Source organism: Aphelocoma coerulescens, chromosome 24 (assembly GCF_041296385.1).
Source record: "Aphelocoma coerulescens isolate FSJ_1873_10779 chromosome 24, UR_Acoe_1.0, whole genome shotgun sequence".
NCBI lineage: Eukaryota > Metazoa > Chordata > Aves > Passeriformes > Corvidae > Aphelocoma > Aphelocoma coerulescens.
The window spans coordinates 1,477,888-1,621,270 of NC_091037.1; the positions used below are offsets into that span (position 1 = coordinate 1,477,888).

General features: G+C 48.4%; 1 protein-coding gene across 11 annotated transcripts; it reads right to left on the minus strand.

Moving 5' to 3' along the window:
- Window positions 1-639: 639 nt before the first annotated feature.
- On the minus strand, window positions 640-86,154 carry NCAM1 (neural cell adhesion molecule 1). Of its 11 annotated transcripts, XM_068994537.1 has the most exons (24): window positions 85,993-86,154; window positions 43,749-43,823; window positions 43,367-43,585; window positions 42,560-42,703; window positions 41,715-41,852; window positions 41,203-41,320; window positions 40,365-40,534; window positions 39,431-39,573; window positions 35,332-35,361; window positions 31,383-31,533; window positions 30,085-30,269; window positions 29,660-29,756; window positions 28,855-29,025; window positions 28,077-28,208; window positions 27,062-27,076; window positions 24,745-24,780; window positions 23,816-23,857; window positions 20,555-20,557; window positions 15,684-15,808; window positions 14,897-15,077; window positions 6,522-6,729; window positions 6,039-6,155; window positions 4,300-5,061; window positions 640-3,196 (listed from the first exon to the last, which is right to left on the minus strand). In XM_068994537.1, exons 1-24 carry the CDS (start codon window positions 86,045-86,047, stop codon window positions 3,082-3,084), a joined length of 3,432 nt encoding a protein of 1,143 aa, XP_068850638.1. In that variant the 5' UTR covers window positions 86,048-86,154; the 3' UTR covers window positions 640-3,081. The 11 variants fall into 11 exon arrangements, with proteins under 11 accessions (XP_068850638.1, XP_068850629.1, XP_068850630.1 ...); XM_068994528.1 differs by lacking the exons at window positions 4,300-5,061; window positions 20,555-20,557; window positions 23,816-23,857 and adding an exon at window positions 25,735-25,785; XM_068994529.1 differs by lacking the exons at window positions 4,300-5,061; window positions 20,555-20,557; window positions 23,816-23,857; window positions 35,332-35,361 and adding an exon at window positions 25,735-25,785.
- Window positions 86,155-143,383: the final 57,229 nt, after the last annotated feature.

The window sequence follows — 143,383 nt, forward strand, 5'->3', positions numbered from 1 at the left end:
CCCGGCAGGTGCTGGTGGAGGTCCTGGGGCAGGCTTTTGGGAGGGGTGCTGTGTTTCCTTCCAGCTGCCCAGCTCTGGGGGTTCCAGCACACACAGGTGACAAAAGCAGCCAGAACTCAGCACAGAAGGGACAAACTGTGCTCACCCACGGGGACGGAGGCACCAGCGCTGCCCCCGCACTGCGGCTGGGCCATGGCTGCTCTTCATGGATTCATTTCTTTGGGGAAAAAGAAAGGAATCCTTGGGACCACGAGCCCAACTTGCCCAGGGCTCCATGGACACTGCTGTGATGGTCATGCAAGGGCTGGACTTGACACCAGGCTTGGCAACGAGGCCCCATCCTGCCCCAAAAGCCGCCCAGGACGGGCGGGGAGCCTCTGCCTGCACCTCCATCGCCCTCCCCGTGCACCCCAGGAGCTGAGGAAAACAAAATGCAAGAAACCCCACACTTAGCAAATGACAAGACCATTGTTTTTCACAGCTGGAAATGGTGTGATGCCACTGGAACAGACTGCATACTCCCAAGGAATACATGGATACAGCCTCCACACCCCCCTCATCCTTCTGGGAACGCCAGAGTCAGCTCGGGTTGCTTTTCTCATTTAAAGGCTTCTGCTCTTTGTAAGAGTTGTTCTCTGTTTGTTTTTTTTTGTTGTTTTTTTTAAATGATTTTAATTCCTGAATATTTATTTTTTTGTTTGTTTCTCAAATCTGAACTAGCGCTACACCTTCCACATCCAAACTATGTTGAAGCTTTTATTATTTCAATACTATGACAAAAAACACGGTTCACACTAAAATAGTCACGCACCCACAGTGCACAAGCTTGCAGATCTAAAGTAGAATTAAAAAAAAAAAAAAAAAGGGAAAATAAAAATAAAATAAAAAAAAAAAAAAGGGAAATAAAACCCAAAACCCCAACAGGAGGAACATCTCTATACAATGGGCTGGTCTCTCCCTACACTCCTCTGCCTTCCTTCTGCTCAAAGCTCCTTTTCACCCCCAAATCTCAGTGTTGCTCCATGATTCCCGATAATAAATCCAATTAATCAGCTCTCCCACCCCTAAATCTGTGTTTCTCCATGATTCCTGATGATAAATCCCATTGATCAGCTCCCCCCATCCATCATTTAACCCAGGTGCTGCCTCACCCCCCTCCCCAGCTCTGCAGGGTGCCAGGGGACATCCCTGGCACGGAGTTCCAGCCCCTGCTCCCGATTGCAGGGGTTGGGTCCTGCAGGGCACAGACCCAGCACACAGGAGGGGATGGGATGGACCAGGAGGGTCCCTTGGGAGGGACCTCCAAGGATCACCTGGTGGAGCTGCACCTGCAGGAAGGGAAGGGGCTGGAATCTGCCCAGCGCCTTTGGGCAAAAACATCTTTGCTTTTATTTTGGTTTTTTTTTTTTTTTAGGGTCAGAGGGCATGGTAGTTACTGAAAGTGGTATTTTCTGAAAACTGGTATTTACTGAAACTTGAATTTACTGAAATTGGAGTAGTTTTCTGAAATGGGGATTTTCTGAAATCGGTGTTTACTGAAATTGGCATTTTCTGCAACTGGAATTTTCTGCAACTGGAATTTTCTGCCATGATCAGGAGGGATTGATTTGGTCACACACCTGAGCCCAGACCAGCCCAAACTGTACAACCTCCCTTGTGCTCCTCAGAGCTCCGGGAGGGTTCCGTGAAGGAAAGGGGAGAATGTCCTAAAAAAACAGAGATGGTATTTCTCTTATGCAGTCAGGCCCAGGTCCAGCAAGGGACTTCAAACTAAATTTAAGCACAGAAGGATTTTCTCCAGCAATTCCCTCACCCCAAGCAGAGCCTGGGGATTGCTGGCTAAAGCCCTTGACTGGTGGCAAGTGGTTTGAACACCCCCACCCCCCAAAAAAACCCCAAACCAAACCCCAGCATCGCTTTTCTTCTTACTCCAGTAAGAAATAATAATAATAATAATAACAATAATAATAATAATAACAATAATTAAGAAAAGAGAAAAGGGGAAACGACTACTGTAAACATCCATGGCTGAAAATGTCTCCCTTTGCAAAGCAAGCATGCTGCTACCCTAGTGTCTACAGGACTGGATTTACTGAAAAACCAAAAAAAAAAAAAAAAAAAAGAAAAAAAAAAAAGAAGAAAAAAGGCAGCTATTTTACACATCCATTTCAACACAACAAAAGTTAAAAAAATATCTGTCAATTGTAAACACTGGAAAGAACCCAAGTTGGCAAAACAAAACAAAAAATTGAACGTAAAATTTAAAAAGAAATGTAGAGTCTGAATACTGCAAATTGAAATACATCCCCCGAAGCTGCAATTTTGGCATTCTTCCTAAAAAATAGATAATAATAAACCCCAAATAAAGGTCTAACGTGGCGAGCAGGATTCAGTCACAAAGAGCTCGAGACACTTTGCATACTGACCAGATACAAGGTGAACAGAAATTATAACTTATTTATGAGGCTTTACATATTTCAAACTCGACTGAAAAGTATAAAAATAAATTGTGGACTTTGTTCTTTAAGCACCAGCTGTGCCCAGCAGCACAGTGGTTATCTCTGCTATACTAACAAAGGAAACAACAGGGTCTCTTTTCATTTTTTTTGTCTTTTTTTGTGTTTTTTTTTTTTTTTGTGTCTAGGACTACTTGATTTTGAGCTTCCCAGCCACACTGCAACCAGCATTGCAATTTTTGCTTGTTTGAATATACACAGGGCCAGCTGAGCCCTGATTTGGTGACGGGTTTAACCCTGTTTTTAACATGTTTTACTTTTTCAAAGCAAGTGCACAACAAATAGAACCTTTCTAGAAATCTCAAAGAAACCAAGAAACAAAAATCAAAAAAACCCAAAAAAAAAAAAAACAAACCAAAAACCAAAAACAGAAGAAGAGAGAAAAAAAAAAAAAAAGGAAAAAAGAGACATTCCCTCCCTCCCCCCATTTATGCATTTTCTGGTTGGTTGTTTTGTTTTTCTCTTTTAAAAAAAGGCAACAGACACTAGAGGAATGAGATGGGTGTGTGGGTTGTGATTTCAATGCTCGGGTGAAGGTTTCTGCCGTCCCCTCTGCCGGTGCTGATCATGCTTTGCTCTCGTTCTCATTTGTTTGTGTGGCTTCGTTGGGCACCGTCTTCACTTCTGCGGGAGGGCTCTTCCTGTCCTGCACGGCGCCTTTGTCCTCTGCGGGCATTTTCCTGGGGAAAGGCAGCAAAGGGCACACTTTAGAGGCACAGAAACACCGCCTGGGCCGAGCTAGCCACAGCGAGAGAGCGTCAGTCTGGAAACGAATCGCCTTGGGAGAGCAAAGCCAGCACTTCCTGAGGCAGGACTAAGGAACACCAAGCTCAGCTCCCCCACCCTGGGTCATTTAGTTCTAGATTAACCTTTCTTTTGGCTTCTCCTGCCCTGGGTTGGCTCAGGGCTCAGCTGCAGGGCGGCGAAAAGGAGCAGCAGGACAAACTCACACAGCTGCAGAAGGATTTGGCTTCGGCACCCGAACTCCCTGCTCACACAGCCTGACACCTGAGCAGCAATCCCTGTTTTTGTGCTCCTACAGGAAGCCAGTCCCGAATTCCCCAGGATGCTGCAGGAAGGGGAACACGGAAGACAGGAATTCTGTCACAGCCATTTTCACAAGTGGGAGGGAGGTGACCACCCTCAGAGGTGACAACTGCCAGCCCAGGCAGAGTCCAACATCTGCAGCACAGCTGGGACCCTCCCCCAGCCCCCAGGTGCTGTTTTCACTCTCCTGCCCAACTCGGGGTGCTCCCTGTCTCAGCCAGGCTCACACTGCCCCAGCCTCCTCCTGCCAGCTTGGGGACAACTCCAGAGGCTCCAATGCTGTCACCTTTCCACAGGGCACTGGTTGCTGCCCAGCCTGATGGTGAGTGAGTCCTGAAGCTGCTCTGACCTGCCAGGACATGGGATTTGGGGGGTTGTGCTCATTGACCTGCAGGACCTCAGCACTCTGAGGAAAGCTCTTCCTTTTACACCAAACTAGACTACTTCTGATCTCTTCCATAAAAGAGTAACCCAGGACAGACAAAGCTGCACCAGAGCCTAAAGAGCAACACGTTTCTGATAAATCCCCAGCCTCCCTTCCTCTGCCTCCCTGGCACAGCCTACTCCTGCTCTCCTCCTGGCACCTTCCAAGCCAAGCCCTGTGGGCTCTCGGGTGAGTTAGTTGGCTCAGGAAACAGTGAGATTAGTCAAGAGAACACCCAACAGAGGACACAGCACAGCACCAGGGCACGAGGGACACAGCACACAACCAACACAAGAGTAAAGGCGGCCGTACTCGGTGTTTGCGGGCGCGGCGGGGGCAGAGCTGTCTGCAGCAGCAGGCTCGGGGGCTTGCCCACCAGCCCCGCTGGCAGCAGGAGGAGTAGCAGTGCCAAGAGCTGCAAAAACATCCTTTGCAAGATCAATGTCTGGTGGCTTGAAGGTCCCTTCGTCCATTTTAAAGTCCTCGTTCTGCGAGGGGTTGGCGGCGCTGCCCGAGGCAGCCTCGCTCTTCACGTTGCTCGGGTTCTTGGGGGTCTCTGCTGGACTCTTCACTGTGCTGGGCTGCACAGGCTCCTTCTCGGGGCTCTTGGCCACCTCCTGCTTGGGCTCTGAGGGAGCTGGAGGGCTCGTGAGGTTGGCAGGGCTGGGGGCGGCCGGCTTGTTCCCGGCTTTGGCGGCGTCGGCCACCGCGGTGCTGGGGCTGAGCACGGCCTGCCCCGGCAGGACACTTGAAGACAAATTACTGGTGGCCGGAGCAGAGCTGGGGGTATCGCTGAGATCAACAAGAGGGGCCACTTTGGGGGTGGAGGAGGGCGGCGACGACGCCGAGGCGGCGGCCGCGCCTTTGGCCGGGGTGGCCTGGCCGGGGGCCGCGGCGCTGGCGTCGGGAGTGGCCGTGGCCGGAGGGGCAATGCTGGAGGTCAGCGTGGTGGTCTCGCTGGTGGGGCTGTTCTGGGCAGTGGCAAAGGTTTCAGTGATAGTGTCAGAGTTAGTGGTGCCCGTGGTGACAGAAGGCAGCATGTCCTCCACGGTGGCCGCAGTGTCGGCGGGGTGCCTGCGAGGGGGACACGGGGACGAGAGAGAGAGAGAGAGAAAGAGAGAGAGAGAGACAATGAAGGCCCGAAACGACAGCAGGGAGAGGGGGCAGAGAGGGAGAGTGAGGACAGCACACACAAGGGACATGGAGAGGGACTCAGGAGCAGAGACTTGCAGAGGTCAGACATGCAAAGGGAGCGAGGCTGGGATGGCTGAGGATAATCAGGAAGAGAGAAAAAGCCAAGAGGACGTGACCTGCAGGAATGGCTTGCTCATGTGCAGTGTATGGGCTGAGGCAAATGGGATCCTGTCAGCTTGCAGAGACTCTCCTCACCTAAAACTTTCAGCCTCTGCCCCTGACCTCACCAGGCAGCTCTCTGCCAACTCCCTGAGCCTGCAGCCCTGTGCCACCTGTCACCAACACCACATGGCCCCAGCGTGGGACCCTGAACCCAACCCCTCACCTTGTCCTGTCCTTCTGCTGCAGGTTTGTCTGAAGGCCTGCACAGCCCTCATCAAACCTCAGCTCCTTTTCTCCCACGCACATTAATGCAGACTCAGGCCCCAGTTCAGCTCTCAATTCTCTCTCAGAATGCTCGGCCCTGCTGTGACTCCACATCCAGGGCCCAGCTCCTGGGGAGGATCTCTCCCCACGGGTTCAGGCTCTCACCCAGCACTGCTGGGACAGGGTTCACGCAGGGCTCGCTGCCAGCTGGGGCTGATTTTGCTCTGGATCCTTTGCAGTGACCCTGGACAGCGCTGGACCTCCACACTGGACAGGCTGGCAGAGCCGTTCAGGAAACACTGCTTCCTTCCCCTTTCCCTTCCAGTGCTGGAAACGGGAGTCACTGAAGCTTGAGAGGAGGCACTTCCTCACTGGCATGTGGAGATTTTACCTTTCTTCCTCTCTTCCTGCCCTAACTCATGTTCCTGAGGGATTAGGGCAGCTGAGGGCAATGCAGTGACCCTGTGCTAGGGCTGGCTAAGGCCACATACTCTGGCTCTGTCAGCGGGGTGGTCTCGTTGGGCTCCGTGTGCTTCCCCCCATCGTGGTTGGGGGTCCTCTCCTCCTCTGTCCGCACCTCCACGATGGGCTCCTTGGACTCATCCTTCCTGTAACGAGGGAATGGCATGGGGAGGGATGGGCTCCTCCTGCAAAGACAGGCTGCAAACGTCCACAGTGAGAGAGACACACGGGGCTGAGCGGGGAGCGCTCCCTGGGGTCCCTCCTCCTTCCCCAGCACACAACTCCGGGGTAACATCCAGCACTGGGCTGTCCAGCACTGAGGCCACCTATTTGATGGCTACCAACAGGAATGAGACAAAAAAACCAGAGGAACAACTCCAGAAACACCTTCCTGGAAGCACAAAGCAAAACCCCAGCACCCTCCCCACAGAGATGAGGGCCCACAGCTTCCTGAGGCAGCTCCTTTTCCGTGAGCTGAGCACAGAGGGAGGGATGTGAGGGGCAGTACTCACGAGAAGGCCGCTTTCCCCTCCTCCATGTCCTTGCCCTTGGCCCCCGGGCCGGATTTGCCGCACAGGTTGACGGCGATGCACATGAGCAGCCCACACTTGTTCAGGAAGTAGCAGGTGACATCCACGGCCACCAGCAGCGCCACGAAGACCACCACGAGGATGCCAATGATGGCAGCAGTGCCCAGGCCCGAGGCAGGGCTAGTGCTGGCTTCAGAGACCAAGGGAGAGAAGAGAGAAGGCGCTCGGGTTAAACCTTGGGGGTATCAGCGCTCAGATTTGGCTGCACTTAAGTTGCTTTTAGGAAGTCCACCCTTTCTCTAGCAGCCCTGTGCAGTAACCAGTGCTTTTTCCTACAGACCATTTCCCTGAAAGGATGGGCCTGATGGGGCTTTTCCCATCCCTGTTGGAATAAAGCCTCAGGAGCAAACTGCAGAATCCTCTCCTGCTGTGCACACCCCCAGCAGGGCTCCTGCTTCCCACCTCCTCTTCCTCCTCAGGAGGAAGGGCCAGAGTGGCTCTGGCACTGCCAGTCTGGCCCAAGAACCAGTGGAAGCAAAGCCCAGACTCTGCAGCAGGATTTTTCCCGGTGGGATACAAAACACTGGGCGATGCTCAGTGCTGGTGAGCCCCTGAGGTGGTGAAACTGAGGTAAAGCCCTCCCTGGAGCTCAGGTGACACCCAGCTCTCCAGAATGTGTTCACAGCTCCCCAGCCTCTCACTACCACAGCCCCTGGAGCCCCAAACCCTTGGAATCTTTGCTTTGCAGAAGCCCCCAGCAAAGCCCCTTTATCACCTCAGCCCCATTTATGCCCTTCCCTGGGCTCCAGACAGAGCCACACGCTCTGCCGCGCATCTTTTTGTTTAAAAACAGGAGGCTGAGCACCCTTACCCTGGGGCAGAGAGGTGGTGTTTCATTTTGTGACCCTGAGATGGATCAAGGAATGCAGATTCCAGCAGGATAAGTAGGGAAAAGCCACTCTGAGGCACCTGACACTGGGATCACGAGTCCAGCCCCTGGCCAGAAGAACACTGTCCCACAGCCCCAGCAAGCTGCACAATTACATGAATTAATCACCCTCTGATGCCTGCAGGGAGTGAGGAGGGCACGGATTTTCCCTCTTTGAATGTGTTCAGGATCCTTGGGTGGATTATTCCATAACTGACGTGCTGGGTCACACTCCCCATCCGCATCCCCTCTCTGGGAAGGGGCTCCTTGGCAGGCTCCTGAAGGCGAGCCAAGGGCAGCAGCCCAGGCAGGATCACAGGATCAGAGTTCCCAGGGTGCCTCCAGAGCTGGAGGGAACTGGAATTTTCCCCTTCTGGAAAATTCCACTCACACCGGAGCCCTGCTCTTTGCTTCCTCTCCCCTCCCAGCTTTTCCAGGAGCTGTCAGCCCCCCCAGACTCCTGCTGGGACAGCCACAGACCCCTCTGCTGCCCCAAACACCCAAGGAGAGCCCTGAGCAGGTACCACCCTCCCCTCCAGACCCTGCCCTGCTCCTCTGCCCCGGGAGAAGGAGGAGGATGGAGGTGGTGAGAACCGGGGCAAGCCTGCAGAGGAATGTCCCTGTTTTTGTGCTATTCTGGGATTTTACACCTCAGGCAACGAAACTGGGCCAAGGTAATTGTCTGCAATTTGGGTTTCTAGGCTGGTAAGGGAGCCCTGCAATTTGCAGGAACTTTCAAACCTTATCTATTAGTTGTGGTTTCATAAATCCCCGTTCACGGCATGAATTGATATTCAAAACCTTCCAGGGACTGGCAATAAGGAGAAATAATACAAAAATCCTCCACGACCCCATGAACTCGGGAGGCTCTTGGTGCTGCCTTTCTTTTTCCTTGTAAAGGAATTTTGCTGTTGCTATAAAATGCAGGAATCATAGTGGGGATTATTCTTTTCACAGACTGTCCCATCTGATTAAATGAAATTGATCTACAAATACTTTGAAGAACCATTCCCTCCATCCTGTAGCTGGATTTATGTTGTATTTAATGAAACTAATATTTAGACATCCCTTAAGGGTTTGCTGGGACCTAAAACAATTCTGTGTACAAAGGAAATGGATAAATAAATGGGCTGTGGAGCAGCAGCTGCTCACACTGTGTGTGTAATAAATGTAATAAAAAGATGTTGGACATTTCTGACCCGATCCAGAGCACATCCAACCCTTCCATTAATCCCCTTCTGCCACTCTCAGGACTAAGAGGAATAACATTTCCACCGGTTAAATAAGGAAACACAAACCATTAAAGAACTTCTGGAGTCCTTAATTCTAAAGAAGTGAAGAATTTATTAATTACAAATGATATTTTCCAATGGAAAATGAGCTTCCTGCAAGACTGGCTTTTCTAATCACCCTCATTTACAGCACGCAGTAAAATCACCCATCAGTTTTACTCTTGGTACAAAAACTGCCCTGTGAGAGAGAGCTCAGCTGTGGCTTCCTAGTGGGGTCTCAGCTAGAGAATGTTCAGGCACAGGCAGGCAAAGAGACAAAAAGGGATGGAGAGAAGCAGGGGGGACTCCAGGCATTTCAAAGGTCCTACAGGATTTGGCAAAAGAAAGAAGAATGAACAAAACAAGTAAAAATCCATTTGGTGCACCCAGAAACAAAACCCAGGGGAGAAGCTCTTTGTTCTCAGCGGATGCCAACAGCTTTCATTTGCACACATTTAAGTTTCCTTTGCACGAGGTTTTACAGAGCTGCTCCCTCCCCAGCTCACAGTGGGGAAAAGGACCCTTCTGCCCCAGTGCCACCGGCTCTGCCAGCGACACAAACCCAGGTTTCACATCTGGGCTTGTTCCCAGGAGCACACAGCAGCCTGGGGAGCTTTCCCTCAGGACAGAGCAATGGGGATTTCCCAAACTCCTGCTGGACTCTGACCTCAGAGCTCCTCCAAGCTCTGTTGTTTTCCTACGACTGACTCCCTTCCCAGGGATGAAAAAGGGACTATCAGGGTATCATGGAATGGTTTGGGCTGGAAGGGACCTTACAGCCCATCCAGTGCCACCCCTGCCATGGGCAGGGACACCTTCCACTGTCCCAGGCTGCTCCAAGCCCCAATGTCCAGCCTGGCCTTGGGCACTGCCAGGGATCCAGGGGCAGCCACAGCTGCTCTGGGAATTCCATCCCAGCCCCTCCCCACCTTCACAGGGAAGAATTCCTTCCCAAGATCCCATCTAACCCTGCCCTCTGGCAGTTTGAAGCCATTCCCCCCTGCCCTGTCCCTCCTTCCTTTGTACATAATCCCTGTTTTTCCTGTCAGCTCCTTCAGGTCCTGGAAGGGGTATTTAGGTCACCCCAAAGCTTCTCTTCTTCTGAACACAAAGAGTGACAACAAAATCCTCTTTTCTGGAGTAAACCAACCCTGCCCCAGCTTCCCCCCCCACCTCCAGCAGCTCCAAGAGGCAGGAGAACTTGTATTTAAAACCTTTTAGGTAAAACCTTTTTTAGGTAAAACCTTCTGTTTATCCCCCAGAACCTTGGACGTGCAGACACCTGCAGCTGCTCCTGGTGGAGCAGGACATTCCCAAACATTCCTGTCCATGAAAGCAGCCAAACAATGCTCTGACCAGCAACTCAGAGGACATGGAGGGACTTCACCAAACTGTGGGAATCCTGCAGACCCTGCAAGGCTCTGCAGCCCCTCACCCACACGTGGGAACTGCCGGTGCCCGTGGCATGAAAACCCCGGGGTTTGAGCATCTTCTGCTTCCAGGCCTGAATCTCTGCCTCCTCTCTGAGCTGACTTTTCTAAAAACTCTTTTTAAATTTTATTTTACTCACATCAAAGCCTGGGACCTTGAACACGGGACCCCGAGGGTCTGACAGATCTCTGGTATCTGGGATGTTACAAATCTGCACAAATTAGTGGTAAAAAACCCCAGTTCTGCTCCTTATTTTCACAAACAGAAGGAAGCACTTCTTGAGTGTATTCCACGCTGCTGGGCTCCTGTTTGCTGGTGGGTATGGCATTAATGTCAGCCACATAAATGATGTCTCAGCTGCTTGTCAGGGCTCTGCCACAGAGAATCCTCCCCTGCCCTAAACCCCTCTCCTGGGGCAGAAGCACCTCCACAGGTGCTGCTCTCTCTCCACACCACACTGTGCAAAGTTATAAAGGTAATTTTAATGACTGTGATTTTGGTGAGAAACATCTCAGCCTCAGGCACTGACCTCCCACTGTGGGTAAGGGGAAACCCACAAAAAGCTGATCCCAGATCTACAGATGAACTCAATGAATCCAGTTAGAGGGGAAATCACACCATTTTTTAGTGTTAGGATCATCTTGCTGCACTTCAGTAAACTCCAAAGCTCTAACAAAGTGTCTACACTCTACAACACTGGAAATGAGGGGCTCTTGTAAAAAAAAAAAAAGAAACCCACAGGCTTTTGTGTGTGACACCTGCACCGAGTTTTCATTTACAATTCAGACAGAGAAGTTCACAACTCGTAAGGAACAAGATCTGAACAAACACAGCAGAGCATAAAAGGCAGAGTCAGACACGAGTGAGGGCAGGATTTTGTTTGTCCCTGGGAGGATTTTGTCAGAAAGATGAACCCCACCCAGCTGAGAGGGTTTGAGACCTTCTGGACAGACACTTCAGCAAGGGAGAGACCCCAGATTTTAGGAGAGCATCAGAGGGGATGGATTCCTATCACAAAGAATTCAGTGGGGTTGGTGTTGCTGGATTGTTTCTTGTGGTTTTTTTGGTGTGGGGTTCTTTTTTTTTGGGGTGGGGAGTTCTGGTTGTTTTTTTTTTTAAGAAGCAAAGAAAAAAAACTATCTGAAGTTTGCTCAAGGAAATTCCCAGAATTTGCTAACAAAGATGGTTCTAGTGCAGTTTAGACCATGGGTTAATCCTGTCACACGCACAGTTCACCAGAAATATTATTAAGGATCAGTAATAATAATTTTGCTGGTCAGGTAACTTGATCCAAGCTAAGATTTTCTGTTAGAACAGCAAGGAAAGGGATCTCTCTGTGATAACACAGCAGTGGAAAACCAGGGAATGTTAGAGAAGCATTGGAAATTTGTGTGTCCATGGGCTGTGTCTGCCCAGCTCCACTGTGGGCCAGGAGGAATCTGCACACGAGGGAGTGACAAGGACTCGACCACGAGAAGAAGGAAAAGCAGCAATGCCCCCAGTGTGATTCCCAGCAGATGTTTATAGTCAGAGCAGCACAGCAGGAAAACCTTCCAGACATTTGAATCCACATGCAAAAGCCCCCAGAGACATCTGGGCAATCAGCAGGATGGTCTCTGACAAATCTTCTCTTTCTTTTTACAGTCTGTGGGTTTGGGTTTGTGGATGGGGCCTCCTTTTGCACAAGATCAGCACCAGATGTGCAGAGAAATCAGTAAAAAGCAGGATCTTAAAGGCTTTCAGCATTGCACCTTCCTTTGATGAAAACAGCAAGCAAACAATACAAAAAAAAAAAAATCTTTCTTTCCATCCGTTTAAAAGGGCAAATTCATTACAAGTAACAAAAAAATGTTAAAGAGAAAAAACTTGGCTTAAACCTTTTTTCCTTGTTACAAAATACTGACTCTTTCAAATTAAACATTTTTTTAAAGTGTTCTGTGTTTGTTTCTTTTTTTTTTTTGTCTGAACTGACACGATCCTCTGAAGTAAAATTATCTCCTTTCACACCTTGCTGGGACCCAGGCCTTCCCAAGCAAATATTGCTTTATTTGACTCTTTTTTTTAAGTTTCTAACAGAGCAAAAGCAGAGTCACTGCAGAAAGAAGCAATGAGACAAAGGAGGACGATGCTGATGGACTTCCCAAGGTCGCTGCAGGTGCCAGACAGTGGTTCCCAGGAGGGGGGAATATGGTGGTTTTAAAAACAAATTTGGTGCATGTGGCAAGCGTGGATGTTTCCCGTGAGATCCAAGGTGACCATGGATGACAGACATAGGAAAGGAGTCGGGGGAAAAGGGAGAGAGGAGGGAAAGAAAGGAAGAGAGGAAGAAAAAAAAGAAAGAAAGAGAAAGAGAGAGAGAGAGAGAGAGAAAGAGAGAGAAAAATAGATAAAAAAAATTAGGTCATAAATACAGAAAACATAAGAATCAAAGGTTTATTTAATCTCGTAAATTAAAATGGCTCAGGGTTCCAGGAGCAGCACGTTCACCACAAAAGGGTCAGAAGCTCAGCAAAGCCCAAAGCTGCAGAGCAGGGTCCAAGGCAGGGCAGGTGGGGTTTGCAAGCAAATGAGATTAAAAATGATGGGACAGAAGGGGCTCAGCGAGAAACACAGGGGAATGGGGGGCTGTGTGTGAGGGGACAATGCTGCCTGCACACAGGGACAACAGGGAAACAAGAACAGCTTTGGTGCAGCAGAGAATCCACCTGCCTGTCCAAGCCCTTCCCCAAAGCCTGGATAACAGATCCACATCATCCTGAGGGAGCACCACGGTCTCAGGAACACTCTGACTTTGCCATTCAGCCTCCCAGCTGCTTGGCAACTACTCCAATGCCAGGATGATTATTATTATTTCTGAAAATAACACCCTTATCCTTCCAGCCACCCTCGGCACAGGTGAGGGGAACCAAGGACTCTACACAATAAATGCACATTTTACTGCAGGGAATCCCTGGTTATTGCTGTCAGGCACAGCACTGGCTCCAACTCCTGCACAGCTCATTTTGAGACAAAAACACAGAAATGCCACAAAACAACAAGGAAAGGAACACACAGAGCCTCTTCCTGCCACAGTTTGGCAATAAAACCTGTGGGGCTGCACAGCAGAGAAAAAACCAACCTGTCCCTGGAAATATTTTCCTCAGTGTTATCAGTGTGGGGATCAGGGAACACCTTGGAAGGCCAAAATGACCAAAACCCTGGAGAAAGAGTCACAAACCCAGCAGTGATCATATCACTGCACACGGACACAGCACTTTCTGAGGACCAGTTGAATTCCAGCTGCTGGGGCAACCCTGCATTCCCCAAAACTGCTTTTCCAAGTGCAACATTGGAGCAGCAGCCTCAGATCCCAGCTCCTCCTGTGCTTCACACCAAGCTAAGCAAGGAATAACTTCAGAGAGGCCAGGGAAGTTTCACCTGTGATAACAAACCAGGGTTTCCCCCATTTTTTAGAGGGTTCCTGCACATGTTACAACTGGATTTAAAGGGCTCAGAGGGGGAGCAAGGATCAGAGCTGTTGGAAATGAGAATTACAGAGTGAGTTGCTTAATGAGTTACTGAGGGTGCTTCCACCCAGAACTACACCTTGTTCAAGCACCCCTCAGTCTCTCCTTTGCCCCATCTCCCTCCTCCTCACTGCCAGTCCCACTTTTCCAGCCCAAAGTCACTCATTTCTGTGCTCAACAACATGATCAGCCTCAGCCAAGGGGGATTTCAGCATTGCCAGGAGGTCTGAGCTGTTTCCTTCAGCCAGGGAATGGGCACAGGGGAGCAGGGCAGGGACTGAATTCTCAGGGAAAAACTGAAGGAAACTCTCTGGTTTCAAGTAAAAGCATGAGACAGAATGAAATCAAGTAAACCCCCTCAGTATGGGCTGTCAGCACCAACCCTGGGGGTGCAGAGAGGACTTGACTCAGCATCCCTCTGTCTTTAACCACCACAACTTTAATTTACAGCTACTCCAGCAATGCCCTCCTCAGGTTCTGGTTGCTTTGTGTGGGTTTCCCCCTTCCCTTTTTTAAATGTCCACATGTAGAAAAGAGATCCTAACTGTCCTTTCAACAGATTGCCACAAACTGCTCGATTCCAGCTTCCCAGCCAAGAATTCTGCTCGCTTTTCGAGCACACTAATAAGTACAGTCTGTCTTAAGAGCTTCCAGCAGCACCCTAAAGCTTTTATTTTTCCCTAATGCCCTCCCCAACATGAAAGTGTTGCTGTTTGAAAATTACTGTCATTTGGTAATTTGAATTGAAAAACGCTCAGAGAAAGATTTTCACTGCCTCCTCTTCCAACTGCCAGCAAACTCCTGATGCCTTTATTCCACCAAAGATGGACAAACAAGCAGGAAGGGAGATTTGGGAGGGAAATCTGCCTTGTGAAAAGCATCACCCTGCAGAGCTGAAAGGCCTATTTGAGTTTAAAACGGGAATTTCACTTTCTGCTCTCAGGAAGCTTCTCCTACCCGCTGCTCTTCGCACCTGACACAACGAGCCAGCATCCCCTGGGAACAGCAAGGCAGGGATTTGCCAGGGAGCGCTCCCACCAACGCCGTACATGCCTGCCACAGGTATGTACGCAGCCAAACCCCTCAGCCTTGGATGGGGGAACCAACCATGAGAGAATGGGCTTCAAGCAAGCGAGCTGCCAGGGTTACTGGGGCACATTAGGGGCGGCTCTGTGGCATTAATGGGCAGCAGAGTCCACGGGAGAGGCGGAGCAGCAGTACCTGGGATGACGGTGGGCTGGGCCGAGGTGCGGAAGGCGTAGTGGGCCGGCTTGGACTTGCCCTGCTGGTTCTCAGCGATCACGTACACCTCGTAGTCAGCGTTCCAGTCCAGCGACTTCAGCATCACGTGGTCGCTGCCCGACGGCAGCCGGATCTCCGGCTTCCACTCCGAGGAGTGCTTCTGCAGGGAGGGCACAGGGACGGCGTCAGGAGCAGCCCAGGGCTCGGCAGCAGCGTCACCCCACACAGACACCCCGAGGGGGGCCAGCGATGGGCCAGGCTCTGCTCAGCGTCACTGAACAGTGAACAGTGAGCTAAAACACAGCAAGTTCCGCCTCAACAGGAGGCAGGGCTTCCTTCCGTGGAAGCGGCACAGCTCTGGAATAGGCACCCAGGGAATGTTGCCCTCTCTGGAGACATCCCAAACCCACCTGCACGTGTCCAGCTTTGGCACGGGGCTGGGCTGGGTGACCTCCAGAGCTCCCTCCAACCCCAACTGTTCTGGGATTCAGTGAAACTGGCTCTGAGTGGAGAATGAGATGCCAAAGCAGCCTCTCTCCTGCTCAGAATCCTGTTTTCCAAGAAGAAATCCCCTCACTTCCTCCTCTCATCTTTGCCCCATCACTAAACTATTTTCAGAGGGCAAAAGCTGCAACTTCTGTTCCTCTCCCCCCTGCAGAAGTGCTCTTTCACATCTCAGCGTGTCAAATTTAAACCATCTGAGTGACAGAGATTTCTTTCTTCAATTCACCCCCTCCAAGAGCCCAGCGAGCTGTGCCACACTTACAGCTTTGTACTTGATCAGGTAGTGCCTGATGGGGGAGCCACCATCGTCCTGCTTGATGACGTTCACTTTGATGGAGTTTCCATCCTCTCCTATGTGCCCTTCCAGCTTGGGGGCGCTGGGTTCCCCTGCAACAACGGGGATTCAGCGTTATTCGTGTAAAAACAAAGTATTATCAAGGAAAAAGGACGCAGCAAAATCAGAAAAATACTTCATTATCCTCAGCTCAGGGTACCAGCTGACCCAGACACAGAGGACACCGTGTGTTTGGGGTACAAGTATTTGCCACGCCCAAGGATTTCTTACATTTGCACAACACCAAATCTCCGTTTTTGTGTGTGCTGGAGTGGAGTCAAAGAGATCCCACCCTCCCCCAAGAACATCCCCAAGCAGTGACCAGTTCCTCGCTGCCTCTGTTGCAAGAACTGCTGTGAAACACCTGGCAAACATCAAGAAGGGCTCTGTGGCTGCTCCTGGGGGCTGGGGATGTAAAGAGCATCACTGAAAAGGACCTTGTGCCTCTCACACAGACCCAGGTCTGCACTCTGAATTTGTTTAGGGGTTCTGGAGTTGCTGCACCAGAGGCTCACTTAAATGAGGGTGAAAACACTGAACAGAACCCCAGAGTACATCCTGTCACTCAGCCTGCACTGGTGGAACTCCAGTGGGTACTGGAGAGAGCCGGACCCCTTCACTCTTCTGGAATAACCATTTTTAGGAGAAAAAAAGCTATTATTTCCCAAACTGCACCCCTGCCATCAGCAGAAAATGGAAATGTCCCTTCCTTCTGCAGGGCACACTGATTTACAGCCCCATCCCTGCAACCCACAGCTCCCAAACTGCTTCTCCTACTCAATTCCTCCACACCACGGGAGGATCCCAATCCCACCTTGCACCTCTGCTAAAAATGCCAAGTACAGAAGGTCTGATTCCATATTCACACCCCCTGGATTTGTGTCCAGCTACTCATGGGCAGCACAGGCATTCCTGAGTGGCCAGAGGAAGATGCATCTTCCAACATCCTCCAGAAGTTCATCTTCAGAAGGAATTTGAAGCCCTCTCCCCTTCCTCCTCCCTTTCAAAGGAGTATGAGCACAATTTTTTGGTGAAATACCCATGGGAAAACTGTGAGACCTGGGCTGAAAGTGTGATTGAAGATGCATTCCCTTTCCTTGCACTGTTCCAAGAAGGGAATCAATCACACTCCAGGAGAGTGGGACACACACATTTGTGTTTCACAACACAGCAGCTCCTCTGACGGATGTAGAGAGGCAACACTCCTTTTTTCCAGGTTGTATTTTTTCTTTTCCAAATCCTTTCCTTGCCTTTATCCCCATCACAAGGCTCCCACACACCCCCTGGACATTCCAGATGTGGATTCCACCCTGGGACAGCTTTCTTAGTGTACGCTGAACATAAAAAGGTGACACAAGGCTGGTTTAAGGCACAAATAAACAGGAGAGCTTCATCCTCAGCTGGCCATACTGAACATATCAGTTAAACAAGCAATTCCATTTTTACCCTCAATCCCAAAAGACAAACAGCACCACAAAGTCCCTGCTTTTGACTGTGGAGTTGACTGGAAGGAGCTATTCTGCACTAACTGTGTCGTGGTTAGGCACTGATAATTCACAGATCCCAGGAGCAAATGCCTGGTTCTGTCACTTTGTGCCCCACAGCAGCTCCCAGAACAGGCAGGGGCACTCCTGGCTGCTGCCCTGGGTGAACCCTGAGCCACCCGAGACCCCCTGAGCAGCAGTGCTGAATTCCTGCCATATTTGTGGCAGATGGACAGAACAAGACCAGCATCTCCTTGGTCCCCTCTAGCTCCGAGATAATTAGTAATGAGTACAGAGATTTTGAAGTGCTAAGGGAACACTGCACTTGCAGAATCTGACCTTTTATCCAACACAGGCTGGATTTTTTTTCCCAGTGATTGAGCACCAAGACTAATAGGAACACCCTTGGAAAGATGCTTATTTTTGATTTTAAATGTCAGAGATGCTGCTGTACTTTAGACACAGCCATTCCCCTGATTAATTACTTGCTTTGCCGAAACTTTTCTTACCTTTTCTTCACTCTGAATTACCTAATTTCTAGCTCCTGATTCACTCCTTCCTCCCCCAATACTTTAAATTCATTTCTGCTTTGAGAAACATTTCTCTTCAAATAAAATAACACTCCTAAGGGCTGAAAACCAACAGGTGGAGCAGTGCAAGCCCTGGTAAAGAACAGCTTTCTCTCCATAAATACACGTTTATTTAATTTATCTCAAGCAGGTGGATGCAATCCAGACACAGGGCTGTAAAATTAAAACTGGGTTAGTGTGTCAAACAGAGGAGGAAGAAGTTTAGTGGGAAAAGTTTAGTCCAGCAGAATCAGCAACCCTATAATGAGTGAAAATGTGAGTAGCTGAAGAGAGAAGGTGGTCAGCAGCAGGTTAGAGAAGGGACTCATGCTCAGCCATGCATCCTCCCTGCAGCACGGGGCTGCAAAGCAAACCAGCATTACAGGGGTGCTTCATGCCAGGGCAGCTCCGTTCACACACGGCAGAAATCGGCCTGTCCCACCCTCCTCAGAGCCTTTAAAACAGGGCAATCCTTTGAGGACCCCACATGATGCTGCTGCTTGGCTGGCTGAGAGCCAGCAGCTCCACAGAGTCCAGATTTCCCCTGTATAATCCTCAAATATCTGATTAAAACCCTCTCTGAGCAGGAGGGGTGCAGGACCTTGTGCTCCCAGTGACAGCGCCGAGGGACTCAGGCTGAGCCACGCTCAAACTTCACCCCCAGGACACTCAGCAAAGGACAAAAGGCCCCCAGCAGGTGCTTTACCTGTGGAGAAGCTCTGCCTTCCTTCCCAGCAGCCAGGTTTAACTCGCAGGAAGGCAGCAGCCTTTGCTGTGCTGGGAATCCCATCCCTGCAGTGCCCCTGCCAGGGCTCACAACCCAGGGGGAGCTCAGCCATCCCCTCCCTGGGCTCCAAATGAACTCAGGGTGAGTCTGATCAGTGAAATAAGGACTTTTCTCCAGGCTCCCAAAGCCTGAGTGGCTTCCCAAACCTGCTGGTGAGAGGGGAGCTGAGGGCAGTGCTCTGAGCCACTACATTTCCAATTTATTTTTCATCCACTCCCTGCTAAGCCATTAGCACCAATCCTCTCCTGCTGCAGGGAAGCAGGAAATGTTTCCTGCTATCCTCTCAACCCTTTGGTTTCTCTTCAGTGCTTCCCTGCCCTAACACTGGTCTGTTGGATTTCAGAAGTTCTTGTTTTTATTATGTTTTTCAGAGGTGCCACAAGCACCAGGAGTGGGTGCAACTTGAGGTGGGGAGAGAAGAGAATAGGAAAAATCTGCACTTTAAACTGAGTTTAAACCCTCGCCCAGCTGGCAGCAAGGAAAGGTCCTGCATCCTCCCTGCGCTCAGAGAGGAGAATTGGCAATTTTGGCAGCAGAGGAACGAGGAAAGGGCTGATTTCTGCCATCTTTGAGCACCACGTAAACAGGACTGGGAACAGACACCAGGGAGAGCCTCCACGAGGGGCAAAAACACCGAGAAAGAACAGGCTGGGGGTCAGGGGGCACACGAGGGAAGCAAACAGCAGCAGCAGAAATAAGAACAAAACCAGAACGTGCAGAAACGAGACAGCCACGTCTCCCATCCTCCTGGAATTCCACCAGAGGGAAGAGACCGGGAACAGGGTCCTTCTGTGCATGCAGTCATGTGGGAAGGTTACTGGTGTTAGTTTTGTTTTCCTGGCAAACCCCAGCCTAAATCCTTTCCTGGGGGTGGTTCCAGACAAAAAGGTGATTCCAGAACTCCTGGATTGTAAAAATCCAATTGCTGCCTGATTCTCACAGTTCCTTGTTTGGCTGGGGCAGCAGAAAAGCAGGAGCTTCCCTCCCTCCCTCCGCCGAGATCGTGCACAGAGTGAAGCTGTAAAAATCACAACGCTGCAGGAATTGTTCTTCACCACCCCACACTTTGCTGGAGACTGATCCCATCTCCAGGAAGTGCCAGGGTCAATCATTTGCTTCTTGATTTGATGAGGATCAGCAGCTCCTGCGAGCTGAGCTCAGGTTCAACTCTTGCCAGGCTCCCAGAGACTCCGTGGGAGGAACGAGGGGCTCTGGCAGGAAAAGTGCAGCAGCACCTCTGATGTGAACTGTGTGAGGTCTGGCTCCCAGCAGGAACTCTGTGTGTGCTATTCTATGCATGTAGCATTTTATATAGAGTATTTTATAATAGCATGTTATATAGAGTATTTTATAATACAGCTCTCATCCTAGCTACGCTTAAGTTTCATTCACAATAAAAAGAAAATTATTTCTTAAATCAAATTGTGATACGCTTCCCAATAACCAGATTTCATAAGGAATTCAGGATTATTTTGGAAGGCTATTAAACATGTACAGTGTGGATGTGTGCACATATCCCTCTGTAAATGTGTGTTTTATAGGGTCAAAATGCTGCTAAAGCAACAGGAGAGAGGGTGCTCCCAGGATCTGAGCCTTAACCTCCCATCAAATTCGAGTCTGTGGTTGGTACCCTGAGAGGCAAAAGGATTTTGGCCTTTGGTGTTCATTCCAGAGGTTTTTTAGCACCGTCCTAGGACAGTTCCTTGCAGGACTCTGAGAATGCAGAAGCAAATGACTGAGCCAAGTGATTTTTTGGGGTTTTTTTCCTGTTTTCCCTGCAAGTTTTTTCCAGCTCAGTGCAGCAACCTGAAGTCGAGTTCTTCCCATGCAGACAGTGACGAGCAACTCCTCCAAAAAGGCTCGGTGGGAAAGGATTTTTTTTTTTTTGGAATTTGGAGATCCCGGAGGGGAATCCTCACCCCAAAAATCTAGGCAACCAATCAGAACAAAGTATTTTACCTTCTGTTCACCAGCGAGGACGACATCATCAGCACCATGCAAGCCACATGACAAATTCACATGATACGCACGCACATGAGTTTGGTTGAAAGGAAAGTGGAGGAGGTCACATGGAAAATACAAAAAAATTAAAAAACTGATGTAAACAATGGGCAAGGGAAAAAAATCCACAACAGAATTACAGAGTAAATAAAATAGGAGCAAAATTAAATTAGCCAGCATATATCAGAAACACCGGGGGGGACAGTAAAACCGCCTGGAAAATAAGAATATTAAACCACAGCAAGCACTGAGTTATAGCCTTGTGTTAGGCACAGCTGCGTCACTGCTTAGTCATAGAAAGAACAAAAGGAACTAAAATCACTGTAGTGTGTGCCAGGACTGCTGGAGGAATCCACAAAACTGCTGGGAAGAAAAAGGGAATATTGTTATTCCGGGGCAGCGGAGGCAAAAGGGTCAAAATCAGCCCAAAACGAGGACAAACCTTGGCACCCCACACTGGTGTGCCCTCCCTCTGCAGCACAAACGTGCTCCTAAACAACAACAACAACTGCAAAGGAGTAAATCCTGCTGAGGGTGACCATTCCCAAGGACAGATTTCCATCCAGGAGCTGCGGCTGGATTGGGGTCAGTGGGGGCCACCCAGCAGTGACACCGAGGGGTTGGGGTGTGCAGGGGGGCTCTGCCAGCCAGGACAGGGCAATCCATCACCAACAGGGCCCAAGGAAGGCAGCAGCTGCTGGGAGAGATGGAGGAGTGCAGGGAGAGTGGCAGGGAATGAGGAAAAATCAGCTGCCAGCTCGGAGCAGAGCACTGAGCCCAAGCTCTGCTCCCCTTCCCAAATCACTTCATAACTCGCATTTCTCATGCTCGTGCCTCTGTCTCATCCTAATGAGGCTACTCCACAGTGCTCTGGTAGTTCCCTGTTAATTTGATGTATAGAGAATTAAACCCTTAATCTTTTGGGTGCTTGTCTCTGACAAGATTAAGGACAGACCATTAGTGGGAAAAAACTGATGGCACAGAATGTAAAATCCATTTGTTACAGCCAAGCTCTCAATCCATTCTCTTTGAACACAGGCTCACAGAACTCTGGGCACTGTGAAGGAGGGAGGTTTAAGAGTTACTGTGAGATTGCCTGCAAGGAAAATCAGTGTCTTCTGGTCAGGAAGAAACATCTCCCAAACCCCAGTAAGCTCAGCGTAACCTGAGATTTCAAAACAGAAAAGAGAGGCTGCCTGAACTCTTGAGAGGAAGCTTTAGGTAAAGACCAAGGGCAGAATTAGCAGCATAAATAAAATAAAATGGCTTGGATTGGAAAGAACCTTAAAGATTATCCAGTCCTGGGCAGGGGCACTTTCCACTATCCCAGGTTGCTCCAAGCCCCGTCCAACCTGAAAAAAAATCCCCGTTTTCAAGTGAGCTCAACCATTGCAAGGCAAAACAGATCCCAGAGCGGAGAGAGCTGCAAGGAAAACATCAAAACTGGTACAGAACTATTTACTGGAGCAGCCTCAGAGGGTTAAATCCAAGCAGCCACATTCCCAAACCTCTTCCATGCCTACAGACATCTCCCACACGCCACTGATCCCACCAAGCCCAAGCCCCAAAATGCAGTGAAGAAAACTCTGCGGCCTCATTAGGTTTCTGTCCCTGCCTCTGGTGCCACAGAGCAGCTCTCATTTCCTAATTGCTCCTGGTTTCATTCACTGAACTCCCGAGGTGAGGCAAGGGGAGAGCACAGATCACTCACAGCAGCAGCAGTAATTAAATGATGCAGAGCTAGAGGAGCAGCTGCCCCATGCCAGTGCCCTTCCTCTGCTGTTGAATTTCACATTTTCACAGGCTGCAGCACAACCCAGCATACAAATGTGGGCACTGTCTGCATAAATGCAGTGAATACACAAATAACAGCCCTGCTCCTGCTCAGAGCAGAGCCTGAACTTCAGTGCAGGTGAAAAGAGAAACTTTCACCCTCAAAAAGCCGACACCCCTCCTCCTCCTCCACACACAGCCCCCACAGCAAAAAACTGTGGAAAATGTTTATCAGTAATTAGCTCTTAGGATCTTTTCTGGGCAAAGATTTTTTTTTTTTTTTAAGGAACAAAATGTTCTGTAAAACATGAACCCAACGTTTTCCCTCCAAGGGAAGCTGTCTCCAGCCCACACATGAACAGCCAGGAGGAGTCTCTGCCTCCTAAGGAATAAAGAATGATTAGCAGCCCCTGCCCTTTGTCCTCTCCAGCCCATCCTCCAAGTCTGACAGGAATTAAAAGGTCTCTTCAGCACCTGAGTGCGTCAGGGATTGGGGTTTGGCACTTCATAAATAAAAATTGCTGCACAAGGAACGCGCTGGCTGTGGGCACTGGCAGACACAGGACATGTAAAGCCACATGTAAGACCATGAAACATGCCAGTCATAAATGCAGCATTAATTATAATTAATTATAAATTCCTGTGACTGGCCATACTCTCCCTCCATCCCAACCCCCAGAATCATCCCACACTTCATGCTTTTAGTGTTTTCCATTCAGAAGCAATGAACCATTTCTAACCCCCTTAGGTAAATACCTCAGTGACCTCTGATTCCCACAAACACACTTTTTATTATTGCAAATTCCAAACACACACATGCACCAGGTAAACTCAGATCTTTCTTAGGTGTTTTTCTTCTTCTTCCTTGACCACCCAACCACCAAGTGAGTCTGAATCCAGTTCCCACCTCAGACTGGGATTCCTTGGGAGGTCTGAGACCTCTTTTAAGGCAAGCAGGGCACTGAGGCTAAGCTGGGATCTCTCCTGCAGGATATTCTACCTCCTCATTTGCATCTTCTTCCAGCCTCCAATATCCCTAATTTTAATACCAACTGTATCTCCCTATATTCAAAGCAAACAGAGCGAGGTAGGGCAGCAAGGAAATTATTTTGCCTTTTGCAAAGGCAGCTTTATCACTAAAATGGGAAACAGGAAAGGAAAACATTCGTTTTGGAAACGGTAATCTGTGGGTTTTTTTTTTTTCCTCTTCCTCTCCCTCTCTGTGCTTCTTCTAAATCTCTTATTCCCATTTTTCAGCCCGTGCTCGGTGGAATGAGGGGCAGAGGGGCAAGAGTGGCACCATGCTGGGCTCTCAACATGCTCACACAGCAAACTGCTGTTAACAGACACCAAACAATGCCACAGAGCCCTGGAACTCCCTGGAGCCGGGGCTCCAGCAGCACAGGCAGCACTCCAGAGCAAGGGGAGCCGTCCCCAGCTACTCACTCGGTGCCGCTGAGCTCTGGGATGCGGCGGGAGGCTGGGTTGCTATGGAAACAGGAAGGATGGACAGGACACAGTCAAGGTGAGGCACTCCATGGGAATCAGGGGGAGAGGCAGGGCCAGGGGTGACAGGAGGGGAAGAGAGGAGGTTTAATGAGGAGGGAGGTGAGGGTGACACCGAGGCCGCGTGGCAGGCGGGTGTCACCCACAGAGGCTGCAGAAATCCTGCCCTGCTGCTCTTTGCCAAGCCCTGCCCGCAGGGAGGGGGGTGCTGGCAGCCCCAGGGCCCTCCAGGGGACAGGGAAGGCAGCCTGCCCTGAGGCTTTCTTCATCCTGAAGCGTCCTGGAGCTCCAAATCCCCAGTTTTACCCCCCCTTTTGGCCCCAACCAGCCCATTAACGGAATATTTGGGAGGCCTCTAGGAGCAATTCCTGAGGACCCCCCTCCTCCCCGCATGACACCCAGGGAACAAAGAGAGAGGAGGAAAATTGGTCTAAGAACCCTAAAGATGTGAGCACCTCAGGAAATAAATGAGTTTGGAGAGAAGCCTGCACTCCCCAGAGCACAGACTGTGCAAGCACTGACACCAGGATCTCCAGGGCAGAAGGACAAGGAATGTCTTTGCTTCCACACATCCTGGGAAGAACCCAGCAGGAGGGACACGAGCTGGGAGGGATTTCTCTGTTAGTGCCCACAAAACCTTTAAAACCAAAAGAATTCTCACTGCTGTGCCTCCAACAGGCAGAGAACTGCGGGGACACGAGGAGGGTAAACCAGACCTTGGGAAGCTGCAGAGCAGCCCCAGGGAGAGAGATGTGGGGGGAAAAACCTCCAGGGAAGCAGGAAAACAGCCAGGGGTGTTAGAAGTGCACCACACTCAGTGAGGAGATCATGCAGAGCACACAGGAGCAAACCCCTCCTGCCATACTCACTCTCTGCTGCACGGGACGTGGGGGCAGCAGCACTGGCTGAAGAAAGAGAAATAAGGTGAGCCAAGGGAAGGGAATCCTGCAAAATGCTGCCAAAACCCAGGAAATGAGAAGATGTGGAATGTGGGGGTGATTTTAGTGTTGGTTTGTAGGCTTGGGGGTTTGTACACGGAGATGTTTCGGTACCAGCCCCGCACACAGCACACACACGCTGAACACACTCTGGGCCCAAAAACTCCCCCTGCTCCCCAGGCCTTTGTTTGGCTTCAGAGTCATAAGGAAAATGAAACTAAGAAAAGCAGCGAATTGTTAAAATGAAAATAGAAAGCCAGGTCAACTCAGACGCTCTCCCAACCCCCAGAATTCTCATCTGTGCCAGGATAATACATAATTATCACTAATTACCTCATGGAGAGGCCCTCTAAGATAGACAGAAACTGCTTTTACTTATTGAGGGAAATTAAATAAATCAAAATGACTTCAGACTTATCCCAGCAGGCATTAAAAACTGTGTCAGGTTTTACATTCAGACAGAAAGTTGAAATAATAGGGCAAGGAAAACGAGTGGCTTTGGTTAATCTGAGCTGTAAAATTCCTGAAACATCTTTGTGACCTTCAAATCACACTTGGGGGGGAGACACAAATTCTTCCTGCTTTTGACTCTGCCCACAAAGAGGTGACTGGAATTCCAGCAGAGATGGAAAAAAAGGGCATTTCTGTGGTGCCATTTCCTCAGTCAGGATCCGAGATGGGCTCCGGGAAGGAGCAGAGAGAGAACTGGAGGACACAATGCCCAGGATGATCCCAGCTGCAAAGCTTGGAAGAGCAGGATGGATTTGTAAATGAAAAATGGGTTAAAGGAGGAAGAACTGGAACTTACCCTGCAGCTGGGGAGCACAGACTGGTTGACAGCCCATTGCCACATGAAAGTTTAAAAAATAAAGCAAAAGACTCCAGTACAAAAGTGATGGAATGTTCTGCAAAACCACCTACCTGTCCCCAGGTGAGGGCCATGAGGCTGGGCAGACAGGTCTGGCGGTGGGGCTGAAACAGAGCCTTTAATGTTCTTTTTCCTCTCTTCTCAACTGGATTTTCCCCTCTTCCTGCAGCACTGATGTGGATCCCCAGCCCTGCCCTCCCTGAGGGGCTGTTGGTTATCTCCAATTCAGAAGGGCCCCAACCCTCAGCCTCTAACCCTGACCACGATCAGCCTCATGGAATTATTTCTCCTGGAATTAACAGGCTCCAAACAATTTCAGGCTGCACAAGTATTCTGGAAATGCCTCCCAGGTGCCTCCCTAACTACTGCAATTTGCAATCCTGCCTGTCCATCTGTCCATCCATCCTTCCCCTTCCTGCTCCACTAAATCCAAGCTTTTGTCCAGTGCAATCTTTAAGGGGGAACTGCACAAGCGTGATTCAAAATTCGGGTTAAAAATAAAAATAGAAAGAAACCTCTCCTGTTTTTTACTTCAGGAATCTCAAAGAATGTGACAGCAGCTCCTTTGAGCTTGTCCTTGTAATCTTGGGAACAGCAGCAGCTCCCCACAAGGATGCATTGATAAATGGAATAATGCTCAGTGGGATGAAGAGGTTTCTTTAGCTCCACTGATCAGCTCTGATTGGAAAGGCACAAAGCTCTGGAGCCATCCCAGTGTTTCACTCCCAGTTACACAGATCCATCACATTTCTGACTCATTCTGCACTGGGGAGGGGGGAACATGTGGGTTTTTTTAAAACTTAGTATGAGATTTATTTATTTAATTACTCAATCTACACAAGGGCTGGAAGACTGGCCAGTGGTAAAAATTATCAGTGAGAAGAGGAAAAAAATCTGATTTTTGAAAAAATTTGTGCATTCAAAATTGTGGAGATACTCAAAATTTTGAAGTTTTTGTCTGGCTCTGGTCTAAACCAGATCTGCAATTTAGCTGAATTGATTTCCCTGAACTATCTCAATATCATTAAAATTGAACAATTTTTAATGGACTCATAAATATGAAGCCTTCCACTACTCCACTCTGTAGTCAACAAGCTAACTATAATTATTATTATTATTATTATTAGATAATCACTACATTAAATATTTCAGTTGCATGCTTTAGAGCACAGACAAAGAGTTAACCCTAATTCTGGTCTAAAACACAGCACAGTGACTACTCCAGAGTCAGTGTTGTTAGGAAATGGACACTACCAGTTACTGCAATCCTAAAGCCCCTGAGGGGAAAAAGGCACTAAATTAAAAGCTAAAAGTTCTGGGTGTTAGAGGAACACTCTAAAAACACAAAGAGAGAGTGAAAGAAATGCAGAGAGCACTTACGTGGGTGAGGGATGCCTGCAGTTTATCCACGGATGGGACACAGACCAAAAACAAAATAAAAAGAGATAGACACACACACAAAAAATAAACGTAGAGGATGTGAGGAGACAGAGAATATGGAGCTGGAAAATCCCAATCCCAGTGTGTCCTGCTCAGCAGTGATGGGCAGAAGGTGGCAAAGTGGAGCCCAGGCACGGCTCAGGGGCCTCCAGACATGCTCGGGGTGGGCTGGGAAGTGCCAGCCCCGGGTCCAGCAGGGGGGTCTGGAGAGAGAATTCCAGCAGAGCTACAGAGCAGCTACACAGGGCTGGGAATGACAGGTGCAGGGCTGAATGCAGGGGCAACGGGAAAGAAGAGCCACGGGAGAACCACCTCTGCCTGCCTGCTTTGGTCACATCTCCACTGCTCACTCCACTCTTTTCGGTTTTTTCCTCTTTTCCTCCTTCCCACCTTGAAGAACTCCCTGGTTTTAATTCCTTCCCGAACAGGAGGACAGTGCTGGGCACAGCAGAACATGGAAGAGGGCCCAGGGAGAGCAGAGAAGAGCCTGAGGAATCCATGGAATCCCCTCAAGTGCTGCATGGGCATCTCAAAGCAGGATGTGCAGAACAGAGCAACCCTCCCTCCCTTCTCCTTCCACAACCCAAGGCCAGTCCTGTGCTCAACACCTTAATCTGCAAAACAAACCAGCCTTGTGACAGTGCCATCACATTCTCTGTGACCAAAACCCTTCTCAGCTGCTTTTTCTCATTGAAATTCTCCTTTCCACAGTCCCTTCTCTTTGGCAACACCAAGGCTGAACTGGAAACACCAACCAGTGCAAAAAGAACAATCCCTCTGCCTCCTCCCTTCACAGAAGATTTAATTATCAACAAAATCCACTACAACCCAAAACCACAGAGAAAACAGAGGGTGCAGCCAGGTCTGTGAGAGAGAAAAGGTGTGATCCATGCATGGCAGAGATTCCCTGGGGAGGTCCAGGAGAGAGAAGCAGAGGGGGCTGGGCTGTACTTACGAACTGGTTGTGTCTTGAACTCGGCGGGCAGGCTGAGCTCCCCCACGCCCTTGCCATTGACTGCTGACAGCCTCACGGCATAGGTGGTCTCAGGCTTCAGCCCCGTGATGGTCACCATCCCCTCCACGTTGGCTGGGGCAGAAACAAGGGGAGGAAAAGGCAAAGAAAAGCTCAGGACTCAAAGAAGGAAAGAAACAAACTCTTGTTTTCCCTACGCAGGGAGAAAAGAGACAAATAAACCTGACTCTAGCTGGGATCCCATCACTCCAGCGGGGACCTAAAACAAAAATTTCAGCTCCGCACAGGATTGGTGGTGAAAAATTCAGCTGTGGAGTAGAACTCTCCTTTCCACAGTCCTCCTCAAATCGAAATTCTTTTGATTCATTTGACTCCAAGATGGATTTTATGCTGTGAGCACTGCTATAGATCGCTTCAACAAGACAGGTTTGCTGCTGGAATAGCAGGGCTTATTTTCCAAGGGGGACTAAAGGGTGACAGATGGGGGTTGAAAAGCCTCCTGTGGGAAGCAGCAAGTGAAAACTTTTATTCCAAGCACAGGGTTCGTCACCTTGCTCAGAGAGGTCTGTGACAGAGCTCTCAGCACAGCCCAGCTCTCATTTCCACTTGAAAATTCCAGGTGTCACTCCCAGCAAATGTTTAAAAACCTGTCTGGGGCCTCCAACCCAAACCCTCCACCCTCCCCGGCTTTTCCCTAAAGGAAAGTCACTTTTTTTTCAGTGCAGCTGCGTAAGGAACCAGCTTTTTCTGTCCTTCCTACCTTCCTTGGCATCATAGAGCCTGGAGTGCCACTCGACCTCGCCCAGGGCCCTCCACTCCGCCTTGTACCTGAGGATGGGCACCCCGCCCGTGGCCTCGGGCTCGTCGAACTCCACCTGGGCACTGCTGGAATAGGGCTCCACTCTGCCGATGGACGGGGACGAGGGGGTGTCTGGGGAGAAGGGACAACAGCCAGTGAGACACAGGGAACTGGGAAGGGAGCTTCAGTGGCAGCTGGGAACACCAAACACCCCCTGGCAGCATACAGCAGAGGAGAAGGGCAGGGCTGAGGCTCGGAGAGTGTTTAGGCAGCTTTTGACAATGTTAATTAGTGCACAGCTCTTCATTTTGTCTCCTCTCTAAGGGGCTGGAGACTCCCAGTCCCTTCTCCAAAACAAAACAACCAGGGCAGTGCAGCAAAGGCATCCTGGGTGCCGCTCTGTGCCCACAGCCCCTTCCACAGGGCACTGCAATGCAGAGCTCGACCGCTCCCAATCTGCCTCTGTGGCAGCCCTGGAGGCCCTCCCAGGGGCCAGCACAGCTCTGAGGCTCAGGTCCTGCATTACAGCTGCCAGGAGGGGATTTTGCTGATTTGGGGTGCATAAATCAAAGACCACAGCTCTGACAAAGCGCTCTGGGAGCACAGAGAAGAACGAGCCCCTGAGAAACAAGGGAACAGAGATGCTGAGCAGCTCCAACCCAACACGAGATCCATGAACAGCCTCTCCTGCTACCCCAGCAGCACAAACTAGCAAAGCAGGGCCACTCTGCCACCTGCTGACACGTCCCCTGCCCTCCAGGCTCACCTGCCTGCACCAGGATGAACTCGGAGGACTCCTGCCCGATGCGGTTCACAGCAGTGCAGTTGTAGTTCCCAAAGTCATTCTCCGAGTCTGGGGTCACCTGTGAGGGGAAGGCAGGCTCAAGCTCTGATCACAAAACCCTTTTCCACTCTGCCAAGGCACCCTGCATTTAGCTGGGGAGAAGCTACAATAAAATCCAGGTGTTTGTGCTCCCAGGGCTGTCCATGGGGGAGAGAACTGCTGTGGGCAAAGATCAGAGGCAAGGAGGGGCTGTGTCCTCTTGTTGCCTGATTATCTTCTATGACCTGATACTTCTCAGCGTTTATATGCTAGAAACACCACCCAACTTCACTTCCACCAACAGGACGACACTTAATTCCTTCAACATCAGTTACTGCATGGCACTGAGCCCTCCTGGCTTTCCTCACCTCCAGGTAACTTGCTGAGGGGGTGTTGTAGATCTTGATGTTGCTGTAGTTGGAGCTGGGAAGGAGCTGCCCGTCCCGGAACCAGGAGATGACAGCACTGGGGTAGGCAAACACCTCACAGGTGATGTTCACTTGGTTTCCTTCCCAGGTGTACACGGCCACAGGGCCCTGGAGCTTGGGGGCATCTGAAAGACACATTTGGGAAAGCAATTGGAGCCAGCCAAGCTCCCAAAGCAGCCCAGGCAGCCTCACTGTGAGGATCCCTTGGCTGGAGTCCACCTTAATGCGGGAAAGGGAACCTAATATAGGAAATGGGAGCTGTCCTCTCTTCCAGGGGGATGGGGAGTGTCTTTTGCTGAAGGGCATAAAGAACAAACCTGCTCAGCCCCAAAGCTGCTCCTGCGCAGCGTGGGAGGAGCGGGCAGCAGGATGGATCTGGGAAACTGTGCCAGGAAAGTTGTTCTAGGGCAGAACTTTGCTTCCCACCAAATGGGACTGCAGCAGATCCGTGGTGAGGTGCAAAGAGCATCCCAGCTGCAGACAGCCGGAGCCACCACCCTGCAACATCTCAGACTGAGCCTTTTACCAGACTGAGTTGCTTCCACGGCCTCAGCCTCAGCACCTCACACATGCTGGGACACAGGGAAGGGACAGGGAATAAACCAGCTCCCTGTAAACCTCCTGTCCTGGGTTGAGGTGTATTCTATTACCATCCTCATGAGCTGTGGAAATCAGGTGGGGCAGTGTTTCCTTGCCTCCTCCCCCCAGACTATCTCGCTGTTAATGGCCCATCATTGTCCTGCCCATGACTCCCAGATAACTCCCTCCGGACTCTCTTTTGTTGATGACTCCCAGATAACTCCCTCCGGACTATCTTCTGTTAACGAGCCTAATCAACGCTTGGCCTCATGACTCATTACCCCATTGTGAGATGCTCCACCCAGAGGGAGGAACCAAGCATCCCATCCTGGATATAATCTGAGATTCTGAACACCAGAGACAACCCTTCTCCACTGGATTTCCAGAGGACAGGAGCTACACAGCCACCACTGGACCTGAGGAAGAGCAGACCCTTTCTTCTACAGGATCACCACTTCAGAGGACTGCATCCAACCTTCTACCAGACTGCTGACTAACAGGGTGTCAGGTCGTATCTTGACTGTCAATTTGAATCAGTGTTTTCTTTTAGTTTTTCTTTTTTTCTTTAATTTCCCCATTAAATTGTTATTCTGACTTGGTGCCTCCCACTGGTTTGTTTTCAAACCAGTGCACCTCCCCAGCCCGCCGTGCCTGCTTACACTGCACTTCCAGGTACATGGCCTGCGAGTCCTGGCCGATGGTGTTGCTGGCCGTGCACACGTACTCGCCCGCGTCCGTGTACTGGATCTCCTTGAGGGTCAGCGAGGACACGCGCGCGTGGCTGCGCACGATGATCCGCCCGTCCAGCGTCTGCACGAGAGGGGAACGCCGTCAGAGGCCCAGCCCCGAGCCCCCGGGGCAGCCCGAAGGGACAGCACCAACTCTACCTCACGCCAACCCTGCAGAACTGGGGGGGATCGCCTCACCTGAGGCCAGGTGAGACCACCAGAGGCAATTCCAAGAGTTCCCTGTCACACAGGGCCCACTGCAGCGGCTCAAAGCACTCAGGAGAAGGGGAAAACGTGAAAAGAAGGACCAAAGGATCTGAGAACAAAGTCAAGCTTCTCCCCAGAATGGGAACTGCAGAGATCCAGCTCTGGTTAAAAAGTTTTGCCAGCATGCAAAGAAAAAAACAAGGAAACCTCCCCAAGAGCTTCCAGTCAGAGAATCCAGCCCTTCCTGCTCTCTCAGCAATACTGGTTTTATCTCAGTGTCCCTGAAATGGGGTAAGGAAGAACAGATCCAGAGCTCAGAGTTGAATCAGGCAAAAAGGAAGCTCAGAAATTCCACCTGAATGTGGCACACGAAGAGAGGAAAGTGCAGTGAAAACCCTGCCTCAAGAAAATTCCAGAACCATTTCCCACATGCAAGAAGAGTGTGGGGATGCCACTGGCAGGGAGACAAGGAATGTAAAATCTAGGGGGATTGCCAGGGGACTGCAGCCACCCCACCCGCCCCAGGCTGGGTGTTCTCCTCTCCAGTTTGTCACCAAAGCCCCCCTGCTCCCTTAATCCATGAAAACACAAAGCCATGGACTCCTGTCTCCCTCCTGCTGCTTCTGCCTCAGCCTGGAAGCTCTAAAGCACCAACTCCCTCCTCTCATTTCTGATTCTGCAGCACAAGCACAAGGGAGTAAATTTGGCACCCTCGTGGCTGTGCCTGCTGCTGCATCCTGCCACTCTCCAGGAGCATCTGTTTTCTTGGAAGGTACAGGACAAGCGCTGATAAATGAGTAAAACCCTGAGCATTTCCAACAGCCAAGTGCACAGAAAACATCTCTGGTATCTCAGGTGTCAGACCTCTGGGCCTGAAACTTCTCTCTGTGCTGAGCTAAAGGTCTCAGGCCCTGAGACTGACAAAGTTTCTACAAATAAATGTCATTTGTCACCTCTGTTAGTTCCAGTATCAGTTCATGTGCACCAGGCCAATTTCAAATGCACAAAAATAGAATCTTTGATGACACATAAACAACCACATGTATTTTTCTCCTCTCTTTTTCCCTGCTGCAATCCCTGGCCAATGCCATGAGCTACAAAATCCATCCCTTTCCTGCTGGGAACAGTTATTCCATGGACACATGGTGCTGTGGGCATCATTTCCTAGAGCCTTACATGAAAGCACTGCGGTATCACACAACCCAAACCTGCTTTCATCTCCCTCCCCTGGCTGACTGCACTGCTCTCCTTTCGTCTGACTTGTGATTTCCCTCCAAAGCCCAGCTCACTTCCAGCCAGATCCACACATGCCAGGACTCCAGACCTGGGGGAGTATTCTCAATACTCGTCTCTGTCACCTCACCAGAAGAGTATAAGGGACAAAACACCAGTGTAGGATCACCACAGGTAATTCTAAAAAAGGCAATTTTACACCAAAATTCTCCTGCCTTTCTCCCTGCTCCCTCAAGATCCAACACAAAGGAGTGCCAGGAAATCCTGGTCAATGCTGACTTCATGAGAAATGCAACTGATTCTGAAGATGAAGCTCTGTTTTTTAATGCAAAAAGGGACAAGGGAGGAAAAAGAGAGATCAGGAAAAACCCTCTAAGGAGGAGAAAAACGTCTACCCAAGAAAGCACACTACGAGTTTCCTCTATCCCCACTGCAGCCCATCAGATGCTCTGGCTGCTGGAGACAGGACGGGCAGGAACCTGTGAGCCAGATGCTGACATCTGTAACCCCTTTACTTCAATCTCCCTGATTCCAAGGATCTGGGCCAACAAAACGCTTCCTGTGCCGGTGAGACAAGCTCAGGGACACGGGCAGTAACCCACGGCACAGAACAGAGCAGGATGTTCTCTGTATTGCCAATTATTGCCATTCATCCTGAGGCACTGCAGGTATTTTCCCCCAAACTCTGGCCATGCCCTGGGGTGCAGCCACTGCGGGCACACCTGGCCCAGAGCTCAACAGCTCAGGGCTGAAGGGGCAGAGGACAGACCTTCACCTTCGAGAGCTTTCAGCCCTTTCCCAAACAAACATCCACGAATAATTCCACACACTCCTGTCTCCTCACGCACTTCCCACGTCCTCACAAACCCCCTGAAAATCCTGACCACAGGCAGAACTTCCACCGAAGGAAGATGAGGGGTCTGTCCTTGCTCTGTGCTTGCAGGGCAGTGTTTGATATTTGTATTTAACCTGCAGCCATTCCTCCGGCTGCACCAACTCCCAGTTACCAGAGGGGCATCACTGGTTTGGGGCGTGACTGAGGGAGCACAGAGATGCTGCCAGGACTGACTTCACCTCCTCACCCTAAATTCCTTTAGTGAAAGTGAAATACTTAATGCCAAACATTCCCTGGCCTCCATGCTGCTGCTGGAATCCACTGCTAAAAGCCTCCAGGCAACTTTAAAGCAATTTTAGAGAGATATCCTGCACCCCACTGGGGTATTTTAAGACACAGAGGCAGTAAGAAATTTAGAGACAGCAAACTTAATAGTATTAGTGCTCATATTAATCAAAAGCTGCAGAGAGAGAGAACAGAGAAAACACTGGGGGCAGGGAGGGGACAGCTATGACAGGAATTCATGTGAGTCCTGGAGAGATGCAACTACTCAAATTCCAAATTCTTCAATGCAAACTGCTCTGAATATCTGATGCCTCCACCTGCCACAATCCAACAGATTATTCTCAAGGAAGAATGGGCAGGATCTTCTGAGCCCCACATGAAACGCAGCTGGGTGGTGCTTAAGTTACAGCTTCACTTTGTTCAGTCTCTGGGATTTAAGACGGCTTAAAAATAATTTTAAAAATCAGAGCCTCCACAAAGTTCACCCTAAAAATACAAATCCAAGTCACCAGTTCTGACGGCTCATTTTGTTCTCCACCTGACCCCTGTAATTTGCTTGGGAACCCTCCTTCTGGTCCACTTTGAAGCAAGAGTGCTACAAATCAGGTGCATTATTATTATTGTTATTATTATTATTATTATTATTATTATTAAAGCACAGCACTGAATGTGAAATAAAATCAACCCCCATTTTCAACCCCAGTCACTGCATTATCCCACCTCCCCCCTCGCTGACCCTTGCAGATCAAAGACAAATAAAAATAATTGAGCAATCCAGAGCATTTTCTGGAGAAATGCTCCTCGTGAAAGGTTTCTCTGCATTGACTTGGAAATGGAACATGATGCAGTTGTCCTTTAAAGAGAAGGTCAAACTGAAGGAGTGCCATGAGCAAATAGGTGAGTTGGCTGGAGCAGAGGAGGCTTTCTTGGGGAAAAATTACTTTCCCAAAATACAGGTTGGTGCTAATTCTTCCCTCTCTGAAAGAGAGGATGATTCACACTGGCAGCATAGAAGAAAATGGTGAAAGCAGCATTTTACATTTGCTTTTAATTTTAATCTCATTTTCTTTAATTTTTAAGTGACAAGCAGAGTTCCTCACTCCCAACACAGCTACTTTGCTCACCAAAAAATGCATCACCACATGCCAAGCATTTTCTACCTCTAGAAGCTGTTTCTTTTACATATTGGTATTTAACTGGATCAGATTAATGCTCATTTAGTTGGTTACTGCACTAGAGATTTGTTAATCCGTAATGCTTAGAAGAGAAACCAAAAACCAACAACCTAAGAAGTTTGCTAAAGGTCTGGTAATCTTATACCTCTTGTTTCTCGGGCCGGGTCCACGAAGCCTGGAGAGAACAGATATAGAACACAACAACAACAACAGAAAAAAAGCAATAAAAGTTTATCAAAGGTTGCTTTCAGGTACCAGTGTTTGCAGCACATTGAGCTGTGTGCACATGCAGGCTCCAAGCTGTGCATCTCCTGTGCAGTGGGGGGGTCACACCTTCCCTTTCTCATCAATTTAGGTTGGCATTCACCATTTCACAGCCTCTGAATTGGTCTTTACATGACTAAACAAAGGCTGATGGCACCTAAAGACTGATTTATTACATATCAGTGACTGTTTGCTTTGTCACATCTCACCTTTTCTACACACCTGCTGCTGAGGAAGTAGCTCTGGCCACTGAACTGCAGACCTGGTTTTCTCCAGGTCTGTTTGCCACCCCACACCGATTAATTAACACTGTTTCCTGTGCTCATCATGCATTTGGAGCCCTGTTTCCATGCAGGCTGTGCCAGGAGGAGCAGCAGCCCTGGAGCTGCAGAGCCCTGGCACAGTGGGACAGGACCCCCCCAGCTCCAGCTCCCTGTGGTCAGGGATGGCAGCACTGGCCCTGGCTGGGCTGGGGACAGCCCCACAGCAGTGAAACATGCACAAACCTTGCATTAAAGCAAATATTTCCCACTCACAGAAAGCCACCAGCAGTGTGGACCGTGCTCACTGCGCTTCACAAAGAGCCAAGTTGCTGCACTCCATCTTCCCCCTCTAGAATTTCTATTTCAGGTATCTCCTGGTCTCTGTTATTTCAACTGATCCCCTTCAGTTCAGGAGTCAAAAATCACCTGCTATCCTGAGAGCCAGGATGGCATCACTGGCTGTGAGGCACGGTGACATTGTGTGGATGTCACAGCACACACGAGTGACAGGGATGGAGATGGAGGCTCAGGGAATGAGAATCAAAACCAGAGCATTGCTGCCACGGGGCTTCTAGTGAGCACTGTGAGACTGAAATACCGACAGATGGGACACACAGCCTCGTGTGGCAATGGCTCTGATGAAAGCAAATGGTTTGCTGGTGATGAGAAGCCTGAGGTGGAGCTACCAACCCCTGCAGGGGTTGGAGCACTCCCAAGACCTGGTCATTTCTAGGTGTGTATATCCTGCTGTGCACAAGGTGCTTGAAAGCTGAACAGGCAGCCCAATAACCCAGAATAATCCCTTTTTCAGTCCCAGTTATGTTCAGGGACCTGCCTTGTGAGTCCCCTTCCACTCCTGCTCACTGCTCTCTGTAGTGTCAGCACAGGGGGACACTTCTTATCCCTTGGTGTCAACCCAAAGGAAGACAAAGAAGGAAAAAAGCCCATTCCCAAATCCTCAGAGTTTGCTGTTTCTTTGCAATGGCCCTCAGGGGTGTGGGGAAAGAGGCAGAGCCACACTCCCCATCCCAGAGAATTCCACACTAACTCTTCCTCACCAAGACAGACCAGCTCTACCCAGCACCACGCAGGGACTGAGGGGGGAATCCAAAGCCTCGTGCACCTTCAGATTCCTAATTATTAAAAACTCATCCATTTGCTTTAGCTGCCAACGACACAGAGCTGAGAGACGCTGCTGGGCAGCAACAGCAACCCAGAAAATGAGAGCAAGGGTGGACTGGGCTGTTTCTAGGACAGAACAATGCAGTGATGGGATTCTCCTGTCAGAGGGGAGACAGACACCTGTAATTCAGCCAAGCAATTCAGATCCATCCAGAAATCTGCATTTTCCTGCTTGAGGAACAGGGAGCCTTGTGGGGCAGCCGTGGGGGAAAGGCCCAGGGACAGCACACAGGTTAAACTGTGTTTGGGATGCAGGAGGGAGAAATCAGAGCTGATCCCTTCCTCTGTTCTTTGACTCCTTTGGTGGAGAAGATGTTCCCTTTATTTTCTGCCCTCCAGGGAACGGTGAGGAGGCTGGGAGAGCAGCTCCCAGCGAGATCCAGCTCTGGATAAAGGACCAAGGACCTGCAGAGTGTTTCCCTCCCATCCCCACAGGCTGAGCTCCACTGCTGGGTGACAAACCCAGGAATGTCCCCACAAGTGCTCCATGGAAGGGTGGCAGAGCACTCAGAGACTGGGACATCCCAAACTCTGCTGGGAGGCACGGCTGAACTCAAACTTGCTTTTGTTGGGGGGTTTGGGTAGGTTTTCCAGAACGTTCATGGGAGTTAAGGCATCTCTACCCCTCTAAAAATCTACACTGAAGGATGACTACAAGAGCAAACATGAGGCAAGAGAGAAGCATCCAAGTACCTGGATAACAGAAATATGCAAAAATAGGGCTTGGTAATTCTTAAAATAGCATTGTTTGTCCTGCATCAAAGACCATTCATTCCCTTGTGCTGTCCCAGAGAAAGAAAGTGGAGAATAAACTGAATATATGCCTTTGTAACAGACTATTTAATGGAATTAAATATTCTAATAGAATTTTCTATAGAATATTTATAGAGCTATTCTGACCTAAGGATTTGCTGGACATCTGAAACATTCACCTCAACTTAGAGCACAAGATAGAGAATGGGAAAAGTACAAGACAAACCAGAACAAAGTGCACACACACACACACACACAGACAGAGAGAATAATCCAGCCTACAAAGTGCATGGGATGTGATAAAATAATGTTTGCCCTGAAGGTTTGAACCAGCACATGAACACATGGCAGTACCTCAAACCTTGGCTTCTCCCCCATCTGAAAGTTTCAGAGTATGAACATTTCCCTTACTATTGATCACCACCCTGAGAGCATCGAGCAGGATGTATGAGTCTCAAAAAATCAGCAAAAATTAGTTAGCAGTTTTGCCACTGAGATCTCCATGGTTTAACTGGGCTGCAGAGGAGGGGGCTCTTCTACCACTTGGTTTTGTTTTTACATTCTCCTCCCTGACCAAGCTCTGTCTGTGGCTGTGATCCAAATTCCAGAGCCAGCAGCACTGGAGCCTTTGGCACCTCCCAGGGCTCTCCTAACAGACACAAACCCACGAATAAATAACCTCAAATCCTGCCCAAACAGCCCCCCCAGTCAGGCTGCAGCTTCTGCAGGCACTGGAAACCTCTCCCTGAACATTGCAAGGATTCACAGCAGCCCTGGGATCCAAAAGATGCTAAGAAAGAACTGAAGCTGGAAAACTTTGGCACCCTGATTAATAAAGTTACACATGATCAACGTGGGGAGGGGCTGACGTCATGGGGGCAATTAAAAAAGCTCATTTAGGAGCTGCAGTGCAGGACAGCAGCTGTGGGGACAAGTGACAGTGGACACCTCTGTTGCTCCAAGACTTTCAGAGTGTCACCTGCTGCCTCCACACTGAGCCAGAACCTCTGGCATGGCCAAGGCAGCTGAGCCCTGAAGCATCCTGTTATTAGGAGATTATTAATTAGCAACAACTCCTCACTCCCACTTCTGTCTAGGCGTTCTCTGGCTCCAAATTCTGCCTCCTGGTCACTTATGAAACGTCTCCAGTAGAGCAGCACATCCTAACCTCATCTAATCAAAGGAGCTGTCGCCATCAACAACACGAACACTCTTTTTTATGAAGAAAAAAACTGCTAATTATTTTTGCCTTTTAAGAACAAAATGGTATTGATGGGATCAACAGAACAGGTGAGCACAAAAGGGCAGCCAGGCTTTTGTGCTTCAGGGATGTGCAGTGTCAGAGGACAGCAGGGAGGAGGAACGAACAGGCTCATTTTGGTCCTCTGCATCCTGGAGAGGGAGCAGCCCTCACCTGCCACCTGCACAGCGTGGGCAGCTCTGGCATCAGGGTGCTCATTCCCACCTCCCAGCAGCCTCCTGCAACTGTAGGAACTCCTCTGAAGAGGGTTTAGGGTCTCCTCAATGTAATCCACCCCCGAGTGAATACAGCAGGAATTACAAAGCATCTGCCCAGCTGCTGTAAGCCGAGGTGGCTCCTCACGGGAGGCCACGTGTGGCACGGCTCCGGGCATGCTGTGACCCTTGGCCCTGCACCTGCTCCCCGGGCAGGGGGAGCAGCAGCATCTCCACGTGCATCCGCATGCAATTCCAGGCCAGGGACAGGCAGGGACGAGCTGTGCTGAGCCCACCAACCCCACAGGGCTTTGGGAAGGGCTGTACCTTCTCCTCGTTGCTGATGTTCCGCGTGGAGGTTCTCCAGGTGATGGAGGGGATGGGGTCCCCTGACGCCTCGCAGGTCAGCGTGATCTGATCCTCCAGCTCCATGGCTGTCTTGTTCTCCACGTAGGTGATTTTGGGTTTGGCTGAGGAGGAGAAGAAAAAGGAACCTTCACTCAGGTGGGGCTCAGGATGAAGCTGGTCTGCCACCAGCAGTGTTTGAAGCAAGCAGCACTGGGCAGAACTGGGACAAGTTCACTGCCAGCTGGGGAAGGAGCAGAGTGACATTAAAGAGGGCACCTCCTTGCAGAAGTAAAACACCTAACAAACCTCTTCTGCTCATTCTCACAGCTGAGGCTCCTAAGAGAGGGCCCATTTAAGAGTGTACAAATGCTCAGCCCTCAGGATTACCAGCTCACTCTTCCACCTCCCTGCCCACTTTCCCTGCCCCAAATTAGCCTTTTGCTAAGCAGCTTTGTCGGGTGACTGCACACAAGGCAGGGAGAATTCCATATTCCTGAACACTTCCAGATTCCTGGGAGGCAGGAAAGCTGCTGATTCAGCCCTACAAGCCTGAGGTCACTCACACAGTGGTGGGGTGAAGCTCACCTCCCTGTCCAGGTTGTAGCAAGCCCCACTCAAGTGCTAAAGCCCTTTTAACAGCAGCTTTGGTGGATCAGGATTCAGCCTGCAAGGTATTTCCAGCAGCCTGGGAGTCTGATCCCAGCAGCCCTGCCCATGTTTGAGCAGAGGGAAGCAGAGAGGAGCTGGGCTGAGTTTCCCACACACACACACACGGTGGCAGAGGTGCACAGGCAGAGCAGCAGCTCGGGATAAGCCCCAGCAGGCATTAACTGGGATCAGCAGGTTACTCCCAGCTCACACTGGTGTGACCAGCACCCAGCTGGGCTGCCAGGGGTGCTCAGGGGCTGTTTACCAAAGACTTTGAGGTGGATGGTGGCGTCGGCCTCGCCAGCCTTGTTCTCAGCGATGCAGATGTACTCGGCCTCGTCACTCTTGTCCACCTTCTGGATGACCAGCTCGGAGCCATCGTAGTTGAAGCTGTATTTGTCCTCATCCTCCACCTCCTCCACGGGCTCTCCATCCCTGGGGGGCACAGAAGCAATCCAAGGCTGGCTTAGGCTCCTTCACACAATTATTGCACTGCAGCTCCTCGTGCTGAGAGGGACCAGCACCTTCTCCCTTCCCCACGGGCTCCAGAGCTCAGCTTGTGGCCTGTTCCCAACTCCTCCTGCCTCAGGGCTCCTGGCAGCTGAACCCCTCAGCCCCTGACACACCACAGAGCTGTAAACCCCACCGAGGGTGGCTTCTTGCATACCAAAGCACCATTCCAAGCTGCCATCAGCTTTTCCACGTCAATTTGTGCTCATAACCTGCACCAAAGGCTATGGAACTCCAAGAACAGTGTCCCTGCAGTGTGAGTCACTGCCTGACAGGGAAAGGCAGGAAGCTGGCAGGGGACACAGCTGACCCGGCTGAAGGATGGGGGGCATTGAAGGAATTCCTTGTTTTGCTCTGCTTTATTAAACTGTTTTTATCTCAACCAACAGGATTTCTACCCTCTGATTCTCCTCCCCACCCCACCCCCCTGGGTGGGCTCTGTGCTCCCTGCCTAACCCACAGCAGAAGGTGACTTCAGCCCATCATGAGGCCATTCTTATATCCCAGTTAGAACATTCCCTGCCCTCCAGCCCAGCTTTCCAGGCCTGGGAAATCATCCACACCCCAGCAGGACACTGCACACAGCATCTTACTTTGTCCACGTCACGGTGGGCTCAGGAAAGCCGTCGGCATCACAGGCCAGGGTGACAGACTGGCTGAGGTTGGCAGTGGCATTCATGGTGCTCTGCCTGGCACGCACGGAGGGAGGCACTGCAAGAGAGGAAAGCCAGGGTTGAGTTGGAAGGGACAGAAGGTGTGAGCGAGAGGGAGGCTCCCTGGGCATCTCTGATGCCACCAGCCACCCAAACCCTGCCACCACCACCTGCAGGCTTTGATCCATGGGTTTGAGGCACGAGCTCTCCAAAACCATCAGCACAGGGGAGAAAGGTCAAAAAACCTCAGTGTGGTGGCCAAAACCCTTGTGAGTGCCACCAAGCTCAGTTCCTCACTCTAAGCTTCAGGTTTCTCGACATGTTTTTTTCCTGTAAACACCCGAATTTTCCTGGTAAACACTCACTGAATTCCAAGGACATTTTTATTGGACACAGCAGAGGAGGAGGATGCTGCGAATCTGAGCCCCTGCCCTGAGCCCTGAGCCCCTCACCGTTCACGATGACCTGGATGTCTTTGAAGTTGATCTCCCCACGGGCCAGGATCCTCCCCTCACACCTGTAGGTGCCCTCATCCGTCTTCTTGATGCCCCGGATCTGCAGGTAGTTGTTGGACAGGACGATGAACCGCACTGCAAAAGACAAAAGGAAGGGAAGCTCACTCCAGGTTCTCCTCTCTTCGCCCCTTCTGGGCTTGGTGGAATAAAATCTCTCTCCCCACCATTAACTGGAGGTGCTGCTGTAGCTGGAGCTGCTTCTGCCAAGGAAGGAACATCTGTGCAGAGCAGCCAACTGCTCTGGTGCTGTGCAGTGGGAGTGCTCCGAGAGATGAACAGATAAATGTTCACACAGACACGCTGACACTGCATCACATCATGCAATGAGCAGTTTGGGACTTAGCCCTCCTGCCCAAGAGCTCCAAGCTCACTACCTGTGTGCCAGCTGTGGGGAACCTGCTCAGCTGCAGTCAGGGCCTCTCCTGGGAAGAGAGGGAAAAGTTCTTGCAAGGAGCTTTCAGCCTCCTTTCCTCAGGAAAGCTGGAGGGTGTCACAACATTCAGCTTTTCTGTCTGATGGCACTTCTTTGATCTGTTTTGGTTCTTTTCCAGCATTCCCTGGCTGATTCCAGTGCCAAAGCCTGATGGCCGTTTCTGTGGGAACACAACTGCCCTGCCACTGCCAAACCACAGCACCTGGAAGAACTAAATTCACATCCCATGGCCTCGTGTCAGGCACAAACTGCTTCTCCTGTCCCTTGTGACCACCACCAGCATTTTGCGTGTGAGCCCTAATGGGAGATGGACGTTTGACCCTGGGATGGACAAGAACCGAGACCTTACCATCCTTTTTTAGGATGACATCCCTGCCTTTGTGCTTCCAGATGATGGTGGGGGGCAGTGAGCTGACCACGTCACACACGATCACAGCATCATCCCCTTCCTTGAATTCCTGAGGGGTGGGAGCGTTCTTGAACATCAGCTTTTCTGGAAGCAAGGGAAGGAGAGGGTCACTGCAGCTTTCTCAGCACAACTGGAGCTGTGCTCCTGCCTCCAGCCTGAGGGAAGCACAGAAACCCCAAACCCCCAGAAATCTCCTTGTTCCCAGGGGAGGATAAAGGTCTGAGTGAGTGCACTGCCCACAGCACCCCCATTTCCAGCCCTGTGCCCACAGATCACCACTCTGAATAACCCCCACTATAAAATGGGAGCTTGGCACTGCTCGGCCTCCCTGCAGGGAGGGAGGAGCTGCTCCCAGGGCTCTGCTGGACAAGCTGAGGGTTCATTACAAACCCTCTGAATGCGTGGGCCCCTCTACTCCACACTAGAGGTGTCTGTCACCCACAACAGCTCCTCTCTCTGTTTCTCCTGCCAGAAGCACCAGAACCCTCTCCTTCCAGCCCTTGCTCTGCTGTCTTTCAGAAGGATTTAAGCTGTGGAGGTGCTGGAGAAGCCCTGACCATCCAATTCATCCTGACTCCCACTTACCCCTCCACACCAAGAAAGGAAAAAGCTGCATCTTCTTAACACCCCTTTCCCTTCACCCTCCCTCCTTCCCCTTCAAACCTTTTCCTAGGAAGGCGAAACAGTTTCCTCCCTAATCCTGCCTCATAAATGTGCAAGAAAAAAGCCTGGGAGGTGCTGCCTTACGGAAAATCTTGACGTTGACGGTGGCCTCGGAGTCGCCCTCCTCCAGGCTGCTGACCACACACTTGTAGATGCCGGCGTCGTCGATGTTGGCGTTGTAGATGGTGAGGGTGGAGGAGAAGTCATCGTTGCGCACCACCGAGATGCGCTGCTGGTTCGGGGTCAGCCTCTCCCCGTTCGGGGAGAACCACGAGATGTCCTTGAACTTGGCCTCCCCTGCCACTGGGGGTGAGAAAAGAGCACAGTGAGGCAGCCCAGCTCTGCACTGCTCACAAACCCTGCTGCTGAAGGGCTCTAACCGACCCCGCGGCGGCAAACACCATCACAGCCCGGTGTACTTTCATTTTTAACTCATTAAATCCAGGTGCCCTCAGCCACCACACACCTTGACATAAGAAGAACTTGGATTCTCCAACGCTGATCTCCCCCTGGCTTGGAACAATGTCCACTTGGAGAGAGGCTGGGAAGGGAATGAGCACAGTTAGACAGGAGCAGTGATCTCCAGCAAAAAAGCTTTGCCAGCCTTAAAATCCCCATAGATCCCTTATTACAGTCCAGTATGATGCCTATTTTCTGATCTGAATTGCTGGTTTGAAACAAGAGAGGAAGGTTTGAAACACGGGAGGAAGGACAGCACCCCTGCCCTCCCCATTCCCCAATTACCATCAGCCCTTCCCAGTGCACATCCACGCAGGCCCAGTGCCCTTTTCCCCCAGCAACATCCCTGCCTCCTTCTCCACTGCATAAATTATGACCCATTAGGCAGAAAATGTAATTGGATTCTGGCTCTCCTCCAGCTATAGCTTAATTCCAGGCAGATCTGTGGCCTAACAAGCCCGGGTCAAGTTGAATTTGAGGATGCCAAAATAGGTTTTCTTTGGAAAACACCCTCTGTGTTTTCATGTAGCGCATGAAAATCTGCAAATCTCTCTCCCACAGCAGCTAATTTTACCTCCAGACCACAGAGGCATTATTTCAGCTGCCAAGCACACCTGGGGTTTTAAGAAACATGCACTGCTTCAGGAATGAAAACCTGGCTGTGTGTGCCAATGGCAACATTCCTTAAAGTGCTGGGGAAACACATGGATTGGGGGATAGGCACTAAGTATGGAGCTCCAGCAGCTGAAGGAGCACTGCCTGCCCTCATTAGGAAAGGGCAGGAATACCAGGATTTTCTGAGCACATTCTTTAGCCAACAGCCACCCTGACACAGCATTTCCCTCCAGAAGGAAACTGGAAGCAACAATCGGAGCCGGGATAATCCCAGCACAAGGTCCCTGCACTTTTCTGGTTTCCCTCTCTGGAGTTCATTCAGCAGGTTGTACTGATAAATGCAGGTATTCCAGCCCAAAACACTGGGATACAGCCCCAAACACCAAGAATCCAGCCAAGACTCCATTTGAAACAGAGCTTGGGAGCTGAGTGCTCCAGTTTGGGCCACGGTCACATGGAGGGCTGCACGTCCTGCAGGGATTTCACAAAAGGACATTAAAGTACCCCTGACCTCCTGAGTAACGGGAAGGAGCTTGGAAAACCAGCCCAGGGAAGGGCTTTTAGGGCAGCCTGCTTTCTGCTCAGCTCTGGGGTGCTGCTGAAATGGCTCGGAGCTAATTGAGATCTAACAGAAATTCATCCCCCACGCTCCACTCTGTAAATGCAGCCCTGGCTCTCTCCTGCACTCGTGAGAGTTTGCTGCCTGCTGCGAAGGCAGTGGCACAGGCTGGGGTTGTTAATGCCTTTCATTCCATCCTCAGGTGATTTCTGTTCCAGCCAGAACGGAGAAGAAAGGCTCTGTGGAAAGCACTGAACTCTCCATCACCCCGAATTCAGCATCTGGGCTCTACCTTACATCTTTTTTTAGGCCTGTCTGTGCCACATCAGCTGCACAGGACGGGAGGAAATCACACAACCAGGGAATATCTCACTGCAAATACAGCCAGAAGGGCCAACAGGAGATCGGAGCCCGGGCAGCAACAGCCAGCTCGCAGATTTTCCTGTATTTATTTCCAAGGCCTCGGCTCCTTCTGTGCATTGAAGTGCTGGGTGGATTTTCAGAGAATGAAACCTGGCAACCACCCCTGGGACACAGGAAGGCAAAACTCCTTGAAGTTTTAGAAAGGAGAGAAGGAAGGACATCCCTGGTTCTGCCTCATTCAGTCAGTGCTCCCTCTGCTCCCCCAGCTGCAAAATTATCATTAAATCCCATAATTAGTGGAATAAAGAACAGCATTTCTGCAAAGGTTGTGCAGAGGGGCAGCGATTCCTTCACTGTACCTCAGCACAGTCCCTTCCCAGTGTGAGGGAGGCACAGGAGGAACCTCCTGGCATTGATCCTAACTCCAGAAAGGCGCTTTTCAAACCCAGGAATCGCCACGAGACAGAACTGTGACCTCCAGGACTAACAAATCCACTTCACAGCACCCTGCTGCTTGTTCAGCCCAGAACAGGATGCTCAGGTGCCCTGAGGTTGATCCCAAGAGCCAATTCCCTCCCTTTGCCACTGGGATTGGGAGCTCCCAGTGCTCACCCGTGCACAGCCACACCCAGGGGAGTTATTACAGACACAGAACTCTGAGAAATCCCAACATTTCTGTTCTGCCAGGGACGCCGAGCAGCGAAATTCTACCTGGCTTTTTTTCCCAGTCTTTTGTGTCTTCTCCTGGTGGTTCTGTGGAGGATTTTGGACAGGCTATGGGGTTGCCCAGCCCGGAGTTTTGTTCTCTGGGTGTTTGCAAACACTTTTAAGGCTTTGTCCTACAGATCCCTGCAGATGAAATCGGGCACCGAAGAGCCCAGCTGTGTTTGTCCAGCAGCTTCAGCCACAGAAACTGCAGGTAACTTCTGGAATTCAGCTGCCAGGAGAAGGAAGCATCCCTCTGAATGACTCTGAATGAGTCACTTCCAGCTCATCTGTCCTTATTTTACACCGGGGAGAGCTCAGCCCTGGTTTCTGAGGCAGCCTCCAGCAGCACAACGATTTGCTGCCATCTCACCTGGACAAACGGGGCCGGCAGAACAATGGGCCGTGCCTGGATTCACACAAACAATCGCTCCCCACTCGCTCAGCTCTATTGCTCAGGCTGTGATCAGCCTAACAAAGCCAGCACTGCTGATTTTAATCACTATTTAATCGTTATTTTTGCTTCGCAGTTCAGGGAAATGGGGACTATTTTTTCCACTCTTCATTTAATAGACACTCTGAGCCCATTTGTATTCTGCTTCCAACTTCAAGCAATAAAGGCCTTTTTAGCATCACATAATAACTGCATTAAAAGGCCTCTTCATAATCACACAATAACACTTTTTATAGCTCTGCCCTCCTCCATATCTTTTATCTGGTTACAAAGTTCCCCAACCCCCAAAAAATGCTGAATAATTCCCCATTGATTAAAAAAAAAAAAAAAAACCAAAAGCAAAAAACCCAACAAATTTGCTAATGCAACTTCCTGTTCATCTGTAGTTCAATATAATTAGTTTTGCATCTCAACAAAAGAAATGAGCTCAAATTAAGCCGTGATTTTGGTAATAGGCAGGGAGGCTGTGTCCCTGCTGGGCTGAGGCTGAGGTTAGGGCAGGAGGCTGTACCTGGGCAATAAAAACAGTGCCACGGGCAGCACAGAAAAGTGGGGTAATTGATGGTATTGGGTTTGTGCCTGCCCAAATTCCAAAGCAGACGCTCCAGAAACAGGAATATTGATGCTCGCCCGGCTCTGGAAGGTGTGTCTGGCTCCACAAAAGCAATGTCTTGGAACACTGAATACACTCAGTTACACATTTCCCATGAGGTTCTATTCCCTCAGATAAATGGGAGTCCATCCCCTCACATCCTTTCCTTCCCACAAAACCATTGCTGCTTCACAGCCCCCATCACTTCACCACTGACCCCAAAAGGTCCCAATTTGAGCCTCGGAAGTAAATAAGGATCTCAGTCCTTTTGGCCTCACCTCAGTCCAGCACTGGGGTCATTCCAGACTCGGATCCCCAGTGATGCGTCCGCACTGCAGCTCCTGGGTTACCTCTGGAGCCCCATCAAGGGCTAAACTCAGTTCTAAGGGCTCTTCCTGCCAGACACCACTCTCACTGTGACCCCAGGCAGGGAACCTGGATGGAGTTTGCCTTGGCAGGTGTCTCCAGGGGCAGGAATGCCTGTGCCCCTGTCACAGGTAACCCAGGTAACGATGCACTGCCACAACACGTGAGCAAGCCCAGAGAAAATGCAACATCAAAAAGCCATCAAGAATATTTGGGCAAATAAAGCACAGCATGGATGGATTCAGCTGTGACTGAGCCCTCGGTTCCCTTCCCACAGGCTGCACCTTTGATTTCCTTCATTTCTAGTAACAATTCACCAATTAAAATAATTCCAGAAATAAAAACCATCAGGAAAGAAATATCTCCTGGATCTCATGGCCACAGCCCGTGGAGTAAGGGCGGGATTTGTAAAGCCTGTGAGCGAAGCAGATTATGGTGAAAGCCCTCAGGATTTAGTACACAACAAAGGCTTAACAAGACAAAGACAAGGCTCCTGTACACGGTCACTTTATTAAAAATACGCTGACTGCTCAGGAGGAGGAGGCAGCAGCTGGGATTGATCCCAGCTGGGCTGCAGATCCAATTCCTCCCCCGTCGCCATGGCAACCACTCCCTAAATCTGCCAGGAATTGGAGGAGGGGATTGCTGATTCCTTTGGGGAATATCAGATCGTGGAGCTGCGGGGAGGGAGCAGCAGCTCAGCACGGTGCCACAACAGAACACGGGAGAAAGATGTGACCCAAGCCACCTTTAGGGGAGGAGCATCCCAAAATAAACACACCAAAGCCCAGCTGGTGGCCCTGGATGTGAGGGATGCTCCTCACCCTGCTCCTAAACACCCCGTGATGTGCCAGCAGGCACAGAGGGAGCATCCCCTGCCCTGCCCTGCAGCGTCCCAGCCCCAGTTCCAAACCCACAGGGGTTTGGGGAAGGACTCAGCTCTGGCACAGCATCCCAGAGCCAGGGGAGCTCTGGTCCTGGCAGAGCTCTGGCTCCGGCTCCAGCCACCCTTCTGTCTGTTCTGCCCACAGCTGGAGGATGTGGTACCCCCAGAGCACGTCCAAAGTGGATTCAGGGGATGAAAATCCCCATTTCCAGTAGGAGCTGGTGGATGCTGGAGCTGGGAGCAGAGTAATTCACTCACTTGCTGTAAGAAAACCAGATGCTGCTCACTTTTAAACCAAACAGAATTCAAATTATTCTATAAAGCAGCACAACCTGGGCAGTGAGGAACCTGCCTGCCCTGGGGGTCTCACCCAACACACCCTCCAAGGGACAGGGGGGCTCTCGCAGCCCAAATCCAACTCCACCCATCCATCTCTGCCCTCCTGCAGATGCCTGTGGACTATTTCACACTGCACCATGCCAAGGAAAGATGTGCTTGGCTACACAGCTGAAATCAGGGGCCCAGGCAGCTGTGGCACCACGAAAACACAGCCAGGGAATTCAGAGAGCTTTCTCCTCTGCTTCGTTTCAGTCAGAATTATTCTGCTTCTGAACAAAGTGACATGTCCAAGCTGATGCAGGGAATCTGTGCAGGGAAAAGGGAATAATTCCTATTATGTCCACGTTGTGACCCCATCCCTTCTATGTACAAGATCTGCTCACAAGGGCTTTTAATTTTTAAATGACTACAAGGCACACAAAAAAATGACACTGTTAACACCTCTTCCTACAGAAATTTATGAATCGCAGTAAAACTTATCAAACTTCTCTGTAGTTTTACATGGAACACAATTATATGCCTCTTTTGATGACAGTCTTGATAAAAGCTTTTTATTGCTATGGATCATAAAACTAATAGTCCTATTTACCACAGCAAATATTTTCATTTACCTGAGGCAGGGCAAGCCAGGATGCTTTATGGAGCCATTAAATCAGAGTATGGACAATTTTAATTAAAAACCAAGCAAGTTACAATCTTTTGCTGGAAGAGAAATTTTGGTGGATGACACTGCATTGTGGGAAGAGCCCGGAGAAGATGAGAAAAACAGGATTTGTAAAAGCTCAGGATTCAAGCCTAATCTTGCTGCAGCCAGTTTGTCTTGGCAGTGTGCTGAGCAGCACAAACTGCATCCTTCAGGGGAACACAGAATTACTGCAGTTGTAAGGCAGGAGTAGCTACAACCCCGAGGCTCCAGAGAGCTCCCTGGAATTCCTCAAAGGAAGCAATCCCTACTCCCTGCAAGCTCCATTTCCCCCACAGCCCATCAGTCAGCCCTAGGAGCATTTCTAGCCTGAGATTTGAGTTTGAAGTGTTGAAAAGAATTCTTCCCCAGCCTTTTTTATGTGGTGATTTAGTTTGGGGGAGGTGTTTTTAGCAATGGTTAAAGCTGAACCAGCTGCAAAGCCTGAAATTCAGTATTTGCTCCACAGAAATTATTAACTCCAGTGTAACATTCCCTGCAGTTACCAGATTCACTCGAGGAAGGCACATTCCAGGTCCAGCTCATTCATTCCATCCCATATTGCAGAATAATTTCTCCCTCTGCCTATCACAGGTTCATACTGGAATTCTCAGGAGGAAAATAAATCCCTCTCTTCTGTTTCAGTTAAAAGGAAGAGGAGAGAAAACATTTCCAGGGATGGGGCAGCCACAGCTTCTGGTGGCAACCTGTGCCAGGCCCTCCCCACACTCCCAGGGAAGGATTTATTCCCAATATCCCATCCAACCCTGCCCTCTGGCAGTGGGAAAACATCAAATACTCCACCCGCATTTCAGAGACTTAGAGCATCTCGTGAATTGTGGCTCACAAACGTGCTTTGGAGAGACTGCTACAGATTTTAGTAGTTTAAATCCATATCTGGAGCCATCTTTTGCCAAGTGTGAAGTGTCAGAAATCAATACCTTATTTAATGTGTCAATTAATCTTTCATATGTGGTGGGACCTGGGATTTCTGTGGTAGCTGAGTATCACTGGATAGTTTAGACTGAGCTGAAAATCACAGGCTTAGCCTGACTCCTCTGTAAGGAACAGGAATTACCAATGCTGCCTCACAGCCTCATTTTAACTTGCTACATTAGATGAAGAAGAAATGTCATTAATAAATTAATTAACACTAAAAACATGGGAAGGCTGCTTCACTAAATAAAGCCACACGGGAAGAGCAGAAGGCACCACAAGGAGGCAAAAGAACAAGAGCACATGTCAGTATTTATAATTTTTATCGTTTTTTAGACAAGCCTTCAGTGATGATGAAGAAAACCATCTCAGCCCATGGCCAAAGCACTGCCACAGGGCAGACTGTGAAGATGTTTCTGGGCATTTGGGGGCTTGCTAAAAACATCAGTGCCTCTGGAAATACCACTGCAATTTGTGGGTAACATTTCAAGTGTGTGTTAATTGCAAAACCTTTTGCAACCACCACACTGACAGAACCTCCAGAGTATCATCAGGACTATTAGAACCATTAATAGCATCCACTGAATAAAAACCCAAATATTAATATAATGAGAACAGAAGGCAAAAGTCTGGGAAGAATAACATGCTAATACACTGCCCTATTTGCTCAGCAAGAGAGGAACCAAAAATCCCTTCAGGCAAGAGAAAATTGAGCTTGTTTACTGCTCTCTGCTGCTCACCACTGTTTTAACTCTCAGGCTGGCAGGATAAAGCCAAGGTAAAGGCATTAAATCAGAGCCCCTCCTCACTCAGCCACTCCAAGGCATAGAACAGGAATAGTTTACACAAACCCAAACTCAGACATCATCTACAGCTCCAGAAGCTCAAAAATAGGTGATGCCAGGGAAGAAACAAAAAGAATCTGAACTCAGCCAGGGTATCCAAAGGCCTTTAAGCATCAGCTGTGACTGACAGGATAAACACTCCCCAAATTGCCAGGAGCCAAGAAAACGTTTCATCCACTGTCCTCTGGGAAGTCTCCTGGAAACCCAGGGAGAATTCAGCCCCGCAAACACAAGACATTTAATCACTGCAACTCATAAGTTATGCAAGGCAGACAAAGAACATTTCAGCTGAGCGTTTGTGCTCCAAAATTAAGAGAACTGTCAAAGAGTTCAGCTCTGAACCTCTCTTGGCCTCTACAAACAAGACACTCTTTGCAATAACTCACTCCAACGCTTGCAAGAATTTACACCAAGAAAACCTCCAGTGCACTCCAAACACAGCTGGATTTTCACACCTCTCCTTATGCAGTAAAATACAAGATATAGGGACAATTGAATGAAAGAGAACCAGACTCCTGCTGCTGGCTGCTTCTTGTGACACTGCTTTTGGAACAGATTTCTGAAAAAACCCCAGTAAAGTGAAGAAGGCACATCTAGAGATTCATCTTCTCCACACAGATCCAAACACACAGGGCACAAATACGCCTCAGAGTTGGTTCCTTTATTCCTTCAGTGCCATATTCTGATTTCCATCTCCTCGGTGCATTGGTCTCTTTGGGTTTGACTGAAGTCAGAGCAGCGGCCTCAGGCACCACGTGCTCAGCATGTTTAATTTATGCTGCACACAGAAAATACCCATCAAGAGGAAGAAAATACCGGGTGCAGGCTGTAAATTTGGAGAACACAGCCTGAGCCACAGCTCCTCACTGCCATGACCAAGAGGCTGCCTTGTATTAAATCCATAAAGGCTTTTAATCTGTGCTAAAACCACTGCGACTCCACCAAACTTAATGACCAAAATGTAAGCACAAATCTATAACCCCAGGAAAGCAAGACCAGCCTGGGCAAGCCACACACATCAATCCAGCACTCTGCTTTTCTCCCAGCTTTGCACTCTGCTGCACACCCAGTTGTTCTGTCTCCTCCAGAACTTCTCCTCACAGGAGGGACCTATCAGAACAATTTGGTCCATGCTGTCAGAAAAAGCTTGACTTCAGTGGCACTACAATGAAACAGAAAGAGCTAAACACTAGAGTGGTAACCGTGACTTTTGGAATACTGGGGCATAAATTAAGGGTCCAAGGCAGGATTTCTCTAAAGAAGTTTTTCTCTCTCAGGCTCCATGAAAAACCTCAACCCCCAGACCCTCATTTAGATGTACAAATGGCCCAATAACTGAGCACTGACACCTCATGTCTGGAGATTCCTGGTGCCTGCTCTGCACCCTCAGATCCCAGACCTTTTATTGAGATGTGCTCCCTAAATAGGCACTGTCACTGGGGATTACCCAGCCTGGAACTGCAGCTAAGCCTTTCAGGGGAGGGGCTGCTTTGTCTGCAGTGTAAAGAGCATTTTGCACCAGGCCCCTGCTCGGTGGCACCTCCAGGGCAGGGATGAGCCAGGGGCAATACCTGGATGCAACCACGGGCAGGAGCAGCTTTGGAAATAGAAGCAGGCAAGGTTAATCCCTGGGATAATGAATATCCAGGGACAGACTCCACCTGACCCCTATTTGCTAATGGCTGGGAGTGCTCCGTGAGGCCTGAGGATTTATGTCTTCTACAGCTGCCTTGTGTACATGAATTTCCTTAATTCTACACATGGATTTCCTGAATTCTGGCAAGAACAACACTGCCAGGCACAGGGTGGGATTGCTGGGCGGTCCTGCAGGGCCAGGGGTTGGACTTGGTGATCTTTCTGAGTCCCTTCCAATTCAGGATATTCTGGGATAACTTCTGCAAGTCCCAAAATCTCGAGATGATTTTAAACTCTGATGTGTTTGACCACTGTTAACAACAGGGCTCTCGTGCAGTCAGGTTTACCCCGTTTTCCTGCTACTTACAGTGTTTTTATTGCAATTATAAAGTAGTAACTACACACTGAAAGGGAGCAGGAGGGGAAAGAGATGCTCAGTGATCTGTGAGGGCAAAGACCTTTAAACCACCTGAGTATTCCTGCCGGATTCCTCCCACACTCCCTGCTCCTCTCCAGGGTGTGAAGTGACAGCACAAGAACAGCAGCACCGTTCTGGAATACAGAACAACGGCCACGAAAGGCAGCAGGAGTGAGAGAAATGTCCTCTGAGAGCAGCAGCAGGATGAAAACGCCCTCAAAATGACAAAACCCAAAGGCAGACACACAGCAGAGATCGATGCAGAGGCTGTGCTGAAAGGACAAACCCAAGTGTCGCTGCACGGCCATGCCTGAAAATAGCACAACTCCTGCACCACTGAAACCCTCCCGGAATCACCATCTTTAATTTAATTGCTCTTTACTTTAAACCATCCCCAGGGAGCAGTGAGATGCACCACTGTCTCAATGTCCCACATACAGTATCCTGCTTTTATCTCCACCTCCGGGAGCCAATATTTGTTTTTCCATCCCAAGTCCCAGCCCCACATTTCCCAACCAAAGAACCAGGAACACGAGGGAAAATTATTAACACGTGGCAAACTCCACCCATCATTTCAGGCTGAAGAAAGGAATTTGTTCAGTACAAAACTTAATTTGGGACAACACAACATCGCCCATCAACAAATGTGTGGACAGGCAGCATGAAACCAGCCATGGCAGAAGGTTCTGGATGTGCTGAAGAGCATGGATAAAACTGGAACACCTTCTTCCCAACAACTGCCATTAAATAATAAACAATAAATAGGCAATTTCCAATAAATTAAATGCATTCCTCAATATCTACAGTCCTTTGGTTATTTGCAAGGTCCTCTTCTCACCATCTCCCAAAAAAACAGAGTTCAGAATGTCACCTTTTCCCTGAGAAAACCTGGCTATAAAACCCCTGCCTTATCAACACAGACCAGGAAAAAAATCCTGCACAAATCAAAAACTGAGTTTATTTGACTGAATGAACAGTAAAAGGTAAATGCAGGTTTTCTGGGTTATAATAAACAGAACACTGGTGGAAACTGGGGCAAGTAAGGCCAACAAGAACAAAGAACAGATCTAGGCTGCAGGAGAAAATCTTGAGAGAATGAGCAATGTCCCTGACGTTCTTTAGTGGCAATAAAAGTGGAGAACTGAACATTCCTTATAGAAAAGGAAAGGAAAACATGTCTTCAGACATCCTCCCTTCATCCCCTGCCCACCAAGCACATGAAATAATCCTTTGTAAAGTCCATGAAAACTGGGATTCCTGCCAGTTTCCTGAATTACACATGGACGGGCTTTTATTCCCCTCCTAAACCGTATATTTTAAGGTCAGAAAACACCACTCTGCTTATCTGTTCCTTCAAAGGATCCGGGAAGGAATGAAGGCAAAACCTGCCAGGAATGGCTTCGTTCAGCCCCAATATTCATTGTGGATAATCTGGATTCTGATACGTCAGGACAGCCAAGAAATTGCCTTTATTTCAGTCAAATTAAACCAAATTTCCTTGTGCCTACAAGTCAGGCACTCACAACATATGATTCCAACCCTGCCCTCTTTCATTCAAATTAAGATCTCCAAAAATCCAAGCACAAACTCGAGCCATCCATTACCCACCCAGCACCAGGAATCACCACTGCACCCAAGGACAGGCCCATTTTCCACTCTAATTCAGAAAGGGCTCGGACTCAGTCACAGAACACAAGGTTAATGGCCATGGAAGGGCAAAAAGGACTTTATGTTCCCATTTTCCAGGATGCCCTATGAGGGAGAAAGAACTGACATCAAAGCCAGTTTAGCAAATGGAAAAGCAGTATTAATTTTCTCCCATTAAAAGCAACAGGTTTGAGATGGCCATTTCCATCGGAATGCCTGGAAGACATCAAGGTCCACAAACTTCCAGCTCAAGCACCTCCCATCCATGAGTTGGTTCCACTCAAATAATCCCAGTTATAGTATGGGTTTTGTGTCACAAATCCAGAAGAACTGACACGTTTTTCACCCCTCCGCTCTGTGACTTTCACAGGAAAGCAACGCAAAGCACAGCTTCAAACTCGTCCTAAAAATATCTCGTGATCTACTGCCTTAAATTACACCACATCATTTCTGAACTTCTCTAGAGGTGAAAACAGTTCCAGTAAAGCAGAACTCCCCCGTGATCTGCTCGAGTATCTCAGGGTGCATCAGGAATTTCACGTGGAGAACCAGGCTGGAGCCTGTGCTGGGAGATGCTGCCCAAAGCCCCCTCTCTGCTGGGGGGGATTTGGGGTGTCTGTGCAGGGCCAGGAGCTGGACTTTACTGATCCTTGCTCAGGATATTCTGAGGTTCTGGGAAGATGCAGAAAAGGAGCAGGGGAAGGAGGCAGCAGCCACCTCCCAGCCCTCCACTTTTCCATACTTTCTCTCCCTACGTTTTTTACCAGGAACAGATGGGGCCCTGCCCCGTGCCCGCTCGAGTTCCCCCCACAGCTGCCCAGCTCTGACACTGCTATTTCTGCATCTCTGGGAGAGATTTCTCCTGCCACTAACAACTGCTTGCTCTGCTGGAATGAAGACCACAGTGAGGCTGGGAAGCTCTCTCCCAGCGTGGAGGGGTTTATTTTGAGCCACACTGTATTCCTGGATCCCACAATGAAATCCCATGAACGTGGCCCCTCCCCAGGAGAAAAAAGCAGCTCGGGCAGGCTGCAAGAAGCACGAACACAATGCAGACCAGAGAGGTAAAATAATCAGCATTCCTTATCCCAGAGCCATTGGATGGGAAAGAAAACCTTGTCCACTCATCCTAAATTGCTTCTGTTCTGCTTGGGTCAGTGCAAAATGAGAACCCAAACCAGGAGTTGCCAAAGCAGGAGGCAGAGCTGGCACTAACAGCAAATCCTCTCTAAATAATGGCCTCATTTTGGGCATGGTGACTCCAAAAACGCCACAGCAGATTCCTGCAGAACACTGGAAACAAATCTACATTTGCAGTCTCAGGAAAAAAAGGGGGGAAACCCAACCCAACCCAGCCCAGATGCAATTCAGCACCACCTTCCCTGCTGGATCTGCCCCTTCACTCTTTTTGCTGGGATCAGAAATGTAGGAGAGGCCCTTGCTCCCCTCTCCAGATCCCACTCAGAGAGTTCCAGCATTTCTTTGTACCACCCCACAACCCACCAAAATGCCTTCTAATTTCCTGACAGCAAAATTACCCCAGTTCTTCCAAACAAATAAGACTCGGTCACTAACTCGTCATTACCAAGTGGTGGTTTTGGGTTTGAAGCCTTTTCTTTCCTGTACCCACACGGAGAGCATTCAAAAAAAGCATCCCTGGCAGTGCCCAAGGCCAAGCTGGATGGGGCTTGGAGCACCCTGGGATAGGGGATGGTGTCCCTGCCCATGGCAGAGGTGGCACTGGATGGGATTTAGGGTCCCTTCCAGCCCAAACCACTCATCAGTTCCATGATTTTCACCCCAGATTCGCAGACTGCCAGCTCCCAGTTGTACAGGCCCTCAAATGGAATGTACAAATGGAACAGGAAATCCCTTTCCCAGCCCTCTTAGGGTTATTTTCCACTTCTCGCTCAGCATCAGGGTCTCCAGCCTTCCTGCAGATGCCACACACTGAAAGATATCCCCAAGAATGAAGGCCCTGCCATGGGAACAGATGCACTGGCTCCTCTGACACCCTGCTCAGGGGCAGGAGCTGCCTTTCCAACAGTGGCCTGGTGCTCCAGACTCTAATCCGGGATCCCCATGGACAGCTGCCAGCTCGGATTTCCACACAGACACGTCCAGCACAGCCCAGTGAGGAGCAAAGGAGGAGCTGGATAATACCTGACCTACTTGCACAGCAGAGGCTGTGCCTGGCAGCTGCTGGGAGGTGGGCACAGCCCGGCCCTGGCAGCAGGATGCCCAACTCCCAGATAAAGAATGGAGCTGGATCCCAGGAACAAGCCCTGCTGGATGTTTTCCATACACAAAAATCACTAACCCACACCCTTGGAGGCTGCTCACGCTGCCCCAACACTACTTCAGGTGTACAGCGAAGCTTTGCTGCAGCCTCTGGAAATCACCTGGATGCCCCAGAAAAATCAGGAATATGGAGCAGGAGGTGCAGTTATGTTCTGAGAGTTTACAGATCTGTGCTGCTTCATTTTCACTCCACATCTCCCCGCTATGAACTACAAGTACCCCAAATTCAAAGTGGTTCGTGAAGTCCAGTCTCTTTCTTTTGAAATTCTCCATCAAATCATTAATCTTTCTTATCTTCCCTCATTTATGGTCTGTGTTCTTTCATCTCTAAGGAGAAAAGGTAGTGCAGAGAAATCTGTTAGGCTCAAAATAATTCCACGTAACAACCCCAACCACCAGCAAAGCAGAGCGTAGGAATGAGTGAAGGGAATTCTCACAAAGGAGGTAAAACCAGGACAAAGGAGGTAAACCCAGGAAATTTAGCTGGAAATGACACAAAACCTTCACAGAATCTTCTGTGCCACCTTGTACAGCTAAGATAACAGCAAATGATTTATTCAGCTGTGTGTGGGGCAGACAGTGCAGCCCCAGCAGTGCCTGATCCGCTCGCTCCCAGTGTCCTCTCCTCCCCGGGGCACAACAAAGGCAGTAAAACAGCTCAATTCCAGCCTGGATTGAAGCAGGGACTCAGGTAACCGAGTAATCTGCCCCAGGAAGAGAAGCAAAGTGCTCTCATTGGGATGTTAATGAATGCAGCATCATTAACACTAAATGGCTGCAGAGTTAAACACACAATCTTTGAACCCAGCCAAGCAAGTTAATGGTTGCATCAAACAACGAGGTCAGCCCTTCCACTGCCCCAGTTATTAAAATGGGAATTCTTGTTGTTATAGGATGGCATTAAAAGGAATTTACTGGCGCTTTTTATGTTTTACATTCACTCGTGCAGTGCTACAGTTATTCCAAGTATTTGGCACGCCGGGTTTACAGCCACAAAGGGCGTTTTGTTTCTGCTGGAATGAAGGACAAGACAGACAAGGACAGATAAAAATAAGAGGAAGAAAAGGAGACAGAGGATGACAGAGCAATGCAACTGCAGTGCCACATCCAAAGGAGCTCCACACTGAAAGCTGGAGTGGAAAAACTTCTTAAAACAAAGGCAAGCGCCTCAGACCACGCTAAGCAGAAGAATTTCACTGCCAAGGGTAATTCCAGCACTTTTCCGTGAGTTTGTGCTGCATGCCAAGCATAATAAACAGGAACAAGCCGCAGAGACATTTTCAGGCAGCCCCCTGTGCTGCCTCTGTCCTGACCCACCACACCACGTTTCACCAAGATTCTGCAAAAAACCTGCATTTCCATCTTTTCTTTTAGAGCTGATCTGGCGAAAGGCAGGATAAAATATCAGCAAAGCAATGTCACGCTCAAGGCTGGGAGCTGCATCCAACATAAACTCGAGCATGATTAAAGGAAAGGAATAAATTCCTTTTTCCCCATTCCAGTTTTGGCCTTTTTTCCAGGCAGCACTTTTCTTCTTGTGCAAATCCCTGTCCTGAGCTGGATTTATCCTTCCTGCAACAAAACAGCTCCCGGGAGAGGCACCTATGGAGTTCCTCAAACCCAGACTGATCAGTGCAGACAGCCACCAATTAACCAAGGTTTTCATGGAATTCTCTATCACATTCTCACTGGGGACTGGTAGCAGCCTGGCCTTCCTCCTCCTCCACCTGCCAGGGAAAAGGCAAATCCCACAGAAGGAAAGAAACAGGGAAAAAAGGAAACTCCAAACGCCACTGGGCAGCCTTGACAGCCTCACTCTCCCCTTACAACAACACAGAATAAAACATTTCGAGTGAGAAAGATTCCTGGGCTTTCCACAGCAACAACAATTTTGGGAGCAACGCTGCGAGGGGAGGAGGTGGCAGCAGGGGTGGAAGAAGCCCCATATTGTGTGATACCCTACAAACTTCCTGCCAAATCCACCTAGGAAATCAGATTTTTCTGCAAGAAGCCCAACAGGATCCAATATGTGTTTTAGTTAACAAGTCTTACAGAAGAAGCCAAATCTTGTGCTATACTTGGTGCTTTTGGGCACCATCTGCATTGCAGGGTTTCTTCTGTGCTTAACCAGCGTCCTTACAAAAAATAATGGGGTTTTGTAGGGGTTTTTTCAGTACAAGGAAAGAATTGCACGGCCCCCTTGATTTAAACAACATTCTCTATGAAACACCCTGAAAATACCTGTTATTTTATAAAACTCTCTGGCTGCAAAGTGAAAAATCTGAACGTGTTCTGCTTAACTCTACCATAAATTCCACCAGGATCTGTCCAAAATTACTGCAAAGAGCCAGGGACAGCAGGTGCACCTCAAAAATGCTCAGGGGAAGGATGGAGCCGTGGGGAGAGCGAGCTGCACGTCCCTTGTCTGGGTGGATGAAGGTCTAAACCAGCTCTGGGCTCCTGAGTATCTCTGCCATGGTAACAGGAATGGTTTAGGGAATGGAGCTGGGACAAACAGCCTGAATTTTGGGATGAAAAATGATTATTTCCTAAGAATGCTGAGCAGCAAGTTGTGACAGACTGTCCCCAAGCCTCGCCACTCCATGCCCTCCACCAGCACCTAAGAAAATCTAAAAGAAATCGATGCATTGGTTAATTAAAATAAATAAATCTGTGCCCTTTCTTCACTGGATGAAAAGCCAGGGGAAAAAACTTCAAGAGGCAAAGCAAAGCCACCCAGCCCAGGGACTGCAGCACTGGGAGCTGTGTGATGCCAGCCCAGCCCTCACCCAGCCAGCGGGATGTTTGCATAACTAAAGCACCCACGGGAGGCACAAAAAACATTCTCCCCTCAAAAAAAAAAATGAAAAACAAAAAGGAAAAAAAAAAAAGGGGGGGGGGGGAAGAAAAAAAAAAGGGAAAAAAAGGGGAAAAAAAAAAAAAAGCCAGGCTGGCTGTAAATGAGAGCACTCAGGCACTCAGGTCACTGCAGTAAATCACAGCCCTTAATTTCATGTGAAAGGAGGGAATGTTAGACGACCACAGGACCCTCAAAGAGGTCTTTGTTAGGAGGGAGCCCTGTGCATAAATACACTTCAGAAGCCTGGAGAAAGGAGGCTTAGAAAGGAAAATGCCGCTGGATTTTTTGGCCTTATTTTATCACCTTTCAGAGGATAAAGAGGCTGAAAATCAAGAAGAGCTACAAGTGACAATTAACCTATTAGCACACACGAGGAACCATTTCATCTGCACCATTTCAGCAGCAAAGAGCTCCTCCAAAGGGCTCTGCTGCACCTTTGAAGCCACAAGAACTTGGGAGGAGCAGAAAAAAGCAGGAATCAGGAGTTATCCTGTCCTCATCATTCCTGCAGATCCCACCATCACCAGTGCCATGGGTCAACAGCTAAAATACATCACCCCACCTGATAAATGAGGAGTCAAAGGCTCCATCCCACACTTCTGGAGCATCTTCTCCTGGTGGTTATTGTCTCCTCTCATCCCCAGATATTTTATAGTGGATTTTACAGCACTGCAGATCCTGCCTTGGTGAAACTACGGTGGAAATTCCCATGGGAATGTCAGTGGTAAACTGGGGAATGCCACCCAAAATCCTCACCAGTGACTCCTGCATCTCCTGACACTTCATCCTGAGCTTCCCATCACTTCATTGACAGCTCCCTGGAAGGTCAGATGTGAGCAGGAGCTGATCCAAGCTGGAATTTCCCCAAGATCCGAGCCCTGTTCTCCAAGAACCACTGAAATAGCCTTGAAAAAAGCTTTTGGAGCACAACAATCCCAAAGCCAGGGGCTTTAGGTGGGAGCTGAGAGAAATTATTTCAAACCCCACAGCCAAGTGACACATCAGGAATAAGTGGAGAGAGCATTAAAATAAAAGCTGGACATTTACAGCCAATTAATGGATGAAATTGAGGGTGGAAACAATCTCCTGCAGAAGGAGGATGCTGCAAGTGCTGTCAATAATTCTGCCCAAACCAGACCCTGTCTCCCCTGCATGACTCCAAGGTGGATTTGCATCTTAAATTCTGCGTTTTTTCCCTAAAAATGCGTGAGGATGGGAACATTTCTCAGCAGAAATGAGTTCCCGTGTTCCCTGACACAACAGGCTGAGGCTGTAATTAAAGAGCTTGGGGATGGGTGCAGCACTTTTCCCAAACTGAATCCCACAGTAATCACAGCCTCCCGGGAGCATCCTGCCCTGTGGTGTGGGACAAACGGGATGGTTCTCAGCACACGGTGTGACTGGGCATTAAATCATCTGGGAATAAAGTGGCTGAGCTTGTATTCCATGGACTCTGTGCTTCTTCCCATGCTGCAAATGTGTGGAACCCATAATGGATCAAATTCCCCCCAAATTCAGCACCAGGAAGTCCTGGGCCTGTGTAATATGTGGGAATAAGCACAATAAACCCTTGGAAAGGGCAAGGACTAAACCCAAGCATTGCCTTACTGACTTAGCTAAACACAGTGGACAAACCATTAAACAAATTGGAGCCTCAAAACTAATAAACACCTGCCCCCAATCCATGACAACAAGGCAGAAGTCTCCATGTAAATAGCAGCCAGCTCCTGCAAACAAGAACTGGAACCATTCCAGAGCCAAAACTGGGCTTTCAGTACGAAGCAAAATTTGGAGCTCAGCTGAGAAGAGGCCTAGACCAAGTTTGTTATCACGCAATTAAAGCACTGCTAATTTATTGTGCAGGAAATGCAAAACTCCTGCTCCTTGCAGGACGAATGGATGGCTGGACAGAACAGGGAGCAGCAATGAGGACCAGGCAGACAGGAGGAAACACAAGTCCATAGGGAATGGATTATACATGGCTTAAACAGCCTAATCCACTTTGCTTTCAACAGGTCCCACATAAACAAGGCTCCAATGCATGTTAAATAAAAGCCCCATGAAATTCTAATGAAAAGCAATATGCAGTTACAGAAACTAATCTGCTAAATGGAATCATTTCATAAGTGGCAAATTCTGCGAGGCAAGAGCAGTCATGAAATAACCTTATCTAATAACCAATATCTGAGAACAGCGTGAAGATTGGGTTTAGGGGACAGCAGCATGGAACAGGATGTTTTTCTAGCCTGAATTACTGAAATTATGAAGCTGTTCTGAACTCTGCCCCTGATACTCTGCTTTACCTCGAGCAAAACACTGACCATCCCCTTGTGTTCCTCCTGTGATGCTTTAGCCTGACTTGTTATTTTAATATTTCCTTCAGGTTGGTGACAAGCCCAACAGGGCACCAGTCCTGCCAGGCACTGGAGATTACTGTCATCCAAATCATTGCAATTATGAACAGGAACAGGAGCCATACCCCAGTGCCACGAGGAATCCTGTCCCCAGCTCCAAGCACGGCCCCATCCACTGCCATCGCCTTGATTGTGGAGATGAACACACAGAACCCAAACCTCGCTGCGCTTCTGACAGCTCATCAATGGAAATCACATTTCCCTGCATCACAGTCACCAGGCATTTATAAATCCCTATTTTAAGGCCTGTGGGCCAGCACTATTAAAACCCAACAGATGCAAGAATAGATTTTGCCACAAGGTAAAACAGGATTAGAAAAAAACCCCTCAGTCTTTCTTTTCAGGGCTCAGCTACTTCCTTTGATGGGATCCAGTCTCGGTGCAAAGCAGCAGCACATAAACAGCATTTGTTGTCTGCAGAGCTTCCTTCCACACATATTTCACTCCTTACCCCTTGAAAAGGGATAAAAATCCCACAAACTGCTTTTCAAGGCAGCTGAGCTTTGGTTTGGTCTGATAAAGGGACGTGAGGCCGTGGGTGGAGCAGTTCCGTGGGTAAGAACATGGAAATGGAGTAAAACAGATTATCAGGGACCTCTGGCACGGGTTAACCCCAGCTGGCAGCCCAGCCCCACGCAGCCACTTGCTCATTTGGGTTTATCAAACGTTATCTATGGACAGGCAGCTGATGTGATAATCTCTGTGTGCCTTATCAACTTTGGGGAGTACCCAGCAGAGTACTGACCAGCCCACCTTGTGCACAGCTAAATGTACTGATTAGAACCCAATAAATTAACTAATCAATCAGATGCCCACAATGGAGCCCTGCCAGCACCAAACCAGCTCATTTTTCCTACTTTCACTGAATGGATCCAGCCCTCACAGCCTCTGAATTGTCCATTTTTCCTGGGTATAATGAGAATTATGCAGTACAAAATTAAGTACAAATTATGTACAGTATATATAATGAGATTATATATATATATATATATAGTGAGAATTATGCAGTACAAATTAAATTCAGACCCTATTTGGCTTTCTTTAATCACCTCATGCAGATCAATCAGTAATAAAAATACCACAAAGCAAGTTCAGATGCTGTTTGTTGAAAATGATTGCGTGTTCTACAAAAATACTTGGCTACAAATACCAAGAGTCTTTCCCCAGAGGAAATGAGAGGTTTGCTTCCTAGTTGGAGACACTTTGGTATTATTCTGAAATCTGTCCTCACAAGGAAGGGGAAGACACATTGTTCCCTGCCTCAATATCCACCCATAAATTGAAATGCCACCACAAAACCCATTCACATATGCAGCAAACCAAGCAGAAATATTACAGGGATGAGAGAGAGAGAGATGAGAAGAAAAAAAAAAAAGATAAATTAGATTAGTCTTTTGTTCACTGTGTCACATCAGATTCTCTTGAAACAACTTGAAAAATGAATGTGTCAGGAAATTGGGGCTGCTTATCAACTCTGCAAACTGAAACACCAAAGCAACCAGACAAACTGTGTATTTCCCCCCTCTAATGTGCAAGATAATTGCCATAAATCATATGTTTCATTCCTTAATTATTTTGAAAAGGGAACAGATGATAAAGAATGAAACACCAGGAAAAAATGAGCTGCAATAAAAATGAAGAGGGAAGGGAAAACGCTGTGCAGACGTGATCCTACAGGGGCACTGCTGATGGAACTGGATTCTCTGATCACTGATTAAAAATCAATGCACCTTCCCCCAGCTCACGTGTCCTACCACAAACATTTTCTATCTGGGTCTGGAGCTGCTGAAACCTAGAGCAACTTTGGGCTGCTTTTAGGCCATTTTTTATCATTTTTGCCTCCAAAGGTAAATCATATCATATAGCTGTGTTTGTTTTCCACTGAGCCACATTCAAGAATTCATTTCAGAAAGGAGATTTCTCACAGAGAAACGTCACAGTCAAGGCATCCAGCACAGCCACTGACTCCCAAAATACAATTCCAAGGGGTTTTTTGCAACACCAAAGCACTGAATATACATTCTATTCTTTAAAAATGCTATGCAGCTCTTGGGAGCAGCGAAAAAAAAAAGGGAGATGCAATATGATTTATAACCCAGGGAGAGGAAAACAAGGAAAATTCAAACTGAAATATGTTTTGGGACAAGAAGTGATACAATTTATTTATTTTCTATATTGTCTCTGTAGGGAAATTCTGCCCATGAATAGGTCTCTTGTTCATTCTGGGGCATCACAAGGCATAAAGTGCAGCCAAATCCTGCACCAAGCTCTGGGAGCTTCCACTGGAGACGAACAACAAGGAGATGGGGTTTGTCTTTGTGCGACCCTGCCACCTTCATTAGAGTCAGAGCCACTAATTACCATCCATGAGCTCCACGCCCACGAGCACTCACAGGGTCCCTTTCCAAGCAGATGTGCAAAGAATCCACAACGTTTTGTTCAGCAAGGATTAAGAACAGGAGAAACTGCAGGCAGGCTTGGTACGAGTGACTTGAGAATTCCAGCTCCTCCAGCAATAACCCAACCTGCACTTCCCAAAGCCTGGCAGGGAGTGCCAGGTCCCAGTGACAACACCATCAGTGGCAGCACCCCTTCAGTGCCTCTGCCTGTGACACGCTGAATTAACAATAAAATCTCATTATAGAAGAAAGAAATACCTTTGGCATGATGCTAAATTAGGTTAAGAGCAAAGAAACCAACTGGAAATTCAAGTGGCGTGGTAAGAAAGATGTTTTAAATACAGCACAAACCCTGTGAGTCTTCCACACAGGGCACTATTTATAGCAATTAAAAATCAATCAGAAACCCAAACACTGGAATTACTGCCCTGAGAACAGGCACATTCTGTTCCCTGCACAGGGCCCTGCCTTCCTTCAGAGCTCAATGCTCGTTTTGTTTGTACAATTATCATTTTAAACCACAATTTGCACGTTTGTCCCTGGAAGACTTTGGACATCCAAGGAAGAAGCTCTGTGGCCTCCCCACACCTTGGGAGCAAGGAATTCCTTCCAGGATTGTGCTGTCCCAGCTCCCTCCCTTAAAGGCTGCACACAGAACAGGGAAAGCTGTTCCCAGTGACACCAGCTTGTCTGACGGCTCAGAGATGGGTCTTGATCAGGGAAAAATGGGTAAAATCAGCTGTTTCTCCAATTACAGGAATCCTGGAAGCCAACTGTGATCCCAAAATGCTGCAGTGGTCCTTCCCAAAACCTCAAGGCTACTGGGAGGGGTATCCCCATTCCCAGGGACTCACCAGCCTCCCCATTCCATTCAGATATTCCAATTCCTGTCAGTTATTTCAGGGTGTGTTCCCAACCCCCTCAACCACGCCGCTTCAGAAGAAGATATACAAGGACAAGCTGTCCCACTCATGGAAAATTCTAGCAACACCACGTTGTTGGGGAAAAAAATATTAAATAAAATCCCAGCACCACCAAAATCCTCCCCACAACCAAGGATTCACAGGGATTTAAGCTGCTCACATCCAACGGGAACAGCCTTTGTGAGCCTGGTTTGGAGAAGTCTTAAACCAAGGACATTAAGTCAGGATTGTCTGCAGGAGATGATAATTTAAATTAACTTAAAAAAAAAATAAAAATCAAGCAGCTGCTGCCAAGGGAAGTCTTGGCTCCAAGTTTTTCTGGAAGTGCTCTGTGGGCAGGCAGTGAAAGGCTCCTATACAGCAGTGCTGGCATCCCATTATTTCCGGTTCTCCCGCCTTTGGCTGCATGGGATAAAGGTTTTCCTTGCACAAGGAACCCCAGTGCTGTAAAAGGGCATCTGTGCTGAGCACTGTTTTAATGTTCACTTTACATCATCTGTGCACATTTTTTAAAAATTACACTTTTTAGTTAAGCTTCTGGGTTGCAAGTCAGGCAGGAATTTGGTCGAGGAGTTCAGGCTCCCCAGGGAGAAGGGTTTTTACTGGGGTGCTGTGGCTTCCCAGAGGACCCACTGAAATCCAGATCCTGTAAAACAAACGTTTTGTCCAATTTTGGCCAGTTTATGGGGTAATCACACCTCCAAAGTGTTCTCCAGAAGCACCTGAAGGTGAAGAACTCAATACAGAGATAGCAATAACTTCTCTGAGCAACAGAGAATAACACACAACAGAGAGAAAATGTTCTAAAAAGGGTTAATATGGTTATAAAAAGTGTTAATAGCTGTGTCCAACAGGATATCCAAGGACACAGAGAGACAATGGATTTAATGCACATTTTATTCAGCATCAGTCTTTGCAGGTGGATGTTCTAAGGTGCAGCCCAGGGTGATGCTTTCACAACGATACACTCAGGACATGCTCTGCAAGATGCTCCCAGCTGGAATTTTGTTTTTAAGAGCAGAAAATCCAGCATGGGTAGAACTGTCCCTGCTGGAATATCCCATTTGATCAGCCAAGACAAGACACCTGGAGCCAGCAGCAAAGCCCCTGGATGCCAGAGCTCGTGAGGGACAGAGGGTGAGATGTGACAAATCCAGGGGAGTGCTCTGTACCCCACTGCAGCAGCACAGGCTGGGCCAGCAGGGTATTCCCCACCTCTAGGAACTGCTGCTTCCAGAGGATGCTCAACACCTCCCAGCACCAGCTCCTGGAACACTCCCTGGGGATGCTCAGGAAAGCTCATTTCGGGCTGAACCTGCACTAAGATATTTGGAGTTTCTGATCTCTTCACTGCTAAATAAAGGACTGCTCTTGTGAGCACATCAGTCAGGTACACAGACATCTCCTGCAGAAAATCATAATTCCCAGGCTTCATGTCTTCCATGCTGAGACCACCCAGTGAGGCTTGCAAGTGTTTTTTTATAAAAACAGTTACTCACTGTACATCATTTTCCTTGACTAATGCTTTTCACATCACCTTCTGCACCTCAATAATGCTCAGCGTGTTGAGTTCCAACACATCAGCACCAGCCAGGTCTGTTCTCCCCAGAGCTGTCACTGTTAGATTCATTCCACCCTTTCCTCAGGCCAGTCCAAGTGACATTCCAGCAAATAAAATCATCCAGAAGGCGACTCAAGTTAAACCAAAATACTCAGGCAAGCACACAACATGCACGTAAGCACTAAAAAACATTTCTGACACTGGGCAGCATTGAAATTTCCTTTAAACAACTGGATTAGCTGCTGGATTTGGCTGGACTGGATGCTCAGCACAGCTAATAATACCTTACATGGGGCAGAGCAGCCAAAGCTGATCTCTGATTGTCATGTCCATTGTTCCCCTGGATCTGGACACTCACTGACACATCCATGAGCTGAGAAGCAGAATAGGAACAACTTCCAGGCTACTCTTCCCCAAGGGTTTCAAAAATATGTGAATGAAATCACTCAGAGCTCATAATAAATGTACTGTGCCTTCTAGGAAAAGAATAATGTTAATAAATAAAACCAGTCAAGGCTGTGGCAAGACAAAAGGGTTAAGGGTGAGTTAGAGGAGCCCCAGTAGCCCCCACATGGGACCCGCTGAGATCCATCTGCTCCTCATCATCTGATCCATCATCAGGTTTAAGCACAATTCCACTTTGAGATACCTAAAATAATGCCAGGTTCAATGCAGAAACAGCCAAAACCACGACCTTGAACCAAACCTGACCCTCACATCTGGGGACAGATGTGCCTGGTGAATTCACACTCACTTCATGCAATGAGAGGAAAAAACGATTTGGTGCCTAAGTCAGAATGGCCAGGGAATCCAAACTGCAGGTGGAATCTGTCTGTGTGACAGAAAAAGATAAAAATCAAAGCTTGCTAATTGAATATTTGAAGGAAAAGATTAAAATGTTCTGTTATAAATTTTTCTTTACAGAAAGCAGAGCTGTAGGCACAGTTCTGCCTTCAACCCTGCAGCTGCACAGATAAAAATACCCACAGTAACCCAAGATAATTTCAACTCTGGAGTAGCATCTACGTAATTCATGTCCAATCAACTCCTTGCTAAAATCAGCCCTGACTCATGAATGACGGGGGATTTCAATTTTAAGAAACATTTGCTTCTCCTGTGGGAAAAACACGAAGTGTTGTTTGCTCATCCTTGTTCAAAAGTCGGCTTCAAGCATCACACAATAAAGTGGAAGCTTTAGATCACTAATACACAAATAATTAAATATGTATTCGGATGAATTTTTTTCCCCCCTTTCTTGTATCTACTGAGGAAAAAGCCAAACCCAAAGGACAATTCCCACAGAAGCCAAGAATTCTGCCCAAGCAGAGAGCTCCAAACAGCACAAGCCAGCAATTGTCTGTGGAGGGAACAATGGATCTTTCTACTGGGTGAGCTCATTAAAAAATACACTCAGGAGGCCTGGCTGGGACTCAGAGCTCACGTGCAAGGTGATTTTTGTTATCAGCCAGCACCTCCTGGGACATCCTCACCCCTTGATTCATCACAACAGGGATAATGAGCTGCAATTACAGCAAGACACAATTGAAAATAAATAAATAAATGCATAAATTGGTTCATGACCGGGTGAATACAGTGAGTGACCTGCAGGTTTTGGTCAGAATATTTGAGTCAAATCATCTTCTGTCAGAGGCTGTTGAATTTACTAAAGCCCCACACCAGGCACTCTTCTTTTCCTGGTCATTACACCAATGTTTTGCATCACTTGAATTCCCCTTTTCATCACCTGCTCTATTTCCCCTACTCTCCCTCAAATTGCTGCAAACTGGGAAAAACAAAACCCGCAAAGTTTGATAACAGATGGCACCAGAAATGTGGGATCTCCTACATGCCTGGAAGCAGGAATTCAGTCACTTCTGTCATTTAGTGAACAGCAACAAAAACCCTCAGAGAAGGTGACTCACTGGGATCCTGACACAGAATTAGGGGGAAAATATAAATAAGAATGAATCTCTAAGCTTCAATTAACCACAGTTTTGGGGTGGATGAGGCAAATAATGAGAGCTTTTAGGAAGAAAAGAGAAAGAAACGTCTTTTAGTGTTATTTTACACCCAGCCCTAACCCAAACCACTGGGATGGTGCTTCTGTCACCCCATTATCCCATCCCCATCCCTCCCAATTCCTTCCTCTTGCTTATAAACACATGGATTCACCACCTCTGCTTTTCTTGCTGTTTTTAAAGCACCTCATTTCGCAAAAATTCAAATTTCCTGCATAGAGACACCTCCCTTCACTTACCCAAACTTTCTGGGTGTCCACTTCAAAGAATACCCCAGGAAAATGTGGGCACATTCTCCAAAAAAAACCCAGACTAGATAAATTTTATCTGTGCACAACAACTTTTCCTGCAATCTCCCAGCTCTCTCCATCTACGCCAGAAGTTTTCTCCCCCTTAATTACACTTTGCTCTGAATTAAGCTGGATTTTCCCCTCTTCAATGAGGACAATTTCCCCCTTCATCCTCATTTATTTGCCAGCATTCAAATTCTGCTGCTTTCCAAGTGCATCCCTGCTAAAATCCCGACGTTCCAGTGATGGCATTTGTGAGCAATTTCCTGCCAGAGATTTACATCTCGTGTTCCCCCTCACGTCTTCCCCACTCCCATACCCCTGAAACAAAGGAAACAGCAAGGAGAAGCAGTTTGGAGCTGGAACAGTGATCCCATTGTCCTCCCAAGACATCAAAGTCCACGATGCAGCTGCTCCTAATGGGCACCAGAACAAGGAACACGGGGGCTCATGCCTGGCTTTGATTAATTGGCAATGGCACCTCGATTTAGAACAGGATTTTGTGATTCTGCAGCAGGAACCTGTCACGGATCAGGCAGGGCTCATGCAGGACCTGCTCATTTTCATGGGGAATGACTGCAGTGGCATCTCCCCTTTTCTGCCTCTTCCAGCCAGCACAGGAAGAAATGTAGGGATGAAATTCAAAGATAATGGGAGCTGCTATGATGGGAAACAAAGGCAGAGCTACAGAGATTAAAATTAACACTCAGACGGTGAAAATATACTATAAATGAGACTGATAGATACAAGTGGTTGATACAAAAAATGGGAATGCACTGGTAATGCATGGATGTGATTTTCCTACTTATCTATAGTCAACGTTCATCCTATGCTTTCTTTTTTTAGACAGAAGGAAAACCAAATAAACATTCACTGGAGTTGTAACCAAAGCTGTAAATGGAAATTTCCCAGTCAAACACGTTTCTGATGGGATCCCCCAGGCCCAGGAATCAGGAGATCCTTGGTGCCACCTCCCCCAGGACTAGATGACCTTGTGAGCAGGTATTCACTCCTCAGGGTGCTCTGAGGGACATTTAATGTAATCTGTACATTTACTGTAATCCTGGACACGGAATAAAGTGCTCCCATCACCTCACACAGCAGCTCCAACCGCAGCCTGGGCCAGGTGTCCCCAGGGAATTCAGGGGATTTAGGTTAAGCACCCATCTGTCTGACCCCACACCCTACACTGCCTTCTCCAGGCTTTCTATCCTGCAGGGGGAAAAGCTCCAACTCCAGTCACAAACATTTGCTGCTGTTTCTGTACAATCTGATTCAGGAACCTCTGCAGTGTCTGTCTGGACACCACAGGGCACACACCCAGAGGGCATTTAATTGCCAAAAGCAGCAAAATCCTAATTCCCAAGTGCTCTTAGCTGCATTCCAGTCCTGGCAAACCCAGAGCTCCTTTCTTATCTTTGCAGGGTGACAACACCCTGGTTTGAAACTCACTAAAGGCAAAACCCCTCCACCAAAACAAAGAAACAAGTTCGTGATTTGCTCTCTTGAGAAAAGCTACAACAAACCCAAAGTACAACACAGACTGTCACTGTTGCAAAGGGCACGTTCACTGCTCACTGATTCCAGGGCCATTTATTCACCTGCTCAGCTTTTAAATGAGATGTTCTTAGCCTTAACATTTCCTCTTTCTTCACCAGATCGTTATATCCAGTAGAGAGGTTTTTCTACATTAAAAAATGCAATCTGTAGGATGAGAATCCAACAGAACTCTCAGAGCTCATTGTACTTCTCAAACATATTTTATTCCCTTTTCTTCGATCCATTTACCATGTCCAGGGTGGATGGTTTGGGGACTTTTTTTCCATCTCAACAGCCGGAGTGGGAACACGACACAAGTTCCCTTCCAACAACAAGGAATGACTTCACTCTTGTTTTCCTAAGCATGCAAAAAAACCAAGGGGGGAAGGCCATATGCAAAGCCTGCTCCCAGAATCCTTTCCCTTGCAAATTCACAAGCAGAGTGTTTTCCATCTGTTTGCAAAGAATGTCAGATAATAAATTACTATTCCACCTTCTGTGCTGGAAAACAGAACAGAAAACAGTGCCTGGAGTCCCCACCCACCCTGTCCCCCCTGCCCAGCTCTGTCAGCAGCCCTGATTGATTCTCCACCAGCACAAATCCAACAGCCCCGGCCACGCTCCAGTAAATCCCCCCTTTTTGGGCCAATTTACAATCAGATCTGTGAGGTGTCCAAGGGACAGCAGGCACCCGTCCCTGTCCACCCCTGGGGACAGCCAGGCTGCTCTCAAGCACTGCACGTGATAAATTCATTAATAATCCATTTATCCAGGAATGTCAAAACTTCAGTACACAGCAAACAAGAGAAAAATGTTCTGAAAAAGAAGAAAAAAAATGGCAGTGGGAAAAAGTCAGGAGATAATGGATTTAGGAATTAATAATATATTACATCCCAGAATTAAGTGGAATATATATAAATCAAGGAGTTAGGAAACAAGGGCATTAGGAAGTAATTCAAAGCCAGGACACATCACCTAATGCTTCCTCACCAAGGGTTAAATTCATAAATTTGTGTAAAAATTAATGGTGTCAAAAGGAAAAAAAAAATAGATTTAGAAAAAAGCACCCCTGTCAATGTCACAGGAAGGAGTCCCACAGACTGCAGTGAGCTGTGCCTGAGAAACATCACTAATTATGTACTGGAGGCCAAACTAACAATTGAATCTGCAGTTTGAGAGGGGAGAAGGGAAAAACAACGAGAAACCCTGAAGCAGACAGAGAATATCAGCACATCAATCACGGCTTTGTGGTGCTTAAAACACAAATGGCTGAAGGCACATCTCCAACTACACCAAACTGGATCTGAGGTCCCTCCCTGCATCGCTGCAGTGCCTTGGCTGCTGAATCCCTGCAAACGGCTCCACACAGCTTTTGGAGAGGGGAAACACAAATTCCCCAGGGAAACGTGCAGAGCTGCAGAAATCCCACACACAGCCCCAGAAAGTGCAGCTGAAGGAACCATCAACATCTACAATATGCTGAATTCTGGGATTCACTGCTGTATTTCGTATTTATCTGAGGCTCCTGAAAGCCTTCATCCCTCCAACCACAGGCCAGGCAGAAAACAGCTATTTCCAGCAGCACAAGGGAGGCTGATTTCCTTGGAAAGCCACATACTTCCCAATCCCTTGAAAGGAAGACAAGGGAAGAGCCAGGCTTTGCTTCCTGGAGGGAGGGAAGGAGAGCTGCACACTCCCTGTAGGAACAGCTTCACTCGTGAGGCACCAGATTAAAACACCCACGAGTGCTGAAGTCAAGCGAGGCCAAACTGCAGCCCTGCTCAGCTCCCCCCTGGCTGGAAGGGAAAGGAGATTAGAGGAGGAAAACAAGGTAGAACCAAGCCTTATTCCAAGTTTATCCCCATGGAGCATCCTAAATCTCGAGTACAACATCTCCTGGCCCACGTGAGATTTGTGATGCCTTCAAGGGCAGCATCTGGTGGCACAGGGAATGCGGAGAAAAGCCAGAAGAGATGGAATTATGGATTCCTGGGATAACTCTCTGCTCTTCCACCCTGATCAGCAGGACACAGAGGGCCCTTGGGAGAATCTGGGTACCAAATTTACCGAAATTTCTGCCCCTGGAGCTGGGATAAAACACACCCAGGGCACACCCAGCGCCCTCCAGCACCACCACACTGAAACCATTTTGGTGCTAACCAGAACTAGGACTGTGTGATTGCAACCCACCAGGAATACTCTTATCAGAAAGGTAAGAATTTATCTTTGTGCTGGATTCTGTGATGGTTTGAGACACAATTATGGCAAACCCAGCTGCCTGCACCAACACTGGCCCAGCCTCTTTCTGCAACAACAGAGGATGTTCACTATGAAAAAGCAGGTATTTATTTAGAGATGTCTTCCCAGTGCTAAATATTTAAAATATACGCTCATGATTGGCCTACCCCATCCAAAACTCCACTGCAAAAGCAGAAGGTCATGAAGAAAACTGTCTATGCATCCACCAGACAAACAGGTAAGTACTGAGCATCCTCATCACCTCCTTTATGGTTTCTGTTCAAAAAATAAAAATCTCCCACTGCATTTGATGTCTTTTATCAACAGCACAATAAATCAGTGCCATCTAGTGGAGTCCAAAATGTTAACCTGGACCACAGCTTCCAAATCTTACCTGTCTTGAATTTACAACCTCTCAAAGAACCTTCCCTGCAGTGCAGGCAGCTGATCCATCAAATACATGAGTTTAAAACACTGTACTTCAGTTCCCCTCGCCTTCCAGAAACCTGCAGGACCAACACCTGGAGCCCAAGACACACCTCCAGCATCAGCAGGAACTCACCTTTAGAGCTCCTGAACGTGCAGCCAACAGCTCTGCACTTACATGGAATATGGGCCAAAAATCAACAAAAATGTTCAGTACCAAGGAAAAAAAAATCCTGTGTTGATTTACAGTGATTGTTCCAGCAGTTAAGGAACTAATAATGCATGAGGATGGTTAACAGTGGTACCATCACATTTCATTAAAAACACCCCAATTAGCACGGTGGGATTCTGTATTTCTCTGTTTCAGCCCCTGTACAAGGGCACCAAGATCATTCAACTGCTCCAGGAAAGTAAAATTTGTCCAAACAAAACAGGAGCACACACCACGTGTTAAATCAAAGTCTCCTCCTTTGTGGTGGTGAAATTCCAGGCTTTTAGATAAGCACAAAACGTGATTAGTTCCCTTTCTATTGTTAAAATACCATTTCTGGGTTTATGGGATTATAAGGAGTGTTCACACACCATTATTTAAAAAAAACCAAAAATATGAGCTATGAGTGAATTAATTGGCAACAGAATTGACCAACAAGATCAACAAGATGTGGTCCAGCTGCTGCCAGATCCCACCCCAAAGTTACAAAGGGAGATTAATTCCTGTTAAGGCTTCCACATATCCAAGGAGAGAATTACACATCCTGTCTGTAGCAAAAATCACATTTTCCTTCCCAAATGCTGCTTCTGTGGGCTCCCATTTAGCAACACCCATGAATTTTACAGTTATGCCCAACTGCTCCAGTGAAGAATCCTGGTTCCCCTTCACAAGGCTCCCACTTAGCTCCAACGTGGGACTCTTTTTAAATTGCCAGCAAACATGGAAATGCAGATACTCTGAAAGGTTTCTGGATCTGACGCAATGCCAGGCAGGGATATTTTTAGTTCTAATCCATTTAAAGTGCTAAATTCCAAGGGAATCAGCAGCATTGCTTTCACTCACCGCTCCAACTAAATTCCTCTGGTCCCACTACTCACTGCAATCTTCAAGGAAAAGGAGATAAGAGAACCATTCACCTGATAAGAAAATACCTTTATCTTTTGCTTTTTTAATGCTTGGAGGTATTTCTGCATGTGCCACTAAATAATAAATCACACACAATGAATCTTTTGGACACAGAGGACACTGCAGGAATACATCAATAATGCAGGGCCTGAACGCACAAAATGAGTGAGTGTGGGATTTGCTATTTTTATCTCGAGGCTGCTTTGGATGGACCAATTTAGGTTGATGAAAAACAACTCCTGGGAATACACAGAAGCCTTGGAATAAGGCACTGATCACTCTCCAGACCTGCCAGAGCGACTGCAGCTACAAACCAGAGCCTGAAATTCAGGGCTGAACACAACAAAAATGGTCCACAATGGGGTTGTGCTTTCATTCAAATCGAGATCCAGTCTCAAAAAACAAGACTTCTTCATACAAAAATAGCTTCTTTTAACCAAAATAATGGGGATTTCAATAGGACTTTCATCTGCAGGTAACTGGCACGTTCAGCCTTTTCTTTGGGGATTAACAAGTAACTATAAACAGAGACAGGTTATCAGAAACTTAAGTACACCCATTAAAAAGCAAAAAAAAAAGTTTTAATTTATTGGTATTAGACAGGAGTAACAGAGACTGTCCTAAAGGACAGCCTTTAGAGTTCTTTCATCTCCCACAAGTCATTACTTTCCCATTAAAATGATGCAAAACCCACAAGCTTGTGTATAAACCACTTACTTCTACTATTGTTTTATGAGCAAACACCAACAACTGCCATTGATAAAAGCAGAAATATCTGAAGTGTGTTTGCCCAGAACACAGAAAAACCCAAGGCAAACACACTCCAGGGACTGCTCCAGCAGCTTCTGCTCCAAGTGCACCTTTCTACCTTGAATATTCAAGGACTCCTTAGTAAAAAAATGGAAAAAGCTGCTCCAGAAAATGTGTGTTTTAAAAAAGAGCCCAATTCAAAGGGTTTGAAGTGCAAGTTTTCTTCTGGAAGAGAGACTGAGGGAAAAAATATCCCAGGACTGGGTTTGTTCAATGCTTTGCTGATGATGCTGAGATTTGCTGCAAAGCAAAGGAGATTTTTGTTCTTACAACAGAACCTAAGTGTGAAATAGCACAAATGTTGACAGATTGGTTTAAATCCTCCCAGTGCTCCCCTTCAGCAGAGCTGAGAGCATCCAGCAAGGAAAAGAGCACTGTTTTTATGAATTTGCTGTGTTTTCCCCTACCCACTCACAGCAAGTCATTAATGAGCAGCAGGTCACATTAATTGCAGTGTGAGCAGCAAGGAAGGGCCTGGGTGGGGAAAAAAACCCCAAGCATTTCCTCTTTCAGTGAAATCCCTGTTCTTTCAGCAGGTGTAAGAAAGATCAGCACAAGTCATTTATTTCAAAATAAATGGCCACTCTGCAGATTTCCACTGATCTTTACTCAAGTAGCCACTTGGAACTTTCCCAGGGCCAGGTGATCCCTCAGTACCTGTGAGCAGGTGAGACAAATTCCTGCCTGGATATTCCCTGGGACTGTGCCTGACGTGGATAAAAGCAGGATTTACCTCCTCGTGCCTGATACTGTGTGCAAACAAACTGCACACCAGCATGACCACGAAAAACACACTTTTGTTTGGCCAGGAATAAAAGCATCCAACAGAAATACCCATTTCTAGACACGAATAACTTTTATTCTATTAAGCACAAATATTTCCCAGTATTTCCTGCTCTGGAGCTAATATTCATGCTAGCCTGAAGTGGGAAATTAAAACCACAAACAATCACTGCAGCACTACGTTCTTTTTGTCCATGAAGCACAAATTACTCCAAGTTTGCTTGTATTTCATGAAATGCTCATTTTACAGAGAAATGGAGAAAAATTAGAGAGTGAAATGGCCAAAGCCCATCCCCAAATAAAATAAAATGGCAAAGCTAGAAGTGAATCAGTATGAAATTAAATCTCTGGTGCTGTAGCTCTTCTTACAGTGAGTTCTCTGCAGCAGAACAAAAGTTGCTCCAGATTGTCTGCAACAAATAAATGTACACAGTTTATTCCCTTCGTGCATCCCAGCTTCCCTCCTCCACTCCCAACAAAGCCCAGCCACCAGGGAGTAGGGAATAAACGCTGAGGGCCTTCCCACTGCATCCCAGAGATCATGAAGAGATTAAACTGCAGGAGGATTTAGGGAGTGTGCAGTAATTCCGTGTGTCTGCTCCCAGCCCCAAAAGCACGTTAGACTTCTGGGGATTATCTGCTGCAAACACAACCAAAACACGGCTCCAGTTCTCTGTTCTTTTGATTCCTGCAGGCTCATAATAATTCAATAAGTTCCTTGGCCAAGCAGCTGTTGATTGTATTTTGCTAAAATGCCGTGCACAAGTGTCTGATGACGTTCTCTCATTATTAACATACTGAAAAATGCGAAATTAGGTCCTAAAATATTATAATTAGCCAAAAATGAGTGGGCATTTTGCTCGCTAGATCCTGAGCTGCACAGACTCTGTTAAGCACATTAACAAATTTAAAAGAAGGTTTAAAAATGGTTATTTTAAGGCTTTCAGAGCACACCCAGGTGGGCACTAAGGGCTTCATCATAACAGTGCCACAGCTTGCACACAATTAATATTAATGAGATAAAAACAATATGAAGGCAGTTGTTATTACAGGGAAATAGCCACATTGGTTGTATTTAGTACTTGCTGCTACACTTAACCTCTAAATACTGCAAGTGCAAGGAGTTTTACATGAAATTATGAGGGAAATAAATGGGAACTGTCTGGCAGGGATGGCTTGGGGGCTTCTTTCTGACCACAGTGACACAGGCAAAGCTCTGCTACCCCATGAAAATCCACCCATTCCTACCCCAAAACATCCACACATAAACCCAACAGTTCGCACTAAAATACAGCAAAATTAACATTTAGCAGAAGAATGCTCTCCCCATCTCGTTGCCTTAACAGCATCACCAAATTACAAAAATTCCTCATGCTCGCTACAAAAAGACCCTGAAAATACCATTTTGAACACAGAGAGCAACAATAAACACACAAAAAATCACTGCAGTGATTCATTTCCACAAAGACCTTTCCACGTTAAAGCCAACCTCAGCCCAGCCTGAACATCATCACTCAAGGCTGTTGTGGCTTTTTTAGCTCCTAGGATACCTGTTTGGAAACTGCTGCTTTACATAACCTCATTCCCAAAATTCACACCAAGAGGGAACTCTCTGCCAGTTTTCTAGCAAAACAAAATAATCAAGTGTAAGAAAATATGCCCGAAGAGTTAATAAAGCAAGGAAAAGCAGGAGGAAAGAGACACCAAGGACTTCAGCAAACAGCTCAATAATATTGATTAAACACAACCATAGGATAACATCTTTGGGTTTGGGGAGCACAGTGGTATTGGTTGTCTGAAATGCAGCTTTTCCTTCCAACAAAAGGTTTTCTTCAGCAGAACCAGTGTCACTACAGGGATGGATCAGTTTTCACCTGTACTCCCAACAAGAGCTGTTGGTTACTCACAACCACAATTTGCAGCCCAATTCTCCTACTCATTGTGCCAAAATAAAATTCCCACTATGCTGTATTACTATATATGCGTGTAAATATATATATATATATATACTTTATCTGTACATCTTCTCCTTCAGAACACCAACCCATCACCCATTGAAACATCTTCACTGCTCACTAAAATCCATGTTTCAATATCTGGGTGTTTTTGGGACCTGTACAAAGAAAAGGATCCAAAATCTCCCCTTTTCTGGATTTTTCTGTACAGACACAGCTCATTAACACCTCACCCCACACCGCCCCAAAGCAGCAGCTGAAGTTACATAAAACCTCATCACCAGAGGAATGCGGTGGCCTGGGAAATCCTGTTATTCCCAAACTCACACAACCTGGAATTTCCCCAACCTCTACCCCGTCCCTGTGTTTCCCAAAGGCATCAAGACCTAGAGCGCGGCCTGCTGCGATCCCAAAAGGCAAAACCACGGAGCAACATTTTATTTTGAACCCGAATTGCCCGACCAGCCCCAGATATCCAGCCCCAGATATCCAGCCCCAGATATCCAGCCCCAGATATCCAGCCCCAGATATCCGTAGGTTTCGCTGCGGGCGCTCGGAGCCCACGAGGAGCGGAGCGGGGCCGTCCTTCCCCAAGCACCGCCCGGCTTCTGCTGCTCTCAGCCCCGCCACTTGAATGGAATAAAAACCCCTTTTGAGCACCACAACCGCAGCCCCCCCTGCTCCCTTCGGGCACGCTCTGGGACTCCTCAGTGCCGGCACAATGCAAATAAGGCAGAGCTCCTTTGAAAGGGCGATTAATATGCAAAGACAGGCTGCTCTTTAGCGGGCTCTGAAGAGCCACCACCGAGCATCCCCCGAACTCCGAGGTCCCCTCAATTACTGCCCGTGTTTATTTTAAACATCCGATTATGCAATAATGCCACGCATTAAAGCCCAATTTGCCAATATTGTGCAAACACCACCGAACTGGCTGCTCCTCCTTTGTGGCACGGTGGAACACAGCCTTGAATATCCCCCATATGAAGGCGCTGAAAAAAAAATGGGATTAAAATTTCTGAAAGCTTAATGCACATCAATCTTCGTGGTAAAAAGAACTGCGCTTTTAAAATACATGTTTAGGGGTTTTTTTTTCATAAAACAAGAACATTTACAATCCTACAGTTTGATTTCAGGGACAATTAACTAAATTCTGCAGGAAAATATTGCAGCTCTTGTGACAACTTAAGAATTTTTTTATAGAGTTGCTTTTGGGACAAGAGATATTAAACATCTGGAAATGCCCATTCAAATTTGGAGGCAACAATTTTCTATTTCCATTGTCTAAAATCTTTATCACTTTATTTCATCATTTATCACCTACTCAACTCCACAGCTCAGCCAAGTCTCTCCTCTGGAAAGGACCTTGAATTTCAAGCACTGATTCACACCAAACTCTGCCCAAAATGTAACCTGAATATGTCACCTGACTCAGCTCTTCCTCCGACCCTCTATTTCACACAATTCCCCATTCCTTTACACAGATTTACACACTCCCATTCAAGTCTTTGGAGTTATATTTCACGTTAATCAGTGTGGTGAATTATAATTAACCATAAACCCGTAACAAATCATTAACGTTCTTGTTTATCTTAAAGATTCAAGGGTGATAAATATGATTAATATAAACAAAGAAGAAAGGTAAATTAAATATTCAAATAAGCTTCTATTCTAACTATTTTTATAAGAGCAGAGGCAGGAAAATCACAGAATAATTGAGATTGGAAGGGGCATCTCGAGATTATCCAGTCCAGGAGGGGAAGGCAGCTGCAGGAGGTCACCAGGGATCTGGCTAGGTGGCTTCTGAAGGCTCCATGGATGGAGAATCCACAATCTCTCCACTCAATCTGTTCCAGGATTCATCCAACAAAAAAAGTAGGGATTTCGGTGTGCTTTCATATGTTCAGACAGGATTCGCTGTATTCCACTTGGTTCTGCCCCAGGGCAATCACTGGGGTGATCCTGGTTCTCTTCACTCCTTCCCAGCAAGAATTCATCCACGCCCACATCCCCTCGAGTCTTCACTTTCCAGTCTCAGCTTCTTCTCCCACCAAAGATGCTCTAGTCCCTCTTCCAGACTCTCTCCAGTAAATCCACAGATTTTCTGGCACTGGGGAGTCCAGAATTAGACCCTGCACTCCAAACGTGGCCTCAGCAGTGAGGAGCACATGGATTTTCAGAAAATTACCCTGACTTGCCTGATTTTAATAACAAATTGTGGAAAGTACCTACCCCGATTTACCCAATGGCTGTAACAGTCTTAAAACTCAGCTATGAAGAAAACATAAATATTTTATTCAAGACATGATGAGACTGACAATTCTGGAACAATTAGAACAATCAAGAGTTTCTTTAAATAAGGATTCTGTCCTGGCTGACAATGCCCTGGTGAAGTGATGGATATTTAACTCAAATCAAATGGGCTCCCCATTCTGAGAAATCGACCATTTCAATGGATTTCCCAAATATTTTCCACGTTATTCTACCAAGGCTGTACTGAACCAGCCTACTCCCAGTTTTCCCAACAGTCCCTGCATCTGTCCTGTCACAAGATCTGGGATGCAAATAGAGGATGGATCAACCCTGCCACGTTTCCCATTACTGCCTGCAGCTAAACTTAACATCTTTGCATCAGATTTACAGATATAGGGCTGCATCCCTGCCAGGGCCCAGTGCAGCAGGAACGGCTTCAGGAGCAGGGCCTGCCACTCCCTGGCCTTTGTCCCCTCTGTGACCTGGTTTTCAGCCTGAATTTACCTGGGGACAGTCAGGGTCTCACAGACCTTTGGTCTCTCCATCGCCTGGCAGGGCAGGAGCACAGAACCCACAGTGAGCAATTACAGAGCTGAAGATCTCCCACATTCCCAAACCCCAGCTCTATTTCTGAGCATGCAGAGGGAAGTTGAGACATTAATCTTCAGGCACAAGCATCTTTTTTTTTTTGTTGTTCAAACCCAACATGGCTCCCTGACTTCTGCTGCAAACACCAGATCTCCGTCCTAATTATTATTCACTTTTAAGAATTTGGATAACTCCCCCAGCTCTTAAGCACGGCTCTGTGTGACTACACCCCACAGCTGCTGCTGCTTCTTCAGAGGAATCTTACAGCTATTTGCACTTGCTTTGCAGGATAAACCTCCCATTGTGTGCTGTTCCCCAAAAATCAGCTTTTCCGGCAGCTGCCTGGAGATCTGGAGCTCTCAGGACTGAGGCTGTTGATGTCCCACATTTGTCCAAGTCAGAATTTAGCTGAAGCACCTCCAGTACATAAATTCTTGTATTAAAAGCAACCTCAGAAGCCAAAGCTGTAACATGGTCCAAAAAATGCTCTGAGGAAGCTTTCAGGTGGCTTTGGGTATTTTCAAATATGTCAGCACCTCCCCTGTACACCCCACCGTGCTCTGGCACATGGTTTTTCATGGAATCACAGGATCACTGAGGTTGGAAAAGCCCTCCAAGGACATGGAGTCGAAGCTGTGACCAATCCCCACCTTGCCCAGTAATTCCTTGGACACCTCAGCGATGGGGAATCCAAACCTCCCAGGGCAGCCCCTGCCAATATTTAACCCTTTCCATGAAGAAATTCCTCCTGAAATTGCTTTTTGTGGAACCAGAGAATCACTAAGGTTGGGAAAGACCTTGAGGACCATCAAGTCTCATTGTCAACCCTGCACCACCACCGTGTTCACCACCGAACCCTGTCCTGAAGTGCCACGGTCACACATTTCTGGGCACTTCCAGGGATGGTGACTCCATCCCTTATCTGTCATTTATCCTTGGAAGGTCTGGCAGCTGCAGGCATCACTTATGGACAGGGATTATCTGCCTTCCCATCGGTACAGTGGAAACTATTGGATTTTAAGCCATACATCTAATGTGAAATTTATCCCTGATTTTTATCCATTTTTCTCCATTCCATCTACACCGCAAACCAAAAACCACAGAAAAACCTCCCTCCAACGGCAGGAGCAGGCGCTGCCATTTGGCTCTCACGGTCACTTCAAAAGGCATCGTTCCTAATGAGCAGCTGCATTTCCCCACCAGGAACTGCGGGGCCATAATGGCCCTGCTGCCAAGCCCTCCTCATTTCCATCCCTGTGCACAGCCAGCCCTTTGCTCCATGCTAATGTGTTTTCCTAAACAAAAGGAGCCACAGCCAGCTGACCTTCAAATTTGCTTCTGTGATTTGGATGGCTCAAAGTCTATTTGCCTGGTGGCTCTTTTTGTTTTTTTGGGGTTTTTTTTTGGGAGCGTTGGGATGAAAAGCGACACATTAATTCCCAAAAACCATGCGCAGAGGAGCCATCCAGGAGAGAGGAGCTGCTGGGAGCCGTAGTTCCCTGCACAGACACACCCTCAGCCGAGTTACTCCCATTCTCCCTGTTTATAAACAGCAAGGAAAACACCCCAGTTCTGTTTCCTTGTGGTTTTCAACCTTTGATATTTACAAGCGAGTCGCTTTGCTTGTTTCACATCCCATTTCACATCCCTGGGAAGGGACAAGATTGGGAGATAAACAAAGACATCATCTTTTCACTGCACCTGAAAAACACTGCCATGGTGGTATCAGATACTTGAACCTTTCACATAATTCCCTGCATCAAAGCCACGACACAATTCCAAAGGAAACAGCTTCTCCCAGGCTGCTTACAGAGACATCTGGGCAAGTTCACAATGCCCACCTTAAGTTGGAATCACACTGCAATACACTGCAAAACCGATGCTTCCAAAACCACACCAGAAACCCACCGAAAAACCCCAGAACTGTGCCTTTTTTATATCACCAGGTGTGTTAAATAATGAGAAAAACCGCAGGATGGCCTTTAAAACGAGGAAATAAACTGTGCTTTGTCTCCTCCCCGAGCTATCCCTCTGTTCCTCGAAGACTGATGGCAGCAGATGCAGGATCCCCTCCTCCTCCTCCTCCCCCAGCAATTGGTTCTGCTTCCCTGGCAGCCCGTGGAGGAAATCCATGGCATCACCTTCCCACCCCCAAACAAACAGGAAAACCCATAAAAAACCCCCCATGGCATTCTCTATCCACGAGAAACCATCACTTGTACCCGACGGCAGAGCAGTCTATCCTTAAAATATATTTCTGGAGACGAGCCAAGAAAAGTGAAGGCACTTTCAGCCTGGAGAGCAGCCACAATCTTTAACACTTAAAAACTGGGGATTCATTAAGCTACTATTATATTAAATGTTCTTAAAACAACCCCTGACAAAACCCACACGCAAAAGACCCAACAACAAAAAAAACCAACCCAAGAGTCAAGTTAGGAATTCTCAAGTTCAAGTGTCAAGGGGATAAAGTTGATACAAAATACTCTATTCTTTAGGAAACCATAGTTCTCAGGATGTACATGAAAGGAGAGGAGCCATCTGCTCTGTCTATAAATCAGCTTCGGAATTATCAGAGAATGTTTTCATTTTACAGCAGACTAAATAAATCAGCACTATCACAGGCCAGGGGGATACATACAAAATGTGGAATTATTCTAAAAGACGTGGTTTGGTTGTGAACCTACCCCACAACTGTGCTCAGACAACAGTTTCCTCAGGGATTCCTCACTAATAAATATCTCTCTCTTGCCTCCTCTTATATTTAAGCTTACGGTTTCCTTAGCAGCACGATCATAAAATAAATATAATAAAATAAATTAAAATAAATAAAACACCCTCTTGCACTGACATCTCCACAGCCTCCAAAGCAAAATCCCTTCTCCCCCACCACAGACTGAGCTGGGAAAAAAAAGACAGTATGAGACCAGAGCATCCTTTAGGGTGGAAAGCAGAGCTCGATGTGCTTGGTGCTGTTTTCACCATAAACACTGCTGCTGCTTTGTTCTAGCTTTTTAATATTTTATTTGGTTTTTGTGTTCTCCATTTTATGCTGATTTAACAGTTCCAGCTGTGCAGCTCCCTAGGCAGTCTCCATATTCATAATTATTATTATTGGATAAACATGTATTTGAGTCGGGCAACAGATGATATGCAGATAATTTTTCTTTTGCTTACTCCCATTTATTTCCCCTGGAAAAAAAAAAAACCAAAAAACCAACCAAACCGCTTTATTGTGCCCTCCCACAGCTGAGAAAGGCTGTGTGAATGTGTCAGGGAGGCGATGGCTGTGCAATCGCAGGGAGCAGTCTGGCATCTCAGCACGGGTGAGAGCAGGAATGTGCAGAGACAGGGATGGGAGGGTGTGGCCGGGCCAGATGCAGATCTGGATACCGGGAAGAGCTGCTGGGAACGGGAGCACAACCCCTCCGTTATGACACGGACCCTCTAATAAGCACTGGTTATTTTTTTTTTTTTTAATAAAGAGAGGCTAAATAGCAGCGCTTTGGCGCGGGAGAGCCGGGTATGGTTCAGGGTGGGTGCTGTGCTGATGTTAAACAGGTGGCTCAGATTTGGCAGCAGCCCTGGGGACACTGGTGGCACTGGTCCACCGCGACAGCGATTGTCACCACGAGAGCCGAGAGAGCCTCAGCAGCGGTAATTGCTTAAGCAGATAAAAATCCTCAGCGTGGGGAGGGGTGTTGGGTATGGAGCAAGGGGAGAGGAGAGGCTGGGCAGGGATGGAACGCGGCAAGGACACACCAACACCTCCAGGGATCGCAGGGACCGGGCACAGCACGGGGAACCAGACACGAAATGCGGAGCCGAGAGGGGCTGCCAGCCGAACGCGGTGCCAACTGCGAGGGGGCGATGGCACGGGCAGCCCGGGCGGTGCTTCAGGCCGGGATGCTCCCGAGGGACGGAGGAACAAGGGATGAGGAGCTGGCGGACAGGACAGCGAGCAAACACCGGCGGAGCGCAGCGCGGCTCGGGGAGCGCTCCCCGGGGAGCGCCGGCACGGACAGCGTCGGAGAGGGAGGAGGGAGGGATGAATGGATGGACGGACGGATGGATGGATGGATGGATGGACGGACGGACAGCACAGAGATGCAGCCCGGAGAAGGGATGCTGGCCGGGGCGGGGCCGGCACAGGTGTGGCCGCTCCATCCTGCCGCTCCCGAACACGGGCGGTGGCGACCCGGGCGGCCACCGGCGGCTACCGAGCGGCCACCGCTGCGCCGCTCGCGCCCGGGTCCGCTCCACAACGGCAGCGCCCCGCGCCCCTCCTTTTTTTTTTTTTTTTTTCCCCCTCCCCTCCCTCTCCTCCTTCTTCTTTTATTATTCCAGCCGCTCTACGGCGATCGCATCCCTCGCTCCCTCCCTGCCCGCGTCCGTGCCCCGCTGGCGGAGGGCGGGGGGCACCCTCGCTGCGCGCCCCGAGCCCGCCGCCACACCGCCAGCGCGGCCGCCGCCCCCGGGCACGCAGCATCCCCTCCGCGCCCATTGTCTGCGCTCCCCGCGCACCGACCCGCACGGCCCGCGGGTCCCCGGGGCAAGCCCGGCCGCCTCCCCCCCCCCCACCCCCCGCCAGCCCCCGCGGCCCCGCCGTCCTCCGGCTGCGGCGACGCCGCGCGGCCCCGCGGACCCCCCGCACCCCCAGAGCCCCCGCGCAGCCCGGGGTCCGCCCGACCCCATTGTTCGCGGCGCGCCCCCGCCCCTGCCGCCCTCCCGCCGTACCTGCGGCTCGCAGCAGGACGAAGGCGCAGGGCAGCACGGCGAGCAGCAGCAGCATCGCACCGGCGGGCCGGCGAGCCGCTCGCCGGGGCTGCGGGGACGGGCGCGGAGAGCCGTGCCCGGGGTGGCCGCTCCGCTGCGCTCGCTGCGCCCGGCGCGTCCCGGCGCCGCCGCGCTGACTGACAGCGGCCGCAGCGCGCACCGATCCCTGCGCGCCCGGCGCCCGCCGATCCTTCCGCCGCGACGACAAGTAGTGCCGCGCCCGCTGCGCGCCCGGCGGGAGGCACGAGAAAGCAAACGTACTTGTTTGGGCAGTAAATAAACAAATAAGTAAAAAAAAAAAAAAAAACCAATAGTTATTATTTTTTTTATTATTTTCGCCGCCATAATTAATAATTATGATGGTATTAGAATAGAAAATATTCTAATGCATATAATATGTATTCTAATTTGCATATAAATATGTGTATGTAATATGTATTATATGCGATAGAAAATGTGTATATATTATGTATTATATATATATGTGTATATGTTATGTATTATATATGTGTGTATATATTATGTATTATATATATGTATATATTATGTATTATATATATGTATATATTATGTATTATATATGTATATATTATGTATTATGTATGTATATATTATGTATTATATAAGTGTATATATTATGTATTATATAAATGTATATATTATGTATTATATATGTGTATATATTATGTATTATATATATGTGTATATTATGTATTATATATGTGTATATATTATATATTATATATGTGTATATATTATGTATTATATGTGTATATATTATGTATTATACATGTGTATATACTATGTATATATATATGTATTATATATATAAAAAGATGTATGTAGCTTGTATCAATGCTGGTATATTACTAATAACATAATAGTAATTATACTAATGTTAACGCTTATTAATTCTTATAGTGCATAATTAATGTAGCAACATCCAATATATGAATTACATATTGCATCATAGAGTGTAATTATATAGTATAAAAATAGTATATATTACATGTGTGCTACATATATTATATTATATTATATTATATTATATTATATTATATTATATTATATTATATTATATCATATCATATCATATCATATTATATCATATTATATCATATTATATCATATTATATCATATATTATATATGATATATCATCTATCTTATATATTTATATATGCTATATATATAAATATATTTATATGTGTAATATATGTATGCCATATATTACATATAGCACATATGTAATATATATGTATGTAATACAATAAATAGACAAAAATAATACAAAAAATACAATAAATATATCTATTATTTATATTATATTTATATAGTATAAGGTAAATATACTCCATAGTATAGTAGAATATAATAAAATATATCTTTATACCATATTATAGTATAACATTTATAGTATATGTACTATTTGTGGGATGCTAGTATATAGTACAATAACATCAGTATATAACATATACTTAGAAAATAATTATGTACAATAGTATCTGATAAAATAGTAGTGACATTAAAATATATCAACTGTTACGGTGTATATGATGCTAATTATTATATCCTAATAATTACTAGAGTATTAATAATGATGATGATGGAATAATGATGAAATAATTATTATTGGCAGGAAAATGTCCTGAGTTGGGAGGGACCCACAGGGATCACTGAAGTCCAGCTCCTCCCATCCCTCATTACTCGGGCCCTGCTTTCACCTCCTTTAGGATCTGTGCTCCCAAGGGGAGAAGGGGAGAAGGGGAGAAGGGGAGAAGGGGAAGTGTCCCTGTACCCCTGTAAAAATGACCTTTAGAACATCCAGGATAAGAGATCGTGGCAGGGCACAGCTGTTGTGGACACACCTTTTATAAACTGAGAGGTTTCCATGAAATCCCAGGCCACAGAAATCAACAAAAGAGTAAAATACTTGCAAAGCAGGAGTATTCCTCTGTGGTAAACAATAGTCTTGGAGAGAACATTAAATCAATTAAGGCAGCTCTTTTTCCCCTGCAAGCTGACATCCCCAAAAATTGGAACAGAAGGATATGTGAAGAGAGAATATTGCACACAACAAATACCATCAATTATTTTGTACTGTGGGGGAGCAGTTGTTTGTGTTGGAGATATCAGCAGATCTTTATTCCTATTAAACCATATTTTAGCCCATGATGTGGGAGTTTTAAGTCCCAGGGTGAAAAGAGGGAAGAACTCACACGGAATTCAGCAGAGGAAAAATCACCCCAAGCCCCCTCCAGCTCAGGGATGGGGCAGAATTAAGGGGGATCTGGAGACATCATTTCTCCTGTAGCAGAATTCCAGGAATAGGGACTTTTCTCTTAAAAATACTTGACAGAGCAAAGACACCAAGTGTCTAGTCTGAATTTAAGCCTCCAAGTAATTTAAAAACAAAATCATGGATTTTATGATGAAAATCCAATGGAGACAAGTCCCAGGCATATCCAAATCGAATGAGGTGCTCCAAGTACATTACCTGACACATTTCCCCTTTTTTTGGCCATTAACAGAGGTTTATGGGCTGTGCCTGTGCATTTCTTTTTGTTAATCTATAAAATGAAAAGGGGAAAAAATCCCATCGATCAATAACTGAACTGCAAGTTTCAGTTATTGACTTCACGGGGTACTTGGCACAAAAGGGAACAGGAAATTTGAAGTTTTCTGCCACATTTAAAAGCAGCAGCAGTGGAATCTGTCAAATTAATTCCACTTCTGCTATGCAAATATAATAAAAATGAGTTTTAACTATACAGGCATTTCATAAATATGAGACCCAGATCTATGAGCCACGAAGCAGAGTTATCCCTTACTTGTAGGCTCTGGAAAATGGGCATAGTTAGGGAACGCACCTCAGAAGTCCCCCTGGTCAGAGGGGGATTGTTCTGTGCACTGCAGATGTTTATGATGATGGATAACAACACTATGCAAAATGACCTCAAATCAATATTCTTCACAGGCAGGCAATAAAAGCAGAGACAGGCCCTTGAAACATCCCTCTCTTTGTCACAGATTATTTTTAAAAGTCTTAATATAGAAGAAAAGTAAGAGTATCTCCCTTTCCTTCTTTAGACAACACGGCTCACAAAGATATTAATGTGGTCTGGTGATGTCATAAACCATAGGAATGAGGGTGAAGTCATCAGAATTGGAGGGGTAAAATTACTGCCCAGAAATTCAGAATCCAGGCACTCAAAACCTCTGTGTTTTATGTCCGTACCAACCTTGATCCTGCTTTTCTCCCAGAGTTCTGCTTCCCACAAACAGGGGATGGTTCCATGCCCAGAGCTGTGAAAATATGGATGTGGCAGCTGTTAGTCATGGAAATACCCAGGGAAAGGGACTTCATGGAGATGCTCTGTCAGTCTGACTCACAGCTCACATGTCACCCCTGATGGCATTCCTGGAAGTCACCTGCCAGTTATGGGAATAAAGGAAATCTTCCATCTTTGAAGTTGAAATGTTAAATTCAACGTGCACGCTTCCGTGTATAAAACCATTACCCACGTCCAGTGTGCAGTAAATGTCTCATTTTAATATTTTTAACCTACCCAGTCAACCCTGATGCTTCAATTCAGAGGAGAAAAGGACCCTCAGCTGAGCAGAGTCATAGAAATTAAGAGGGGTGTAGGGAGTCCTTTGGGATTAACTGACTGTTCTCTTCCACTCTTCCCACAGTGTCACTGGTTTTTCTTTTAATTTAAAATACTAAAGGTATTTAAAGCACCTCCATCACCCAGTGCCTCTAAATAACAGACATCAGCATCACTACTACCTGGCTATTTTAAAAGAACAGCTGTTCTAGTTGCTGCTTTTATTTATAATAATATTAATTCCGAGCCTCACCATCACATCATGTGCATTAATGCAAATGTAAAACCAGAATGTGCAAAATGAGCATAGAGGAGACTCAAACAAGAGGGTGTCTCATGGTAGCAAGAAATAAATGATTGTTTTAATTGAAAAACTCCATCCCTCAGTCTGCTTTGATTTAAAAAAGTATAAATATGCCTGGCAGGAATGTTCAAGCACATGTGGAAGTTATGAGGAACCACATTCTCTGCACATGGAGCTGCACTGCCAGACCCAAACTCGGCAGATTTATTTCACAGAATTGGCTCTAAAGCATCAATGACCAGTGGACTCACTTAGAAACTTAATGAGGGCTCCCCCATCCCCCAAAAGTAAAGAATTATCCCCAAAAAAAGGGCAAAAAAGGAGTAATTTACAACTTTTTCCTCCTCTCTTTCCTTACCACAGGGAGCTCCTTGCCAGGTAAAGCCCCAAAAGACGAATCCACTGAAGCAGAACTGTGCTTTAAACTTTGCTCTTGCTGAGAGGCCACTAAACAGGATTATGCTGATTGCCTACAAGGCAGGCAGGTAGACAGTCATTCCAAGAGAAGAAGGAATCATTCCATTTTTAAATCAGCCCAGAGCAGAGCTGAATGTTTCCCCAACATTTTTTGGTTGTGACTGGATTTCAGGCACAGAAGAATAAAACTTGTAACAGAATCTCACTCTGTGATTCTGTGTTATGTCAGCCTCACATTTCTCTAAAAATATTGCAGAGAGGATAAAAATACGAGTAAAGGAGTGTTTCTATTTTTACATGATGGTCTTAAGATGGTGCTGAAATGCAGTGAGAAAGAAAAAGATCCTGGAAAATTCTTGCTGTTGAGACAAAAATCATTTTTTCTGGAACTGAATACATCCTCTGCTTTATTACCAAAGCCTGCATGGAGGCTCTGGGATTTACAATATCCAGGTTGTTTGGAGGCAGCTTCCCAGGCACATCTTGACATCAAAATTCATCCATGAAACCTTTGGGCACCACGTTTGGAATTTAATCTTTGCCATCACCAGTCTGGGGGCCCGAATTCACTCGTGAGCATCACCCAGAGACCCCAATGCCGCTGTTGCCCCTCCCATCCTGATTTTCAGAGCTCAGTCTCATGGATCTTTCCTTGATTTTTAGAGTCAGTTTTTAGTGCTGCTGCTCTTGGGCCCCAATCCAAATTAAGGTGATATTAAATGATCCCCTGAGCACAAGATGCTGCTCCATAGGCACGTACTTCATTTAAAGCATTCAACAATAATAGATGTGGTCGTTTTTATCTACAGATATGGGTTAGGAGGTCTTAGGCTGGCAGGAACGCCACTCAAGCCATCCAGATGGGATCAGGAGAACATCTTTAGTGTGGCTTTAGCTCTCTTCACACAAGTTTCATCTCTGATGAGGAATTGTTGGGCGACAAATAACTGGTTCTGCGCTGGCAGGAGCGGTGCCAGATGATGCAAGATGATGCATTTCTCTGGCAGATGTCTGCCATCTGCACAGCTGCTCCAGCCTCTCTTGGAGAAGGGCTCTGCTCATTATGGAAGGGGAAAAAAAACAACAAAAAACCCCTTGATATCACTCAGGATCCTCTTTGAAGAGATTTTGATCCCAGTCAGGTAAGACAATCAGGGACAGACACCGCGTTCGGCAATCAGAGGTGTCCCCGGGGCCTATAACTTCTCTTGATAAATCTCCTGAAGACAAACACATCATTACCCCTAAAGAGAGCTCAGGTTGTGCAGCTTTCCCTGCACTCCAGCAGCAGCCCTGGCAAGACCCTGGAATTCAGCACACTCCCTTTTAACTTCATATTTCTCATTTAACAAACCCTGGTTTCCCCAAGTCCATATTTGTTTGTAAACCCAAACTCAGTGCATTTGAACAGCACAGTCCTTGCTCTGACACAGCCAAAACAGGCAAAACAAAGTCACCTTAGCTGAACACATTTAGGAATTTGATTTAGTGATGTGTCTTGTGCTTCCTGGGAACCTGTGGCTGGAAGGAAGCTGAAAACAGAGCTCCTGAGCCTCAGCTTAAACTGTGCAGCAAAAGGCCAATCCTCAAAGCAGTAGGATGGAAATAAATGCAAGAACAACAAAATATTCCTTCCCCTCTCCCTCATGCCCTTCTCCAAAAGCTCCATTACAGAAATGTGAGTAATTAAAACCTAAGCTGTGATTTGTTCTTCCAAGTGTATTTAATATTACAAAGCCTCTGGAACCGTGTGCTCTTGCCCTCTTTTTGGCCATTTAAAGGTTTGTTTCTTGTTATTCCAGTTCCAGATTAGAAGGGATGGAAATATTTTCCTCTTCAAATCCAAGCTTTTCTGCAAAGATCTTTTTTTTGAATGAAAGTCTTTGCCCTTCCCCAGCCCACACTCCCTTTGTATTTCCCTTTTTTTTTTTTTTTTAAGCCTAAACCAGCCCCTTGGGCATCCTAACATTCATCACTGTATCAGAGCAAATGACTCATGATTCCAGGGGTAATCAATATCCACAATGCACTTCTTTCCCAGCACTGCTGGGAGTCAGATGCAGCCATAGAACCACGCTGTTAAACACAGCCCTTTGTGCCAGGGTTAAGTTTGAGATCAGCATTCACTTTATAAACAAACACCTCTCAAAGTTGTTGCACTGGCCAAGGAGATCCCTGACAATATTTCAAATTTCTATCTTATGTGTCTGACCAAGCTTCACTTGTGAAATAATGCCACTACAGAAGAGGCTTCTGACCCTGCACTGAGAGGATTCTGTCCTAGGCTCAGGCTGGTATTTCCTATTTTTGCTACCGAGATCAAAATATGCAGCAGAGGGAGCAAAACTGTTTATTTGTGGGACTTTTCAAAATGCATGTGGAACGTGCGTATTCCTCTAGGACACTTGTTGAGCACTTAAACTGCATTTTTAAACTCCATGAACTCCTTTTGTTCTGGGGCTCCTCTTCCTCTCAAAACTGCATTTTTGAACTCCTTTTGTTCTGGGGCTCCTCTTCCTCTCACTCTTGTTGAAGCTCTGTGTAATGTCTATGAAGATGTTTATGCCACTGAAGATGGAAACTTGAAAACCAAAACAAAACAAAAGGGTAGAGGCTCCAAATCCTCTCTAAAGTGAGAAATATCTTATAAATCAGAGTTAGTTTTATACTGGTTTGCTTTTGGCCGAGGGTTTGTTGGCTTGTCCAGCTTGAAGACTTAAATCCACCCAAAAACGTGGCTGCTTTGCCCTCAGTGAAGCCTTGGCTCTGCTGCTGGCAGGACAGGGACGCTGCTGCCTCCTGAGCCAGCCTGTCCCTGACCCCCTCAGCCTCTCCACCCACCCTCACCCCCCGTTGTTGGCTCAGAGCTGAGGGCTACCGAGCCACAGCAGGGCACCTTCATCTGCCTGGGGCTGTGGCGTTAAGCAAAGGCTCAGCAGCCCAGGGCAGGGATGGGACATTCTTTCCCTGAGCTGTAGACAGCGATCCTGACCACTCCAAAAATCCAGGAGGGATTTAAATCCTGCGTGACTCACTCCCTTCTCCTCTGCAGGAACAGCTGCAGCACCAGGGACTCCAGGGAATCTCTTCCCTGGCAGAGATGCTCCATCCAAAATGGTGAGGCCACAGGAGCAGGGCAGGGATTGTCCCCCTGTGCTGGGGTGGCACCTCCAGTGCTCCTTCCACTCCCCCTACAAGAAAAGACATTTCTTCCCTAAAATTCTTTCTATGATGTAATCAAAAAATATTTCAGAATTGGGAAATCTACACGACAAAGAAAATCCTGCTTAATCACAGCCTCATCTTCTGCCCATTGCCCCCATTGATGATTTAACAGCATGGAAAAGGCTGCAAAATAATTCATCGTGGCATAAAGGATGTGTGGTCTCACTGCTGGCACAATGCAATCTTCCAAATTGTGCTCTCCATATAAATCACAGAACAAACGGAGCAAATAAAAGGAAAATACAATAGCAGAGGATTCTGTTTCATGTTTCTGTGCTTGTTTCCAGTTCATTTAAGGGATACACAGGGTTAGGTGTGGTGAGCTGACATTGGGCACCTTTCTAGAACTCAGGGAGAATCACATTTATGATCAGCCAGATGACAACATTGTTACCTGAGGCTGTTGGGGGTTTTTTTCCTCACTCTTTTCTGACTTCATGATGAAAAAAAAAAAAAAAAAATCAGAAATAATTTCTGGAATTTTCCCCTGGACTTTTAGTCTGAAATCTGGCTCATGAGAATTTAAGCTAAAAGTACAATTCACCAGGTTTTCTTCTGTAGCCCCAGGGGTTGGGACTTTTTGCATAACAATCTCTTGTACAGCAAGACCTGGTTTCTGCTTTCTTAGCTGAGGAGTAATTTTGTATTTCTGGCCTTCTTGGAGTAAAATCCCAGCTGGAAACTGGTGCTTCCCCATGAATAGAGGCATCATTTTCCCTGCTGTCCCCCTCCATCCCCAGCACCACAAAGAGCCCTTGTCAGGGCAGAGCTGGACGTAAACAATCCCAGATGAGGGCTCCAACACATCCCTCTCTGGAATACTGATCCTTGAGCAAAGATGTCACTCGAAATCAAAGATGTTTTTATAAAAGGAAAGGGAGAAAACCCTTAAAGGTGTCGTGTGTGTGCTTGGGGTGGCTTGGGAGGGCGCTGCTGGCTCCCAGCACCACCACGGAGAATGTTCAAGGCACTGCCCACGAGCAAACTGAGGCAGGCACAGGGTAATTACCTGGCTTGGGGCTCTGCCAAGGGAATTGTATCAACACCACACTTGTCATGTACAACATTATGGGCGCTTTAATGCCTTTAATTTATGGTGGTGGCTCAGGAAGGCAAGAACACGGGGTCTGTGCTCCAGCAGGGTGACAGCAGGGCCACATATGGAGGCAAAAGATGGCAGTGCCATCACTACCAAAAGCTTTGCAGCCTGAGAAAGGTTCCCTCCTTCTGCTGCGAGCTCCAGCCTGTGAGAATCCACAGCTCCAAACCCTCTGCTGCCAGTGGCAGGAGAGAATTCCCATTTTATTCTGTAAAAACTGGTGACTTTATTATTCCCCCTGGCTGGTGGGAGGCAGGAGGTTGCTGTGTGGGCTCCCTGTCCCACCACAGGATAAATCCCCCCCAGCTGAGTGGTGACACTCAGCTCAGTCCCCAGCACAGCCCCTGGAGCCCCTGGCATTTGCTCCCCACGCTCTGCCCGTTCTGCAAAGGAACACAGGGCGGGATGCAGGGGGAATAGCAATGGCAGAGCTGCTGGAACTGGCTGTTCCAGCCTGCAGCACAGCATTCCAAGCCCTCGGCACAGGGATGTGAGGCTGGGAGCAAAATCCAGCTCTGTTTTGTGCTGGGGAAGGTGCTCCCTTCTCAGCCACATGGAAATACAGGATACTCCAGGCCAGCCTCCTGTGCCAGCACTACCTGCTCACTGCAGGTGAGGCATGGAAAAAACCACCTCTATTTCAAACTCTGGCATTTCCAAACCGTGCTGGGCTCCTCCAGGGTGCTCATGGAACATGGTTTTGCTGTGAATTCACACAAACTCGGTGCAGTTGGTTCTCAGTTCGGACTGGCAGCCTTAAGCCTCCTCAGAAAGAACCATTTTCATGGTCTCCTCACCATAATAATCATCATTCACTTTTATTTTACAGGTGGAAAAAACGGGGCTGGGGAGCTCAGGCAGTCGGATTTCAGAGGCTGAACAGCCCTGCTGAGTTCTGGTGCTCACTAATCCATCACCTGCTGCCTTCTGCTGTGACCTTCTGCAGTTCTTCACAGTGCCCCAGCCTGTGAAATGTTCCCAGACTAATTAGCCAAAATGTTTAATAAAGAACGGGGCTATTGCTGGTAATTTAGCATCTCATTTCTGATGTACGGCGTCACTGTGTGTATTCCTGAAATCAGCCATTTATTCAGGCAACACATTTTCTGGCATTGGGAAGATAATGGCTCCCAATTTTCCTTGGTTTAACCTCCTGCAAATCTGCAAGACTTTCTGGAAGAATAATTTCCATTCGAACATTCCCTGACTGAGTTGTCTTATTTTCCAGAGAAACCAATAAAAAACAATGAAAAAAAACCCCCAGAATGGAATTAAAAATGAAAGGTTTCGCTCTCTCAGCAGAAAGTGACAGAGGCCAACTTGGAAAAGTCCAGGATTTGATACAAGCAAGCTGCATCCTGGCAGTAAAACCCAATTCCAAACAGTTGCCTGAGCCAGAGCTTTGCTGTGTTATTATGGGGGTGCTCAGAGCAGAAAATTTGTCAGATTACCACAGACATACAAAAAGTTACTGAAAGCAGCTGCAGCCAAGGTTTCTGCTGTTCCAGCATCCACAACTAAGTTGGGATGGGACAAGCTGGGGAAATCTTAGGGCTGCATTGAATGTGGGGGTAGCTCAAAGGTTTTTGGGGCAAACAAAAAATTCCCACTGCCTTGGTGGAGCTCTGGGCTCCACTGAAGCTGCCAGGATGCTCTGCTGCAGCTGGAATCTTCTCATGAAGGTACTGAAACAATTTCCCATCCTTCTTCCTTGCTGCAGAGCCCTTTTTAGGAGCCATAGTTTGCCCTTTTTATTCTGATTTTTGCTGATTTATGCCGTGGCACGTCTGTGAATCCCCAGACTGCTGCTTTCCCGGGGAGAATAGCTGGAAGCCCTTTGGAATGATCGGGATTCACCCTCTCCCAGTGAACCCACACCTGAACAGACTGGTCAGGGGTGCTCTGGTGGAGGGCTCAGGGGTTGGGTCTGTGCATTTGGGATCTGGGACCCACTGGCAGGAAGGGCAATGCAAAAGCAGCCAAGCAGCAGCTTGAAAATGAAAGGAAAGATGTTTGTGAGCTACAAACGCTTCACGGGTTAAGGGATTCTCCTGGCTGAGGCAGAGGAAAGAGTCACTGCCGAGATGCTGAGCCACGTTCTGCTGCTCTGCAGCCGATCCCGTTGTTATTCCCGTTGTTATTCCCGTTTTATTCCCAGCTCCACTCCTTGCCCGGAGCTCGCTGGTGGCTGCAGAGGGAGCAGGGATTCCTTCTGGAGGCAGGAGCTCCAGCCACGGCTTTGATCAGTAATTGAGGAGCCCTTTCTTCCCAGACCCTGATTTAGTGCCCCTCCTCTGGGGGAGGAAGGTTCTTCTGGCTCTGCCAGACCCCTGCAACGATCCCAAACCCTCTGGATTGTCCCAGCCTCAGCTGGTGCATGGTTTGAAGTGTCTGGAGGTGAATATGGGCAGGAAAACACATCCCCTTCATCCCTTACTCGGTGGCTCCACGCTGTGCTTTGAGATTTCAGCTCTGGCCTTGGGCCGGGACGTGGCAGCTTTTGGGAATTGTAATCCCTGGGCAAACCCTGCCAAGGCGCTCCCGGAGGAAGCGCTGGAGCTCGGCACGGGGCAGCCCCAGCCAGGTGTGACCTGAGCCGCCCCACAGCAGCCTGGCACGGGCTTTGTTTCAGTGTTTGCCAGCCCTGGGGGCTTCTGGAGTTCTGAGGATCGGCTGTGCCAGGCTTTGGCTTCCTGGAGAGCCACAGCACCATCTCCTGCCTGCTGCTCCTCTGAGCTGCCCACCTCCCCGTGCTCCACAGCCCAAGCTGTGCTGCACAAACCCATTGTCAGAGCTCCCGACAGCATCCCTGGCGTTTCCCCGGGAATTGAGTGATCCATTGTACCGCAGCTCTGGTCTGACAAACTCAAATTCCCCTCAGCACAGGCTCATCCGTCAGGGAATGGACTCTGAGACGTGTGGGATAATGGGGTCCTAAATTGAGGGAAAGAGGGGGGTCTGATGAAGGTCGTTTGTATTTTGCCCTGGAAATTCATTATTTCCAAAGTCTCCTGGCAGGGAAGGGCAGTTCTGATTGGCACCATCAGGGTGGAATCCAGTTTCCTGCAGGGACACAGGATTTGGGCTCACCCATCAGCTTTCCTGGGACATTCCTGCAATCCTGGTCCTACTGAGCTGCTGGTATTTGTCCCAAGAGGAGCTCAAAAGAAAGAAGAAAACTGGGACTTTACATTTACAGCCTATCTATGGCCCATTGTGTCCTTGTTGTTATCTGTGAGGGAAAAAAATCCATTAAAATTTGGAGGCGGGAGATAAATAAATGCAATTATATTTCTGGATATCAGCAGCAAACTCCTGACAAAGTTCCAACGTTGTTTCGGTGCTGGGGATTAGCTGATAGTGTTAAAAAACAAGGCTGAAATAAAGAAACCTTCAACTGACAAAACACAGATTTTCCCTTCCTGCTGCTACCAAATGTTCAGGAGGAAAGGGTGTAAACTGTGATTAGGAGGCAAAATATTCGGCTCAGAGCAGGTGTGAAGTTTACCAAAGACACAGATGAAAGTTGGAGGGTTCGGGTGTGAGTGGTGATTATGTCCTAGTCAGTAATTACAGCCTTTGTGTCTGACAAAACACTGAAATTCCACTAAATCCTGAGCTTCAACCTGGACTGGGCCAGATTTCCCATCCTGTTCATCATCTGGAAGCACCTGCAGAGTAGAAAAAAAAGATCTTCTCTTGAGGAAAACCCCCAGCACCACCTGGGCTCGGAGTTCTCGCAGAAGAGAGGCTTTCTTCCCCCTCTGTTTTTATAATGTTTGCGTTTCAGTTGTGGTTTCTTTTGATGAGTTCATTTGCCTTTGTGTGGTTTGTCTGATTGCGAGGCATTCCTCCACTGAAAGAACATAAATATTTACAGAGCACCCTACATCAGAAATGTCTTTTGTAGCGAGATCCCATCGCTTACAGCCTGCAAGGAAAACTTACAATTAACTGTGATGGGTTGCTGGCATTTGCATCCAGGAGACAAATCCAATTTGCTGGGTTTGATAGCACCAGGATTGGAGGTTTTCTCAGGAAAACATGGAGCTCTCCTATTGTTAAAAGGCAATTTTGGCCTAAATTCCCAGTTGAACACGTTGTGATCAGGCAGTGAGAGGATATAAAAGTGAGCTCTGTAAAAACGTCCCGGCTTTGATTTGGTTCCAAAGCGTGGCAGCTGATGGGACAAAGGGAACACCTGCAGGAGCCCATCCCTGGGAAATCCATGCACTTCTAAGGGAGCTTCAAAGGCTGCTGGCTCCAATTCCTGCTCCTCCTGCCACAGCACCACCACCGGGGTGTGGTGACAGCGGCTCCATCCTTGCTCAGCTCCCCCAAAGCAAAGCCCAGCTTACACCAGGAGGTTTTCACGAGTCCAAATCTTTCAGGGACGGGGATGCAGGACTCTCTTAATGCCTCTGTCTCTCCAAATATCTTTTCCCATGTCTCCATTCCATCTTATTGTCACAGGAAATTTTGGGTTTGGTGAAAATCTCCAGGGAGGTTTGGAGTCCCCATCCCTGGAGGTGTCCGAGGAAGGCCTGGACGTGGCACCCAGTGCTCTGGGCTGGGGACAAGGTGGGGATTTGGCACACCTTGGACTTGATGGTCTCAGAGGGCATTTCCAACCTCAGTGATCCTGTGATTCCTTGGAAAAGTGATGGTTTAACCCACCAGGGATGGAGGCTGGAGAGCAGTCAGGTGCTCCCCAGCACAGGCCTTGCTGTTGCCATGGTGATGTGGCACTGGTCTCAGCTAAAGTTCAGCTCAGCTGGGCTAAATCCGGCTTTTCTTTGTTCAGGTTGGGATGCACTGGTGACAGAGCCTGTGGCATCTGCTCGGCGTGGGCTGGCTCTTTCACAGGGAGTGACAGGAAGGACACCCATGGCTGGAGACAGCAGCACTTCCAGGGCATCCTCCCCCTCTCCAGGGTGACCCCGTAGTTCCTGTACCTGTAATTCATTAATTTAGGGGTATTCAAGAGCACATTCTGGTAATTCTGTTGTTTCTTTCGTTTGGCCAAGCAGGGAAATTCCAGCAGCATCTTTCCTCACCGTTCCAGGGCTTTGCTGTATTTCTGTTGCTGGCTGTGACTTCACGGTGGGCACTGCTGGTGATGCTCTGGAACTCTGCAATCATTTAAATTGGAGCAGACCCCATAAATCATCGAGTTCTCCCAGCACTGCCAATGGCCCCAGGAGCCACATCCGCATCCTTTTAAACCCCTCCAGGGATGGGGACCCCGCAGTGCCCTGGGCAGGCTGCTGACTCACAGCACCCATTGGAACAGTGTCCTCAGCCCTACTGAGCACATTGCCTGCCCCTTTTCTGAGGTGTTTCTCCTCAGGGAGTGCTGTGGATGGGAGGTTTCCCTGCAGGCTCCCCAAGCTGTTGGATTGTGCAGAGCACAAGGATCTGACACGGATGCAGCAGGGAGGTGAAGTTAAACTTCCCCCATGTGGAGATAAACCTGTGTGCACATGGAACAGTGAGCCAAGGTTCCCCTCCAGGGATGAAATAAAACCATTTTGTGCCTCTGGTTTCTGGCTAACACAGCACCACTTCCCACTGCTCTTTGGATCATGAAATTCCTGATTTCCATGGGCAGAGCTGCCCTTGCAGAGGTGGTCATGGCACAGCTCTCCCGCTGATCCGTGACTCCCTGGGAGCAGAATTCCTCCTTCCCACAGTCCCTCACCACTGAACTGGGGTGGAAGGGTGGCTGGGGCTGGATTTCTTCCCTGCCTGTGGCCTGGCAGTCCTGCAGGGGCTGGTGGTGGCTGCCGGGGTAACCCAGCACACAGAGTTGCACAATAAACGGAGGAGAGATGAAAATATTGACAGGAAACTAGATAGGATCCATTATCATGGAATCATGGGATGGGCTGGATTGGAAAGGCCCTTAAAGCCCATCCAGTTCCACCCCCTGCTGTGCACAGGGACACCTTCCACTGTCCCAGGCTGCTCCAAACCCCATCCAACCTGGCCTTGGACACTGCCAGGGATCCAGGGACAGCCACAGCTTCTCTGGGAAATCCATTGCAGGGCCTCCCCACCCTCACAGGGAAGGATTTCCCCCTAATATCTCACATTGTTAAAACCATCTAATTACTGAATTGAAGAGCATTGACTCCCACAATTGAGCGTTTAAGGGCCAAATCTCTAAATGCTTTAAAATGACAGCCAAGCATTGCCTGGTCTCGCTTCCAGGCCCGATCCCAGTGGGACACAGGACACTCTGCTCCGTGTCACGTGCATCAGTGTCACCAGTGGCAGCAGCAGAGGCTCTGTCAGTCACTGATATCGCCCTGCTCTGTTACCTCTCTGCATTCCTTGGTGCCTTCTGCTTCCAAACATAATTTCCCTGCCTTGGCTGCAGCCTGTGGTTCCTGGCACTCTGTTCTCTGGTGCCTTCTGGCCCTGCATGTGTCTAAATCAGCCCCAAATCCCCTCCTGGCCCTGCTGCTGGGGGTGCAGGAAGCCTTTTCTGCACAAGGTGCTGCCCTTCCAAATAAAAAATCCTGCTCAGAACCCAGCAAGGGGTGCAGGGAGCCTGTCAGCTCCTTCCTCCCCAGAGTTCAAACGTGGGCTAAAGGAGTGCAGGGCCTTTCCAGCACCCATCACGCTGAATTACAGTGACACAGTGATGCATCCTCCTGCTGGGAACAGGGCTTGTTTTCCTCCCTCCCTCCCGTCAGCACTCTGCACATTTCAGCCCCTTTTCACTCTGTCTCCTTCAGACAGTGCCCTGCATGTCCTGTCTGCCAGCTCAGGTTTAAATGCTCTGCAGGCCTCCTTTGCCCCAGGACAAGGGATGGTGAGTGGGACAAGGGGTCACAAAATTCTCAGTGCTGGATTCAAGCAGGAAGCTTGGAAAAGGCTTGGGGAAAAGAGACAATTTTCTCCTTGCTGTCCACCCACCTGGCCCAGCAGGGCAAAGAGGATCCGATATCGTGTGGGTGAGGAATGCACGGCCATGAAAACAAACATGGTCTGGTGATTAAAGCCCACACTGGAGGGATCTGCAGAGAGCAGGGGGGACAGCGGGGACAGGGCTCTGGGAAGGGAAGTGGGAGCTGGCTCCTGTTCCTGGCCACTGCTCCGCTGTGTGACCTGGAGCAAATCCCATCTCCTTTCTGTGCCTTTTCTCTCCGGGTGTCAAGTGGGACGCTGGCCCTGCCCGCGTTCCCAGGCAGGCAGAAAGGCAGGCTCAGCGCTCTTTCCCATGTCACAGCCCCCTGGCAGCCGGGGGAGGGCAGGGCCTGTTACTGGGACACGGGGACAGCCCCTGTCCCAGGCTCTGGGCAGAAACAGGACAGAGGCTCAGAGGAGCTGGATGCTTTTCCAGAGGCCGCTGGCAGAGCTGGAATGGGAGTGCTGGCCCAAAGCATCGCCACCCAGGCTCCCGGAGCATCAGGGGCAGCGTCAGCGCTGCCAGCTCTGCTTTTGTGCTGTCACCTGCTCATTGCCCACCCCAGAGGTACCAAAGAAGCAGCAGACGCTCTCAGAACACCCTGATGTCCTCACAGGATGCCTTTAAAAAGCTTTTGGGAGCACCAGCAAAGTGTTTTCGCCACAACAATCTCCGAGCTCTGAAGCTCCTCTTCCCTGCCACATCTGAGCTGCTTTCCTGGCGTGCTGGGAAAACACACCTGCGGTGCAGCACGCTTCCCCTGGAGCTGCAGGTGTTCTCAGGGGCTCTCGGGGCAGTGACAGCTCATGCTGAAGTGTCTCTGTGTCTCAGGGAGCGTCTGTCAGGGATGGGGATCAGAGCCAGCCCCGGGGAGCGCTGCGGCCACGGTGACAGCAGTACAGAACACAAACCCCGACAAGCAGCAGTGGGGGGATGAAAAGCTCCTGTATTTTGGAGCAGGAAAACTGGCAGGGCTTGGGGGGAAGCACAGGTAGTGATGTGGGGATGCAGCTGCAAAGGGAGCAGAGCTGTTTACACACCCTCCTGGTGGGATGGGAGGGTTGCCTCCCGAGCTGCAGCAGCCACGGGGGAGTGGAAGGTGGCTGAGAGTGAGGAAAATGCTGCTGGGGAGAAACCACTGCTGCTCTGAAGAACCAAAGGAATGCAGCTCTCTGTTTGCAAGAAAGAAATGAACACATAAATAACCAGCAGAGCTGTGTAGGATGCAGAGGAATGGGTGTATCCCACCTGTGCCCCCTCAGAGAGCAACTCTGGACAACATTCCCAAAGCTGTAGGTGCCACACTGGGCATTATTGAGCTGGGGGAGGCTCAGCAGTGCCAAGCTTTGCAGCAAACACCTGAGAAAGCAGCAGGAAGATCCATGGAGAAGATGGAGAGGTGGGAGTGCTCAGCCTTGTGGTGGTGACCCACTTTAATCCTCCACACCTTAAACGGTTCAAATATTTGACAAATGACTCCCCCCACACCTTTTGGGCTTGGGCTGTTTTTCATCTCCACACAGAGATGCTGATTTGATAAAGGTTTGTTTTCCTGTGTCTGGCAGAGAGTTTCCGTGGAAAATAGCCCCGGCTGCCTTCTGCCAGCTGAGATGGGCACAAGGAATTCAACCCCAGGAGAGTCTGGGGCAGTTCTGAGCGGCAGAGAGGAGCCTTCCACTGGAAATGCTTTTTCTGGGCCTAAATCCTTGCTCTGCACCCAGACACCCATCTCCTGGCTGGCAGTGATATCCCATTTTCTGCCAAGGAGTACAGAGCATCCCTCTTCCCCTCCTGCCTGAGGAAGCAGCAGGGAGGTCCATCTTGTCTTCTCCTTAGCTGTGTTTTATAGCGTCAGTACTCACCTCTCCATGGCTGTATTTTAATTGCCTCTCCCCCCTCATGATAAATGCAAAGCTCACAGAACCCATTCAGGGAGGAAAAAAAACAAAGGACTGGCGATAAACCCAGCATTTTCTAATGTATTCTTCCTCACAGAGACTCCTGGCCTCCAAGAACCCATCTCTGAGTGCAGGGAGGATCTGAAAGCATTCAGATCATGCACACCTTATCAGTTCGGGAAGCAATAAATAATAATAGCAACAATAATTTGCAATTACTTCCCAATGTAATTTAGTTTTTTAAAGGAGAGCTCCAAGTACCCTTCCTTTTTCCTGAAGAGGCTGTGACCCGGGCCCAGCGGGACTGGAGGGATTTAATTGTGGCACTGAGTAATTTCTCTGATGTGGAGCACGAGGAGCTGAAGTGGAGCAGGCTGGCAGAGCGAGCAGCACTTCGTCTCAGGACCTCTGCTGACATTCAGCTCTTGTGAGAATAATTGTGGGACAGGAAAGTGACTTTTTACCTTTTCAGCTCTCACCTTCACCGGTTTGAAGCTCCATCCTGCAGGTTCCTACCCAGGTAGGGGCCAGCAGTAAAATTGCCTATTTCCTGCCTTTTGAGAAGGAGCAAAGCGGGTGCTTTATTACCTGACATTTGCTGGGAGTTTGGGGGAGGATGTGGCCTCTCCCATCCTTTGTTTTTTACTCTCCTATTCAGCAGAGGAAGCAGAATTGGCCTCTGAGGCATTAAAACCCAAGAGATTTGATGTCTAGGGCTGCAATTGCACCAAAAGCCACTGCTTGAATTAAATTTGGGGGTTGGCTTCTGCACTGAGCCAGAAATGAGGAAAACCCCTCCTTTTAGGGGATTAGATGGAGGTCTCTGACAGGACCTCCTGATTTAAGACCATTGACCTTCTCTTACTTCTCAACGTGGCTGCAGCAGAGACCAATCAATTCAGTTTTTCTATGAACCAGCTTTGCATGTCTCTTTGATTGCATTCCTCTATTAAAATACAGAATTCCAACAAGAGAAAATGAAACACTTTTTTTACAGATGCCAAACTAAGGTTTCCATGCAGCCAAATCCCAGCCCAGGGAAGATTGGGAATGTCTGGGGTAGAGGGTTTAAATATCAATGCAAACACTTCCTAGATATTTTCTAAATATCTGAAATACAAAAGCCATCCTTAACTGCTCTGGATTTCCTCCTTCTCACAGAAACAAACACAATTTGCCTGGTGAATGTTGCACTGGCTCGGTTTTGTGAAGGACACGCATTTCCCCCAGGTGAACACGAGGAACTGCTCTGCGTGAAACAGAGCAAACTCCCCCCTCCCTTTTTCAATTGGAGAAGTTCCTCCTCTGCTGGCGGCTCAGAACCGGGTCCCTGCTGAAGGATTGGGTGTGCTTGAAGTTTGACAGATTCACCTGTGCCTGCATTTTTCAGTCCTGAGGAGAAGTTGGACGAACTGCAGAGCGAATAATTCTTCCTGCCTTCAGAGCCTCGTGAAAGCTCCCAGCTGCCATCAGACATTATTCCCTGGGGAACACCAGGATCCCGTCCATGGGTGACTTCAGGGTTTTTTTGTGTTCATGATAGAAAGGTGGAAGGGCAGCAGAGAAACTGGGCTGCCAAAAACGGGGGAGGGAAGAGACACAAAGAATAAATTCTACATCTTTCGTGTGAATGTTGAACCCTTTCTTTAGCAGCATCACGGCTCTTGGCAGGTTAACAGCTTGGTAAATGTCATTTATAGATTGATAGATGGTTACAGTTCATTCTCTGCACTCTGCTGACCCACAGCAGCTGAAACTTCAAGGCAGCTGCTCCTGCTGAGCCTTGCTCCCCTCTCTGTTCCCTCCACATCCTCATCACACACTTTGACTCCTTGCTCTTCCCAGGATTCTCCTTTCCCTGCTTTGTGGCCCAGTTTGCAGCACTATTTTTGAGAGCAAACCCTGCTCCACTCCCACGTTGGGATGGATTAAGAGCTTGTAATTGCTGCTGCTGTAACTCCTCGTTAAGGAGCTGCCCAGAGCCGCTTAATCAAGGCAGCAGCAGCTGCCTGGCTTCAGGAAGACTCCGGTGGTGACAACAAGCAGTGGCAGCTGGGGACACATCCCTGATACCTGGGGGCCTCTCAGGGCCCAGCAGATGTGAAAACAACGCTGGTCCCCATGGAACTCCTGTCCCAGGGGAGCCTGAGATGGAGCCGGGGTTTCTCCTGCGCTTCTCTCCCAGCACGGAGCTCTCCCGGTGAGCAGAGCCCTGCCAGCATCACTCCGTGTGCTCCCCCAGGCTCTGTCAGGACACAGCAGACTCCACAGAGGAGGGATTTGGCCACAAACACTCCCTCGGATTTTCCTGGGAAAAAAAATTTAAAAGTTTTCATTCTAAATCTGCAGCTCAGAGAGATTTGGAACCCTCCCACTTCTCACTTCTCTCTTCTGCAGAGCTCCTCCTGCGCTCTGTGCTGCCAGGGTGGGAAGGGGCTGTGCAAAGTCCCCCAAACTCCTGCATGGAGAGCCCTCAGCAGCACCCACAGCCCCTCACGGTGCTGTCCCCTCTCTGCCAGCTGCTGCCAGCCCTGCTGCCCCACTGCCCCAGCCAGCCTCCCTTCTCCTGGCGTTCGTTCTCAGAAACTGGGAATTGCCAAGCTGCCCATGGGCTTTGTGCATGGAAGGAGCCCGCAGCAGGATCTGAGGGCACTGGCACAACAGCAGCGGCCGTGCTGTGCAAGCACTGAGGCAGCCCAGGAGTCTCTGTGGGACACAATTCCTTCCTCAGTGATTCCTGAATCAATCTCCAGGGCGGGGAATGGGAGAAGAGAGAGCTCACCCCTTTCCCCAGTGATTCCTACATTCTCCATCCCTTGCTTGATCCTTCCCCTGCAAGGACTTTCTGGCAGCTGCAGCCAGGATTTGTAACTTTAATTTTTGCTGGTTGCTGCTGCTCAATGTCTGTCTCCAAAGCAACCCTCGATGTCTGTGTGGCTCCAGATCCAGGTCTCTTGGCCAGCAATGCAGAGAGTCCCAGAAAACGCTGTTACGTTCCTCCTGGAAGGGCACAGGGAAGGAGTTCCAAAGTCTAAGCTGTGCATGGAAATGTTGCTTTCACACAATATGCAAATGAGCCGTGGAACTCCTCACAGAGTCTCCAGAATATGGCAAATTTGGCAAGGGAGCTGAGACAATCCCACATTTTGAGGTATTTAGTGTCCTGTTTAAAAACAGTGTCTGACTTCCACAGCTCTGAGCAGACTCCTCATGCAGCATCTGTTATCTCACATCCCTCCAAAATGAGGATTCTTGTCCCTTTCCTTGGGCAGAGGTCACGGGCTGGGCTGGCTTCAGAGGGTCTTGGTCTGAGACCACCACCCCTCAAACGAAAATCTTCTTCATTTGCTTTAAAGAATGTTTAAATCATGTTATTTTTTGGAGGAAAAAGCAGGTAAGGATGCCCTGGAAAGCTCCATCAGGTGGATGAGAAACCCAAAACTTCACATCAGTTTTTGCCAGTAACAAACCTGTCAAAGCACTGAAAATGGCTCAGTAATTGAGACCGCCGTGGAGGAGTTTTAAGAAGGGATAAATGCATTTGGAACGATGGGATCTCAATTTTAAGATTTTGGAGTGGGATTTCTGTAATTGGACAATTTGCAGGTGGAGTTATTTTTACTCCCTAAAATGAAAAGCGCTGTTTACTCCTCTCCTGGCCTGCATCCCTGCCTGCTCTCTCTTGCTGAGGCCCAGCTCACATCAGCAGCTCCCTGCGAAGGCAGAGCAGATTTTCGGTGTCTGAGCACATTTGGGTGAGCGGAGAGGCAGCAGGGAGCATCTCCTTGATGGAGCTGCTCAGCACAGCCAGCGCTCAGGGGCACGGGAGGCTTGGAGCCAGAGACGCCCAGACAGGGGCTGGGGCCAGGGGAATCCTCCTGGAGACCTCTCAGATGGACTTTGCTGCTCCTGAGGCCAGGGATGGGAGAGCTGGGGCCAGCACCATGTGCAAACAGCCAGGTATGCTCAGCTCAGGGGGATTTTTCTGCACTGACTCATTTTATATTGAGTTGAAACTAAATTGAGCCAGCCACGCTTCAGCATGTGCCTGTTGGAATGGCAAATCCACAGGGAGAGCAGCTCTTTCCAGGCTGGTTCTTGGGTAAAAACAGCAAACATCAGGAGAAGTTGGACCACGGCAACGATTCTGGTCAAAACCTTCCTCATTGAGCAAAACTCCAATCAAACCTGGGGTGAAATTCCTCCTAAAATGCTGTTACAGATTCCCTCTGGAAGCAAACCCGTCTGAGCTGCAAGGATTGCTTGGATTATGAGCAGCCTGACTTTGAAGCAGCCCTCAGTCTTCCTGGTTTGGAAGGATGGGGATCTCAATATTCACTAATTAAACTATTCGTTTTAATTAGATACCACCACAGCCACTCATTTTCTAATCTGGAAAAGGAGCATTCCAGATGCAAAGGGGATGATCTCTTTTTCTCTCATTCTTCCTTTCTTTCTTTTCTTCCCTTATTTCTTTTTCTGCTTGGCGAAATGTTTAAATGCCTTGTCAACACAGAAGAAACACGGGGAAAAAAAGTGACATGATGAAAGATTAAGGAAAATGGGGAAGATTAACAAAGCTTGATAGGCAGGCAATTAAAATCGAAGTGAAGGATCGTTAGTATTCATTACCAGAAAACACGAGCAGGGAGGATTGTGCAGCTGCTGGAAATCCCCAGGATCTGACTGGGGAGAAGTCATCCCAAAAACCCACTTGCTCTTTTGGCTGGTGAAGTTTCCCCTGGCAGTTAAGTGGATTAGCTGCTTTTTGTTGCCTCTTCACCCTTCAAGCCTTATCTGGGCTAAAGAGTGTGTGAAAGGCCTTTGAAATGAGGTTCTTGTCAGGGCTTTCAGGGAGGTGAAATGTTTAATAACTCCCAGCCACAGTGACAGGGACTGACTGCATCCAGTCCAGCCAGGGACAGGCAGCACCTCTGGAACAGGAGAGAGGCAGGGAACAAGGAGGGGAACGTGGGGTTCACGGCTCTCATTGTCCCAGTTCTTACCAAAGAAATGAAAGGAAGAGGAGGAGGATATAGAAGGTGAGAGGGGTGAAGCCTGCAATCATTTCAGGCTTAAAGGCAGGCAAGATTCCAACAATCTGAGCGAAATCTGAGGGAAAAGGGAACCAGGAGTGGCTTGGGACGTAATTCCTGCAGCAGGAACACTCCAAGCCACCCTCAGGTCCCAGGGGAGGGTCAGAGTGCTGCGTCCAGGAGCAGCTCCCACATCCGAGGAGATCCCACAGTGTTAACCCCCCTCAACTGCAGCAGGGGATGGGAACAGCAACTGCAAACAAGACACCTTGAACATGAGCTTAAAAGTGCCTGAAAACCCCTGTCAGGATATCCTGAAACGTGTTGAAAGCACAGCAAAGTTGTTTTCATGCAACATCTTCCAGGGTACCATAGATCAGAAGATTGGGAGGGTTTGAACCATTTCTTTCGGAGGGAAGAAGTCAAATCTGATCTGTTCCTTGAGGAAAAATGAAGTGCACTAACTGATCCTTTGGGGGTCCTGTAGGTTACTGAAAGTCTCTGGATGAAGACAGAGGGATTTATAATTTTTTAAAAATAGTTGTGGGTGTGAGGAGAACAGGAATTTCCAGCTGGTGTCACCTCCATTCCTAGGACACCACCACCAGTTTTTCTGGCACCCAGGTAACTTCAGCAAACTTGTTATTCAGCAAACAAGTGATAATCACCTACAACAGAGTGCTTGAACACACAGACAGGGATGTGGGCAGGAAAGAAGCCAGAAAGCTTTGGGAAGCCTTTCCTGCCCTGAACTTGTGGCCCCACGACTCTGCTGCTGGGAGATAAAAAATCCAAAATCCTGCCTTCTGCCGCAAGGGAAAAACCCCAAAACACTGCAGGAACTGCCCACTTGCAGTCTGGGCAGTCAGGACCTTCCTGACAGTGCTGTCAGTCCCAGCCTGACCCCTCTGGGCCTCAGCTTTCCCTGCCTTTAATTGTGGACTCTTCCAGCCCGGGCATTGATTTGCTTCTGGGGAGCTTCAGGCTCTGCTTTCATGTTGGTAATCTGTGATCTGACAGATTAGGGGGATTATTTAGGGCTGGAGCCCCAATTAACGATGCTACTGAGGGGCAGAGCAGAGATGAAAACTACTCCTGGCTTTTCATCTCCCTGTTGTAAACACACACTCTGCTCTAGGAGGGATCTTTGGCTGGACCAAGCCCTGGAGCTGATGGCACTTCGGCTGCAGGCATAGGATGAAAGGCTCTGGGAAAGGGGCAGGTTTAAGTCCCACAGATAATCTGCATTATTCCTGCTCCCCACTGATGCTGCTGGTCGTGTTCACTCCTCTCCTTTCCCAGGAACTCTCTTGGAAGACTCACCTTGTATATAACTTGTCTGCCAGGAGGGTTATGATAAATGGCAGGACACAAACACGGCTTTTCCAGGTTGGGTTTGGGGTTTTTTTTGCCTTCTAACAATGCAGGAGTGAGAGTGGAAGTGAGGCCGAGCTGCAGCTGCTGGGTAACCTCGCAGTGGCATTGCTGTCCCTGCCTTCCCCGCAGCCCCAGGTGCTCCAGGTGCCTCACGCTCCCAGTTAATGCCTTCCCTGTCTGGATGAAGCAGTGCTTTGAGGCTGGGGCCAGACAAATTGGTCTCTGGGGAGGACAGGGATGTGTGGCAGTGCTGGTTTGCATCATCCAAGCAGCAGCATCCAAACAGCCAGGCCACCCCATTCCCACAGCAGCGGGCCTTGGGGAAAGGAGGCTGAGCCTGGGGACAGGGATCCACATGGGACTGTGCATCATTAAGCCACAACTGGGGCTCTTCTCTGTGTATTTTGGGATTTAAAACCTCTTCCATTTCAAATCAGGTCAGGCTAAGATGACTCTGAGCACGCTGCAGCCCAAGCAGAGAGTTCAGGCAAGAGGGAAAGGTGTTTGCATCACTGAAAGCCTTTTAAAATTGCAAAGCTGCCTAAAAGATTCCTTAAATACTCGAAGAGAAGCATAAAAGCAAATATCCTTGCCCCTGCTGGCTTTGGTGCCTGCCTGGGGGTGGGATCAGTGTCCCAGGGTCAGGGCTCCTGCAGTCTGGCATTCCCTGTCCCCAGACCCATGGAAAATACATTCCTGGAGAAAGACGCAAGGGGTGCAGTCATAACCAGGTGCTCAGAAGCAGCACAGTCTGATTTTAACCCCCCCAGTATCTTGGTTAGGAAGAAATATCAGATTTCATTTCGTACAACCACGACCAAGTATGAGGATTGTGCCTGAAGCTCCCCCGTGGAACACGAGAAAAGATCGCCCTGAGTTTGCCCCTGGGGTGCCAATGCTGAAGGTCCTGGCCCTTGTAGGTGTCATGGACTGGGCTGTGTGTCCCTTCTGAAAACTGAGGCTGATGCTGACCTGCCACGAGAACATTCTGAGCTCTGTCCAGGTTAGTTCTGCTCCATAATTGCCAGGGTGAGAGTTTAATGAACAGAGGAAAGGTGCAGGATTCCCACTTTGTTCAGTGTTTTTTGCCTTCCCCAGTTGCTCTCTGGGCTCTTTGGATATGGAAGGAACCCCCCAGCAGATCCACAAGCTGTGAAAACCTGAACTCCTTCCTTGTGCCACCCCTCCCACCTGCCAGAACCCACAGCTCTGAGCTCTGCTAAACAACATCACTGTTTCCTCCTCCTTTTGCTTCCTGTGACAATCCACACGCCTGCCTTGCTGGATTATCACCAGGACATGCAACCCAAATCCTTCCTGCTCCACAGATGGAGAGGGAAGCCTGCAGCCAGGAGAGGGGTAGGGATGGCTCAGCTCCCCACGGTTGCTGGGGATCTTTATTTGCACCGAGGCTGCAGAGTTGGTGCCTTCCCTGCTCCATGTCCAGAATATTAATCCAGCTCCTGTTCCCTGGGCCCAGGGGAGAGCTCCCTGACAAGGTAACCTGTGCCTCTGTCCCTTTGATAAATGAGGCACCGTGTTCAGAGCATCTTCTTGATATCTCTTTCCTGGCCTAAGGCAACCAACACGTTCCTTTTTAATATCTGGGCTGAACTCTGCGGGTTGAACAGCCCCGATCAGAACATTTCCCTGTTCATCACTCAGCTTTTGCTCCATCTGGGAATGCCACCCATGCCCTGCTGTCTTGTGCTGGCTCATATTGGTCACTTTATCACGAGTGACAGCCCTGGGGATGAAGGGGAAGAATTCAGAGGTTCTGGACAAAGGTTTGAGCCCGGTGGTTCCCAGCTCGTGGTTCATATATTGGGATAACCAAGGTTTCAGTTTTAGCTTCCTCCCTTGCTCAGTGCTTCTGATTTCCTGTCCAAAAGTGGGAGAGAAACGCTCCTAATAATTCTCAAACACAGAGCCAAGGCAGAATTCAGGTTACCTGAGCATCCTCAGGGATATCCCAAGTGAGGATCGTGGTGGTCCCCTCTACATCCTCTGCACTCGAGGGTTTTTAACCCCCTGAGCATCTGTCACAAGCACCTGTTCTGCCCTTTCCTGAGCTCAGCTTTGGAAGGAATGCCGTTGGAATTGCTTGGCCATGTGCTGCTGCTGGGATGGCTGGAGAGCTCAGTGAAACCAGGAGCCACTCACACACAACAAAACCCCTCTTTATCCCCAGAGGGATCCGTGCCAGCTCATCCTCCCAGTGCCAGGAACTCCACGTGATTCACCAGCAATTTCTGCAAAACAAAGCCGGGACCCAATTCCTGCCTGCAAATCAGGGACTGGGAAACTTCCCACAAATCCTACAAGTCTTAGCAAGGGCTTGTCCTCAGGTGTGAGGGCTGTGCTCCCTCGGGATGGGATCTGCTCTCTCCACCCCAAGGAAATGTCCAACATCACCGGTGAGATCTCCGGATCCAGGCTGCTCCCGTGGGAAACACAGGATGTGTGGAGCTGCTCCTTGCAGGCACTTTGATTCCTGGCTGATCCTGAAATCAGCTGCCTGAGGTCTGGGCTGACTCAGCTCCGTGATTCATTTTTCATTGATGAATTGGGAGAGCTGCTTAAAAACAGAAACTTGGCAGCAGTGAGGCAAAAGAAATATCCCTTAGAATGAAAAAGTGAGAATGGAGGTGAGTGGGGCTTGAGGTATAAGACAGAATCTTTCTCTTGCCATTGCAGGTGCTGTTTATTCCCAAGTTTTCCCTGCAGTTGGACTGGATGGAAAGGGAAGCACAAGTCCTGGCAGGGCTGGTGTGGCAGAGCAGTCTCTGTGGGTGCGCTCAGCCACCTGTGAAATTGGGAACATTGGAGCTCCTGCCGCTGGGGCTCCCTGCCTCTCCCTGGGCTGGCAGGGATGCTGAGGTGGGAAATGCTTCTTCCCAGAGCCCGCTGATTGAATCCATGTGAAATCTCCACCTGACAATGAGGCTCGCATGCCTGAGCCGGGGCACAGCTCCCCAGTGAGTTGCTGCTCTGGAAGTTTAACCCTTGGAAGAGGTGTTTGCTCTTTTAGTGTTCTTCTTTCTTTTCCTCTTTCAAACACCCTGAATAAAACAAAATCTGTGTACGAAGTGCTGATGGCAGATGTGACACCATCCCTACAATCCCTATCTCAGTTGTCACCCTTTACTTTTAACGCTTCTGCCTCCGCCTAATCCTTCTCATTGCAGCCCTGTCTCCGGTGCTTTTTTCCCTGGAGATTCCATAATGTTGTGTTCAGCCAAGGAAAACGGGGTGAATTTCCAGCTGACGCAGGTTGGATGAGCTGCAGCGCTGTCAGCAGGGCTGGGATGATTTACTCTGACCAAACACGAGCAGCTACAATAACTCACAGCTCCGTGCTGCTGGAGGCTTCTGCACCCACTGCTTTTGTCAGCCTGGGAATGTGCTCCCAGCTCATCACGCCTTGGTTCCGTTCCTGGCAGCCTCCTGTGCCAAGGAGACAGGGAAAGGTGATGCCCACTGCCCTGGAAGCTGATCCTGGTGTGAGATACACTGGAGATTCATCCCTGGGGCAGAACGTTTGGGGATCAGGCTGAGGTCTTTATATAAACAACATTTCCATGCAGTGCTGGAGGGAAAAATCCTCTTTTCCCAATTTCAAGCCTTGCCCATGGCAAAGGTGTCATTCAAACCCCTAAGAGGGAGCTGTAGGTCTCGGAAAGGGGGGGCTCTGATCCTCAATCTCATTTTTTTGAGCTTGAGACACAGCTTTTCCAAGCCAAGCCTCGTCTCCTTGCCAAGCCGTCTGTTAAATATTGCGGAAATGTTCGGAGCAAACAACATATTTATCCTTTCAGAGCAAATGATGGGTTTGTTTCCAAGCAAGCCCCCGTTCTGCCGTGATTTATTCCTGCAGCCTGCACCTCTCATTCCCTTTTAAAAAACTTATTGAGTGCAGGTGATGTATTTTTGACATGATTGATTTTGACCTGCTTGGGCCTGAGCTGAATGAATCAACACTGGCAATTCCTGTGCCTGTGCCTGAGGAACAGCCCAGTGGATCAGGGCATCCTTCTTCCAACTGAAATGTTACAGCAATGCCCCTTGTTCTCCAGCTGAAGAATCATCTCCATCACACCAAACTGCACCTGGGAAATGGTGGGAATCTCACAGAGCAAACCAGGGGTGGTTTATATCCTTTGGATTCAGCTTTCACCTGTTCCAAGGGACTTCAGGCTGAAAAAGAAATGTTCAAAAAGGTTCAAACCAGCAGCTTGTGAAATATTTCCCATTAATATTTCCCATTAGTATTTCCACCTGAGCTTTCTGGTGAGAAATCCTCTCGTCTTGCAACACCTTCCCCTTCACATTTCAGCCCACAGAGGCTCAATTAAACAACTGCACTCACTGTTGCTTCCGCGAGCTCAGATCCTCGAGGCTTTTGTTTCCTGGCAAGCTGCACCTTGGGAATGCCGAGTGCCCAGGTGTGCCTGGGACACCGTCAGTGCTCTTTGCCTGGGTTTTATGTTTATCCCACAATTACAAACAGAGGGTTCCCAAAAATGAGGGGTTTTGCAGGAAAACAGCTCCTGGAGCCAGCCACTGGAGGGAGCTGCTGGAAGGAGGCTGGGCTTGGGCAATTTAAACCAGTCAAAATTTGATTTAAAACGCCTCGGAGTCACAGCGGCTCCTGCCTGCAAACAGAGGTGAGGAGGGATGGAAATACCCAAGTCATGAGCACGTAGAGAGGGAGGGCTCCAGCCCCGGTGCCACCGTCCTCCAGACCTGCTGAGCCTTTCACATCCATCGAAAATCTGAAATATTGTGACAAAATGTGTGCAAACACCCTGGTGTGGGGGAGAAGCCAAGGCTGGAGGGACTCCCCACACTGGGAAGAGCAATAAACACCTGCCCAGCATCCCCGGAGCCTTCTCTTTCCAGGCTCAGCCTCCTCAGCCTCTCCTCACACAGGGGATGCTCCAGTCCCTCACCTCCCACTGTCCCAGGTGGCTCCAAGCCCCGTCCAGCCTGGCCTTGGGCAGCTCCAGGGATGGGGCAGCCACATCCTTACTGGGAATAAAAGAGTGGCCCAAGGTGTTTGTGTTTCATTCTGGGGGAAGGCAGCCTCAGCAGGGCTCCTGCATTTCGTGCTCTGCTGTCTCCCAGTCAGTGTATTTTGTATTTCTGGGAAGTTTCCTGATTCCCACTCCAGCCTGGTCAGATGAATTCTGCAGAGGGTGAGAGATGTTAAAATGTAAATGCAGGTCAAAAGCTTAAATGCTGCTGTAACCTCTCCTCACTCCTGTGCTGCCCTGAAACCGACCCAGCCCTGGCTTTTATTTTGTAAAACCAACCCCCAGCTTTGCAGAGGTTTCAAAGGCAGCCCTCTTTTGGCCTCTCCTGTATCCACTGGTAGCAGATGGAAATTCCTCTTCTCTCCCTCTCCTGGAGCTGAGCCCCTGCAGGGATTCAATATCTTTTAACACCCTCCATAAATAAAATGTGCTTCCAGGAGAACAAAGCAGCCGGGTGGGGTGCAGGACATGGGCCCAGCTGGGCAGCCTGGGCAGCTCTGGGGGCCGGGGGTGGCACAGGGACAGCTGGCCCAGGGAGGGCTGCCCAGCCTGGATGTCACACCAGGGACATTTGCCTCAATTCATTACCAGGGGAGGGGCTGCCCCCTCATCTGGCTCCTTCCTGGGTCGGTTTGTGAGCTCTCATAGCTGATCTTACCTAATTGAATTATCTCCTAATGAGGTCTGTGCTCTGTATGGGCGTTAGGGAAAGAGGGGCTGGAGAGCCTGTGGGGAAGAGAGAGAGGAGAGGAGAGGAGAGGAGAGGAGAGGAGAGGAGAGGAGAGGAGAGGAGAGGAGAGGAGAGGAGAGGAGAGGAGAGGAGAGGAGAGGAGAGGAGAGGAGAGGAGAGGAGAGGAGAGGAGAGGAGAGGAGAGGAGAGGAGAGGAGAGGAGAGGAGAGGAGAGGAGAGGAGAGGAGAGGAGAGGAGAGGAGAGGAGAGGAGAGGAGAGGAGAGGAGAGGAGAGGAGAGAGGAGAAGAAGATTCAATGGGCTGTTCAATGTTCAGGGTTTTTCCACACATGCCAAGCACTGGATGTCACCAACACCCCCCTCTGTCACCCAGACTAATCCACTTGCCCAGGACGTGCCCCGGAGCACTGCTGTGATCCCCTGGGAAATGAAGCCAGAGGGAAGGAAGGAAGGTCCTGCCAACACCAGAGAACTTCCCCATCACAATCATGTGTTGGGCTGGGTGTTCACGGGCAGATGAAAGAGCAGAGCAGTGCTGAAGGGGAGATGAAAATGGGAATCAGCTGGGAACGGAGCACAAGGCTATGTTTAGCCTTGCCAGGCACGGAAAAATATTTATTTCCAGCCTCAGGGATAGAATGGGAGCATGTAATTAAAGAGCATCAGTGATGAAGGCCACGCTTTTGATGCCTTTCTGACCCCAGGGAGCAGCTGCAGCGGCCCAGGAGCAGAGCTGGGGACACTGGTCCTGCCTGAAGCAGCACCAGCGTCACCACTCAGGATTTTTGGGGACTTTGTGTGCAGCCACAGTGCTGGCAGGATCCCAGGTCGGGGCTGGAGGGATCAGGCTGGTGGTGGATGTTCATCCAAGCCAGGCCTTTGGATAAATCTCTCCTGGTTTTCTGTAGGTGTGGGGATGCGTTTGGGCTTGTGCTGCTGGGAGGTGACAGAACAGAGCGTGGCAGCTCCTGACAGGGGGACAGGAGGGGCAGGGAGAGGCGATAAAAAAAAAGCCATGTGGGAACAGGGGCTGCAGGAGTGTCGGGCTGGGAGAACAGTGCCAGCCCCAATCCCGGCCTCAACCAGGAGCTGACAGCAAAGGCCGTGCCTGTGACAGGCTGCATTCCGTGGGAAGGGGGCTCGGAGCTGCTCTCTCCTGAAATCCCCGCCGCTCCCTGCCCGTGTCACAGCCGGGCTGGGAGCTGCTCATGAGGCTGGGCTGATGGATCGGCCCCGGGCCGGGTGTTTGTCCCTCTCTGGGGCTGCTGTGCCCAGGGATGGCTGTCCCGGAGGGGACAGGGCCAGCACTGGAGCTGCAGGCACCGCCGGATCGGCTGTTCTGGCTCCAGAGCTCCTCGGCACCGGCCCCTGTTCGCTCCTCTTGTCTCAAGGCAGGAATTGCCGGCGCTTTGCTGAATGCACTGGAAATCCCTTTTCTCCCGGTTCTGGGGCTGGAAAATCTCCTTGAGCTTCCTCTGCTGCTGCTGAAACATCCCCGAAACGCTGCTGGAAAAATCCCAACAGTGCCCATTTCTCTCCTTCCCCTCTGTCCTGGAGCTTTTCCAGGAGGTTCTGCCTGAGGTCGGAGCAGCTCCAGCAGCACCGGGGGCCGGATCCACCAATTTCCAGCCCCTCTCTCAGACTTCCAGGCAGGATTTTAAGGGAAGTAAAGCAGGGTTTGCAGCAGGAGCTGTCTGAAGAGCCTCCAGCTCGTCAGGCTGGTGGTTTGTGTAAATCCTGCTGCATGTGCAGCAGGAATGTCCTCCTGGGAATCCCGTGGCTTTAATGAAGGTTCTCCCACCCCTTCACCTGCAGAGCCCTTGCTCAGATTGAGCCCAAAGTGTGGCACAGCTGGACCAGGACACCCAGGGTCACCTGGGGAACTCAATCCAGCAGGAACTGAAATACAGGATGAATTTTCTGCACCTTTGGGTACTTTTGGCTTCTCGAGACCTTTGGTAGCGTAAAAAACCCTTGCCATGAACAGAAAAATGGGCAGAGAATGCCAAAAAGCTTTCCTGTAATGAAAACTCCATCCTGAAAGCCATCCCTGCCAGTCTGTGCCAGTTTCAGGGGGAAAACAAGTTATTCCTATTGGATCAGCACATTCGTCCTTAAAATGCTGGATTTCCAGATTTCCTGCTTAACGACTTGGATGGGAAGCAACTCACAGGAGGTGCCAGCCTGGTTTTTGTGTGCTCCATGTGTGCTCCTGGTGATCTATAAATAATTAATAATAATAAATCTGCATATGCAGAGCTGCAGACAGAGCTGCTCTCATGCCTGTGCCCACACAAAGAGTTGGGCAGAGGCTTTTAGGGTAAAAACAACTCCATTTTCTGCCTTACCTGGGTCATAAAATTATAGCACAGACTTTTATCAGATTTACAGCCACAAAACTTTAACTGCAGGTGCAGGTTTTGGGCAAAAAGAGGAGTTGCTGTGCCCTGTTCACCAGAGGGATGAAAAGGGTGTTTGTCTCCTTTCCCCCTCTCCAAGCCGCCTCTGCCTCTCATTCCCACATTATTTTCCCCCATCCCAAACTGCAGCATCAGGAAAATTTGTCCCAATAAATGATACATTGTGTGCAACCTCATTTTTGGGCTTTCCAAGTAATGGCAGAGTGGGACTTAACAAAAACCCGACTTTTCAATGCCTTGTACATTCTTTTTTTTTTTTAACAAGGGGTTTTATTTCCCATTACAAACGGTGCATTCATGCATTGACAGAAGTCATGCCTGGATTCCCTGCACTCAGGAATCCACATGGATTTATGATTTACTCCTTTTTTCCCTCATGCAACTCTGCCTTTCTCCAAGCAGTTTCCAGATTGTGCCCCTACACAAGGATAAAATAAAAAGTTGATTAATTATGAGAGATATCTCACAATTAACTCTACAGAGAGAGAGAGTAATCTTTGATTTCCAAAGGGCACATCTATTTCAGAATTTGAAAGCCATCACACATCCAAGGGACCTCCTGAGAGAGAGCAAAATTCACCATCCAGGATTTTTAATTCCCCTTGAATTTAGTGGCTCCAGGAAAGCACAAGGGGCTCACTCAGCTCATGAGAGAATAGGAATTTTGGTGTGGAGAACTTTCTAGAAACAGGTCACCAGCATCCTTATTTGAAATATTTGGGGGTTTTTCCCCAGGATCCCCTATCACCATGTGGCTGCTCAAGCTTCACTGGCATTTTCACTGTGTGTCCTCCTGTTTGTGGGTTTCTGTTCCATTTCCCCTCCTCTCCTGGTTGTAAAATGCCCTTTGGAGAGTTCTGTTAGTGTTCAACTCCATTTATTCCTCCAATTGACAAACCAGGCAGGAAAACTTCCACTTCATGGTCCGGCACAAGCTCTGTGTAAATTGTGCTGCCTTGAGAGAGTTCTTTTAAAGGAAAGATATTTTATTTCATATTTTAATTGACCAGGAGGGGTTTAAAGTTTGCTGCATTTAAATATCACCTTCCACGGATTTAATCTTCTGTTAAACTCCTATTTTTGTCCAGCCATGGCACATTTTTGAGGGCGATTTCTCATTTCCCAGTAAATATGGAGCAGAATTTCCTCCCTCCACACTTCCCTGACCTCTGTGGCAATTAAACACCAAATATTTGGGAACAACTCGCATTCCAGGCCTCCCATTTGGATCTGCACAGAGAGTCCACTCTGAATCCAGCCCTGCCAGGAACCAGAGCTGCCAACTGCAATTTTCTGGCTGGGGGCAAGCGGGCAGCTTTCAGGCATATGTTAAATTCAATTTGAAAATGAGCATTATTGGCCCCAAAATCAACAGGGGGAGGCAGAGCAGGCCCTGCTCCCTCTGCTCCGTGGGGTTTGAGGGAAGGGGGGAATGCTCCAGCATGGGGCCGTTTCCCAGAATAACATCCACACTCCAGATTTTTGAAGGCATTTGTAACTACAATGGCCCGGATCTGTATCTTAGAAAAGCCCAAATCAGCTCAATTCCACTGAGCCAGAGCAGGCAGAAAGCGTGGCCCAGCTCCAAAAATATCAGCAGAGCTGCAAGCGTTGACACCAAGCAAGGATCTGGCCATATGTGGATCTGCAGGAATATTTTGACTTTGTGTTTTCCCTGCAAAACATTGGTTAATTGGCACCGTTTGTGTTCCAAAGGCAGCTGAAATCGGAGCTGTGTTTGTGTGTCCCTGTGCAGGGAGGGATGAGGAGCCTCACGGATGGGATCTTTGGGAAGGGGCAGCAGCAGATTCCCTTCCCAAGATCTTGTCCTTGAATCCCAGCCCATTTCCTTCCAAACCTTCCATTTTTTCTGGCTATTTGTTGTTTTTGTTGTTTTTTTTTGTTTTTTTTTTCTTTTCATTTAGAGGAAAGGAAAACAGGGATTCTTAAAGAAGCGAGGTGGGAAAAACTGAGCCCGACCACATTCTCTGCCCCCCAGGCTGCTGGGAGAGAGGAGGTTCAGAAAAAATGGGAGTAAAACTGAGCCTGCGAAGAAGGGAAGGCGTTTTAAGATGCAGTTTTATTTCCTCTGATTGGATTGGCCATAAATTAAATTAATTTTCCCCAAGTGGAGCCCCTCTTGCCCCTGACAGCAACTGGGGAGGGATCTCCTCCAGGCAGGGTCAACCCACCCCAGATGGGCAAATACTGAGTTTGGGTTTGTTGGTGTGGAGCCTGAGATGAATCCCCACAAGAACCCAGCTATTTATCGAGCAAAAAACCCCTCTCCCCTCAGGAGGCCCCGCTGCAGAACCAATATTTGATTTTAATTTGGTGTGTACAGGCACTTGCAGAACAAACAGGGCTGCTGACGTTGTTACCTGGGCTCCTGGAGATGCTCCATCAGATATGCTGCTCTCCTCAGCCTGCCCTGCCCACAACGAGCTCATACAAAACTTTTGGGAAGAGAATCAGACCTTTTCTCACTAATTCCAGTGATGCCACAGCTCTGGGAGCTGCCCAGTGCTCCCAGTTCCTCCTGGTTGTTGCTCACGCTGCCAGTTTACACCCAAACCTGTGTTTTCCCCATCCCTGGTGTCTCAAAGGCTCTTTGGGGTTAAAAACACCCAAATTTTCAGCAGAGGCAGCTGCTCTAGAGCCAGAGGTTGAGATCCCTTCAGCCCTGGGACTCTGCCTTCACACATCCCACAGCTGGAAGCACAGGGTGGCTGCAGTGGTTCCACCAGGGACTAAAATTCCCTGAGGAGTAGCGGATGAGGCTTTTTGGGGGATGGTCACCGTGGTACCTCCTGGAAAACACATAAATAAATGCTCCCCCCTGCCCTCAGCTGGCAACTTTCCCTGCCCCAGGCACTGGGGCTGGGCCCAGCACACAATTTCCCCATAAAACTCTTTTTTTTTTCACATCGACCTCATCTCCATCCCTCACAGAGGGGTTCAGCATCCAAAGCCATCCACTACCTGCACGTCGTTCTCCTCAGTACTGCAGCAAGGGAGCATTTTTCCTCTGCTTGCTTCCCGTGGATTGCTCGCTGGAAGGGAGCTGCAGACCCTCTGGAATGTTTTATTATGCACAGTCAATACTAAAGCTTCACAGGTTGCATTAAAATATTCGTTTTCGAAAAGCCTTTTCAAGCAGAAGCTTTGAACAGTGCAGAATTTGGCCTCTGTGAATGGCCAGGATCCAGGATAATGTTATTCCTAAGATTTCCATCTGAGTTCTTCCACAGCTTCTTCACTCTGGAACAACCCTTTCTTGCCCTTGTGGGGATCAGGAGCTCGGGTTGGATGCAGCTTTTCCATTTCTTCTCCAGACCCCACTTGCAGTTTCTCATTGCATCTGTAGCTGACAAGGCAGATGTCTTCAAAGACAGAGAGGTCACCAGAGGAAAATTCCAGCTGTGTCCTGCTGGACTCGGTGTCTTCACTCTGTCATCCCCCTTTCCCTCCCTGCTCCCTCAGGGAAAGGAATCCAATTCTGTTTGCTTTGATCAGACAAATGTTTCTCCCCCAGCTGCTCCATTAGGAGCCTGTTTAGAGCCCTAATTAAGGGTTCTGCCACTTAAGTCCAACACCACGCAGAGAGCTGAGTAATGGGACCCAGCTCCCCACAGCAGTTTTGTTATTTTCTGCATAAAGGGAAATAAATGACATTTGTGCAAGTCCCCAGTCTGCTGGGTTTTCCAGCAGTGGCCTTCAATGAAAATTTCTCTTCCAGAAAATAAGAGGGAGTGAGACACATTGAAATGAGACCCTTGAAAGAGGGAAATCCTCATTTACAGCCAGAAAATGTGACCTGGGAAAAATCCTGTCTGCTCCCTAAAATCCCCATTCAAAACCTCAACACCATCTGTATCCCAGACCCTCCTTTGGCTGCTCCTGCTGCAGGGATGCTGCCATGAGGGAGGTGGATTTTTCCAGCTGAATTCATCACCATTTCCCTTCTCCTTTCTGTAGCCTGGGAGGAATTACCTGCACTTGGCTTCTACCTGTCTGGAAAGCAGCAGGTTTTTTCAGTGTTTTCATTCTTTAGGATAAATACTTTTGCTGCTCCACCTGTGGCTGCTGCTGTTCACTTTGTGGTGTGATGTGCTGATCTCCAGTGGCTTTTATTCCCAGATTTCCCTGCACTCCCTCACGTGAGGGAGAGCCAGTAAATCTCATTTCACTGGGGTGTATTAATGATGAATTCACACCCAAGCCTCTTTACAGGCCCTGCCTTTAGTTGTTGTGTTTGCACCTCCAAAAAAAGGAACAGTTTTGCTCTTGCACAAGAATAATGTTGTTTCCAAAGGATGATAGAGCTCCATAGAGTAAATGTAAGAGTTCTTAGGGGAAATATTTGTGCATTCCCACCTGCAGCTCAGCTTCTGCAGAGAAAGGAGCTCAAACACAGCCACAGGGCAAGTCAGGTGCTGCTGTCCCTCCTGCTGGGCTCTACAGGGGCGACCCCATTTCTTCAGATGAAACCCCAGCTCCACCTTCTAATTCCTCTCCTTTCTGTGGGAGAAAGGCCTCAGAACACAGCCATCCTGTGGGACACATTGCCTGGAACCTCACCTGTCCAGGTGAGCCCAGCCTTGCCCCGACCTACAACAGACCCTGCAAGAGCAGCCGAGCCCCGGCTTCTGGCAGCGTTCTGCTCCCAGGCAGGAACAGCTTGCCAGGAGTATTTTAAAATGCCTGTTGGTGGAGAGGTTAAACCCAAATGTTCCTCACATCCTCTCAGCCGGTAATAAATTGTGCTGCTCCTCCAAATGCTCAGTCTGTCTGGGGTTGAAGTGTGAACGGTGCCACCCAAAGGCAGCCTGACCCCTCCGGGTGCCAAAACACAGCGATTCCCCTCCTGAGATGTGCTTACAACTTGACAGCACCGAGGAAAACATTCTTCCCCTTTCAGAGAAGACTTTCACAAGCTGCTCCAAGTTATTTTTTGCTCACTGTGCCACCCAGGAGCTCCATGGAAGTGGAGCAGGGGAAGCCTCTCCCTGTGAAAACACACACTGGAAAGAATTTGCCACTCTCCCTCCTCTCTCTTTGGCAGCACAATTTGCTTGTTCCTCCCTCATGGGGTGGCACTGGCTGTGACTTCTGTGCCATCTTTTAGCTTTGTTTACAGCACCCTGGTTCCTCCAGACACCGGACACCAGGCACTGGCTCTCTATTTCATCCCTCTAGGACAGGAAGGCAATATTTAACCTCTCTGTCCCCAGCCCCTTTATCCAGGCCCTCACCAGCACAGCTCAGTGCAACCCCATCCATTCTGAGTTCTGATTTACACCCTTGAGCTGCAGCCATCCTTTAACTTTTTTTTTTTGCTGGGATCAGAAGTTGCTTTGATCGCTCTGCTCTCCTGCTGACAACGAGTCACCCCCAAGTGATGCAAATGCCACTGCTGAGGTGCCTGCCAGCTGTGCCAGCTGTGCCAGCTGTGCCACCTCCTCTGCTCAGGCCCTCGAGGTGAAGTTGCCTCAGTAGGAACAACTCCACGGCCTGTAATTCCAAATCTATTAACTCCGAACATCACACAGCACATAAACTTAACTGGCCCTTGCAACAGAGCAGCGAGCTGCTGTCCCAGATCTGGCCATAAATCAGCCCCAGAGGCCGGCCCCGATCGATGGGCAGGAATTATCCCCAACATCAGATTTCATCATACATGACTTCAACGATTACTTGGCTGTCCTGTGGCGTGAAGAATCACGAGAATTAATGGGCTCCCTGTGCCCAACCGAAATGTTTATGGGGCAGGATCACCCAGCCTGTATTTCTCACTTAAAACCCTGCATTAATTTCTTTGCACCTACAACCAGTCAATCGTTTTTTAAATTCGCTGTTGCATCAAAACCACTGAGACTTTATGGGATTTTTTTTTTTTAGCTATTGTTTTACAGTCTCCTTCTCCAGCAAGCTTTGTGTTCCCTCCATAAAAGAGTTCTGTCCCTCCAGACTTTGTCTGGGGCTGCTGCACAGTCAGGGCTGAGCTCTGGGCAGCAAGAGCTGACCTTGGGCATGGGCTGTGGCACTGGGGCTGTTTGGGGACAAATTAATGTCCCCCTGCTTCAGAGCTGTCAGTTCAGCATGACCTAGTGTGGATCATGCAGGGAATGCGGGGTGCTGGCCTCCAAAATGTGACTTAAGGTTGATTTTCCTAAACATTGCATGGTTTGAGCTCAGTCGATGGAGCAAGTGAAGGGTTCAAGCTGTGATTTCATATTGCAAATATTTATCAGTGTCATCAAACGCCTCTGACAACGTGTGCCAAGTCTGTGGGGGTTTGAAGGGCTGTGGAAGAGACTCCAGACATCCCAGGCCCTGCTCCTTCCTCTCCTGACTCTGCTGCAGCTCCAGGGGGAAATACTTTATGCAGCTGCCATGAGCAGACACGCTTCCGCCTCTGAAGGTTTTTGGAAAGATCTGCTTTCAGCCCCCTTCCAGATTTCTGTGCGAGTCACAGGTGGATTTCAGAGCTCTTCTGATGCCTGAAGATGCGATCCTTGGGACCCTGGTGCCTTACAAACAACTTCCCATCCTCACCTGGATTTTGGTACCAAAATCTCCCCTTTAATTTCTTGGGTTCTCAGCTGTCAAGTTTGGGGGTTTTTTTTGCATCCTGGGAGCTCCAGAGATTAATTTGTTCACATAAATGGTGTGAGACATGGGGAGGAAAACATAATTAGTAGGAGAGGACAGCAAACAAATTTTAAGCAAGAAATGTTTTTTGGTGCATTTACCTCCAGATGGGAGTGGAAGGAGGTGGGGGAGGCTGATTTTCCCTTTCTTTAGAAAGGCAGCAATTAAAACCTTCACATTTTTGTGCATGAAGGGAGTGAAAAAGTTTTCCAAATCCGCCACAACAATCTCCAGGCTGTCAAAATTTTTCAGATGATTGGGATGTTGAGAAAACAAATCCCATTTCGAGACAACCTCCTGAAAGGAGCCCCTCCAAGTGCTCTGCAAACATCACAACAGGATGTTTTGATGCTGAAGGCACTTCACCCCCGTTGTGAGTATGAGGAATGTCAGAATTGACACAAATTCCTACGACATATCAGTTCCAGCAGGGAGGGAAGCATTTAAGAGAAATGGGAACAACCTCAGCATCTCCCGTGTCAGAAGAGCAGCCGAGGATACAGCAGCAGGTGCTGGGATGTTGTGTCCCCCCAAACCTGCCAGAACTAACGTCCCCAAGCGCTCAGCTCAGCTCCTGTCAGAGCTGTGGGGACCGTCCCTGTGCCAGGGAGGTCCCAGTGACCCGAACCGGGCTAGAGCAGGGCACAGCTCACAGTCCAATTGAGCAGGGCTGAGGCAGAGCAGTGGGATGCCACCACCTGACCGTCCCCATCCCCACGCTCCCAATCAATCCCCCTGCAGCCTACAACAGCCCCAGAGCCAGGCAGAGATCGACGGGGGGTGTGTGACAGAATGGAAAATCCTGTGGTGCCCTGGGGAGAGGCCGTGCCAGCCCCGGGCTCGGAGCCACGCGAAGCGCAGCTCTGGCCGGGTTTTGGTGCCGCAGAGCCACAGCTGGGCTGCCGATGGTGAAACAAACCCCGGGCAGGGCTGCAGGGAGCCAGGCTCAGCCCTGCGAGCTGCTCCAGCCCCTGGGTGGCCACTGAAGGCATCGCCCTTCCCTTGCTGGTGCTTGGCACGCACCTGGAAAGAGGAGCAAATCGCTGTCTTTAGATGGATTTCCCGCTCCTTTCCCTGTCCAGAGCAGCTCAGTGCCTGTGTGCTGTGCGTGGGTGCACAAGCATTGCCTGGATCTCATCAGTTCTTTGTCAAAAATCCATTTTCTTCTGGTTGGAAATAAAAAAAAAAAAAAAAACCCACCCCAAACGAGTGATGTGACAAAGAGCAGTGCCAGCATTTCCTGAGCGGGATGAGCCCCATGTGAGGAACAAGGGTGGGCTCAGCACCCTTGAATTTGGCTGCTCAGTTTGTGCAGGCTCTGGGGCAGCAGCAGCAGCAGCCTGAGCTCCCGTCTGCCTGCAGAGCTGGCTCTAAATGAGCTCTGGGGCTTCAGAAGCTCGGCACAGCTGGAGAACTCTGACCTGAAGCAGCCCCTTTTCTCAGCCTTGGTGTTATTTTCTCATTCCTGTGCCACACAAAACCAGACCAGCGCAGTGCCTGCCCTGAGAGCCCCCAGCACAGAGCTCCCAGCGTGTTCTGGGAGCTCAGGGCAGTCAATTCCCCGTGGGAAGGGGTAAAACTGACTCCAGGACTCCACACCAAACCCTGAGCTGACTTTCTGCTTCATCCTCCCATTTTCCCACCCACTCTTTCCTCCTCCTCATGTCACATTTGGTTTACATTTAGTCATTACAGAAACCCCCAAGTTTTGCAAATGTAAGAACAATTTTCCCCCTAGAATATCGAGTTTCCCCTGGCAACTGCCTCAGCTCCCGGATTCAAAAATGTTATTTTCTTGGCCTATAAATAGGAGAAAGAGGCCAGCTGTAGTGCAGATGAAATGTGTCCTACATGGTCTGGGATCCTCTCCCGTGTTCTGGGAGCTGGAACCAACTTCTGTCTCTCTCCTCCCTTTTCCACCTTTTCCTTTTTAAGAGCTGAAATGTGATATAACCACGTGAGGAGCTCCAGGAACCTGCACTCCAGGTCTGTCAAACCTGGTGTTTAATGTCACAAATGGCAACGATTCCTCCGAACTCAGCAGCCCTTGCTGTCATTCCAGAGGAGCAGAAATCCAAGGAACAACTTTTTTTCAGTCACTTTTCTCGACGTGAGTTTTATTCCCTCGTGAGCATCACCCAATTTCCCGGTGATAAAGGGTGTCACTGGGACTTCATCTCACTCTCAAACAGATGCTGTGTGGGCTACGAACAATCCCCTAAAAAATAGTAAAAAACAAAAGCTTCTTGCTTTTACAGAATTTAATTAAAGCCAGGCTTGCTGTTCTGATTCAGGTGCAGTGGGGCTGTGTTCTGGAGAAGGGAATAAGACGAAACTGAGCCTAAATAAGAACCCCTGGATCTGAGGAGGAGGGAGCTGTTCTGGTGACAACCTGCAGTGATTCAGAAAGAATTGGGTGGAGTTTGCACCAAAATCTGCTTTTGTCTCATCGTTTCCAGCAATTCCCAAAGCAAAGCTCATCCTATAAGAGCTGGAAAAAGCCAGAACTCAGCAGAGAGGCTCCTCTGACAGGATCTAAGCTCCAGAATGCCAGGCAAGGAAGGGATTGGGCCCTCAGGAACATTCTGGTACCTGCTGCTCACCCCGCGCCCTCCCGGCTCCCCGGGACAGCTCCCGGCCAAGCTGGGGCTCCGGGATCTCACCAGGACGGGGTTTATCCACAGGGGGACCCCAGCTGGGGGGGCTGCAGCAGCTTTTAGGAGGGCTCTGATCTCCGAGCAGAAGATGTGGAGGCAAATCCAGCGCAGCAAAGGCTCCCCGCTGTTGCCAGCCTGGAATTCCCTCTGAGCCCTGGCTGGGATGATCCCAGCAGCAGCCTGACATACCCTGGCACGTGCAGGGAAGGGCACGGCAGCCGGGCAGCTGCTCCCGGCTGGAACCGGGCTCTGGCCAACCTGGGCTGGCTCTGCAGGAAGGGCTGAGCCAGCGCCAGCTCCTGCAGGGGATGGAGCGCGGCCAGAAATCAAGGATTCCTCTTTCCCCTCCAAAGGACAAACGGCAGAACCAGCCCACAAGTTTATCGGGGCCACTTTGATCCCAAAGAAACCGGAATTCTGCTACATACTGATCCCAAAATTCAGCAGGAACTGTTCCAGGTCCTGCCAGTGAGCACGGGATAATAAATGAAGATTAAGGCAAAGTCCTTAAGGGATTGTGCTGAAGATTATTTCTCTGAACCAATTAAGCATACAAATTAATTTCCTGAGGGGATGAGGTTTTATTAGAAAACAGCTTTTGCAGAGACCCTGGAGTTTGCTTTGCTTGTGATTATTGTATTTTTTTCCCCCCGAATTTGTTGTGGATGCTGCCATCGCAGCAGGAGAACATTTGCTTAGTCAGGCTGTGCTTTTCTAGACGAGCTCTTCAGTAATTTTGCTGGAAGCAGACAAATCCTAAATTGTCTGAAAAGGAGGATTCACAACCCAAACTTAACAGCTGCCCCCTAATGCAAGAACAATGTGGTTGTTGTGTCAGTTCTGGATCAATACCTGACTCCATCAGAGGCACCAGGACATCCTAAGTGCTTTGCAAGGTGCATTAATGCATCCTAAAGCTGTCCTTTACTCTTTAGACCCCAAACTTTTGTCTGAGCAGGCTGTAAATGATCTCCTGTAAAAGCTGTAAGAAGCAGAAATCTTAATAAAACTAATTTACATTTGGTTTTTTTCTATTCCTCTCCCCTCCACCACAAATATAAAATTATCCTTTGCATCACAGGTGGGCCCTTTCCAAGGGGATCTGAGCTACCCTGAGATTCCATGAAAAGCCAAACTCTGGATTAAGAGCTCAGGCTGAGCCCATAAAAGAAAGGGAAAGAAATTCCTTGTTTCGTGGCTCCCTAATTCCATATATAGGGCGGTGTGGGACGAGTACAGCTTTAGTTCAGGGGATGGTGCTTAGCCAAAAGGACCTTTTGGAGGGATTTCTGTGAGGGAGTGACTCCAGCAGGGCCTTTCTGGGAAGCCTTTCCCCAGTGGGGCTGAGCTCCTCAGCAGCCTGATGTGTTCCAGATGAGCAGGCACTCAGACTGGGAGCTCTGATTGGAAAGTCACCAGCGAAAAGAACAGAGGGGAAAAAAAGGTTCTTCTCTTGCTCGGAGCCTAAACCTGGTGTTTTTCTGCAAATTGCACCAAATGAGGGGCTGATAACGAGGTTCTGCAGCCCGAGTGAAAGGACAAGAAGTGATGTATGGATGTGTCTCCAAGCACAACAGCCAAGGTCTCTGCCGGGGCAGACTGGGAAGGAGATTTGGCACTTTTCCAGACCACAAGTTTATTTTTATGAGCTGGCCTGCACGGGTCAGCAGCGTGCCTGCAGCCTGGAACAACACAAGGGAAAGCTGCTCCTATTTTGAAGGACTTCTGGATAAATGTCTCCTTATTTCCAGGGCTGCTTCCTGCACACCACTCTCCGTCTGCAGGAGGGGCAGCTGCTCATCAGCTCTGTCTGCTGCTCTGCAGCTGAATAAAACTTTTCCATTCTGCAGACTTTCTAGGCAAAGAAAACCTTGGAATGGAATTCAACAGATGCAGGAGTTGAATTTTGTTCCAAAGGTCAGCGACTTCTCCCTCTAAAATGTATTACTGGACTCAGCAGTTACTTTAAAATCACCGAGCTCTGCGTTGGCAAAGGGTTCACTCTTAACTATCTGGAATCTGATCATGATTTATTTATGGTTTTGTGAAAGAGGCAAAACCCTCCGTGAATTTCCATGGCCAGCGGAGCCCATCCTGTGCCTCCAGGGGCTGGATCTGGATGCAGCCCTGGTGTGAAGGAGACGAACTGGTGTCCCTTATAAACCCCTGGGGGGCTGCTGGGGATGATTTTTGGGATGCAAACATTGTTTTCTGGCAGCCCCGTGGTGACAGATACCTGCCTCAACCTTTGCACTCCAGACGTGGCACCCTCTGTACCTGCATTTGTCACTTTTTATGGGACTGGAAGAGAACTGACCTTGCCAATGTTGTTCACTTTGCTGAACTGTCCCCATTTCCAGAAAAATTGAACCAGGTCATAGGAGCAGAAGTGATACCAGCAACAAAAAATAAATCCCTGCTTTGCAGCAGGTTTAAGACCAGCATTCCCTGGCTGGAGCTTTGTTTGTGGTGCTGCTTTTAACTTGGTATGCTGAAACACGCAAATAAAAGGTGAGAGGGGCTGAATCCTGTGCAGGGAGGTGCCAGCACCGATATCCACACACAGCCTGGGGGCTGGGGGTGTCCAGTTCTGCTGGCAGCTCGTTTTTTGGGAGAAAACTGGAGCTGGAATGGTCACAACTGCATTGAAACACTCCACCAGCAAAATGACTCCTGTTTATTGTTGTAGTTGTAATGGTTTCCCATTCAGAAAGGCCTGTATCAAATTTATACCCACTTAGTATCTTTTTTATTGGGCAGTTAGTCACAGGAAAGGGAAAAAGAGGGAGAGAGCCTGGAGGTCTCTATTTCATTTGCTTAATTGAGGGTTTGTTGTGGGGGAGTCAGAGTTTGCTGATCATTTATCTCAGGGAGGTGGTTTACTTTATTTTGTTCTATTATATTTTATGATATTGGAGGATTTCTGGAGGGGAGGATTTCTGGAGAACAGGACTCTGCACAAAAGACTTTGGCAAGGTCACCTCAAATGTGGGATGAGGGCCTTTGCTTCCATGGAAAGCAGCCAGGATACCCTTGGGACCAGCATTTTCCTTTCTCCATGGTCTGCTCCTGCTCTTTGGCACCAGATTCCCACCCTGGATAATTTTTTATTTTTCACTTATTGTCCCTTCATTTGTTGCCACCCACCTCAAGTCAGCTCTGACTGCCCATGGCACAAACTGAAATTTAATTATTTTTTAAGTGAAGTAAAATAATGAGATCACACCATTTGTCTTTGCCCACTTCGCTCCTGCAAGGCAAGGCTGAGATTCAAAGGCAAGAAGAATTATTTTGACCTTGTCTTGGGCCCAGAAAGGGCTGAAGGAAACCACACTGATGGTGAACCTCAAACATCAAAGAAATAAAGCCCTGAGAACAAGAGAGCCTCAGTTTGACTCTTCTGGGCAGCCAGAAGTCACAACTGAGGCTTTCCAGTTAAACCTGTCATAAAAGTGGCAGTAATTTTTTATTAGCTTCTTTCTGGCAGCAAGGAGCTCTGCACAAGTGTCAATAAAAGTAAAAACCACATAAATCACAGCAATGGTGCCTTGGAGCAGGAAAGAGGGAAGCTTTTGGGATAGGAAGTGGAAATTTAATGCACTTGGTTTCCAGTGGCATCTCTGGATTCCTGAAGCACATTTTGTCCTCCCCATTTTAATCTGGTGCCCAAAATTCCCTGTGAGCTGCTGGTCACTATTTATTGTGCCACTACAAGTGCTGGGCATCTCCTCAGGGGGCAAACCAACCTGGGAGAAAGGTTCAGTCATGATCTGCCCTTGACTCATCCCCATCCTCTGCCTCTTAGCATCAGGCACCTTCTGAATGAGAACTCTGTGATAAGGAAATTTTAGTCAGAGAAAACAGATTTTCCCATTAAAAAGTTACTCAGAAGTGACTGGGATTTAAGGCAGTGATAGGTGAGAAGGACCAAAGCTGAAAATAAAATGTACCTGAATATAACCAGAGCTGAAAATAAAAATGTATCTGAGTTTAATCATATTATGGGTTTAGACTGGAGCTTAAATGATGTTCAATTTAGCAGCTTTGAAAGATGCACTTCCCAGTGCTCATCCTGGAAAGGATCCTTGGAGGAGAACGTTTAATGAACTCCCTGGAAGGCTCAGAACTCACAAGCTGACAGGTGAAATCTAGGACACAACATCTCCCAGCAATCTTTTAAAGGGATGCAAATTAAACCCCAGAGGATGCAAGCCCTGCCAGGAAGGAACCGAGGAAGGGGAGGTGAGGGGCTCCCAGCCCCTGGGGTGACACAGATGGGTGACACAGGGCAGGGAGAGGTGGCAAAACTCACACAAGGCCGTGGAGGAGCTGGGAATGGATCCTGCTGTTCCAAAATGCAGGAGGAGCTGGGTTCTTGGCCAGCTCAGAATCACCACTGCCCTGTGCTGGAGGAGCACTGAACATCCATCCCCAGGGCAGTGCTGTGTCTGGCTTTGGGGTTTTTTTAAAAAGGAAGGTTCACAGCCTGGCTCTTCCCCTTTGCCACCCCGTTACCTCCCTCAGTGCCCAGCACTCCAGGAACAGCACAACCCCTCTTGCTCTACGCCCTGTTCTCGTTAACTGCGCTGCTGTTGGCAAGTACCAAACACATCTGCAGGCCTGCCTTTGGGCTCATGGCTGCCTGCGTGGAACTGGGCATTTCCAGTGCATTTCCAGTGCATTTCCAGTGCATTTCCAGTGCACGTCCCACCAGGACACAGAAACCTTTGAAGGGGATCTATAGGAGAAAGGCTCACAAAGGATGTCTGGACTTCAGGCGGCTCTCTTGAAAGCTGTTTATTGCACAGGTGAAGTTACAGCAGCTCAGGGAGTGGGTATCCAGAGCCAGCCCTACAGCTGCCAGCTCCAGCTGTAGGCATTCCTGGAGCCCCTTTCTGTTCAAGTTACAAAGCATTTTATACTTTTCTTTGCAGAGTCTCTTAACACATAACAGCCAATAAGCACCATACACAGCACCTTGACATTTGCCTATAGCCTATCATAGCTACTACCATCACCATATTACAGTCATTATTATCCAATCACAAGAGTAAGTTACAATTTAAGCTTACAGTGGAAAATTCTCAGACCTCTCTTCTTCTTGCTACATCGACATTTCTTGTTTGCCTGCCATATCTCTCTTTTTGGTAAAGACATGTTTTCTATTTACTTATGCTCTTCTTGGGACTCATTTCCTTGGTGAAAACATGTCTTTGCTTGTAGTCACATACCTTTGTCCTGCTCCTAAAAATCTCCTTCCAACTCATCTCCAACCTTTGCCTTCTCAGTTACTCACTGATCACTGTTTCAGCAAAACATCTTTTACTCTATATCAAAACTTGCTTCCATTTCTATCTCATCCTCACTTTCTACATTCAGAGATCTTTCTGCCAAGCCTACATACCTGTGAAACTTTCTAACCAAACTTTCATCCTCCCCAACAGGGATCAATCTCTGGTGATCCCCCCATGGACATAAAACTTCCCTGCAGCAGGAACACAGGGTTATGTGGCCAGAAAGCATTTTTTGGCTCCTCCCAGCTCATCCCTGGTCATTTTGATTTTTCATATCCATCTCCCTGATGTATTTCCCTGTCCCACCCACGAGCTCAATCCCTTCACTCTGGGAATAGATGCTCTAAACTGGAAAGCTGTCGTTTATCTCACCAGCACATCCCTTGTAAAGATTCCAATAGATCTGTAAGCCCTGGAGTTTATTGGGATAGATGGGCACGTAGCTGGTGTATTATCTTAGCAGGAGCTGCTCGGGGAGGATGGATGGATTTCTGTGCAGTGCAATTGTGAGATCCATCACGGCATTGGGCTGCAGAAAGCAAAGCCCTGCTGATGGATCTGTGCCATTAGAAAGGCATTTTGAACAGTTGCTTTCTACCCGGAGTGTCAGGAGGCTGGAAATCTGGAGGGGAAGGGTTTTCCTGCCTCAGGCAGCTGAGGGCTGGCAGGGAATTGCTTCCTCAGGGGCCAAAGGGCTCCCTGTGCAAATGTGCTCACCCAGAGAAGGGTTTTTCGTCTCATCAGCACCTGCTGTTTGCAGGAAGAAGATTTGGGCCCAGAAATTGGTCCAAAGGAGAAAAAGTGCCTCAGTTTGAGTCCCCACTTTGTGTTTCAGCTTCATCCAACCTGGCCTTGGGCAATTCCAGGGCTGGGGCAGCCACACATTCTCTGGGCATGGTCTCTTCACCCTCACAAGGAGGAATTTCTTCCCAATATCCCATCTAAACTTTGTCTCTGTCAGTTTGAAACCATTCCCCCTCGTTCTGAGTTGTAAAAAGTCCCTCTCCATGTTCCTAAGCTCCCCTCAGCTACCATCAGGTGTTCTTTCCCTCTGTTCTGTTCATTCTCTGTTCATCCTCTGAAGCCTTTAAATGCTCTGGTGCCCACTGATTATGTCCAGAACATTTTTACCTTAAAATTTTACCTCTTCAGCCCCATCAATGACAAAATCTCAGCCTTTCCAAACCCACCCTGACCTGTGGGATGAAAACATCCAGAAACTCTTGCACAGGTTGGGTTCGGTCCCTTCACCCTTCCTCTTTCCATCTCCTGGATATGCAGGTCTAAATTGCCCAGAATCCCACCAGAAACCATGTTTTAAATCAGGAAAATAGGAAAGGTGTCAGGACTCAATGCTTGAAGAATTCCCTAAGTTCCCCCAGGCCAAAATTTCTACCCAAGGAGCAGAGAGCTGTGAACCACTGGAGGGGTGATGGAGCTTTGCAATGCAGCATCTCCTGGAGAAAATATGTGAAAAAAGGGCAAAAAAAAGCTTCATTTTGATGACATATCCAGAGCAGCCATGTTGGAGGTGATCTAAAAGAGAACACCTTGCCATCCAGCATTAATATCGCAGGAAAAAATAACAGCTCTGCCTCTCAGTGGCTGGCACTTGATTTTAATAGGCCCAGAGCACATAAAAGCTCCCACAGAGCTGAGACAGACGGGTTTAAATCAGTCAGACAGAAGCCTCTGCCAGCCCTTCCCTCAGCCCTATAGGAGCACATTTATGATCTCATATTTTATTGACGAGGCTGACTTTGGTAAAAGTGCCCTGGCACAAGTGGTTATAAATGTGCATCGTCTGCTCTGTCTAATCCATTAACTCATTAAAATAATTGTCTTAATTTGATTGTTAAAGTGATTAATAGGGCAAGAGTTAAAGGAAATTAATACTCCAAATTGAAGCATAACTGCAGCCGAAAAATAACTCCACGGGATTGATGTGGTAACAAGGTGCAGGCTCGTGCTTAATGAGCCTTGGGGAGTTAAACACAGAAAGGAGAGATAGGAAGAAAATTCCTCTGTGCAGCCTGGCTGGAATGGTTTGGGACCTGGGGCCCAAAGCCCAGCTCCAAGGGCTGCCCAAGCCCACTGTTAATTCTGCTATCAGTAGAGCAGAGCAATATTTAATATCAGCCCCTGGTTAATTTTTAGGAGATGTGGGAGTGCCCAGATTAAATGCCTGTGGCTGCAGGATCACTGATTATTCCATAGTCAGTGAATTCTTAGGGAATAAGCACAAACACACTGCAGCTACAAGTGGCTGGGGTAGAAAGGAGAAGCTCTGGATCTCTCAGTTTGCTTTCAGTTCTGTTCACACTCATTCCTTGTTTTTACACCCTGTTTTATCAAAATCCATTCTTTCCCTTCATGGTTTTCGACTTGGGGATGGATTTTTTTCCCTGCCTGGAGCACAGGGAGGAAATGCCACACTGTAAAGTGCCAGTTTAAATTATCCATGCAAACACTGCTGGGTTTAGGAGGCTCCTGGCATTTTTTTTCCCTGGGTTCAGAGTGTTTCTGTTGCTCAGTTCAAACAGAAAGTCAAGGCTCACGATGTGATGAGGGTGGCACAGGGCAGCTCCTGGGTCTCACCTGTTTCAGTGCTGTTCTGCTGTTTAATTGCTGCTCTGATTCCCTCTCCTTACTGTAATTTCAGGGAGTTTTGGGGTTGGATTAATCAATCCTAGAGATTAAAACACTCCACTTGGCCCTTGGATAAAGCACGGGGGGCCTGCTCTGATGGTAGCTTTGGTCTTTAGCAGAGGAAATCTTAAATTTCTTTAAATTCTCTGCTGAACCTGCCACTGGTGAGCACTGAAAGCTGTGAAAAAACCCCAAACAACCCCAAAATCTGTAATAAGTACAGCTACAGGCAGAATGCACACATTTCTTGTCAGTCCTCTTGCTATGTAAGGTTCAAGAGAGCAGAAAAAAAGGGGCAGTGAAATAAATATTGGATTAAATGAATGTTTGGAGAGATTGCTCCACACAGATAAGGCCTAACAGGGTGGACCAGGGGATTGCAGCCCTGGGCAAGTGGAGCAGAAAATACTGCAGAGCTCCCAGGCTGCAAACACCTGGGAACCCTGGAGCAGTTGGAGATTTTATAACTCAGCTTGGACAAGGCCATGTGAACAAGTAAATTGGATATGAAAGGGAAAAAAACTGAGAGTAAGAGAAAACCAGCAAAGCATGGGCCAGAGTGAGAGTGGCAGAAAGAGAACAACTCTATTTATCTCTTATCCACGGCATGGACAGCAAGAGCCCCGTGCTACAAGCTTTAGATATATTTTATATATATATATATATTTAATGTTTTTCTCTTTGCACTCCTTCATTCTCTATGACAACAAAATCTGGCTTCCCAGATGTGCAGTGAGCATCAGAGCGAGGGAATAAAGGCTCTGAGCAGAACTGCAAGTTCCAAAAGTAGCTCGGGCTGAGGTTTTAAACAGACTCCAGACTTCTCCAGGACCACGTGAAGGAGGGGCAGGCACAGCAGAAATCTGTGTGAAACCTCTGAGGAAACACAGCCAGGCTCCATCTCATGCTGGAATAGTCTGCACCGACTGTTTTAAAACTGAAGGGGGGCGATTTATCTATTTGTTTTCTCTTCTTCTAACAACCTGAAGGTTGGAGCTCAGTTCCAGTGGGTATTTCTGGGCTGGGTGGCTGGAGCACACAGAGCTGGGAACAGCTCTCACTTGGAGTCAAGGGCTGTGCTGTAGCAGAGCAAACTGTGAAGGGAGAGAGGAAACCCACAGGAGAAGAGTCAGTCGGCAGCCAGAGTCACAGAATTAATCAGTAAATGATGTGTTTATTGCCCCAGTGGGAAGGGAAGGCAGACTGAGGTCTGCAGCAGGAATAACTTGTCTCTTTTTTCAGGCCAGAATGAGGCTGCAGAAGTTTCACCGATTTCCTCTGTCGGAAATGTCTGGGGCAGCTCCTGGAGAGCCACGTGGCCAAAGTTCTCCTGCTCCTGGGAGCAAATCAATGCCTGCACAAACCACCAGGAACTGTGAGGGCTGAATCCTCGTGTTCCTAAACGCAGACACAACATTACACAGGGCTGTTAATTCAATTAATGGCTTTAGCTTAACTACCCCTGTGCTGCTCTTGGTGGGCTGATGTAAAATCCAAATTTCAGTGGTACCAGCAAAGGTTTGGGGTGTGTTTGACCCCACTCTGTGCCTTCCTTCTGCAAGGGACTGGTGGATCTGAAGCTCCAAAGATATTCTGGAGTGTTTTTAAATGCAGAGCCACAGGGACAGAGCTGGAATTAAACAAAGTGATTATTCCTAAACTGGAGCGTTCACAATGGAGACAAATTGTAATCACACCCTTGGGATCCTGCAATCACCAGCAGCTCCCACCAAGCCCTGGCCCTGCTCCTTTGGGGAGATGGGAAATGAGAAAATGTGTTTTCTTCTGGTTCTTGATGCTCAGCAGAACTTCCCTGGACTTGCCAGGGGCACTTTTTTCTTTAATTCCTCAAAATATTTAAAGACCCTTTAAAATACCAGGCTGAGATGCTTCAGAACGGGTTCTCCAGGAAAAGAAAACACTGGGAAGCAGATCTGTAATAACCTTTTCCCAACGGCATTTCCAGCAACCTATTCCTGTCCTGCTGTCTGTGCGTTGTTTCATAAAAGGCACAAAAACCAGGGTTGGCTCAGGGGAGCTGCCAAATCACAGCATGGAAATTTCCCCACCCCTGGAAGTGTCCAAGGCCAGGTTGGATGGGCTTTGGGATGGTGGAAGGAGTCCCTGCCCTTGGAGAGAAAGAAAAGAGAGAAATTCCTGGCCAGGGGAGTGGGGTTCTCCTCTGGCTTTTTGATCTGCATCCATTTGACTTGGAGCTGGAACAGCAGAGGTGTTTATTAACTCACAGGATCCTGTTTCTCAGGGGCCCCTGATGGAAAATAAACCTTCCAGCTTGCTGGGATCAAGAGTTCAGCAACACCGAGGGTTTTCCACGAGCGACTGAAGATAATCAAGTTCATTCCAGGGAGTGTTTTAAGAGTCCCAGGGCAGGCAGAGAGGAAGCAGTGCAGCAGGTCTGCCCAGCCAGAGTCCTTTCAAGAAACACATTGACTGAAATATCCAAAAATGGGAACTGCTCCTGCCTATTTTAAGAGCAAAACCTCACTCAAATGTCATCATCTTCAAGTGTCATCCAGAGGGAGAAGGACGCAGACAATAATCCATTTCTGCTTTCAATCAGCCATCAGACCTCATGCATCTTTTTCCTGCAGGTAGAATTTGCTGTGACATTTGGGCTTGGCTGTGAGTCTGCCGCTGCAGGAAGGAGCCCTGTGTCACTGAGCCACTGCAATTCACCGTGCACGGCTCCTGGTGACAGCAGTGACACCCAGCCAGCCCCAGGGAGGGATGGCAGGGCCGGGGTGCGGGGCTGGCAGGCACCAGGGCGGCTGTGGATCATCCTCCTGCCAGGAATGACGGGCATGGATCAGGGTTGGACAGCTGCAGCTGTTCCCATTCCCTGGAACAAACCCCTGCACTGCCTTCTGACACAAATTCTGCCTCAGCAGCCTCAGTCCTGCAGGGCAGTTCTGCCTCCGGGGTGGATTTCCTCTGGCTGAGAGCTGAGGGTGCAGCTTCAAGGGGGGAAATTTCCAAGGAGGATGGAGAAAAGCTGGGAGAATTGTCCATCCAGTTCCTAATTCCTCTCAGTTAATGAGACTGCAGTAACCTGCAGCTCTCAGGGCTGCTAAAACACGGCTGGGTCCGTGTGCCAGACCCCAAACCTGTGCTCTGAAAGCTTGGCCCTGCTGCCAGGTGATTCCACAACCCCAGAGGGGACAGGGCAGGACAAACTGTCCCTCTGGTACTCCAGGAATAATTTCACTCCATTGATAATTTCATCAGGGAGCTTTCAGGCATAACTCAGTTAGGTGGGCCCTTATCTCCCCCGAAGCTGCAGCAGCAGAGTGCTCTGGGGAGATTTGATTAGGGGCTGACGTCAGCCCATTTGCCAGGAAAAGCAGGGATTTGGGGTGCAGGTGAGAGGATTTGAACTACCTGTGCCTGGCTGGAACAATCACATTTATCCAAGCACAATTATGCCCCTGTCTCTGAGTTTTCACTAATTACTGTATCCCCCCCCCCCCCTTCCTTTGCCCCCTTCTTGTGTGGGTGACACCTTGAAAGCTGAAATTAAAGTTTTCACACCTGGCAGCTCCTGCTGCTGGGGTTTTCCATGCCCAGGGCTGGGCTGGATGATGGGATCCAGCATCCTCCAGCAGCAAGTGGAGGTTCTGGATCCGTCACCTGACATCCCAAAAAGAAAATAACATTTGCCCCACATTTTTTTGGCTTAAATTGCCCTGTAATCCAAAGGCCACCTCATTGCCAGCTCCTGCTAAAGATAAGAGTTTTAGCATTTCCCTGACAGGCCTGTGACATCCCACAGAACACCAGACAAGGCAATTTGTTAATCTGCCAGCGCTGGCATTAAATATCTCCCTTTGTGTGTTGACAACACATTAGTGAGAAACCAGACCTGGGGACCATTTTCCTCCTGAAACGCTGAGAATTTTGTGTACAATTCATTTCCTCACAAAATGGGAACTTAAGGGCACATGAAAAGAGTAAAATGGAATTTGTGGGAAGTGCCTGAACTCTTCAAGACATTTTTGTGCCCACTCCAAGCCCACTTTGGCTCTAAAACAACTGCAGAGAGAACAACTTCAAAGCTGGGGAAGGGTCTGCTTGGAATCTCTGGGGCTGCACCAGGAATTCTGCATAAAAGACCCCTTTTTCCCTCGTGTTTGCCCACAGGTTGTGTTTGCAGAGCTCACTTGCTGATAACAGCTGCCTGGCACCTCTGGAAGCAGGGAAAAGCCTGGCTGTGCCATTTGGATGCCTTTGATGTTTCCATCAGCTCACACAGGTAATTATGGGCTGGGGAGCAGCAGGGAATAATGCACTGGAGAGGCTCTGCCTCCTGAGACAAAAGCTGTTTCCAGGCTTTCTGCTCCCCTGGCAGTTCCTGAAAACTTCCTGGCTGGTTTGAGACAAGGGGGATATTTACTGGCATCCTAAAATACTGCTCTTGCAGTATTTCCCCTTAAATTGCTTTTGGCAATTTAAGGGCAAAATGATGTGGAAAGGTAAATTGGAAATTGGAGGATTTACTTGCTCTGCTCTGGAAATGGTGTTCAGAAAGATGAATATCTGAGGGGTGGGGTTTGTACACTCCTGAGCACCAGGTTGGTGCCTTCTGCCACAAAAGCATTCCCTTGTTCTGCCTGGGATGCCCCTGGATTTCCAGCCCAGCTGGATGTTATTCCAAGGAATTATTCCACCCTGCACTGCTGCCTCACACACAAACCCAGTGGGGTCAAAACTCTCCTCTTGTCTCAACTGTTCAGCCACAAATGTGTCTACTCATAATTCCCACGTGTAAATCCCAGAAGGAAAACCTTGGTTTTCAGGTATCTGGGAAGGCTAAATATCTCTTCTGCATTGTCAGGATGATTTTTTTCCCCCTGTAAGGCTTTGAAATGAAAGCCTCAAATAGAGAAGAAAATCTAGAAAATAAATTTCAGAGGGGAGCAGAGTTTGTGATGCTGATCTGTGGCAGGAATGTGCCATCAAACCCCTGTCCCTTCTATCTGCAGGCAACACAGGCATTTTTCCTCCTTTAAGGATCACTTCAAGAGCATCAGCTGTGCACTGCCTCCAAGCACCAAACCCCCTGGAAATGGGACTGCCTTGGGAGAGAGCTGGGCACAAAAAAGAACAGGATCTCTTGCTTATTTTTGTTTCTACCTTGCACCGTTATTTATTATCAGCTGCTTGCAGGTACACACGCAGCCTCCCCGGGGGCCAGTGCTGGAGAGACAGAAATGAGTTTACTCAGATGCTGCTGCCTCTGATGCACTCTAAAATTAGACTTTGTCTCCCTGGATTCTGTGTTTGGATGCAGAGGAGTGACAAGAATTTCTCTCTCTCTTTTTCTCTATAATCTGCATTTAGAGGGTGGGAGCCTCTCAGGTTTTTGACAGAAATGGGAGGAAAAATGGGGGGAAAAAATGCATCCTGAGGTCCCAGCTGCCAGCTTCATCACCAGCAGGGGCTGTTGGTGTGGGCTTTGAGCCAGCCCTGCTTCCAGGTGCTAAATCAGGAAGGCAGTGGAGCTGCTCCCATTCACTCCCAGGGAGCTGAGCCACCACCAGGCTGCTCCCAAGGGAGAGAATAACAATAAACAGAGGGATTAGAAAAGGGCTGAGCACGGGAGGAGGGGGAAAACGTGTTGGTGAGGGAAGATAAATTGGGCAGCAGCAGGAATTGCTGTCGAGGGAGCACAGATGGACAGAGGGAGCTCAGGGAGGTTTTTCAGGGAGGCTCTGAAATTCTGTTTCATCTCCATCAACTGTGGACATGCCCTGACTTTGCTCAGCCCCTCTGGGCCCAAGCTGTGCAAACCAGCCCCTTTCAGAATAAAGCTGAATTCACCTGTCATTTGTCACTGTACAGAGAGTTTTCCCCCCCCCTTTCCTTGCAGAAAGCTTGGGAGGTAATTAATATTATTAGAAATAATTGCACCAGGTGCAAATTCCTCTTGGCTTGGCTGCAAAATAACCAGGCTGAGCCCTCTGTGAATCGCAGGGAAGCTGAGCCCTTTCCCCAGGCCTGCCTCTTCCAGTTAATGTGTGCTCCCAACAAGGTTAGTCCATTACAGGAAACTGGAGTTAGAGGCCCTTTTGTTTACTGTGTTACACAAATTCAATTTGTCAGAGAGCTGGGTTTATGAATTAGGAATGAGGGACGTTAGCAAAATTAAATGATAAGGCCTTGGCCAGCATCCGTTGCAGCTGAGATCGGGCTGATAAATTGCAGCAGCCAGGCAGTGTTTGGTGAACTAAAACAAAGGCACTGTGTAAATATGTAAAAATATCAGTATTGGGCATGAATATCTTGTATCTCCTTCTTCCCTGCCCTTGTGGTACAGAAAACTGGGAAGGAAGCAATAAAAAATCAGGATTTCTCCTTTGGTGGATGTTGTTTGCAGCATCCTCACATCGCAGGCTGCTGTTTGGTCTTGCTTTTGGGGCAATCCTGCAGCTCCAGCCTGGATTTTGGGAGCAGACTGGCACAGCCATCCCATGGCAACAGATGATCCTCATCTTCTTTTCCAGGGAAAACTGCAGAGCTCTGAAACGCTGCACGTTCAGGTGGAAGGGCCCCCAGCAGGGAGGGATACAGGGCAAAGCACTTGGCTCTGAAACACAAGAAGCCAAGGAGAAGGAATTCCACACAACAGGAGGGGGTGGGGAAGGACTTCCAAGCAGGGTTTGGGTCTCTGTCATGGGCACTAATGATTCCCAGACTTTCCATAATGCAAAGCAGGAGCTGCACGTTCTGCCTTTGGATGTTCCAGGAGAAAAGTTGAGCTGAAAATCCCCGTGGCAGGGCTGTGATCTCTTTTTCCATCAGCAGATTGAGTCCCTCCCTCACTGAGCTCCCCAGGAATACAGGCAGGGAAGAGGAATGTTCTGTTTGGCTTTCTGAGAGAGGTGAATGCAAAGTGCAGAAGCATTTACCTGTCCCTCGCTGCTGTACCTGCTCTGGAGTTGATCTTCCACAAGTCACTGCTCTGCTGACACCGAAATTTATGGAGCTGGAGGCACCTGGCTCTTGAAGGATTGTTCCTTGGGTGAGAAAAATGTTTTGCTTTGTGTGGCTTGGCCTTGCTTGGAAAAAAACTTTCAATTTTTCTTGCTGAGTTCTGTTTCTGACTGTTTTCATCACAAAAAAAGGACAAAACTTGCCTTCAGTACTGGGGGAGTGAGAGAGGAGGAGGAACAAACCAAGGGAAGAATCACTACAAAAGACACAGCAAATTATTCAGCTGCTGTGACATGGCCAGAGGGGGAAGAGGAAAGTTCCTTGCCTGGCTGGGGTTGGAAACTTCCTGCCTGTCATTCCACAGAGAAAACATTCAGATATTTCATGTTAATTGTCACTCAGGAAAATTTCATCCTTTCCAGGAGAAAAGCAGCCCTGCAAATGCTTCAGTAATAATTTCCATTTACTGAGAATGACACCTGAACCAAAAGGAGTTTCCCATTTCCTTCTTGCCCTAAAGAGGAGGTGAAAATTTTAGGGAAAATACACCTTTGCACCTGAATGTTCATGGATTGATTTCCCAGAGCTGCTGCTAATCAAGTGTTATCTCAGTTAACACAATCTTAGTTAAACCTTCCCACCAACGCTCCTCTCCAAGTCCATACAAATTCATTACCCAGAGAACCCCAAGCAGAGCAAAGACTTCTTTCACCAGTTGTTGAACAAAATCTGAGTCAAGCAGCCCAGGCCCTGAAAGTCTTGGTCTCTAAGCAGGCAGATAATGAGAAATTTAATGCTGGGAGACAGGAGACAGCTCTGAAAAGTTATAGGAGTGGGCACCGAACCCAGAGCAGCAGGACAAGGACCTCGGGCTCCTCCCTGCCCTGCCCAGCCTGGCCAGAGGGCCCAAAGGAACTGCTGAGGGCTGGAGATTGGTTCTTTTATCTTTGCAAAGCATAAATACCTAAACTAGAAGCATCACATCAAGTTTTACCAAATTGTTGTTCCTATAACAACAACTCGTGCAACTCTCAATTCGGTTTCCTAGGCCATGGGTTTTAAGGAGGAAAAGGTCTTTATGTGATTCTCTGGAAAAAGGGCAACGGGAGGCACTCTGAG

What these genes read in the sequence shown, in the direction of transcription:
- NCAM1 (XM_068994537.1), bottom strand. Translation starts at nt 86,047, where the DNA reads ATGCTGCTGCTGCTCGCCGTGCTGCCCTGCGCCTTCGTCCTGCTGCGA. An exon ending in ACATCAGCAACGAGGAGAAG is followed by an intron (nt 35,362 to 39,430) that starts GTACAGCCCTTC and finishes TGTTCTCTCCAG; the next exon opens with GCTTCGTGGACCCGGCCCGA. An exon ending in CACGTCCCGTGCAGCAGAGA is followed by an intron (nt 23,858 to 24,744) that starts GTGAGTATGGCA and finishes CTGTTTCCATAG; the next exon opens with CAACCCAGCCTCCCGCCGCA.